Below are 130689 nucleotides of genomic sequence, written 5' to 3'. Positions count from 1 at the left end.
TACATTTTGAAGGTGAAGTCCATCATGCCAGTGGGGGTGAGGGTTCAGAGTGAGAGGGTTAGGGATAGGGGCTTAGGGGTGGGGTTAAAGATGGGAGCTTAAGGGTGAGGGGTAAAGGGTTGGGGTTAGGCGTAAGGGGTTAGGAATGAGGGGTTAGAGATGGGGGCGTAGAGGAGTTGGGGCAAGAGGTGGGGTCTAGAGGTAGGAGTTGGGGGAGGGGATTAGAGGTAGGGCTTAGGGGTGGGGTTTAGAGGTGAGAGGTTATGGGTAGCTCAGGGTCTGTAAACACTGACTGCAGGAGACGGAGCTGAAGGAAGCTGGTAGCATTATATCTGCACTCAGGAAGAAGAAAATGAATGCTAAACCAGCTTCCTCTATTCTAACCCGTTGAGCATCCAAGCCTTCCCACCCCACTAACCTAACCAAGATAATCCTTCATAATGGCCAGAGGCTGATGTCATCTAAACAGTCTCTCCTAGGTGTGCCTGGAGGCTTGTCTCCTAGGTGATCCCAGGTCTTCTCAAGTTGACAGCACTAACCATCATACAAGAGCAAGAAGTAATAGTAGTATGCTCACTCGTTTTAAAAAACAATATTGCACTAGCAGGAAGCTCCTCCCTCCTGGAGCTATCTTAAGTCTGTCTACTGAGTCCCTGTGCAGTGACTAGCACTTTCCCTTGTGGGCACTGTAAGCCATGGGTACCATGATTGGACAAGTGTAATCAGCACTCCTTCTGCTCTATGACCAGATAAGACCACTGCATTATGTTTCCTTACACAAAAGGCAAGCCCTTTGCATCCCAGTGAGAAGTGTCACTGGCCTTTTTAACAGTGACAACCGCACAGCGCTGTCTTGAGGCCAGCATAGTGATTTTTAAATGCTAGTGCTATCCTTGGTCATTGTAGATTTACTTCTACAATACTGGTCAGTTTTGTCTTCAGGAGAGGGCGGTACCACTGCTGACTGAGTATGTTAGTTTTCATTGCGTTCAGTGCTTCCTGCCCCTTCCTGGTCTCTCCCGAACCTTCCATGTTTGCCCTTGGAATCAACAACAGGTAAATGTCATGGTTGTTTTCCTTTAGTCTGTTCTTGGTGGGCACCTCCTTCTCACCGATGCCTGCTTGTTCCTGAAGAGATGTGATTTCTGTGACCCTCTTACAGTGGATGCCCCTTACTCTTCTGTTCCTTGTGTTGTGTAGGGACCACGTGCTTTCATCAACTTCATGTGTTTTCCAGGTCACCATTCTACTTTCATATAACAATACTCCTTTAGAAGTTCTAGATGCATGGCACCATTTCCACCATAGTCAGATATATTTTTGCTGAGTCTGACATTATTTTCCATGGTCCCTCATGTGCACATGCTTTAGCTACACACACACACACACACACACACACACACACACACACACACACAAACACACACACACTCCATTTAATGTCCAGTCCACAGGCTTTTTTTTCCAATCTCTAAGCCCCACCAAATCTATTAAAATGGCTATTTGTCACCCTGGTAGTAGGGGCACACGCCTTTAATCCTAGCACTCAAGGCAGAAGAAGCAGGCAGATTTCTGAGTCTGAGGCCAGCCTGGTCTGCAAAGTGAGTTCCAGAATAGCCAGGTTACAACAGAGAAACCTAGCCTCAAAAAGCCAAAGTAAGCCCTACAAGGAGACCATCAAGGATCTGGACCCAGGGTAGCCTGCACAAACTGTTGCACCAATCAAGGACAATGCATGCAGTGAACCTAGACCCCTCTCAGATCTAGCCAATGGACAGCTCATTCTCCATGGTAGTGGGGGAAGCAGGGACTGCCTCTGACATGGACTCTGGTGTCCCCGATTTGATCTGATCACTTCCCCTTGGAGGGAAGGCGGGCGGGCACACAGAGAAAGGGGAGGCAGGCTATCCAGACAAGACTTGATAGGTTGTGGTCATATGGTGGGGGAGGAGGTCCCCTTCTGTCAGAGGTCTAGGGGAAGGGTATAGGGCAGAAGAAGGAGGGAGGGTGAGAACAGGAAGATATAAGTGAAAGGATAACAATGGGATGTTATCCAAATAAATTATTATAAATTTTCAAAAAAAGTTAAAGCCAAAATAAATGAACAATAAAATGCCTATTAGTTATACACAAGAGTAAAAATGTAGACTATATATGAGTCTTCTATTGGACCATTCCAAAACAACTACTCCATCCTGCTCTTTGTACCCCCAAAGTATTCATGTACTGTAGCACTGATCACTCCAGGCTCCCAACTTCCAATATGTTTTAAATGTTTTTTGTTTCGTTTGAGACAGTGTTTTACTATGGAGATTCATCCTGAACCCTTGAGTCTCCTGCCTCATCCTACTTGTGAGTGCTGGCACAAAGTATGTGCCATCACAACCAGTCCCATGGCATCCTCCCTCCCCTAGTCCTCAGCGGCAGGATTCTGGCAGTAGATACAGGGAGAGTGGGTGAGATTAGCTCTCCCAGCAGCAGCTGCATCCCTACCAAGTCATGTAGGTCTTTTTGCCAAAGGTCACAACTCCATTTGGAAGGCTCACTCAGGATGGCTTCTCTCCAGGTCTAGCAACTTAGCTGAACCTGACTTTGTCCCTTCAAGCCTGGAAGAGGTAGCCGTTCACTGTGTCGTTCTCTGAAGGGTGTTTTACTCACTGCCCATTCAGTCTCCCCCAGTCCAGCCAGCACTGTTACACGGGTTTGTTTTGTTGAACTTCTCTTGAGAATTCTCTTCGAATGTGCCCTCCGTCTCCTGTTAGAAGAGGGCAACTCTAGAAATACAGATCTGGGAAATGGCAGCAAAAGACAAAACTTAAAGCCATGAAAGGGCAGTGGTGATACACAATTTTTTTTTTTTTCGAGACAGGGTCTCTCTGTGTAGCCTTGGCTGTCCTGGACTTGCTTTGTAGACAAGGCTGACCTCAAACTCACAGAGATCTGCCTACCTGCCTCTGTCTCCCAAGTGCTGGGATTAAAGGCGTGTGCCAGCCCCCCCAAGCCCCCACCCCCATCCTCCAGCTGGGAACCGAACCCTGGTCCTTTGGAAGAGCAGCAACTACTCTCAGCCACTGGTCCAGCTCGCCAGCCTCAAACATGTCTCATTTAAAAAGTAACTCAAGTACATAGTCTCTTTCACTCATACAAAGTCAGAAGATTACAGTAGTAGATCCCACAGTATGAGGATAAAAAGCATGGGGCCTCGAGTTGGAAGACACAAGTCTGGCTCGTCACTATGCCACTTGCCACACTGCACAGGAAGGACAAATTTCTGAAATCTTGATAATGGATAAGAGTGTGTTCCAATGTCACATAATAAGCAACCTGGTACTGTGCTGCACTGGGATTCTAAGAAATACAAACTGCCATATAATTACATAATATATGGAAGGCTTATAAGGACATATGAGGTTTACTGTATATTTGACAAGCATTTATAAAATTCCTACATTCTTCTACATAAACACCAGCTTTTCTGAGTTAAAGGCCACCTGAAAAGAGGATTTTCACAAGAACGCCAGGAGAGGTGGCACACACCTTTACTCGCAGCACTTGGGAGGCAGAGGCAGGTGGATCTCTGTGAGTATGAGGCCACCTGGTCTACATAGTTCCAGGACAGCCAGGGGCTAAATAGACCCTTTCTCAAAACAAACAAATAAAAAACCCAGTAGGGATGCACTTAGATCTGGATGCGAAGAGTATCCGCACTTTGAACCACTGATCCAAACCACGTAGCCCTTGCCTATTGTGATTTGTGGAACATTGGGAAAGCTGCTTCCCTCTCATTCACACCTAATACCATTTTGAGAACCAAAGCGTAATCTATACGGGGTCTTGGTTAGGGTTACTACTTCTGTGAAGAAACACCATAACCAAAAGCAAGTTGAGGAAGAAAGGGTTTACTTGCCTTCTAGTTCCACATCATAGTCAACTGAAGGAAGTCAGGACAGGAACTCAAAACAGGGCAGGAACCTGGAGGCAGGAGCTGATGCAGAGGCCATTGAGGGGGTGCTGCAAACTGGGTTGGTTATCCTGCTTGCTTATAAAACCCCACAGGGCCAGGGATGGCCCCACCCACCATGCACTGGGGGATTCTCCTATCAAGCACTGCTGTGCCACTGGGCTCTGCTTCTGCTCTCAGAGCATCCACTCTGCATGGGGCTGGAAGAATGAAGCTTAACCAGGCAAGTGGGGTAGCAGGATCTCAGTTGGGCTGTGAGTGTGGGAGAAATAGCCTTCTCCAAGATGGTTTTCAGTGAAACAGCTCTCCTTTATTGGGGGCATAGAGCTATATAAACCTTGCAGAAGAGGGTAGGGGTTTTGAGGGTGAGTATACATCACTGGCTGGGGCTGAGGCGCTGGGAATGCTGCATTTGCATAGAAAAGAATTTAAGATGCTAGCTAGACATGTCCTTATAAGGAAAAAGGAAGTTTTAACTGGAAACCTAGTTACCAGGCTATGAGACTACCTCAAGGGTGGCAGAGGTGGGGGGTCACAAGGCTATGTGCACAGGGCATGCAGACCCAGAACAGGGAGGGAGCGATGCAGATTTACCTCTATGCAAGAAGAGGTCTCAAAATAAGACCTTAAGTAATCAAACTTTTAAAAAAAAATAGCAAGCTTTGCATTTTACCACAGTGAAAAGGGAAAAACAAAGCAACAAGGAGATTCATTGGCATAAAGGTCTTACTATACTTCTCAATTAATGGTAGACTAGGGGAGACAATTCAATCAGTAAAGAGCTGGTCTCAGTTTAGCTCCGGAACCCACTGTAAAAATTTGGCATTAACGGTTCAGAGCTGTAATCCTAGCACCAGCTGGAAGCACAGAGGAGCCCTGGAGCTCCCTAGCCACCCAGCCTTGCCAACACAGCAAAGTTGTGTCTCAAAACCCAAGGTGTAAGGTTTTTGAGGAACAACACCAAGGCTGACTCCTGACTGCTACACGCATCCACATACAGGTGCACCCACACACCCGCACAAAAGGAAAGCCGGGCCATCTGGGTGAAAACCCTATGGCTATAAATGGCTGAATTACTGTGGAATACACATGTACACGGAAGCACTTTGCTGTTTATGGGGAAATGTGTAGCTAGAAAAATCAGTAATCTAGGTTTTTACTGTTAAGACCTAGGGGAGAAGGAACCCCTAAGAGTAGAAAGATTAAAATGCAAAAACCTATTAAAAACAGACACCCCACAAAGTCAAAGTTGGTTCTTTGAAGGGCTAACTAAGACAAAAATGCATGAAAAATGAAATATCACTATGAATTTTATAGTCAATATTATAAACATAAGAAATGAAGATGCATTTACACTTTCCCAATAAGCCTGACAATAAAATGCCTTCCCAATAAATCTAACAATATTGATAAAACAAAAACATTTCTTAAATATTTCTGAAAATCAGGAAGAAACAAAGATGCTTAAGAATCTGTTAGAGATATCAGGTCTAATTTAAAAGTTTTGCGCACGTGCGCGCACACACACACACACTCTTAAAAAAAATTCAAACCTAGTAATTTCACTGGCAAAATTTTCAATTACTTTGGAAAGGAATTATACCAACCATACACAAACCTAACAGAGGAAAAGAAACTCTTGATCACTCTATGAGGCCACTATCACCCCAACACATGCATCAGCATTTCATTACAAGGGAAAACGCTAAGCCAACATGTCTCTCAAGCAGAGCAGGAGGCATGGTAGCCAACTTTGGGGTGGAGGATGACTAGAATGAGATCTGAACGTTCTAGAGATTTTGAACCCACTTATATCACGGATGTGTTAACTTCATTTAACATTTATTCATCACATAGGATAAGGTAGGTTAAGTACTTGGATGTATCTTATACGTCAAAACACTGTGAAACACTGCTCCTCCAGTCGCTATATTCTAACCCATTCCATAAGCTGACAGCATATAAAGGCCTTGCTAAGTCCAGTGGTGAGAAAAATAGCAAGGAAGGCCAAAAACTTTTGCCTTAGCTTAGTTAATACCGTTTCTGTTACACACTGGGAAAGTTCAGAGCAAGAGATTTACCACGGTGAGGGTCTGGCTCATTGTCCTGGATTTAACTTCACTTTATGTATGTCAATCAGAAGAAAATAAAACTACTGAAAGCGTTCAGAAAGTCAGAGTGAAAAGCATTATGTAGATCTAGCTCAGTGGGGAGAGCTTGCTTGGCACGCAGAGCGGTGAGGTCAGCGCCGGCACTGCCGAAAGCATCACTGCAGAATTGCCCTTGCTTTTTGGTGATAGCACCCCTTGCTTCAATTTCAAAACAACAGGGGCTTGTGTGCTCGGTTTTGTTGTTGTTTTACAAAGTAATAACTTTGTTAGGTGGCTATACCCCAAACGTCAGTAAAGCCACTGACCTCATTGTTAGCGCCCCTTATCCAATCGATTCCTTGCTCATTTATGGTACAAACCCTTCTACCCTGTCATTGAGTGTGAGGGTCTCATGGCCCAGTGAGAGGCTGAGCCACCTTTGGTACTGTCTTCTGCAACAGAAAGCATCAAAACAATAGCAAGCAGCAATAGGAGCCCACAGGACAAGCTATTAAATGGGTGAGTACCGCTCTCCTGTGTTTAAGCCATATTATTCTATTTTCACGTTTAGTGATAGGTTTTGGAAAGGATTTAAATCTACATAAATCTGATGGATTTTATGAGCATTTCAGTTGCCAGAATAGTGCATGTTTGCATTTTGTCCATGCGGTGGCAGCTTTAACCTTAAGCTCAGAACTTGAGTCCGTTGGCCCAGAGGTTATAAAGATTTGAAGAACTTAAGAAGGTACAGACAGGGTTTGAAAAATACTTATTTGGAATCTCCGGCAACTACAGAGCATTTTTAAATCCTAGTTTGCTCATCTGTACTTCATGGATCAGCTTTATGTCACAGCTGAAATAACTGACCTTTAGCAATAACTTGATTTTTCTGCAAAGCTAGAAATGATTGGCTGTCTTTACAATGTATTCTTGTGGGGACAGGTAGAGCAGTACCTTACCCTATCCACTGGAAGGGGAGGCGCAAACCAGTCTCTAGTGATGGGGCTGTACATAGTGTTATTAAGGAAAGCCCTAGAGAGAATCAGTCCTCGGCCACCACTGGTGTGAGGGCCAGGCTGCCCTGGTGGATCCAAGAGGCCCCACTCTGGACCTGCTCATTTTCATCAGGCCAAGTACTGAGAATAGCTCCCAAATGTTAATGAGTGCAAGGGAGGGCATGTGCAGGGCCTTCTGTTTCTTTGTTCTCTGTAGTTAGACACTGGGGCAATCCAGGGCACAGAGAAGCAATAAAGGCCTGTTTGTTAACAGTCGGCTTGGTTCTAGTGAGGTTTACTAGACTGCAACACAACAGTTCTCTGTATTTTTCTTGGAATAAACAGGTTTTTACATTAAAAGGAAGTGTGCCCTCAAGCAACAGAGGCTTTCTAAATATTAGTAACTTTAACTAGATTAAGTGTTCCCATTTCCAATCCCTATGACATGTAAGACACAAATTACCCCTCTTTTGTGACTTTTTAAATTAGTTAAGTTTTAGGTTATTGTGTTTTATGATAAGATGCTTTTTAGTCAAAATACTTCAAAACCTCTTTGAATAGAAATGATTCCAGATATTCTGAGAAACAAGCAAGTTTTACAGTAACTGCAAATGCAGACATCTGCACAGACTTTTGGAACCAAGCTTCATCAGCATTTCTCTTCAATCCTGTAGCTGACCTTGGTCAACTTGCTGACCTCATCTTGGTGGGTTAGTTCTGTCTTTTTGTAAAGTCTCAGCTATAAAAAAAATGCTAGCTTTTGCAACACTTCCCTCCTAAGTGGAAAGGAGATGAACTATGATAGATCCCCTCCTTTAACACTGCTTCTACCTCAAGACTCCAAAGTAGGGAGAGGTATGGACACAAGACACATTTGAAGCTATGGGGCAAGTGAAGAACTAACATATTTAAGCTACTCTGTGACAGTTAAACTTTTACATCAGAAATCTTCTTAGTCGCCTTTTAAAACGTGTTCCTTAACTCTGGCACTGCTTATGTAAAAATGACAATGTGGAATAGAGCTATATCTAATATTTGGTAAAATGATACACATTTTAGGGTTTTTTTGGGGGGAGGGGGAAGGAGGTTGATGTTTTTGTTTTTTGAGACAGGGTTTCTTTCCTCTGTATAGTCTTGCCTGTCCTGGACTCACTTTGTAAACCAGGCTGGCCTCAAACTCACAGAGATCCTCCTGCCTCTGCCTCCCAGAGTGCTGGGATTCCAGGCATGCAACACTGTGCTTGGCAGGATACACATTTTCAACACATCATATAACATCCTTCTGGCCTAGCAGTGTATACTTCATTTTTAAGCTTCTATATATTTTTTACTAAGATATTTCAATGCAAACACTAATTTAGAAAGAAAACAAAGTATGGGATATGGTTTTAAAGACATTGATCAGAAAAAAAAACTTCATAAGATGTACAATTAATTTGATACCAATGGTATTACTGAATAGTAGAGCCTAATTTGCACTGGAGTCTATGCTAAGCCTTGTTTTATAAGAATATGTTCATTTAGTTGTTTTAGCTGGGGAGAGCAGAGAGAAGGGGAGAGAGACAAATACAGACAGACACACAACTTAAGCACCACGGAACACAACATACCTAAAAATGGCCCCAGAGCAATCTTGTGGAAGTAGAGCTACATGGTGCCAGTCAAGTTTCACATGTGAAAGAAAGTAGACCTATTCTGTTTGAATCATTGTTGTTTTCCAACAACCAAACTAATCCAAATATACAGGCTAAAATGTTATTCAGAAACACCAGTTTCGTAAGAAAATGTGGTCTCTAAGACATTAAAGCCCCAGTCATTTATTGTTAAAGAGAACAAACTCAAAGGCTTGGACTACACATTAGAAAGAGTACTCCTGGGCATCTCAGAGTGGTTGATGAGGGCAAAGTGCCTGCATAAGCATACTTATGTGTTTGCTGGTGTTAGCATTTCTTGAATCCTAAAGTTCAGACTTCAAAATGGCCGCTTAGCTCTCTTCATCATTAATAAGAGTCCATGTGCCAGGAGATGGTTGTTGGTGGCGAGAGTTAAAGCCAGCAATGTTCCACAGCGTGTTTGAAAAGTCAACCATAACTAAGTATGTGGTGTCTGGTAACAAGGTGGGTAGAGCTGTGCTCCCACATAAACACATGCAAAAGGCAACTATCTCCTGGCACATGGAAGGCATTTGGTATGCTTAAATGGTGACTGAACAAGTAGATTTACTTAAACTCCTTTTGGCCAGCCCAAACACTCTTAGCTGGCAGTCCATGACCTCCCTTGAGTCCTAGCCGACTATACCTCTGGGTTTTCCATTCTCAAACCTGAGTACTTTGACTTCTGCCTCTGCTGTAAAGCTAATGATCAAGTCCCCAAATACCAGACCGAACAGTGTGGGGTCTGTATTTCACGCACACCCACCAGACTCTGTTTTAGCTAAGTCCTTAATGCCTCTCCCCTGGTCCTCCTTCAGTCCTGATGGCTCCTTCCTGGGCTCCATGTACCCTCATGACTAATGGAGGTGGTTCAGTCGAAGCTGTCCTTGTTCCTTATGCTGCCACTAGATTAGTCCTTTGGCAATCTCAGCAACCATAAATATATTTTGTATCATCTTTCCTTGGGATCCCTCAGTCTATTCCATTCTATTGCAGCCTCTTTGGTAATTTAATGGAACTAAGGATTTTGCACTTCAAAACAAAAATTATCAGAGATGAATACTTGGTGTCAAGCAGCCATTTAGCTACCCAGCAGTACCAGTGTGGTATGCTTGATGCTACCATGTAAGGTTTTTGGAAGGAGAGGACTGGCTTTTTGAACAGCCTGACGTGCAGGTGAATGGAGCACAGAACAGCCACCATGTACTCCAGTCTGAAGGAAGTTAGGCAGGGGACCTAAGTGGAGCAGGAAGACACGGGCAAGGTTGGTTCCAAGGGAAATCTCAGAGAAGAGTGCAAGCTTGGGTTTGGTGTCCAGCACCAAAATTTAAAACTATATACAAAAGCTATAAACCTTAATTTGAATCTGCTCTTAAAAGAAAATGGTTTCCCTAAAATACTCTAACTATACATTTATTTGCTTATAGTCAGCTTACTCATCTCAAGATAGCTATATCTGTCCCCAGAGAAATGAAGGGCGCTTAAGAGCATTGATTGCTCTTCCAGAGAATCTAGGTTCAATTCTTAGCAACTACGTGGTGGCTCATAACTACCTGTAATTCCATTTCCTGTGGAACTGATGCCCTCTTTTGGCTTTTGTGGGCACCATGCATACACATGATATACAGACATATTTGCAGGCAAAATACCCATATACCAAAAAAGAAAAAAAAAATCCCTGTAAGGAAGTTTACATAAATTTTGACAGTATGCTGTTTCATACAGTACAAAAACCATAGCCATAGTCTGTGAAGTGGAAGATTATCAATGTAACATAAGATACAAAATCTCATAATTAGTGGCAAAAGATGTCTTTCACACAATCAAAAACATAAAGCTAATTTAGAAAATTGGAACAGGTATAGTTGCCTTCCACAGCTACTATCAACTTGTGTGAGAAACGCATAGATTTTAAGTTGATGTGGTGCTATGAGTGAAAATGCTCCCCAGCTGGCGGAACTGTTCAACAAGAGTTCGGAGGCATGGCCTTGCTAGAGGAGGTCTATCACTGGAGGCAACTATGAGGTTTCAGAAGCCCATACCATTTCCAGTTAGGACTCACATTTTTTTTCTGCCCTCTGCTTGAGGGCCAAGATGTAAGCTCTCGGCTACTATTCCAGCACCATGCCTGCCTGCTGCCATGCTCCCTGCCATGAAGGTAAAGAACTCTAACCCTCTGAAACTATTAGCCCCTAATAAACTCTTCCTTTTAGAAACTGTCCTTGACATAGTCTTATCACAGCAATAGAAAAATAATAAGACAGTTGATAAATTAATTCAAATAGCTGATTTACTTTGGCCATTGTGTTTTTGATTAATGCTATTATTTATTTACATTTTATGTTCCTCCCTATCAACTATGTAAGACATCAGGGAAGAAAGTAGGAAATGTGCTCCCTATGGGAGTGGGCAGGGACACTGATTCCCATTCCAGTTTTGAATTAACGACAGCAAGTCAATCAACCATGCCACCTACTAATTTAACACCGTGAACAAATTCCTTGTTTTCTCTCCATAAATCAGACCGAATGTGAGCAATTCCTACCCAGCAGAGTCCGTAAGTATTTAAACAGTAAAATGGAGCTGATTTATAAAACATTTCACATACAGAAACATGAAAGAACTGTCACATAATTTAAGATACCCACTCAAAATACCAAGAGATAAATCAAAATTTACTATTTTAAGGAATCTAACTTAAAATACAATTTCTCAGTTTATATGGAAACATTTTAATAGTGAAAATTGAAAATCAGTCATATTAACAAAGCACATTAGCTAAAGACTGTATGATTTTTTCCAACCATAGCAAACATTTAGCAGTACAAAGCTTTTTAGTCTCTTTGATGCACTCTGACTCCTGATTATTATTCACTATGATATATCATACAAATATTCTTTAGCATACATAATCTTACGCATTAAAGAGTACTTTCTTCCTTAACTTACCTGACTGAAGGCATCCAGTCAGAAAGGAGAAGTGAACAACTGCAGTGAGCAGTTCAGTTTCTAAGTGAGTCACTCTAAGTGATGGTAACAAGAATTCAAACATAATCCATTTTGTATGTTTAAATAAAAACAAATTTTACATTTTATTAAACCAGCAGATATAACCGCCTGGGTATAATTTTATTAGCAAAAAACTGATGATACTGATAATAAAAAAAATGAAAGGAAAAGGAGAATGCACCTCAAACCAGAATACCGTAACATGTTTTGTGGAAGCTGCATTTTATTTGAAAATCCACCCATTTGCTAACATACATTTTAATATTGTAAACAAAAATAGAATCTGCAGAGACAATGCAACAAGTATGCTTAACTCATGTACAGAATTGCTTTCCTACAATGAACTGTCCTTCTTAAGGCCCCTCTCAACCCAAGCGTTAAGATGTATTTACAGAAAGCACCGATCAACAGTGCAGTTTAATTCTTCATTAACTAAACTCTTGGCTAGACATTGACTTTAAAGATACTATCTCCCCTTATTTAAAAGGTACATGATCATAACATGGCACACGCCAAATAAAAAGCTCAAGGATTTCTGTCCCCCTCCCTTTCCCCATAACATCTCCTAAAGTTTTACTGAAAAGAAGGAAAGTCTTGGAGTGAAAGCAATTCCTCACATTCATTTGGAAAGGCCCTAATGTCAAATGGAAAATAATGACATGCCAAGCACAAAGCAGTAAAGATCCTTCCCAATGCACTAATGCTGAATTTTAATGTAGTGCTTTTCCTAGTCAGTGAACTGTTCCCTTGCAAAATCCTAGGCACAGAATTGACTATAAAGATTAATGCATTTATAATGCTTCCCTAAATTCCATAGAGACTGAGAATTCTTAAAAGTCAGACCTATGGATTTGCCTTAAAATATTTAGTGCTCTGTATGTCAGCTGAAAAGCATTCTGAATCAGATTCATTCTTGTGGATAAAAATCAAACATACTGTGAACATCCATACTCATTTTCTTAAGGAGGTTTGATATAATATTAATGTTATGTAAAATTGATAATCATAAATAAATACAAATACTTAAGGAATGTCTACTGCAAACTGAATATAAATTTAAAAAAAAAAAGAAAAAGTTAACTTCAATTATGGTTTCTGTATTTGTGAGGACTGGAGAAAAGAAATATAACGCATAATTAGAAATTATGATTTTGATCCCCCAATGAGTCCCATTGAACTATGAGTAAAGGACACAACGCTTCTCTCCAGGCAGCTTTTCCAAACACAAACTCCACACTTTCCAAGTACAGGCTTTTCTTGGTAGGTTACAGATTATGGGTATTAATAGGAGTTGAAAGAACTGAAGTGTTAGTCACCAAAAAGACAGCTCTTAGTCTTAAATCATGTCAACTCTTGGCTTTATAAATGGTATTGACAACGCTGTCCTATAACTAGTCCCATCCCCGCTGTGGGCCTTCATGGGTTACTGGAGCGCTCTAATGGAGGAAGAGTTTCAGAGACAGCAGTTTGGATTTTGCTGGAAGTAAGGAGTTGCCACCTGCGCTTGCGTGTTCTGGAATAATTCCATTCTCTTCCATCTAGTTACATAAACTGTATCTGGAAAAAAAAAAGTCGTGGTATAAGTTAGTTAAATCACTGCAACATAGGACATACTCTCAAGAGATAAAACACTCTGTGTCTTCACCATTCAACCAGCCTAGAAATACTCTTAACATGGTTTATCACAGACCCTATGGCAAAAAAATAAAAAACAAAAAATACGGTATCACCAGCTTCCAATGTGCCAGAACTCCATCAGTGAAGCATATTGTAAGTATTCTAACTATCTTCCTAATTACTAAAAAGCAGGAAGTAGTGGAAGCAAGGGGAGAAGACCAATAAACTATTTTTCCTTAAGTTAAAAATATTTATCCATAAGTATGAATGTACCATCTAACTCTTTTGGGAAAGCAAAGTGTGAAGTATTTCCAAAATACATGTAATTAGAGAATAAAATAATGTTGCACTGATTCTATTCTTTACTATTATAATTAAAAATTTTAAGTACTTATAAAGGAACACTCTTCAGCCAGGAGTCACTGTTCGTTACTCATTTCTCTTGAGCTGCCTATGTACAGCTAAAACTGAAGTGGATGTGCTTGCCAAATAAGAGTACAAACTGCCAAAGACCTAATTGGTAAGTATAAGCTGGGGCTGAAGCATCAAAAAGAACAAATTAAATGTCTTTCAGAGGATGAAAGTGGTGTGGATCGTACACAGAGACCCTGTAATCAAAGGCTTAGGTATTCATTTGTCTTTAATTAAACTTGGGAAGCAGAGGCAGGAGAATCTCTGTGAATTTGAGGCCAGCTTGGTCTACAGAGCTCTACAACAGTCAGTAGTACACAGAGAGACCCTGTCTCAAAAAACCAAAACCAAACAAAAGCAAAATTTTACAAAATTTTATTTTTAAGTTATTATCTTAAACAAAGGGAACACATAAATTGCAACTTTAAAGAAATTACATAAATCAATTTTTATCATGAGCCATAGGTGTTATACTAAAACTAAAGCTACTCCTAACCAAGACATATGCACTGTGTAAAAGCCGAGCATTCTCTATAATTCTCTTAAGAATGACTAAGTGCCTCATTTTTAATGGTGGTATTTTATTATGCCCAGTGGCTGTGAGCAGTGGATGCTTTTGTGTTAAGATGGTCCCCCTGATCTCACACATTTTAACTATGTTAACGCTATGTCCCAAAGGCAGTTTCTTCTTTTGTCCGATCCTGAACTATTTTTATTCTTCATGTTAAGAACAGAAGAGGAGAAGGCAGCTGAGACACAGAGGGAATGCAGACTCCTTTAATGAACAAAGGAGAAGGGTGCATGGCATTCAGTGTTGGCAATCTTTGCTTAAGTATCCACGTCCCCATCTCCCCCACACATAGCAATACCTAAGTGACTTATAAGAAGTCCTCCAGAGAGAGCTCTGCAAAGGGGTCCTTTCCTGCAGCTCTGTGAGGACTGTGCCTGGAGGGACTGGATGCTGCCGACAGCTGGGGGAAAGAAGACAGAGACAGGGGAGAAAAAGATCTCAGAATGACAGAACATGAGAATAGAAAGTGTAATGAAGGAAGAGGGGTTTTGTCACCTTTAATAAATATAAAGGTAGCCTTTGTAGAAAATGGGATTTAAAAAAAAAATGCTATTGCATGTCAGGTTAAAAGATATCCAATGGCATGTTTTCCAGAAAACAAATGTGTGCCTTTGAAACATGAAATGAAAGTCTTTTATCCATAAATGCTGATATAAACTGACCTATAGTTAAGACTTTTAATGTCAGGGAGGAGAAAGGGAGTACAGGAGAACTGATGCATAATTGTGTAATTAAAAAAAAAAAGTCAAGTTGGTTTTCTGAATGCAGACATCTATGCACAGTTGTGCAAACTGACCTCTGCTCAGATCCCACATTTCCAAAAGTAGTATCTCTTCCTGCTGTCTGCCCACAGGGCACAACGTCCTGCTGCTCTCAAGTCTCTCTCCTCAAACAGACAGGGCTAACCTCCTGCTTTTCCACCTGGACACACACTATAGCACACACTTTAAGAACTATGCAGAGAGAGCTCTGAGTAAGGGAAACGAGGCAAGGTCTCTGCTTCGTTTCCAGTCTTTATAGAGCCATTTGATTTTTAGAATGTGCCCCTTCTTTTAATTTGAAAATTAAGTTGACCACTGCACAAAGTACCATTACCTTTACTTCCAAACACAAGACAATTTTTCTGAACAATTAAGATGTTACTCTGTGTGTGCAAACACTCAAGTCCAACTGTTTCATCAAGCTGACTTATGAGTATTTTAAACCCAACATAAACTACTTTTAATTTGGAAAAAAACTTTTATTCTGTTTCTCCCTCACTATAGGATCATAGAGTTTGCAATCAGAGGGCCATTATAAAAAGGATGCTTTTAGGGATGTTACATATTAAAGTAAGATTAAGCAAAATAACTTTAATTCGTAATCCCAAAACTTGAATTATATTTTAAAAAATTTAAAGTCACACACACAAAAACCCCTTTTGCTGGTTTAATAATCTCCCCTTTCCTGGGGAGTTTTCGAGGCAGGGCCCTGGCTGTCCTTGCACTTCAGAGATCCACTTGCCTCTCCCTCCCAAGAGCTGGGATTAAAGGTGTATACAGCTGCGCCTGGCTGTTTCATTTCTTTTTGTTGTTGTTTTTTCAAGACAGGGTCTTTCTCTGTGTTAGCCTTGGCCATCCCAGACTCGCATTGTAGACCAGGCTGGCCTTGAACTCACAGTGATACACCTGCCTCTGCCTCCCGAGTGCTGGGATTAAAGGCATGCGCCACCACGCCTGGCTTTCATTTCTTTTTAAGTTTTGCTTTTATGTTTGCTTCTTTGCTTGTTTTGTTTTGAAGAAAATCATCATAGGAATGATTACCCAGCGAGTTTCAGGAAATATTACCTCACCAGTATAAGCATTCTGCCATTTAGAGCATTATGATCAACTTACACATTTAAAAATCATCCTTTGTTACTCAGGTCATCAAGATTTTCCCCATCCATATACTATTTTAGAAATACATATTCAAAGACAGTAAGAAGAGATGGTGGGAAAGTTAATGGGTTTGTATATGGAACTACAGATGAAAAGACAGGGCCCTATGTTTGTCCTGGCTGGAGGCTGCAATACCTGCAACTCTAAGGATAACTCAGAGTAAAGTGAAATCTATCTAGAAAGATGCCCCAACCTTCTGCCTTGAGCCCCTGAACGGGTTGATTGGTTTCAAATAGTCACCGAGGTAGAAGGGGGCAAGCATTCGCATTTACTTCTACTCTTCACTTACAAATAGATTTTCCTCTTCATTTCACATGAAAACAAACCTGCTTGTTGTATACTGTACCTAAATGACACTATCCTATGAGAGCAGCAGTTTGAAGAGCTGATAGCTCCAGAAGAAAACAAAAGAGACACTACCATTCTCCATACTTGAGCATACTGCCAGGAGTCCCCGAGTTTTACTAACAATGTTCAAAAGGGTCAATCTACCTTGGAAAAAAAGTAATGTCTTACCCCAACACCTTCTAGTCTAGTAGTAAAACATGCACCGATACGTCATATGTGTAAACTAGTAAAGTTAAATGTTTGAGTCCACCAGTGAAAAAACAAAATTCAGTGTCTATCTCTACACTAAGTTTCTTAGCATCCTCCCCTTGAAATAGGCAACACAACATCCCATAAGGGTCTGGCTGCTGCACTACTCCAGGGCCCAGGACACCCAGGACCATAAGCACCTGCTCCCATCGTTTTCCCTCATTAGCAAAAAAGCACAGACAAAGTGCTCGCTGCTGAGAAAGTAGTGAGATGGAGGGGGAGTAAGGAAGGACAGAGACTAGGACACTGCCCACATTACTGCTCACGGAAAGCAGGAAGAAGAAAAGGGATGGAGGAGCAAGGACACTCCAGGGAGTTAAGATGCAGCAGAATTTTAAGTCTGAAGAACTCACCTGAAATAAAGTGCTGACCCTCTTTTTGAGCAAATTAAAGAACCTAGCTTAAAGCCTTTACACACACACACATAGAGCAATGAAAATATACTGGAGGAAAAGGACTTTTTAAAAACTCAACTTGTCAGAATTCATCACAAAATCAAATTTATAGACTGGCATAAAAATAATCACAACTATTACAAATATACCATTACAAAAATGTGTAACAAACAAAGTTACAACAGAAAATGCCTTGACCTACTTTTCAAAGTAACATACACTATCCTAAAGTTCTAGTGCTAAAGAGTTAGTACAGCCATGAGTCAGTTCAAATCAAAGTTATTTATTTCACCTTCCTTACTGCTCCAAAACATACATACTTAGTCGTTGTCGTCTTCTTTTTTTAATCTACAGGAAAATGAAATACTGCGAAGAGCAGAATACAAATAAAAATACTAAGATTTACAATTGATGACGGTACCTCTTAACTAAAATTCTAATCAATCTTGAAAATTACATGAGCAGTGAGATGGCTCAACAGGTAGAAACCATTGCTGCCTAGACTGAAAACCACATCTGAAGCCCAGAACCAATGCCACAGGCTGCCCATAAGGTCTCTGACCTCTATTTATCTAGCCCTGCACATACCCCTGCCTTTCCTATGCACACATACATACATTTTTTAATTATTTATTAATTTATTCTTGTTACATCTCAATGGTTATCCCATCCCTTGTATCCTCCCATTCATTCTTCCCTCCCTCCCATTTTCCCTTATTCCCCTCCCCTATGACTGTTCCTGAGGGGGATTTCCTCCCCCTGACATACATACATTTTAATTAAAAAAAATACATGCTAAAATGAAAAAAAAATATTTCCAGAACACTCTGCTTCAGAGTGGAGCTGTCTGGCTTCTTTCCTGTTTTGGTTATAGAATGCTCAGTGGAAATGGAGTAATGAAATCACAAATTAACAAAAAACAAATACTTTTTAAAATGCACTTCAAAATAACTTCAAGAAGTTGACAAATTAAACGTCTTAAAATAAAAACAGGTGCTTCATTATTGTTTTATACCAAAGAAAAAAACTGCAGGTTAGAAGGAGAAAAATAGCAACAGGTTCAGAGAGCCAGGCTCAACAGTCTTGGGAGAAGGGCTAGCCTACAAACCACACAGCCACACAAGGACTCTAATTTCCAGCTTAGCCTGGGACACTTAATGGAACTTTGTCTCAAAATCTACAAATTAACTTTAAAAGGGGGTTGAAAAGGGACAGAAAACTTATCTAGTATGAAGGAGAACCTAGGTTCAATCCCTAGCACCACAAGTAAGTTTATGAGAATAAAATTTCTAAGACATTATCAGCTTTGTGCCTAAAATTCTGAGGGCCAATCTAGGCTTGGTGCCACTGGCCCATAATCAAGGGTAGAGGCAAGAAGTTCAAAGTCAGTCATGGGTACAAAATGAACTCTAGCCAGGGCAGGCTACTGTGAGACCCCTTCTCGAAAACAAAAACAGATACATATAACTAAGGAACACTTCTCATCCATTTATTTAGATTCTTCAGTCAGTCAAGAGATTGGATAGCAAGAAAATGTTGATGCTATAGACTCACCTTGACTTTTCTATAAAAACAAAGACAGAAACTCAAGAGAAAACTGGATGTTGTTTCTTGGCCTGGAATGACTCATGAGGGATTTATAGAAAGATAACCTGAACTGAATTTGGGCTTGTTGGGGCTTAGAATACCTAAGCCCAATACCTGTAACCCGCATTTATGGTTGGTATAAAGGTTAAGTGCATACTGCCTGGCATAAATCAGTAATTCAACTATGACTCCATTCATCCCTAGCACCTAACATCACACATTCAGCTATGTTTATGTAAGGCTCTCATCAAAGTCATTGTATCTAGGTAGCTCTTGGTCTTGTTAATTTGTAGTATCTATCTCTCTCAGAAACGCTCAGTCAACAATCACTTGTGCTTCCAAATGGCATGCATGCAACTAAGTTTCTGAGGTGAAAGCAACATTATTTTACCTCTCTTGTTCAGTGACTTACATATTATGACCATTCTAAAACATATTAAAATGGTTTTGTCAATAAAGCACTTTGAAGCAAAATGTACTCCAAATTCAGCTAAGACGAAATCAGAACTTCTCTAATTAAAAATTTTACCAGCTTAATTTTTTTGTTTTTATTTTTATGCCTAGTATGTTTATTAATGTAGGAATATATTAATTCAACCTACAGAAATATGGTGGGTATGTGCTTGCTATTGAATGAATGTATGACACCTGTCTGTATGACATCTTTCTCTCTCTCCTCTCCCCCCTCTGTATCTATATATCTATGCACCTATCTATCTATGAAGGGCCAGAGACCATGCACATCTATCCTTACAACAATGGCGTATAACATCTCTTTCTTCCTGTTCAGGAAGTTGGAGTTCATAACTTCTTTTAAGAGTCCTACATCTTGATACTAATGATTACATCATTCCTTCTGCACTGCCGCCCCCTCTTCCTTTCACAGTGCTAAAGATAAAAGCCAGGGCCTTGCAAGTGCTGTACCACTAAACTGTATCCTTAGCTCCTCAATCAACCCATTCATCCCTCCCTCCATCTATGCGTGTGCGCGCGCGCGCGCACACACACACACACACACACACACGGGGGGGGGGGGGGGGGAGGAGAGGAGAGTCTGTTTATTACTATAAGAATGGGTTTCCTTCAGGCTGTATGTCCCCAGTCCCTGCCCTTCCTCTGTTATGAAGTGCCAAAAAGCTAGACACTGGCAGCTTGACATGAGATTTCCCACTGAAACAAATTTTGACTCACTGTACATTATTCAACCCATGTGTTCTGTACAGTAACACTAATAAAACACATTCTCTTAAAGCTGACCTCATCAAAAATATTTAGAGACAACAGACAGTATGATTCCAGGATTCCAGCGATACCAGACTTGAAGCTAGGTCTTAGAATTAGTAAGTTGTTTCAGGGCACTTAAAGCGCAGCTAGATCACTAGCAAGATATCCAAAATCCATTTGCATGGGAATATAAATATACAATGTTGCATGCCATTTTCCAATAAAGATAATCTCATTCTTTGGTTATCTCTATGAACAGCAAATGGCACAGATAGGCCCTCTTCTAGAGGACGCCTTATGAGAGCAGCTTCATTTTAGAAGTCCAGCTTCTGCAACTGAAAGTTATATAAATATAAACTGTATTGAGCCACGAAGCTTGCCATATTTTGTTACGGCTGTCCCTGAAAATTAATAGACTCTAATTGCACATCTTGTGGGCTTTGAGGCTGCTACCTTTTGTTGTTGTTCTTTTAAATTTAAATTCCTGCTTATTTAAACTCAAATCTATCATGATATTTAACTTACAGGAAGAAGTTTAAATGATACTCTAGTTCCAGGAGATCCGATGCCCTTTTAGGCCTCTGTGAGCACCAGGCAGGAGCACGATATATAGACATGTAGGTAAAACACCCGTAACACAGAATACAATAAATTTCAAATGAGAATACGGAACTTTTAAAGAGACTTTTCTGGCACACATTAGAAAACCAACATATTCTCATGCTTTCTATACACACAGAGCTACTGACGTTCACTATGATGACATTGTAAAACTTTGGCAACCCAAGGCTTTATTAACACTTTCTGGCTATAAGACAAAAAACTAGAATTTTAAAAAGAAACCCTAGGAAGTAAGGCCTTACTCTGTACTTGTTTTATTAACAACAGAGGTCAGAGATGAGGCTCCTAATATTTTTGATATGACTAACTGGCATATAATGGGGGTTACAGAATCAATTTTTCATATATGGCACTAACTCTAATTCCCAAAGTAAATTCTCTCATGGCATTGTATAACAGTAAGCAGGAAAGGATAAATGAGCCCAAAGCACTGCTGGAAATCCAAATGTCTTTCTTCACTAAGATTCAGCTGGATAAATCAGCTGAGAACTATCACTACTAACATCCAAGATTAGTGCCAAGACACAAGTAAATGAATGAATAAATAATAAACACATGAGGCCTAAAAGCAAAATGTCATTGTTTCCTACAAGAAAGTCATTTAGGGCTCAGCAGAGGTCCCGAGTTCAATTCCCAGTGCTCTTAACCATTTATACTGGGATTTGATCTTTTTCTGGCATTCAGATTTACATGCAGACAGAGCACTCATATACATAAAATCAATCAATCAATCTTTTTTTTAAAAGTCATTTAAAAGCTCCCCTTTCAAGACTTGAATAAATCCAGTCTCTAAAGCCAGCAGTGCCCTTGTTTATTATATGGTAAACCACAATGCGAAGCAACACAAGTTCCTCATAAAGAAATGATGAGAAATACAGCAAGCACAACAACCTTTGCCACCATCAAAAAGCTTCAACAACCTTTAAAACCATCCGCATGCAAATACCCATTAAGATTATTTTCTAAACAGCAACTTTGAAAAGGAAACTGACACTAGGGTAATTGTCTTCCTGCTTAAGTGACATAATACACATGGCAAACAATGACTTTCAAACTACTGTTCATCAGTGAGCATTCTAATTTATAGAAAACATCAGTAAAATGCATTTAAAGTACAAGTTAAAACAGGATATAAGACTCCCATTCTCAACAAATTAACTAACAACTCATGAACAACAAAAATATAGAAAAATATAAAGCCTAACAGGACCTACCACTTTCTACATAAACCTCTGGGAAATGCAAATGTTAGATACAAAACAAAGACCTAAATACTTCTCCCTCCTTACATATTGAATGATGTACATGCCCGAAACAAAGGAAGGGAGTGAGCTTGGCTGGAACATAGCTCAGTAGCTAAGCATATGTGAGCATATGTGATACACCAAAGGGGGCGAAATATGAAATGGTCTCCTATCCACTGCTGTCTATCAAATGGAGACCAGATCTGAAAGGACTATGCACTTACTATCTTTATAACACTGTATGTCCTAGTAAGCCTACTAGATATGGCATTGGAAAGTGAATACAAGCTAACTGCTAAGTATTGCTTTCAAGTAAGCTTCAAAATTAGTCTACCAACTGTTTGGCATTGAGAACCATCTAGGAAACCAAGGAGTGCACCAACAATTATATGTAACAACCAGAGCCACACACAAGAACACACTACCCTTCACTTCATAAGGGCCCTATCAAATAGCATACAACGAACAAAATCCAAACTGCTCAAATGTGCCCCCGCCCCAAGAATAAAATTAAGAAGAACATTTAGGGTAACTGTCAGAAACAGGGAGAATATAAGAAGCATTTACAAAGGAAATCTCTCTTTTGAAGAACCTAAGTCAGCACGGACTTTCTGATGGTTTGTCCCCCCACCCCACCCCACCCTTTTGTTTGCTTTTAGCATAATTCTCAGTGACAAAAAGTTACCTCATAAAAAACAAAACAAAACAAAACAAAACAAAACAAAAAAAAACCCCAAAACAAACAAACAAAAAACAGCCAAACTTTCTGTGGGCTTTCTAAGAGTCTGCAGACATCCCCAGAGTAACACTTAGAGCAAACCTCAAGCCAATAGCTATGATCTGATGTTGAAGCCATGGTTTTGTGGGTCTAAATGCAAGAATCACAAAGAAACAAGGTTCCACAGCCTTGGAGAAACCCCAAGCATTAAGTTGTAAGAAATTCCCACCTAGAAAACCTATAATCTACTTGTCACTTCTCTAGAATCAGTATTTTGAAAAGTACTTGCATTAGGAAGATAAAAAGTAAGTAATATCTAAAACAAAGGGAAGGTTTGATGAACTTCTTTGAGTTGAGAGATACTGTTAATTTTTACAGAGCCCTTCCAAATCAGCATATTGCAACAGCTGTGCACACAGTACTACCTGTGCTCCTGATACAGGGCCAAAGGGGTTTGGTGGTCTCATGACAGGCTGGCTGTATATTAAGGTTGGTTGTGTCATAACAGGCACACTTCCCATCTGAGGAGGCTGAAAAATAGAATAATATTAAGTTAAGAAACGCTGGCTCCCATATTCATTACTCTGGAGGAAGTAAACAAGAAGGCTAACAGGAATTAAAGCTTGTCAATACCTTTGCTCTGACTGTAAGGACAAACTATTCTGAACACAAGTAAGACTAATGTCTACTTTTTTTTCCCTTAGTACTACTTTCATATAAAGTTCATTCTTAAAAAGTAGCAAATAGGTAGACGGTAATAGCATGTGCCTTTAATCCCAGCACTCAGGAGGCAGAGGCAGGTGGATCTCTAGAGTTTTGAGGCTAGCCTGGTCTACAGAGCTAGTTCAAAGACAGCTGAGGCTACACAGAGAAATCCGGTCTCGAAAAACAAAATAAGGTAGCAAATCCAATGAATTTGCCAAATTTAACCTTTCTTACAGTACAACAAAGAAATATTCTGATGGGGGGTGGGGAAAGGCATTGATAGTGGAGGAAAAATGCTCCCCAAGTATCCAGATTTTGTAGGTCTATACACAGAAAAAACTGTAGCTCTATATCTAAATGTTAACATATTTCAAAGCAAGCCAATCGCCTTTGTGTATCAATTAAGTTTTATGTCACTATGTAAATGATCATAAACGATTGCTTATTTTATTTGTGTGTACATATGTGAAGGTAGGTGTGCACACATGTCCATGTATGTTAGGTATAAGTACATACGTGGAGGCCAGAGGTCAACCTCATGTCACTGAGGGTAACAGAACACAGGCTGTGGGGGATGGTGATTGATTAAAAAACTGGTTTTGTACTCCAACAGTCACTGTCAGAGGAAAATCATTCTGGCCTATACCACACTAAATTTACTCCTATATAACTCAGTTACACATTATACAGTATTAAGGTGGTGTCACCTCACTATTTACAACAAATAACTTGGAACTAACATTAACATTTAAGTGAGTATGTAATGAAAGACAACATACACGGCAAAATTATAAAGGGAAAAATTAAGTGATTGACACTGGGCACGCTAATCAACAATACCTATTTTACAATAACTATTCTAAGAAAAAACTTAGGAAAGCAATGGTTTTTTTTTTTTAATCTAAGGTTGAAATAAATCATGTTAAGAATGAATTACTCTATTTTCCAAAAATTTCATTTAGAAATATACTTACAATTCCATATCCTATCATGCCCGTTGGTGTAGTAGCAGGATAGGCCATTACAGGGGGCGCCTGATATGGCAAAAGAAAAAGTAAAAAAGTAAATGTTAATTTCTGTATGTCTTAAGTTTAAAGGATTGTCAGATTTCTATTTAAAACAAATTGCTAAGACAGCTATGATTAAGTGACATTTGTGATTACTGGTAACTGTCAATTAATACTCAGTAAGAAAACTATCTCAAAATTAGCAGAAAAGCAAAATCACTAAAAGAAAGAAAAAAAATACCACTTAAGCTTAGACTCAACAGTAGTCTAAGCTCACAACATGTTTTACAGCTTTCAAAGACGCTGACAGAGCTCTGCTTGAGACCCTGGATCCTATTCCCAGCTCCACTGAAATAAGCAAACAAGTTAAAAAGTCTTGAGGTATTTAAAAATATCTAAAGTTCCAAACTTTAAATCCTATCATTTTCATAAAAATGTTTATCAAAAAATAAATAAATAAATAACATGGACTGTTTCTTAAGTACTAGAAAGAAAAAAACAGAAGAAAAAAAGACATAACGATTCCATATCAATTAGTAACCTGATGTTCAAAGAACCACAGGAAGAACAGCAAGACTATCCCTATGAGCACAGCTTGCACATAAGAAACTGTACGTTAGCTTTCTAACCTGTTCCAAAACTATCAATTACTTAAGAGGAGCAATCAAGTTCTAAGATTATATTTTAATGAGGATCCTTTGTTCTAATTTTTTTATTGATGATTTGTGAATATACAATCTAGGAACAAATTCCTTTATATACAGCTGCTGTCTTAACAATATTCCCTACATATTTCTCTCATAAAAGACTAAAACTGAATACAGGTGAAAGACCAATAACACAGCTAAAATATGTTTGAAAACATGAAATTATACAGCAATTTGAACATATGCATAAAGTTAAATGAAGAGTGCAGTTTAGTATGTAGGTGAGCAGGTAGGGCGTATTGGTCTCTCCCTACTTCAAAACTAAGATGTACGAGAGCAGTCAAACAAACTGCCAAGTACAGCAGAAGCCTGTAAGATTACATGCAATTGTTACTGTAAACATTACCACAATCAACATTTCCCTTCATTCAAAAGTCATCAAGTGCATGGTGGCAGCACAGATACACACACAGACACCCAGCCATCTGGCAGCAAATGGCGGAATATTAAGCAAGAAAGAAAAATTGGTGTTTCCCATGCCACCATCAGAATCAATTCTGCAACACACCCATGAAAATCAGTAGATGCTAGGAAGAATTTCTGGCACACTGAAAATTGGATGTGAAACAAGGAATAGCCGGAAGGTTATGAGATTCTGCTGCAGCGGTGGTTAATAGCATGCCAATTTATTGCAAAAAAAAAAAAAAAAAGAAGGGCTAGTGTTTGGTCACTTACGTATTGTGGAAAATGCATGCCATTCTGTTTTTCCCAGGAAGAACAATTACACAATGCAATAACACTGGATTAGAGCAAGTACTTACACAACAAAATACACAGAGAGCATTTAGTTTACATGTACATTCACTACCTAAGGTTCTGGGTATTTTTATATCTAATAAAAGAACATCTATTACCAAAACACTATCAAGGTTAACAAGGAAAGTGGAATTTTAGCTACCTCCGTATACACACAATGGTTTACTATTTACATATGTCATTAAAACATAAACTATACAGTGATGTTAGCAAGGAAAATTCAAGGGCATCTTCAAAACAATGTGACCTCACATATCTACCTCTAGGGTGGGACCACCAATGAATAGTTTGCAGTTTTATGAATATTTTAATAAAATAAATGAATTTGTTTTAAAATTTAAATTAAAAACCTTGACAGTGTTTAAGAATTAAAAGGTTAGAAATGTAAAGAAACACCATAAGCAGCAGTTTATTCTTAGTGAATCATATCACAGGCCCCACACATTAGCCATCAAAAACAAAAAAATAAACCATAAAATAAACACAAATATTTGAAGTAAGATACCTTTAGAGATAACACACACACCACCATATACAACACACTGTTATTCTGTCAACTTACATACATACAAATGCTAGATGGTTAGGTGTTTATTACATTCTAGAAGTCAGTCAATCACTATCCAAAGCTTTACGTATTTCATAAAGATTAATGCCGACTTAAGATTAAATAGACAAACACTCCCTGGACTTTCATATTAGTCGTTGCACTTCCAAGAATGTATGGGCATTATTAATGCATAGTCCCATCTGTAGCCATGAAGCCCACTAATCTAACTACCGCCACTAGTTCTAGCCACTGAGGCATGTTATAACGGGAAAACACTAGATCAGAATCAGGTTTCAATTTACATCAACTGCTTTTCATTTGGGGGATTTTTAAAAAGATGCACAGATAACATTGTACTTCAAAGTGATACACATATCCAACTTCCCTGAGCGAACAGTATACTCTTAGAATGCACTTCCTATAAGTCATGTACATATGCTTATGTTTGTATGTAAAACCTCAACTACAGAGCCAAACATAGTGTTAGACACCTGTAATACCAGCACTTGGGAGGCCAAGGGAGAAGGACGGTGCATATGATGCTGATCTGGACCACTTAGTAAATTCAGAGCCAGTTTGGGCTATGTAACAAAACTTTGTACACACCTGCCTCCTCAAAACAACAACATAAAGTTAAACAAGCATTTTCATTTTATAAAGTCTAAAGCTTTTTATAAGGTCAAAACTTTTTCAGTTTTGACAAATTTAACCTCAGCCCACAATTTCAACATATAAATAAGCCAATGTAAAAGGGCAATGCCCTATAAGGGTCCCATAATGACAAGACAGCTGCTACATTAAGCACAATGGAGCCTTCTAACAACAACCGGGGAGGCCATAATATACGCTGCCTAAGTAATCAAAGCCGTAACATCCCACTGAAAGAAAATCACAATCCAAAGTGTTCCAGCAGAAAGGTTATGTATTTTCCTGACTGAGAGGGAGGAAATTTAACAGATTAAGATAAAGCAGGCCAAAGATAGGAAAATAGTCATAGGGCATTCTGGGCCTACCATGCCTTATAGTAATTAAAAACATCAATAGGACCTCTTTAGTACTATGTGTTACTCAACTGGCAAACACTGTGAATTGATGCATTTGTTGCTGTTAGTTAACTTTACAATCCACAAATTCAATACTCACAGTGCTTTCCAAGTTACCCATGAACATGTGCGGAGGTACATATTCTGAGTCACACAACAGTTCCCTCCCTAGTCAGATGGACTAAACTAGAGGCTCTGCCTCCAAGTGTTGGGATTGTAGGCCATGCACCAGTGGCTTAGAGGGAGGCTTTGCAGGGTGTAAAATCACAATGTGAAATATATGAATTCTGTTTCCCCTAGCAATGGCTCACTAGTTCAGTGATCAGAGTGACTTCATCAAATACTAAATGGCCACAAAGGATGAGAATATCTCCATAACCTATGTAAGATGAGGTCTGCGGGTAGAGGACTTTAGGTTCTAGATGATAAATAATAAATCTGAGAACCAGGATACAGTGGGATTAAGAACTTCCTATCTAAGACTGCATCTCATATGCTGCAGTACTTCTTAGTAATTGCACATATGCTCTTGTTTATAAAGTCGGAGAAAATAGTGACTCCTATCACAACCATACATTACTTATTAAATTGCTGTCTAGCAAGGAATAATCTTAAATACATGTTAGAGATTAAAATGTGCCTGACAAAGACAGTCAATCCGCTTTAAAGAAAAAAAAAAAGTACTTAATAAAACCTAGTAATAAGCTTTCCAATTATGTCTATTATGTTACATTTCTGTTACACATTTAGTTAAAATATTCATGTATTAATATATCAGCTTTCCCAACTCACCATTGTTGCAGCGTTCCAGGCAGTTGTCGGTGCAACCTTTGGTTGCCAGTTAGATCCTCCTGTTAACTTCTTTTCACCTGGTTGACTCCAACTTACATCACTTTGAATAAACACAAACACACAATGTTTCTGTCCAATACAAAGACACTGAACTTTATAGCACCAAGCTGACATCTGTGTACATACTTCTGAAGTGAAAGTCGTCACATCAGCTTATCTATGTGATATTTAAATAATACAAATAAGACACTTACTTCTTAGTGGTTCCATTTCCAATACCAAGATCTAGGAAAACAGAAAAGCATTTAAAAACCAGAATCATTTAATAAACAACTTAGCTTAAGGATGACTAAAGAATCAAAGGACTACTTACTGCCCACAAGGTTGGCTAAAGATGAATCCAAGTCATCAGACACTAATTTGTTAGGTGGAAGCTTGGCAACAGGAAGACTCTGGTTCTGAGAGGCCACTGTTGGTTTGAGAAGTCCACCTAGTTCATCAAAGCCTTAAAGTTACAAACAGATGAAATGGCGTGCGTAAGAACTTCACAAGCTGCGGCTTCCTAAGGGAGTCCTCGCTCCCTTTTCTCCTTGTTTACTCACTGCAAGTTTTCCCAGAACACAGGAAATGCTCTCATGTGGAAAGAGAAATCTGCCATCTTCAAGTGAATTTTAACAGAACTTTAATAATTTGTCTAATCTAATGACAAAATTATAACCAGGTTAAAGGAGATATGAAAAAATGCCGTAGAAGGGGAGGTGGTAGGTAAATCTCTCCTAGTCCAGCACCATTTTTCTAAACCCTTGATCCTAAAGTCCCTTTTATGATAAGGAAAAAGTATTTTAAAATTTCTTTTATATTGGAGCTGAAGAAACGGTGGCTCACAATCACCTGTAACTTGAGCCCAGTGGCTAGTATCTCTGGCCTCTGCAGGCCCCTGAACTCTGTACACATACCTGTACCATCACATATAATTTAAAAATTAATTTTTTAACTTAGAACTAATAAAAGAAAAACAATTTTTTGAGGCAAGTCTTCACTGTGCAGCTCTAACTGGGGTTCAAAACATCTATGTAGACCAGGCTGTCATCAAACTCCGAAAGATACATCTTCTGAGAGATCCGCCAACCTTTGCTTTTGTAATGGTGGCATTAAAGGCATATGCCAACATGCACAGCTACAATAAATCCCTTTTTTAAAAGCCCTTTTTTTTTTTTTTTAATTTGAGAGGGGGTGGGGGTGGGGGACAGAAGAAAACTTGTAGGCGGTCATTCTGTCCTTCCACCTTGTGAATCCTGGGGATTGAACTCAGGTTGCAAGGCTTGGCAGCAAGTGCCATTTCTACTGAGTCATATCACAGGCCTAAGAGGATGTATTTTATAGAGCTTTTCACACTTTTCATGTTTGGGGATTTAAGAACCTAAGGCAGGAGCTAGGGAGATAGGTCAGTGGTTAAGAGCGCTGATTGCTCTTTCAGAGGACCCAGGCTTAGTTTCCAGCACCCACATGGAAGCTTACAACTGCCTGTAACTCCAGTTCTGGGAATTCCAGTGCCTTCTTCTGGCCTCTTAAGTATGCCTGCATGCATATGGTACATATAGAGGCAAGCAGACAAAAAAAAAAAAAAAAAAAAAAAGAATTAATTCATTTTTAAATGAGTTAAAAAAAAAACACAAAAAAACAAACAACTAAATTGCTCTACAAAGGTTCTCCACCAAAGAGTAAGAGGTAAAATCAAATCCAACCAAGCCAGGCCACTAAATGAATTCAACAGCATGGCTGACCCAGGAACGGTAGAGCATAAAACAGGTCCAAGACAGTGATTTACAAAGGTATGGACAACTAGCCTCCAATTCCCTTTTCCTAGACAAGCCAAACTCAAAAGGGAAAAGTCAGCTGAATTATAAAATTATAAAATTATAAGCCTATTAGAACCCACTAAACAAATTCTTAGTCCATGCATACAAGCTTCCTTCGTTTATGGGTAACTAGTTATACATTATGTAACTAAAAACAAAGAAGTATGTTTTAAAGTTAAAATCTGTTAGCCAAAGTCACTGACCATCTCCCTGTAGGAATAAAATTAGAACATTAAAATTTTATGCAAATTCTATAAACTTCAAACTAACAAGAAGCATAAAGTACAATCTTCACTCTAGAGTTTTATAGTTTCTTAAAGACAAATTAGTAGGTACACTTTAAAATACTCTATTTATATAGGAACTATCTAAACAAGTTAGGGTACTACATGCTGTGCCTTCAGTTTCAAAAATAACTGATCTCACATACCATAATATCAATACAGTCATTGTTCATTTCAGTAGGATAAAAATTATAACTGAAAAGTTATAGCACTTTCAACACAGTCATTAACAACTTAGCACTTTATCAAGAAACTGTTTTCTTATTCTGCAGTGAAAAAAAAACAAAACTTTCCGACTACCCAAAGAAGGTAAAATTAATATTCTCTGAGCTTTCCTCAAGTGGTTTGGGGGAAGAAGACCATTTACTCTAATTTATAAATGCTAAAAGCAGCCTATAGAGAATCTATTAAAAAAGAAAAAGAAAATTTTTCTTACCGCCAGAATCTACAGCAACATTTGCAGATTTATTTCCAAACACAGATTCAAAGTCAACATTAAGGCCAGATGAAGGATGTGGCTGTGCAACTGGAGAAGGACTGAATCCTAAGAAAAAGCAAAATGCAAAAATGTTAAATACGGCAACTATAGATTATCTTTAATAATGTTAGCAGAATGGGGAAAGCAATAAATTCCTTAAACAAAAAAGCTAGTTTTCCAAGCTAAATGTTTTCTGCATTACAACACACACACACACACACACACACACATACACACACACACAAACACCCCTGCCGCAAGTACTGAGATTATAGGAGTGAGCTATCACACTCAGCTACATCTCCATTAAAATCACCCACTAAGAAAACTAAGACTGAGCAACATACACTGAATTATTAGTTTACTTCATCACAGAGATGAAACCTTTGCTTGTCTTTTCTCTTCATTTTGCATCTTCAAGTCATTTAAAACTCCATGCTATCTCTGTATCTACAACCCCCATACCCTGTATCTCAGGGTGCTCTTACTTCAACAGTTACACATTTTTTTAAAAAGTTTTACTGTTACAGTTATTTGTGTGTGCCTGCGCTTATGGGCATGCATGTGGCCATATATGTGTGGAAATCAGAAAACAGCTTTCAGAGTTAGTTCTTTCCTTCCACCATTGGGTTTGGGATACAAATTAAGTGTCACAGTGCTGGTAGAAAGCACCTTTAACCCACCGAGTCATCTCAGTGGCCCAGAAGTAACATAGTTTAAGATAAACCTGAGAATTGGCAGGATTCTAAAAGTTGCAACCTCACATGTTTCTGCCCAGCTCTTTTTGGAAAATGATATTCTTCTTTCAACTCCCACCTACTCTCTCAAGTCAATTTACCACTTTTACCACTAGGAATGACAAGTCTGGGGCTAAGCATGCTAATTAGCCTAAAACTAGCCTGAAACAGAAACCCATACACAAGGCTTTACTCTTTTTGTGTTCTCCTGGAACTAATAGTGTTATGACAACTAGTACCAAGATTGAGTCTCTGAGGCCTGCCAATGATGAGTTAACATACATAGAGCTTTAATTCCCAGGGTATGTTTCTCTAAAGTTGAGTCAATAAGATTCTAGAAGCTAAAAAGAATGAAAGCCATCTAAAGCTGTTACATTTATCACATGACTTGAGGTGCTTTGAATCACTAAATATATTTAGGTAAACCGTCTGCAAAAAAAAAAATCACAAAAAGAGATTAAGTTCTATCAAGTCAGAATATAAACACATAAAAGCACCCTATTTTAGAAGGTTAGCATGTATACCAACAAGGGAATTTGAGTTCTACACAGGTTCTCTTTCTTCCAGCAGGGGAGACTCATCAAAACCTTACTTCAAATCCCCAAGAATATGAAGAACACTGCTAAATTGATATGCCGCACATGCAGGCAGGATCCTGTGGAGCAAAGGAGGGCATCAGATCTCCTTGAACTTACAGACAATTGTGAACCCACGTGTGATGTTGAGAACTGAACCTGTGTCCTATGGAAAAGCAGCCAGGGCGCTTAATCTCTCAGCTACCTTTCTGGCCCCAGCAATGGTTTTTGGCACTATTCCTTACAAACTGGTATACATATTGGTTATCTGACTTTTAGAGTAGTATTTTGGGGTTAATATGAGTATTTAGGATCCACAAGTTTTTGAAAATGTTTAAAGTTTGACCTTATTCTAACCCTTAAATTACCTTACATCAAAAGAATTAGTCTTAGGATTAGAAACAAATATCAAAGTACACATTTAGTATTTACATCTCTTGACCAGTCTTTCAAAAGGACCTTAGAGAATTCTAGACTCACCAATTTAGTGACATTTAAATGTATACAAAGCTTTAACAATCAGTGGCCTTAACGATTCCTATCGTAAACATCATGACTGCATATGTGCTCATGCCACCACCACACTGTAAGATGTACACTACTACTTCATGGACTCTTGGGATAATCTTCGCTAAAGGATCACTAACCTTTTGCTCACGTACATAACAACAATTTACAGCTAGGCTATTACATCTAATTCCCATTTCCTCCTGTTATAACATACCTATTTCTACATTTTATAGGAATCTAGAAACAACTATTATTTCCTATTATATCTTCTGAAGTCTGTAGGATCATGAACTTACAAAACTATTAGCTACAATTACAAAAAGGCTAAAAAGAAAAAAGTATTCCAAAATATGTACCTTAAGTTTAAAAAAATCCTATATACATAGACAAAAATGCAACTTAAAAATTTGTAGCAGTATCTGGAGACTCAAGCAACATATTTCTAAGGTAGTCACTTTTTTTTTCAGTATACCATTGTGTGTGTACACACACATACAGAGACACATACTCCTTTAAGATAAAGAGATTTTTCTTACTATTTGATTGACATAAAGGTCTTCTGTTACATTTTTAGTTACTTATCAGGGATTTTCAACTTAAAATTTTTTACAGCTATTCAATACAGAAACACAAAACCTCAAAGTTGAGCCAACAAGATGGCTTTGCAGGTAAAGTACTTGCCATGCAAGCCTCACATCCTAATATCAATCAGCAGAACTGTATAATGGATGAAGAAGAGTCAACTCCACAAAGCTGTCTTCTAACCTACATGTCATGTCATAGCACACACAGCCACACAAACCCTATACACACACAGCTAAGTAACACTGGGGAAAACAACAACAACAAACTTTTCACACAGAAGCATTCAAGGTCAATCTGGGCCATATGGTGAAATCCTGCCTCAAGAAACAATAAGCAAACAACAACAAATCCAACTAACAGCACTGTTTTAAAGGGTACACTTTACAGGGAGGGAGGCAGGAAGGGAGAGAGACACAGACAGAAGCCTTTCATAAGACCCAGTGAAAACTGTCATTGGCCAGCACCATTACACAGACAAATACTTGGAGCAAATCTCAAAAGGACATAATAAATGAACTAAGCAGCACAAAACAGCTAGCACTGGGGACAGAAAACATCCCAAACATCTTTGAAAACAGGCAAGCAAGATAGCTCAGTAGGTAAAAGCACCAAGCCTAAATGACCTTAGTTCAATGCTGGGAATCCACATCATAGAATAAAAAAACCAACTGCAACAAGCTATCTCTGACGTCCACATGTGAGCTGAAGGGATCATACACAGATTTATGTCCACACCCACACCTAAAATACTCATTAAAAAGTTAAAAAAAAAAAAACTGGTTGGGTTAGCAATAGATTTCAATGTTTCTAGCAACAAACTCAGCAACATGTCTTGTCAGAGTAATTGCTACCACTTATTAAATCCTTTTAAACACTATGCAGAATATTTGCCAACAAGATACTATTTAAGCCTTACAACAACATTATGGGACAGTTATCCTCAAATTTACGGATGAGCAAACTAATAGATTAAACAATTTTACCTACTGCCAAAAATTGAGTTAGCAGAAGAACTAACACTTGAATATCCACTTAGTCGACTCCAGAATATCACTGGGGTTTTCAATTTATCCTAGGTATCTACTCTATATAAATAGAAGAAAAGTAAAATTTTATATATATATAATACTTTTTTATAGATTTACTTATTTTATGTGTGTGGATGCTTTGCTTGCATGCATGTGCAATGCATGGCTGTCTTCTGTCCTTTGAGTACAGAAAAGCATGCCAGATCCTTTGAAAGTGAAATTATAATCAGCTGTAAGACACTGTATGTGTGCTGAAAACTGAATTGGCAGTACGTGCAGCTCTACACTGTTGAGCCACTTCTCCTTTCCAATTTAAAAAACACAAAAACACAAAAAACTTATTTATTTTTATTTTTGTTTTGACTGAATCTATGTCTGTACGTTGGATCCCTTGGAAGAGGAGTTACGCACAGTTATGAGCTGCCAGGTGGGTACTGGGAATTGAACCTGGATCCTCTGGAAGAGTACCCAGTATAGTGCTCTTAACCACTGAGCCTCTCCTTTCCAATTAACTAAAAGTTAATCAATTCTTATTAACTTAAGCTTTTCCTTGCTAATTCTGGGCTCTGAACACAAATGACTCCTGGCAATTTTACAATCTAAAAGCAATGCAAATGATCAGTCTTAAAGATGCTTAAACAATTTAGGTAGGGAGTATATTCAAAATATAACGCATCCTACTTACACAAGATTGCTTTTCATAGTTTTGTGATAGTTGTAAATGCTTGTCAGAGTGTTAGATATTAAGCAATCACATTTAAGCTCATGACTATTCCACAAGTCTCAACATTCATAGGCTCACAAAGACTAAATGTTTATTTAAAGTTATACAACTTATTTAATTAAAGTAGAACTTGAATTCAAACAAAAATTTCCAAGAGTCCAAACATATTTTTTCCTATCAAATGCTCTCATAAATTCTCTTTTCAGATGTCAGAAGCCTCACTTCTTCACTTGTGGTGTATGTATACATTTTTGTTTGCTTTTTGTCCTTTGGGAAAGGTTCTCCTTGTGCAGACCAGCCTGGCCTCAATCTCAGAGATCTACCTCTCTCTGCCTCTCAAGTGTTGGGATTAAAGGCATAAACACAATCAGCTCGTCATTATTTTCATTGTAGTATACTGGCAAAGAACATATTTGCAGAGATGACTCAGTGGTTAAGAGTGTTCACAGCTCTTCCAGAGGACCAGAGTTCAATTCTCAGCATCCATATCAAGTGGTTCACTATTGCCTCCAGGACATCCAGTACCCTCTGCTGGCCTCCAAGAGCATCCAAATACACATGCCATACACTTACACAGACACACACATACATACACATGAATGAAAAAAAAATTTGAAAAAATAACCGATGAATTCGACGAATAAACAAAGAGCTTTAAATTCTACAAGATAGTGATATTAAATGTAATATACTGCCATGAATATGCCTAAGTTGTAAGTATAGATTAAAAAACATAATAGGTGACTATAAAATCACAGTGTGCTTAAATAAATAAGGAAAGTAAGAACAGAAAGGAAGAGGATGCATCTTTAAAAGCAAGTTATGGCTGCAATATAGCTCAGGGGTAACAGTTTGCATAGAGTGCCCAAATTCCTAGAGGTAATAAGCGGGGCAGGGGAAGTGGGCCTATTTACTCTTAACAAAGTTATAAAAATTCAGCCAGGTGTGATAGGATCTATTTTTAAACCTAGTATTTGCGAGGCAGACACAGGAAGATCCCTTTGAGTTCAAGGACAGCCTGGTCTACATATCGAGTTTTCCAGGACAGCCAGAGCCACACAGTGAGACTCTGTCTTTGGGGTGGGGAGAGAGGAGGGCTATGGGAGAGTTTATGAAAACTTACTACTCAGGGAAAAGAGAAACCGATATAAATGAATAAATAAAGTAACATGACATATAAGAGCAGTATTAGTATAAGCTTAAAACTCTGACAAGGCACATGCACAATGAAGTCAAGATGAAAGAAACGAGGAAAGAATGGGGATGGAGGAAGTAAAAAGAATCAAACCAAACAACGTCAGAAAAACCCAAGCATGTAGATATTCAATTTAAAACTAAAATAAAAATTTTGAAAGAACATAAGACTCTGAGTATTCTGTCAAAAAAAAAGCAATAAAAACCACTGTATCGATTTAATAAACAAACAAAAAACTCCCCATTATCTCATTAGAAAAAGAAGTATGAATTCACTGGCTTTTCAGCTAATTCTAACCTGTCTTCGAATACTTAGCTTTATAGATAAAGGAGGCCTGGACAAAGATTCTAGGATTTTTTTCAACTTTAGTATATACTTTAAAACTTACTATTTTCTACATAACTTATGTAAAATTTTGACTTTTCCTATTGCAATGACAGGTTGATCAAATCACCTTTTCAATTTATTAAATAAAATGGAACACATACTTTTCACTTTTTTTCTTTAACTTCAGACAAGGAATGAAGTGAAAGCCTAATAAAAGGAGCTAAGGATACGTATGATATGAAACTATAATATGCTATAGATTTAGTAAGAACTGCTCCTGCTCCAATACACAAAAGTAAAAATACAAGCACATATAAACCTGTAAATGTAGACACTACTTTTAAATCAATTCTCTGAACTAATAAATACAATACTACACAAGATGCTAGGTAGCTAAAGTGTTACACTACAGCAAACAAAACATAGAAAATGCAGAATCAAAGAAATCTGTTTACTAAAATCCACATTAAATACAACTAGGAGTATTTTAACAATCTTACTACATTATCACTCCGGTTAATTTAAACTTTAGATGTTAAAATCCAAAGTAATGATTACAGCATTGTAAAAGTAATTAACACATAAATTTAAAAAAGCATAGACATTAATTGGGAAGCAAAAGGTTAAATGGTACTTTACCAACAAACATTTCATGAGTAGGTGTCCTAGTAGTAAAAGTGGATACATCTGAAGAAATGGGAAGGTGAACATCACCACTACTTTTTGTGAGGAAAGGATTTAAGCTTGGAATGGCATCATCAACAGCATCTAGTGTAGCAGAGAAAGGATCTGTGCAGTCCAAGTGAATTACAGCAAAATGAAGAAAGGAAGTAAATAAATTAGTATTGTGATTAGTCGAAAGATGCAAAGTGAAAAGTAGTAGTTATATTATTATTAATTTTACACACAAATATATTCAATCACTAAGATGAAAGAATTGCATTTACCATAGCAATTCTTAGGGGAATAATTGTCTTCATTAACAACTGTAGCAGAATATTACAGAAAGGCTTGCCTTCCCACATGAGAAAGCCAATAGTCACATAGTTAAATAAGAAAATAACCACCAAAATATTTCCATTAATGGCCACTCACCTTGCACCTACTCTAGCTGGGTGTACTGGTTTTCGTGGCACAACTCTGCTTACTCAAATCATTGAAATAAATACTTCGTAAAGGTACAGTATGAGTAAATTTGCAGAAGAATAAAGAGTCATTTCAAATTAAGGTAAGAAACTGATTCTAATATTTGTAAAATTACTGTCTCGGTTCAACAGTCAGAAAACTAAAATAAAATGGAATAACAGATTTAAGGAGAGAGAAAGGATGTACTGACAATTAAGAACAGAGATGCTTACTCTGATCTAGCCAATGGACAGGACATTCTCCACAGTTATGTGGAGAGCGGGGACTGACTCTGACATGAACTCTGGTGCCCCATATTTGACCACCTCCCAAGATGAGACTTGATAGCCTATGATCATATAGTTGGGGGAGGAGGTCCCCCTCGGTCATGGACCTAGGGGAGGGGAATAGGGTGAAAGTGGGAGGGAAGGAGGGAAGGAGGGAGGAAATGGAGGATACAAGTGATTGGATAACAATTGAGCTGTAATCTGAATGAATTATAAAAAATAAATTTTAAAAAATGCAGGAGGAAAAAAAAGAGCAGAGATGCCTGTGCAGTCTGGGAATAGTTTTAAAGTCTTGAAGTAGTTTCCTACAGGATAACAAGCGTTCCCATCGTAAAAATTATCTCCTTCAAATTCTCTATCTAAAGTTATTCTCAATTAGGTATGTCCTGTTCCCATGCCTCACTTAAGATACGTTCTAGTGAATGAAAGCCTTTTCTTAGTTAAAACGGTTAACTAAAGGGGAAAAGAAAAAAATATAATTAAGGACAGCAATCATATAGCATATTTTCCAGAAAAATGGTTCTATACTTTCAACCAGTCACCTCTTCTGCTCTATTTCTGCTTTAAGGTTACATAACTCAACAATAACCACACAAAATACTCAGAGACAACTAGCTCCCTCTCTATGACAGGCACACTTCCCTAGAGTCAATTAAATCAAGGCAAACATGCATTAACTCTAAATGTAATGACTTACAAACTAGAAAACAACAAAGTAGTGGGTTTAATTATAAAGAATCTTTAAATAACAATTTTTATAATATTTTCTAGATTAAGCATTAAGAATATTGATTTACACTAAGAAAATCAGTTTATATACTCAAAATATACTCAAACTTAAATGATGCTTCAACATCTTTCATATGCATGTAAAAGCAAACAAAAATCAACAGTGGAGGGACAAAGTAGGAAAAAATAATTCAGAAGTAAACAACAGAAAACAGACTGATATAAGATGTTGGCTTTGAGCTGGGCATGGTGGTACACACCTTTAATCCCAGCACTCGGGAGCCAGAGGCAGGTGGATCTCTTGAATTCGAGGCTAGCCTGTTCTACAAAGCAAGGCCAAGACAGCCAGGACTACAAGAGAAACCCCATCTGGGGGAAGGAGATAAAAGGCCTTGCCTTTGGTACTAAAGCCAAAATATAATTTGCAGGGAGTCATGGAATTGGTGTGGTCTAGCTGCCATGAGAGGCATGTGACAGGTTTTTTTCAGGTTAGAGTTCTTATGGCACTATGTCTTTCAGTTCCTGAGAAACCAAGCCCTCAGGCAGTGAACATAACTTTTCAGCTTCTTTATTTAAAATAAAGAAGTGCTAGCGAGATGGCTAAACATGTAAAGGCACTCTTTGTCACCAAGCTGGACAACCTGAGTCAAATCCTTGGGATCTACATGATGGAAGACTCTCACACACACACACACACACACACACACACACACACACACACACACACACACAGTCAATAAATACAGTTTTAAAATAAAGTTAGCAGAAGATTAACTTCTAGCTACAATAGAGACTGCACTTATCTGTTTAGTTCTATGTGTAAATGAACTGTTGTGGAAATGCCCCTCCCTGCACCAGCTGGCCTCTTCTCTTTTCCCTTGCTCTTGGTGACTCACGGAAGGAGGACTAATAAGGAACCATCAACTATTTTTTTAAAAGACACAAAAATTAAAAAATAAACAAATTAAAACCATTTAATGGTTTTGCTAATACTGCTGACATTTAAAAAATATATTTAGTGTTTTATTTTATGTGAATGTTCTTACTGTATGTTAGCATGCATGTGCATGCCTAACACGTGGGTAGTGGGGATGAACCCAAGGAGAACAGCAAGGGGTCCCACGACTGACCCATCTCTCCAGCCCGAAGCCCAATATTTAAAAGAAAAAAAGCAACTGTGAGCTCCACGGACATGTTGCTGCATACCTTTAATACAAGCAAAGGGTTAGAGGGAGGCAAAAAACTGGAGGATCTCTCTAAGTTCCAGGCCAGCCTGGTCTACACAGCAAATTCTAGAATAGCCAGGACAAAATAGGATGCCCACTCCTAACCCATTCCCCCCCAAAAGCACAACTAAGATTAAATAGAAAAAAAGCATAAAAATGTATCAAATTCAAAATTCTTTTAGGACATTAAGAAATACCTTTTTCCCATGTGGTGGTGGCACATGCCTTTGACCCTAGCACTCAGGAGGCAGAGGGAGGTAGATCTCTGAGTTCAAGGCCAGCCTGGTCTACAGAGCAAGTTCCAGGACAGCCAAGGCGACATAGTGAAATACTGTTTCAAAAGACAAAACAAAAAGAAAGAAAAAGACAGAAAAAAGAAACATCTTTCTATTCTTTTTTATTTTTAAGATTTTAATGTGTTTGTGTCTGTGACTGGATATGTACATGTGAGAGTGCAAGGAGGCTAGAGGCATCTACAAGGCAGTTGTGATCTGCCCAATATAGGTGCTGGGAATTAAACTAGGTTCTCTACTAGAGCAGCATGCATTCTTTTTTTTTTAATTTTATTAATTTATTCTTGTTACATCTCAATGGTTATCCCATCCCTTGTATCCTCCCATTCCTCCCTCCCTCCCATTTTCCCCTTATTCCCCTCCCCTATGTCTGTGACTGAGGGGGATTAGCTCCCCCTGTATATGCTCATAGGGTATCAAGTCTCTTCTTGGCACCCTGCAGCATGCATTCTTAACCACTGAGCCATCTCTCCAGCATCAAGAAATTCCTTTCTTAAACTTTAATTCACTGCCTGTAGTTTAATTTTAAAACAATTCTAAAGTACTTATTAAACTATCTTCCTTAGAAATTACTCACAAATCTCAAGATTTTGATAAATTAAACTAACCTTAATGCTTACAAGAACTATTCTAAAAATAAAGAGCTTATAGTTCTCAGTCCTCTACCCCCTGTGAAACAGATGCAACCAGTCCTGAAGAGGAAATGTCCACTTACTCCATAAAGCACGTTTATTATATTAATTTACTTATATCTACATGTAACAAGTACTCTAGAGCTGGGTGTGGTGGTCCCATCCCTACCATCCTAACACCTGGAGGTTGAGGCAGAGGGACTGCCATGAGTTTGGGGCCAGTTTGGGCTACAGTGAGAGACAACAACAGGACTCAGGGTGGAGAACATCTTTAGGGCCCACGTGAAGGTGGATGGAGAGAACTGACGCACTAGGGGTTCTCTAACCTCCACATGTGCACAGTGGCACACGTGCCCCCACAACAGCTGCCAAGTGCTCTCTACGGTGCTAACGACAGACAACGCTTGCATTCACAGAGCGGAGGCTCTAGTTTACAAAGCACTGTTTTAGGGCTGGCCAGCAGCTCAATGACAGTGTGCAATGCTCTGGATTCAAAACTCAGTACCACACCAAAGACAACAAAAAGAAAAGGGCCTTGGAGGGCATGGAAAGGGAGAGAGGACAGACGGAAGAAAAGAAACATAAAAACTGTATTTTTATTCAAATGATTAAAGATGAAAATCTATCTCACATGTTGAAAAAATTTAACAATTCAAATGTTATATCAAACCAATACAAATTTTAACATACTATATAATTTTCTACTTAACATTCTTTCTGAAAATCTTTCTCTTTCCAGTAATTTTTGATGTTTATATGATAGCCATACATACATACATACACCCACACACCCACACACACACACCCCAAAGCCATTCAAAGGAGATGATTTGAAAAGCAGAAGCCTAGGTAAAACTGTCAAACAGACATATATTACCACTTTGCTTTAAAGGTGCTAGACCATGATCACCTTAGAATTAAAAACCTATTCAAGGGCATCAAACATTCCTGTTATCTTACAAGTCTAAGTTAAATATTTAAAATTAAATTAAACAAAAAAATTAAAATACAATGAATTAAAAAATAAAGAATTACCCTGAGATACCTGGTCACAACATTCTTCACCGAAATTTTGTCTACATCACAAGTAGTTAATTACTATACATTTGAAATTCACATTAAAGAGGTGATCTCAAATTTAAGAAAGTGGTCCTTTCTCTTATATTTAACTTCATCTTCACTAAACTTTATTCCATAATTACCTATGAATTCTTATACTTCATACATTATCTGCAGGAGATAAAGATTAGTGTACTGCCATTATACTATTTCTCAAGTTCCCGTGTATAAAGTATAACTAAAAACTCTATAAAAAGTAGCAAGCTACTTAATGGAGAGGAAAGATACCTGTACAGGATTTAAAACATACTGAAGGCTTACCTCCCCATGTGCTTGCTACCTGAGGAGCAGCTGACATCGCATGGACAGATGGATGAAAGGTTGGCTGCTGCAAATCAAGCAGGTCATTTGGCAGCTTAGATGTGCTAGGAAAATAGTTAGGAAAGTAGTTTTATTTCTAGATGAACTCTGGTATATTAATTTGTTTCCTCTCCCCCACCACTCTAAAAAAAGCCTAAAAAGAACAGCAATTCTACCAAGGAAGCAGCTGCACGCTCCTCATTTAACATAATACTAAAGACTAAAGAGGCCAGAAAAATACTTGAGCACCATGTCTTAAGTTTCTATTGAATTTGAATAACAAAATTTTTGGGGGGAAGACTCAATGACTTTCCCAAAGAAAATACCCACTCCCTTACAGTATATTCCCACTAATAATTAGTAATTTAGCCATATTTCATTTCCTAAGCATATAAAATACATAACATTATTACCTTCTATTTAGGTAGTATACCAACTGCGTAATTTATTGCATCTTCTGTATTAATTTGTGATTACAAAATCATAAATCAAAGCAAACTCACAGAATCGAAAGCACATCATTTGAAGAAGCTCTTTTCCTGATACTCAGCCACCCCTACCTGTTAGAAGAACTAGGGGTAGAAAATATGTCAATGGCTGCGGCAGTCATTACTCCCCCTGCTGAGGTGGACACAGGAGAGGCTGCAGTTGTTAAAGAGGTATGCGGTTTCTTTGCAAGTTCTTTTAGACGCTGTTCCTGTTGAAAAAGGAAGTTAACAAAGGAATCTAAAACTAGATCTGTTGGTACAGACTCTGAAAAAGGACATTTTCTAATTCTGGTTTAATAGCTGAAAGGTACTCCCTGACTTTTCACCAAACATTCTATGTGACTATGAAGAGTGAACTGATTCCAGCCTGTAAGACTGCTACACATTTAAAACCCTAAGTGTGGCTAGAGGCTCATTTACATGATTCCCTCCTACTCATTCTTCCAAAAAGAAGAACCACATTTACTTACCTTTAATGCTTTTAAACGAGCCTGCTCTTCCTCTAATGCTGCCTGCTTTTCCCTTTCATCCACTTTGGTCAGAGATAGGCCAGTGCTTGCCAAAGAAGAGACTGCATTGGAAAGTGTTGTAGCCCTAGGTAAGAGGACAAACGGAATTTCGTTCTGTGTTAAAGTGACAAGCTAAAATAACAAGTTTATGGACTTAAAACTAGTACAGGTAGAATCTTTTACCTAATAACCTAGAAAATTCCAACAATTTTAACACTCTAGACTAAAATGCAAATTTGTAGCTTTTAGAGTTAAGTGTCAGACTCTAGAAAAAAGTTTACAACACTGGCACACATGACCTCTCCGAAGACAAGGAAGCAACATTCCTAGGAGAGCCCTAACAGAAAATTAACAACAAAACTGATTCCCAGAGGCAGCGCCTATGCCAAATAACACTCTTTTTTTTTTTTTTTTTTTTTTTTGGTTTTTCGAGATAAGGTTTCTCTGTGTAGCCTTGGCTGTCCTAGACTCACTTTGTAGACCAGGCTGGCCTCGAACTCACAGCGATCCACCTGCCTCTGCCTCCCAAGTGCTGGGATTAAAGGCGTGCGCCACCACGCCCGGCTCCAAATAACACTCTTGCTTTGACAGTTCTACCATAAGAACCCTAAGCCTCCACAATTATAAGCACAAAAGCTATCTCCAGTGGATGTCAGGTTCCTTGAAAATACTGACTTCAATTCAGCCACTTCCTTTCTACGTGCCTGCTACCTTTCTGACATGCCAGAACTCTTTTCGAACCTATTGAACATGCACAATTCGTTACTTCTCACTAGCCACCTCCTTCCCACCCCATACTAAACCATGGGCCAACATTCGACTCTAGGATAAAGAACTACTCTCTGGTCTCAATTAGTCTTTCTTTTTTCACATCCTGCAACACTACTTACTAATTGCTACTGTAAATATATGAAGTGGCAAAAACTAATCTAATTTATGTAAAATAAGTATTACAAATGAGCCAAGGAGAAGACAATGTAAGTCATATAACTATGACAGACATAAAGAAGCCAATCACATCAAGATAAGTATCTGAGGGAAATCAGTATACCTAAGCCATGTGACTAGATTTTTTTTATCACTTTCCTATAACCAACTGGGCTGTAACATCTTGGTGATTTTAATACTACTACAAACCTACTATGAAATGAAAATATTATACAAAATATTACTTTAAAAATCATTAGTAGATTTTTTTTTTCCTTTGAAATTGGGGGAGGGGACGCAGGTGCACATGCACAGGAGAGTCTTTCATTGTAACCAGACTGGCCTTAACTTACTACATATGCCAAGGTAGGCTCAAATTAACTTTCTCCTGTCCTAGCTTTCCCAGTTCTGGGATTTTTAAAATTTTATTACTAAAAAGAGAAGAAATCACCAAAACAGAAAATAAAAATAAAAGAGAAACAAAGGAAAAGTTTCACTGTATATTTTATATATTAACTTAAATAAAGAGGTAAAAATCTTCATAAGGATACATAACAATTATTCAAACAATTACTACACCCAAACAAAAAACTTGTATTAGAGAATCAATATAACATAATTTCTATTATTTTTAATTTTCTAAGTAAACTGGGGAATTAGCTGAAAATTGAAACTTATTAAAATAGGAGATGATAACAATCAATCCCATCAGAAGACATAAAAACTGAAATATAATGTCAGACATTCTAGGTTTGAATCCTAGTGTTACTATATCTACCACAGGGATATTATAAGGGCTGAGCAAATTAAAGCAAAATTATCCTTGAAATTTGAAGCACCATGGAGCTGGAAAGATGGCTAGGAGGTTTAAAGCACTGGTTGCTCTTCCAGAAGTCCTGAGTTCAATTTCCAGCAACTACATGGTGGCTCACAACCATCTATAATGAGATCTGTTGCCCTCTTCTGGCACACAAGCAGAACACTGTATACATCATAAATAAATTAACCTTAAAAAAAAAATCGAAGCACCTTCACACCAATGCATGATACTTATGGTTGTTTTAATATTGAAACCACAATTCTGAAGAGAAGCATCACTGTTATCACCATAAAATATGTCAATACTTACTGATATCAGGAACTAAACCAAAAACTGAAATGCATTAATCCCCATGGAATCCTGTTACTAATTCTAATACTAATGTGACACTCATATTAATTAAACTTATCTTATAGATAACTTAGTCAAGATGAAAAACTACAATTTGGAACTTGAGCTGGTTTCATCTACTCCTGAGAAAATAACTTCTGTTTTCATCCTTCAAAAAAAACCCCAATGTACCTGCTTGCAGCTGTGGAATCTTTGATTTTCTTCCCTTCCAAGGAAGCTAAATGTTGTTCTAAAGCATCAAGAAGACTGCTAGGGGCCTGAAATTACACAAATATTAAAAATTTCATAATCATTATACCATTTGACAAAATATATCAAACGTCATCTCACATGAGAGTAACAAAAACAGATATATCTGTACTGATTACTGGTGGGCACTTTTTTTTTGGCTACCAAAATTATAATCTTTTATTATTACTATCATTATTATTGGAATATAACTGGTTGACATTACTAGTAAGCATCACCAAAAATGTAAGAACTGAAGATAAACATGAAACCTAAGACTCTTGCAAGAACCTAAGATTTTGAAATATTTAATACATGTAAAATTTTAGTAAAAATGTTATTGAGAATATCGCAAATACTTATTTTAATTTGCATATAAAATAATGGGTTTTGGGGTTGGCAAGATGGTTCTTTGGTGGATAAAGACATTTGCAGTGTAACTGACTTTCAAAGGTAGTCCTCTGACTGTCACCCATGTGCTATGGCATATGTTTGCCTGTAGTCACAAATGGTGCACACATAACTCAAGGAGATTCGATGCCTTTTTCTGGCCTCGCTGGGCACCTACACACACACATATATACTCATAAAGATACACATTAGTAAAACAATTAAAAAATATATATATAGCTACCAAATAAGCCAGCTATAATACTAAATCAACATATCAGAGATACTTGCTCATCTGTGTTTCTTAACTGCTAATAATAATATGGTATAGTACCAGTCTAGATGTCCATCAATACATAAATGGATAAAGAAAAACGAAATTTTACTCAATTGTCATAAAATGAAATCATGACACTGTCTGGAAAATGGATGAAAGTACAAACCATCAAGTTTAAAAAAGCCAGACTTGCTGGGTGTGGTGGCATGCCTTTAATCCCAGCACTCAGGAGGCAGAGGCAGGCAGATCGCTGTGAGTTCGAGGCCAGCCTGGTCTACAAAATGAGTCCAGGACAGCGAAGGCTACACAGAGAAGCCCTGTCTAGAACCGTGCCCCCTGCTCCCCAAAAAAAGCCAGACTCAAAATACCATGGTTTTGGCCATATGCTTTTGTGTGTGTTTAGGAATTAAGCATGTGTATCTTTAAAATTAAATCATTCCCTCCTGAGAGAAGAAGAGAAGCCTCGGAGACTTGTGAATATTAAAAGGTTCACAAGGCCCCTCCCCAGGGCTATATAACTAGTGAATTATCTATTAGGAAAGAAGAGATTCAAATTGAAACTGACTCAAAACTGGATAAGACACTTGAGAGATGCAATTTTTCTGTGGGTCATTTTCTATGCTGGGGTGGGCTTTTCAATAGTGCACCAGTTATGGTATAGAGCGGAAACGCCCACCAGAGTAAAAGATCATTCACTGTATGTGCCATAAGGTTAAAAAACTCTTGAGCAATATCTTAGAATATTAAAAACTCTAAGGAAAAACCACACTACTCTTAACAGGTTTCACCACAACATTCCTCACCTTGGTACTACTGTGCACATGACAGCGAACTCATGCTTTAACTATCTATTTACCTGTGAAAGATCTGGGATATCTCCTCTATCAATTCCGACTTGCTGCAAGAAAAAAATGCTATATTTAACACATAAAATTATAACAGTATAAAACTACCTCTTCTATGTGCCATAAGTAACACTGGAAGGAGGTGGAAGAGCAGGAGGAAGGAAACAAACAAACAAATCTAATGACAGCAACTTGCCTTAAACTAATATTTGTCTTTTTTCCATTAAAAAAAAAAATGCTTCCCCTGACAGTTACCACAGATAATACTTTAAAGCCTATTATCTGGGAGACAGTGAGATGGCTCAACAGAGAAAGGGCCCTGTTGTCAAGACTGACAACCTGGGTGTGAATGCTGGGAATCACATGGTAGAACTGACTCCCAGGAGTTGTCTTCTGACCTCAATATAGATGCCATGGCACTCAAGTGCTCCCCCTACCCGTGTGTGTGTGTGTGTGTGTGTGTGTGTGTGTGTGTGTGTGTGTGTATACACTCACACACATATCTTTTTTACAAATGTCAAGTGATATTTAACTAGGATATAACCTCCACAAAACCACAACCTATTTTTCATAGTGTTGAGGCATTAGAAAATTTCCAGCAAAAACTTCCTATGCAGTTGAGGACTCAAATTAGAAACCTGTACTTCTCCCTTCATTGTGTTTTATTTTCTAAACATCCTCCTCTTTTTCTCAACTTTTAAGAATCTTAGAATGATGACAGTAAAAATCTAACCCATTCACTCATAGTTAGATATCAATAGCTCACTCAGACTGAGACAAACTGCTCCCTGGAACACATTCCAAGAGATTACTGTTCCTTTAGGAACTGACAAGCTTTATGACACTACAAGCCCAATGACACTCTCATAATAACATTTTACAATAGAATCTTTCATATTTCTAAGATAACATGAACAGATAATGCATTCAATCTGTGTCAAACCTGAAACCTGGAGATAAAGGGCTTAAAATGTGTGACGATAATTGTAACTACCACACACAAAGAATATAAGAGACCAGAAAGGAAAGTTGGCAAATTAAAACCTACTAGATAGCAGTACCATAAGCCCTGCCTCCTTATAGTTTTAATTTACAACTGGTACTAAGGTTATAGGGAGCAGAAATCAATTTCTCCCTTGAAAGAGCTTTCTGAATCAAAGCAAATTTGCTTGGACATCATAAAACAAGAGCCTTGCATTTGCTAAAGAATAAACTATCACAAGGAGACAATGCCTAGAGTCCCTATCTTGGTAGTTTCAGAGTAATGAGCTTAATGTAAGTGATGAAAATATCCTAAAGAGGCGGCATTTCTATTAGTGATGAATAGAGGGTAAAGAAAAGGGTAAAGAGGGTAAAGATTTTCATAACGAACTTTATGAACTGTCTCTGCTAACATAAAAGATGCCTGTAAACATTAGAACTGCCTTCTGTGACAACTTCATAAAAGCTATTTTTATGAGTGCCATAGAATCTTTTTCTTAATCAAGTAAGTATATAAAATTCACTTGTGTAGGAGAACAAAAACATTGAACCATGTGGCTCCGGCTGCAGGCCTGTCTGGAGGAAGAACAACTGGTTGACCCTCAGCCTTTCCACTACCACCAACAAAGCAAGCCTTCAAAAATGAATGGCTAATTCTAAACACAGACACCAACCACTACCACCAGCGTACCCAATCTTATTTTGTAGAAATGTATGCAATGAAAAGTATATTACTTTCATCATCTCATATAAATTAAATATACAGCATGTATTTTTACTCAATATTATGGCACATTAATAAAATTCAACAAAACTCAATAGTGCATATTATTAATTGATATACATCTTTTTATATTAAAACTACTTCTTTCAGTTGAGTAATGATTTCTTCAAATCCATACATATAAACAAAGTATAAGGCCTTTCAAGACAGCTTACTTCTGCAACTTTCAGAAACTCGGAGATTCTTGTCATCCTAGTCAGGAACTTCTTATAGATGTCAAGACCTTCTTTGCACTGGTTCTTTTTCATATCAAAATATTTTTCTGCCCAAAGAAGTATGAAAATACTCTTATTTACATTAAAAAGACAAAAAGAAAAAAAAAGCTAAAAGTTTCCCAAGAAAGGGAAAAGATTAGGTAATATCTCCAAAAGGATCACAATTATTTTCAAAGGACTAATTCTACAACAAAAATTTAAAGCAAATTAGAATCAAGGTCCTAGTACATTAAAAACTTTAAAAAAAATATGCTGGAAGGTACTCTCACTATTTTATTCACAATACTGCTTACACTTCTTCAAGAATATATTTGCATGTAAACACACATATTACCTTCATTTAAAACACTAAATATACTTACAAGTGTTTTATTAATAATATACCAATATTAACATTCTAAGATGGCAACTTTATCCAATGTCATTTCAACAGTTCCCTTAATTTGTACACAGCAATACAGAGCTTCACATTTGTCAATCATGAAGTCACAAAGATTATGATTTCATAGCTTTATTTGTTCAGTTATAAAATACTCCATTGTACTAGTCTATGAAAACTGTATTTAGATAAACTGTCCAAAGGGAGGGGGCATAGTAGAATGCTTGCCATCTGATACTTAATACCTTGGCACTTTTTGTCATTCCTTTTCTAATCCATCAAAACCTCAATTTAAAAAGGGGAGGGATGGCTGGAAGAGGAGCTAGGGGGTTGGAAGCACTTGCTGCTCTTCGGGAAGACTAAGAGTTCAGTGCCCAGCACCCATTTAAAGCAACTCACAACTGCCAGCAACTCCAGCTCCAGGTGATCCACCTGGTCTCCCCAAACATCTGGACACAAGCATGGCATACACACATAGAGACCCACACAAATGTATCCATTAATAAAAATAAATGAAATCTTTAAAAGGAGCATTTATATGCAAAACAACTATATCAAACACATCTTCATATGTAGAAAAGCATCACAAATTCCTAAAATTCCTCCAAAGTAAAAGGCATCCCAAAATGTTGACTGGCTTAAAAATAACTATTGATTTCAAAATTAAGTTTAGGGTATAGAGAGGCATCTCAGTGGTAAAGAAGCCCTGGATTTAATCCCCAGCACCACCATGCATGCGCCTCAAAATTAGAAGAAAAAGTGTATATATACACACACATACTGGTTTTATAAGGTTCACTGTAGAATAAATATTGAGGAAATACTTTTATTTTCTGAGACAAAGAAAATAAGAGGCCTTTCCCACTTAAGTATATATAACATACAATGTACTATCCTGCCTCAATCTAATTTTACAGATTGTGTTTCTAAAAGTTAATGAAATAGTCCAAAAAAAAAAATACTGTTATATCAAAACAACAAAGTTTAGCTAGCTAAATATTCTGGTTATAAAAATAAGAATGTATCCACTTATGTGGATATACATGTGTATGTGTATGTATATGTACAGGAATAAAACCTTTTCTCCAAATAAATGCTAAGAATGAACATGTGTCCCGGTGCACGTCACCACACTTAGCAACTACTGTCAGCATCACTAATCAATACGGCTCAAAAGAAGAAAAAAGTTGTCTAAGATATTGCAGTATTTACCCAATAAATTAATAATTCCTTCATTGTATGCTGCAAATAGTCTAATGGCATCTTTGAACAGGAGCATGAAGGCAGCATTTATTACCCCATTTGTAAGTTCATTACTATTAACCTAGAAGAAAATGGAAAAAAAGATGAACTCATCTCATATTTTAAGTGACATTAACAAAATGAATACAATAAATGAAAACATAGCATCTTATTAAGGAAAAGGAGCATATTTTCCCTATAATATACAATACACTTATGATCTCTAATACATGAGTTTTCTGATTTCTCACATTCAGAATCACAGGCAAATAGCATAGAACTAGAAATAAAAAAATTCATTTTAAAAAAGCAAACAGCAAAAAACAACTTTTAAACATTCATTCTATGTTATATAGATGAAAATGTCATTTACCTTTAACTCGAAATTAGTCACCTACATCTCAAGTATTTTAATTATAATTTTATTAAAATGATATATGTTTAACAAAGGGCGGGTGTACCTCCCCAACCATAGTTAGTGTTTCTGGTTGGAAAAGCGAAAAACATGAATAAGATCAAGTAAAATTTTAAAGTATTGTACAGTAAACAATAAAATAAGTAATTTTATAGAGATCCCAAAGTGTCAAGTCAAAAGCATGTAGTCGGACCATCTGAGACTCTATAGCCAAAATAATGCTAACACAGCAGTTTCCTGTGTCTTTCCAGAGCCCCAGTCTTCAAGGAAGTGCTTTTCTTCCTTTTTATGAAAGGAAAGGCTCTGGGAATTAAGTCCTCTTCTGTATTTAATCCAACACTGCTACTGTAACAAAAAAACAGAAAAACAGCAGTATACAAGCCAACCATGAAATCTGCCATGTGGCAACAGTGTTACTATGGACACTGAAATTTTAGTATCATAAAACTTTTCAAATGTCACAAAACAAAAAGTTTTAACTATATAAAAATGGAAAAAGTGATTGTCAAGCCACTAGTCATTATAGTTTGATACTTTCTAGTCTATGAAACACATGAGTGTGGTGAGAATGTTGGTGTCTTTAAAAGCCCAGTTATGTTACATAAAAATGTTTTTGTTTTAATCCCATGTGTACTGGGATATGGGCTGCTTCAAATTGTCCACAGCAGCAGACATTTGCCCTGTGCATGCTCTGGCAGGGGCCTGGTTCTACCAGCTGAAGACAGTTTAATTCTGAGGACTCTAGAGAGGGATAAAAAGACCAGAGCCCCAAGCAAGGAGATGCGGCTATTCCTCCTGCTGGTTCCTGCTCTTGCTGTTGCTGGTTTATGAAGCTGTCGAGAGAAAAGAGAAGTTGGAGATATCCTGAGGAGACAAAATTGGACTTGCTCCAAGGAACTCAATGCCCCTAGTCAGCAAGAAGCCTAAAGAGGTCAATACCCGTCTCCCACCTAACCTGTCTCTATTTGGTGTTGGGCTTTTGGAAAGGATAGGGGTGGAGAAGGGTGGTAGATACAAGAACCCAAATAAAACAAATAAACAACATACTGGTATATGAGTAGATTGCTATACTCTTAGTCAGCACTCACTACCCAAATGACTTAAAAATCTCAGGGGATATAATGCCACTGGGCAATACGTAACAATCTGTCAAAAAGGGAGATTTGAACCTTCTTTTATTTCTAAATAGTTGCCATGTCCTACCAAACACAACAGAAACACTGAAAAGCCTGTGCACTAAAGAAATCCTTACATTTTTAAGATCTAAAAGCCCTATGAAGTGTTTCAATCAAGTACTTTACCTACCACTTGCTAAAGTCTGTATAATCTAAAATTCAAGCACTAGGATTTTAGCATCTTACCACTAACCAAACAGTACTACAGAGTGGGAAAAAACTATGAAAACTTAGGGATAGAGCTAACCAGTTATGATCATCCAACTTTTAGAAATTTCGAATTACAAAAGCATATCAACTTACATTGAAATCAAGAAGTGCATCCATTTGATTCTGGATAATTGGTACAGTTTTTAAGAGTTTTTCTGTGTTCATTGTTCTCATAACTCCATCAGCCCTATTAAGAAAGCAAACAAAAAACAATTCACTATTAAACCTCCAATTTAGTTCTCTACTTAAAAAACAAGACCGTGATGAAATATCCCATATTCGTAATTAGTTATTGAACTCTAAATCTCAAGTAAGGATTACATAGAAAGTAAAACCTAAAGCTGGGAACTAGTGCTACCGAAAACAGGGAGGAGTGTGTATGCACTGAGAGATGGCTCAGCAGATAAGCGCACAGGTTGGTTTTCCAGAGGGCCCAGGTTCCATTCCTAGCACCCACATGGCATTTTACAAGCATAATACAGATCTAGGTAATCCACAGCCCTCTTCTGGTCTCTGTGAACACACAAAAACTGCTATATACACACAGATGAATGTAGAACACCCACACACAGAAAATAATTATCTTAAGTGAAAAGTGAAGGTTTACATTATACAGCCAGGTGGATTGTGTAGTTATCACAGAAAGAAACTGCATGAATCCCAATTATTCCTGCATGTAAAGGGAAGATTTATTCTTTCTTAAAAGCAAAAGAAACTATTAACCAGAAATCATTAAATAGTTAAATACCACTATCACAAGTTCCAGGGCAGTCTGTTGACAAAAACTTTAAAATTCTGGTAATGGGGCAGCCAAGGAGGAAAGAAAAGTACTCTTCCAAAAGCCTAAGGACTATGTGCAGAACTTAGGGTGCAGGAACAGGACCAACCTCCCAGAGCTACACACACACCATGGCAAACACATAAGGACACTCACATAACAGTAAGAATAAATAAAATTGGAGGGGAAAGGGTTGCGGCACTGTAACTCAGCAGGAGAGTGCTTGCCTGGCAAGTGCCAGGTCCTAAACATAATCCCCAATACTAGGGAGGGGTGGAACGTTGTTTATGAGTCAAACATCAAAAGCTTTTAAAAGAAAATCAGTTTTACAAAATCTAACTTTTAATCAAGTCAAGGTAATCTAAGCCAAACTAAGAGCACTGTCAAGAAGTTACAAAAAGTAACAATATTGCCTTGTGGGACTCAAGAGAGCTTCATGAAACAAACACCCGGATTGCCTCAGCCAGCTATTGATCAGCTTTACCCTGGCTAGCTTCCCTAATGTACCCATCAAATGTTCAACATTGTTTTCTCTCAGGTACCACACTGGTTGACTGGTTGGCACTGGAATCTGAGAGGAAACAATTCCTCTTTGCAGCTTTCCTTATTTTAACTATCATGTTCTCTTCCCAGACACTATCATTCCTCAATTTAATCCCGTCCTGATGTTTTTTTATTTCTGGGGCATTTCTCCATCACAGATGTCTTTAATGTTGTTTCTATCTTCTTTGTTTAACTCAATATCTAAATGACCAACCAACTCAACCTCTTCATCTCAAAGTCTCTTAAAATGAGCGGCCTCTTAGATCCCAAATGAAAAAAAGACAGAATTAACACCTCATCATATGAAAATAACTTTTTCACCATAAAACTATTTTGATCAAATATTACAATTGTAATATTTGCACCTCTTGCAAACACTTAACTTTTTTGCACCTTTCTCCCCTGCAGTTAGTTACCTGGCAAGTTCATAATCCTGGATGAATGAACAATACATTCACATCTGTTCATGAATACAAATAAAAAGCCCACACAGGGTTGGAGTCGATGGTACAGTGCTATCCTAGCATGCACAATAAAACCTTTGGTGTTTAAAAATCTCACCAAGCAAGCTAGCAGACACATAAACTCCTGATTATCACCTTCACATAGGAAGGGAAGATTTCCACCAATCCTTAGTCTGTTCTAGAGAGCTCCAAAGTATCTTGAAACTTCCCTCTACTTCTGTGTCTACTCTACCAACACATACTCTCAGCTCATTAACTCTCAACATATTTCATTCAGGAAAAGTCCATACAGAAAACAGTATATTAAATAAGGTACAGAAAGTAAGAAAGTGGACTCCTGCTATGAACTTCTTTACTACAATCTTCTACTGAGCACCTAAATTTGTAACATGAAATCTGTAGAAGTTTGTTTGGTAAAACTATCACCTCTATTTGTTTTAAAAGTTTTTTTTTTAAAGGACTTGATTTCACCTTTTAAATGTCTTGTATATGTCCATATTTTTATTAAGATTTTTACTTCAGACTGGGTGATGGTGGCACATGCCTTTAATCCTATCACTAGGCACAGGCAGGAGGATCTCTGGGTCTGAGGGCAGCCTGGTGTGCTAAGTGAGTTCCAGGACAGCCAAGTCACACAGAGAGTGTTTACCTCTCTAGGATGTGGAAGCTGTAAGGCAATTTAGATAGAAAGGCATTCACTGGAGATTTCTGCAGGTGTCAGACACTCACTGTTCCTTTAAGAACATCTTCAATGTCTCTTTCCTGAGCTACAGTGATTCAGCCTAAGAAAAGAAGCTGTCTACAAGACACTAGACATCAAAGTACTGGTCACATTATTGGTGTGATTAGTTCTTATGCTAAGATGATCAGCACTCAGAATGAAGCAACATTAAAATCACCTTTGCATGCATGGTATCTCAGCTGGAAAAAGCCATCTAAATTTAATCCCCAGCACACACATAAGGATGGAAAAAAAAAAAAAAAGAGACCCAATTCCATGAAGTTGTCTTCTGGCCTCCAGACATGTATCGTGACATACATAGCTCCCAACCATTCATGCACACAGTATGATAAATAATTGTTGAAAAAGATGTGAACACTGTGGGCCCTGGCCCAAGAGCTGCAGTCATATCCAAAGCCATCTACCTCCATGTGGCTCATAGCTACATGTTCCCAATGGCAGAGCCTAAGATCCAAAGGACCTGTAGTCCTCAGCCCCAGACTACTGCAATAAGTGCTCTGAAAGAGAACTTATGCGTTCTCTTGTGCCGTAAGCACCCCTTGCTATCTCTCTAGCTATGCCTAGGTTTTGGTATGCAGCGCTGAGCAACACAGGTGGATCACTAACAGGCATCCCAGCCTGGCCACTTAAACTATATCATGATGGGCTTTGTCTTGAGTTACACTGTGAGCATGGCAGCCAGGGTACTCTTCAGCCCTTTGTTATGGCTTAGGATGGGCAGCAAAGGGGAAACCAGAAAGGATACTGGTGGCACCGCTGGCACATTAAGACCATCAGAGTGGGCACACAAAGCAATGAGTGTCTGTTGCAGCTATACCTTCTAATTCATCTCAATCCTTGTACTATGATGGTATTTTTTTCTTCGCAAAAAACAAAACAAAATGGAAAGAAAAATAATAAGCTGGGCCTGGTGGCGCACGCCTTTAATCCCAGTGCTTGGGAGGCAGAGGCAGATAGATCTCTGAGTTCGAGGCCAGCCTGGTCTACAAAGCAAGTCTAGGACAGCCAAGGCTATACAGAGAAACCCTGTCTCGAAAAATAGAAAGAAAGAAAGAACAACTGGAAAGAAAAGAAAAAGAACTAGTGACTCCCCTGCCTCTCTTCAATCCAGGCATGTGCTACCACAACTGGCTACAGATACGGAAGGGAGGGAGGGAGGGAGGGAGGGAGGGATATCCTATGTTTAATAGAAACTGAACATCCTACAAGTGGCAATAATCCCCAGATAGAACTACACTTTAAGTGTGATTCCCTGCAAGCCAACCTAGGACTCAGGAGGCAGAAGCAGGCAGATCTCTTGAGAATTCAAGGCCAGTCAGGAACACATGAGACAGTGTCTGTGCCAAACAAACTAATTAAAATTCCTGGCTGTTTTTCCTACCGAAATTGACATGGTAACCAGAAAAGATGAACACAATCAACGTAGTGGACATGGGATATGGATTAGAGAGATGAAACTATAAGAAATGAAACAATACAGTAAAGCCATGTCACATAATTTTGTTAACACGCTAAAAAATATTTAATTGTAATTTTGAAAGAATGAATTTCCAATCATGAGAATTATAACTCAATAAGGTTGTTATAAAGGTAAATAGAACTTTTAAAAATCCTACTACAGAAAGTATATTGCATTCCTTCAAAGAAAAATAGTTTAAAACTGGGTAAAGTTCCGTAATGCACAATGTAATAATTCCTGTTTTACACTATTAGATATTTGAATTAGAAATGAAAACATAACTCACCCTCTTTTCACTTTTGTGAAATCGAATGCAACTTGTCTGTATGAAACTGCCTTTTCATTTAAGTATCTACTATACCGTCTAATAAATGTAGACATATCATATCCTGTAAAAGAAAGTTTTGATAAATAATTAAAATCCAAAGATTACCTATTAAAAACAACTTTATTACTCAATAGCAAAAAATATGAAATCCCAACTATCTTCAGTGATGCAAATTATATAATTAATAAGTTATTTTGTTATAATTTATTATTATAAATAATAAGGTATTTAAAATCTTCAAAATTTTAGAATCATTTTAAAGTGAGGTATATTATATACAGTTTTAAAATCTTTCCCTTACAATTTACTAATTTTGCCTCTTGCAACCCACATGACTATTTACTTTTCTGGAGTTAGAAAAACATGTTCCCTTTCACAATTTAAGAACCTCAGAACTTGACCGGAGGTGGTAGCATACACTTTTAATCTAAGCACTTGGGAGGCAGAGGCAGGAGGTTCTTTTAGCTCAAGGCCACCCTATTCTACAGAGTGAGTTCCAGAAAACCCTCTTGAGGGAGAGGCAGGTAACAACACAACACACCTCAGAACCAAGTGTAAACTCAACAGAATGATAAGTCCATCCCTCATCAAATGAAGTTTCTATTTTTATACTTGTGAAACCTTTAGCTGTGTATTATTTAGGACAAGTGTAACTCACATGTGCCAGCCATGTAAGAAATATCAATAGCATTTCCCAGTAGAAAAGATAGCAATATGTATGTTGAAGACACAGTCAAAACAATTTTAAAATATTTTCAATAAAACCTTGTCAAGTTATATCAATTACTCAACACTGTTGCATTGTAGTTAACAACATAAAACCTCATCAGTATTACTTTTTTTAAAAAAAGATTTATTTATTATGTATAGAGTATTCTGCCCTGCATGCCAGAAGAGGACAGCAGATCTCATTGTAAAATGGTTGTGAGCCACCATGTGGTTGCTGGGAATTGAACTCAGGACCTCTGGAAGAGCAGACAGTGCTTTTAACCTCTGAGCCATCTCTCCAGCCCCAAAGATGTATTTTCTTATTATCTATACAGTGTTTTGTTTGCAAATATGCCTGCATACAGAAGAGGGCACCCGATTTCCATATAGATGGTTGTGAGCCACCATGTGGTTGCTGGGAATTGAACTCAGGACCTTTGGAAGAGCAGGCAATGCTCTTAACCTCTGAGCCATCTCTCCAGCCCAGTATTACTTTTTAAGATACCAGAAGCCTTATATTTTAGCTAGTGTCTGGGTCAAAAGTCTACAAATTTTTGCTCTTCCCTTAAAAAATAAAAAATCAGTTTCTTTTAACTCAACTTCATCAAACAGATTTATCTTGATTCTCTGCTTTATAAAAAGACAATATTAATACACACACATCTAGATTTGGTATTAACACTTATCAATCTGCAAATGTTTATCAACTTCCGACTAAAAATAAAAAACAAAATAGACAAAGGGGGGGGAGTAATTACAATCATCACCCAGTCCATACCCGTTAATGTACTTTATAAAGCATTACACACACTCCTGTGGTTTTGGTTCATGCTGTTCCCCACTAGTCTAGTCTTCCATATCCTGAGGGAGAAAACACCTCTTGGTCTTCCAGCCTCAATCAACGTATTTAAAAATTCTCTTTAACTTTTCATTCTTTCCAGGTAGAACTGGTAGCTAATGGTTGTAAAGCAGGTCTATCCTACTGACCAACTAGTATACCTACAGTTGATATACCAGATACCAGGCTCCACCCAACAAGACATCAGTACAACCGTGATCACGATTACTTTCCACAACTCTCAATGAATAAATATTAACTATTATTTAATCTTATTGTTAAAAACATTAGAGGCTGGTGAGATGGCTCATAGGTTAACAGTACTGACTGTTCTTCCAGAGTTGTAATGTCAATACTCACATGGCTGCTCACGACTGTCTGTAATACCAAGATTTGACATCTTCACATAAGCATACATGCAGGCAAAACACCAAGCATATAAATTTTCTACAAAACCCATAAGGTAAAAACAAACAAAAAAACCTTTATAGAGTATTTTCCAGGTTGTTGTTTGTTTGTTTGGTGGGGTGGGCACCACAGGGTTTCTCTGTGTAGTCTTGGCAAATCTCTGGTGGATCTGGAACTCAGAGATCCACCTGTCTCTGCCTCCCAAGTGCTGGGATTAAAGGCATGTGCCATCACCACCCACCTGGAGTATGTTTTTAAAATATTTTAATAAGCGTGTCTGTGTTTGTGCGTGTGCATGTGTGCTCCTGGCCACTGCATGCATGTGGACGCCAAAGGACAACTCGCGGAACTCTTCCTTCTTTTTACCGTGTGGTCTGGGAATCGAACAAGGGTGGGTTTGGCAATAAGCATCTTTACTTCCTGGGCCTCTCGCTAGAGACATAAAACAGGCAGAAATGCTAACCAAGCAATCAATAAAAGAAACTATGAACAACCAACAAATTTTTTTTTATTCTTCATAAAAGGGATTAAAATTCTAGAAATTATCACCACTTAATTTCCGGGTCTTGAAACATGGCTCAGTGGTTAAGAGGTACAGATGCTCTTGTAAAGAAGCCAGACTTACCTCCCAGCACCCACAGGGTAGCTAAAAACCACCTGTAATTCCAGTTCCAAGAGATACAATACCTTTATCCAACCTCTATAGGCACCGCAAACATGTGGTACAAAGATATACATGCAGGCAAAACACATTTTTATTTTATAAAATAAAAATACAAGTTAAAAAATTAAAACAAAATAAACATTTAATTTTCATTCTAAAGAAATGAAAATTAGTAACTAGACAAAAAACCAACCAGATGTATTTATAGACTCTCTAGTCATGGTACATAGCCTTAAGACACAACTGAAAAGATCTGCAAACAAAGCTGGATATGCTGGGATTATGCCTCTAATCCCAGTGCTTGGGAAGCTAAAGCAAAGGACTTCCATGAGGTCCAGGCTAGCTTGAGCTATTGAGACAATATTTTCAAAAAAAAGCAAAAACCAAAGCAACAACAACAACAAAAATAAGAGGGAAGCATGCTAAATAAGCAGTTTCTATCTTCCTATCAGTCTATTTTAATATTTTTATTATAAAAGGGGGTTTTATTGGTGATTTCCCCCCAAATATGTTCCTCTTACAAAAATAAATTGAACATGAAGGGCTAGAGAGATGGCTCAGAGGTTAGGATCATCTTCTGTTCTTAGAGGACCAGAGTTTGTAGCACTCGCATCCAGTGGCTCACAATCACCTCTGCCCTCTTCTGGTTTCCAAGTAAACCTGTATTAACTTGCTGCTAGGACAGAGCAATGACTAGAAAAGTCTCAATAGCTTCAAAAAAAAAAAAAATTAGTCTACTCTGATCCAACTTGACCTTAGGTGGCTTCCTTATAATTTCTTCTGCGCCACGCCCAAAAAACTTTTCCTAGTTTACTACCACATTATAAAATTTAACCCTACCAAAACTCTTCGATGTTTAACTTGGCTCTGAGTAACCTCTTGGGGGCTGTCTACATGTTTTCCAATGTGCCACGCATGCACTTAGCTCATACTCGTTCCAATCAATCTCCATTATCTTACATCCTCTGTACACTTGTCCAGTGTGCTTACACTAAGTGATTTATCTCACCTCTCAAAGTCCTGCATAGATCTCTCCTTCTCTGAAGATAGTTCCCTAACTGAACCAAATAGCCTAGCAATTGTTTGTGTCATCCTTCCTAGTTCCAACAATCTACAATATTGATGTCTTAGTTCTGTAACTAAGTACAATGGACTCCACTAAGACAAAAGAACATGAACAGCTATAACCAAAATGTGACAATTTAAAGTGACTAGATTGAAAATGAAAAAATAAAAATAAAAATAAAAAACTGCTAAAAAAAGAAGCACAGGAGTTATTGGGTGGGAGTGCTCACCTCACAATCTATACTTGTGTAAAAGTGTTGTTACATAACACAGCACCCTATATAATGAATATATACAATGAAAAACATTTTAAAGTTAAATAATAAAAGAATAGCCATGTTATCAGTTATTACCACTATACTCAATTTTGTCCTTATAATGTATACGTCAACTATATTTCTTGCAATAAAACAAAATAAAAAAGCAAAAATAACAATTGTGTTTACTTAGCGCTTCCTATGTGCCAGGCATTATTCTAAGCAGGAGCTATCATCATTCCTAATTGTACAAACAACAGCAAAGAGGTAAACTTGACCGCGTCCGTCTTTAACTGGTAAAGAATAAACTCAAGCCCAGGTAGTCCAGCTCCAGAATACATTATTTGCAAATGACTGCCCTGTACTGCCTCTCAGAGATTCTGGTGCTAAGTATGAAATCAATCTGAATTTTAAATTAAAAGACATTCACTAAAATATGATCTGAAGCATCAATATGTTAATATAACTGAATCTTGCAATAATCATTATATGGGGTTACTCTTGATTTTTCTAGGAAAAAAAGTTGTCTTTACCTTGCAATCCACTTTTATCCAAAAAATTGCTTAAGTTAAACAATGTGTTTCTTGAAGCCAAATACTGAATGAAACGCTGGAAAACAAACAATTACAATAAATTATGGTGCTGCCATCTTACAAACGCTTCATTTGAAAGCAGGAGGAAAGTGACAGTTAACTTATTTCAGTAAGTTTATTGGAATTTCCCATCCATACTCTCATTAGTTACCAAATGTAAAAGCATAATAGTTTTCACAAGTACAGAGATTTATTACAACTTAATGATCACAACGGCAATACTAAAGTGAAAATAATTAAATGAATTAAGTACTTAAAAACTACAATCAAAACTAAAAAATTTTTTAAAAATTATTTCCCACCCAAAAAACTATAATCAATAATTCTGATTTTTTTTGTAGCACAGTAGGACACAGATAAGAATAATCAGATCATATCTGTACTTTTTAACTCATTTATTTACTCCGTTTGTACATGGCATGCCATGACCCACACACAGAGGTCAGAAGACAACTTTTAGGAGTCGGTTCCATTCTTCTACCATGCCGGTTCTAAAGATCAAACTCAGATCCTCAGTCTTGCCAGCAAGTAGCTTCACCTGCTAAGCTGTCTCATCAGCCCTCCTGTCTTTTTTTTTTTTTTTTTGGGGGGGGGGGGGGACAGGGCCACAAAAAGTATCTGACACAATACTTTGGCACAAGTCTCATCTTAAGCCCCTGAGCTCAGGTCTCCATCCTTGCACAGCACTGAGCTACTCTCCAGTTCCAGTACCTAAATTTTGGAGAGGACTATTATATCTCTAGTATTTATGATTTTTTTTAAAAAATTCCTAATCATACAAGAGAATGTTAAAGACTTCCTTACCCATTAGCTAGGTTAACCACATTAAAAAATTCATTTCAGAGTTTATGATATAATCATAACATCATAAGACTCCACTGAGAATGCAGATCTTCAATCTGATTTCCTCCTTGCCTCCTCAAAGGTGATCACTTTGCTGAAGCAGGCATAGTTTCCACATACTTTGACAATTTATGTATGTACACATTGATAGATATATTCTATATTAAATTTACAGTCTAGATGTAATGTGCTCCTGTGACTCAGGAGCCTAAGGAAAGAGGAAGAAGAACTGGAGGCAACCCCTGGCTGCAACAGAAAATAAGTCAGGTTTGGTGATATGCCCTTGCAATCCCCACAGTCAGGACACTGGCATAGCTCAAGGATAGCCTAGGCTATAAGGTGAGTTCTAGCAAGCCAAAATGCACAGCAAGACTTTGTCTCAAACAAATAAACAAAACGCTTTTCAAAAAAATGCCATATAGTACTTCCTCTTTCTTTTCCAACATTCCAACAATTGTGTATCTATTCATTCACAGATATCTAGTCTTTCCCAAAATTCTCTATTAACAACAACACACTGACATCTTTATACTTGGTATCCACATGCAAATCACTGTCAGGATCTACTCAGGCTGGCATCTGTATAAAAAATACAGCTTTTCAAAACACCCCCAAAATGCCCTCCAAGGTGACCACAGTACATTACCCTAAGTCTTTGTCCCTTCTGTACAACTCCAGACACACAGAAGGAAATAATATTCTCTCACTTTACTTGTTAGGGCCCCTCCATTCCCCAGTTTTAATACATGTAGTAGCTTACTACCAACTACTCTGTCACCCTATCTGATCTTGTTTGTATGAGATCACCTCAAACTGGCAAGCAAGTATTTTGAAGAGCAATTTATAAATCAGAGTCATGTTTCATCCTCATCCTGAAACAACCTGTTTCAAAAACATAAAGATATCACGACATTATCAGGTATAATTTTTATAGGCTTTTAAAATAATTTTCCTGCCCTTCATATTCTAGTAACATGTATCTTATTTTATTTAGTCTATTAAGCCATTTCATGCAGGTCTTTAGTAATAATAAATCTAAATTTTCTCAGTTTTTGTCAATATTCATCATAAAAGTTGACTATAAAAATATGGCTTCAATCAAATTTTGATTTGTGTTTCCAAAAGTAACCTAATAAGGCCAGCGTCATGCCACCACTCTGACAATACAGTAAGGCTTCATGGTTTCTATTTGAGGTAGTTCAGAATGCATCACCCTAAAAATATCCTTTCCAACGTGCCAAAAGATGGGTGATGTTGAAGCTGGTTGGTAGGTACATAAGCATTTAATACACTAGTCTCTAATTTAGTACGCTTGAAATTTTTCATAATAAAATGTTTAACAGCACTACACTTCCTTTTTTGAAATTCTATCTATAAATTTTGGTCATCAACTATTTATAATGCTTTAATGTATAGTTTCTTAAACTGTGGGCAAGATTGCATATGGGTAATGGAATTGAATATGGGAGTTGTGAAAATTCAGGCAACAGAAAACAGTTTCTGAATGTGCAAGAACCAAAATTAATTCCAATCAAAAATGTAACAAATCCAATGTTTCTGAAGCACTCACTTAGTTAGGAACCCACAGCACATACACTTTGCTCTGTGCATGCCTCAGCCACGCAACACCAGGTAACGCTACCTGACCGTCTCAGCTCAGATGAGACTACTCTGTGTCTTAAGTTTCAGCTACTTTACAGTGAAGCTGTCGGCTTATACAAACATGATATAATCATGTAAAAAAGCTAGTAATATTTTCTGTCTTTCCTCAGCATCTATCACAAAACATTTTAAGTTGTTAACACTCATGTTGTTAACTTGAGTTTCACTAACAAAAAAATCATTAAAGGCCAGTGAAATGACTCAGCAAGTGTAAGTGTTTGCCATCAAGCCAGATTACCTGAGTTCAATCCTCAGAGGCTATAGTGAAAGGAGACAAATTACTCTCTGAGACTGAACTCTACACACACATAAAATTAATTTTAAATTGTTTTAATTATTCTAAAATCAATGTATCAATCAACTGTAAGAAACTCTAAAGATGTTCTACATCCTAAAATATCCAACGTTTACGTTTACTCAAGACTTAATTATTTTTTAAAAATGTTTCTCCCTTATTTATATCATGTATGCATGATGTGTGTGTGCTGGGGGTTGGGAATGCCACAGTGCATGTGTGAAGGGTCTGCAGGAACAGCTTCCCTCCTTCCATCATATTTACACTACATACTGATTCAGTTTGTCATGGCTGTCACTTTCCCTTGCTGAGCTAGCTTACTGGCTACAAGATTTCATCCTTTCTGTAAAAATAAGCAAGCATACTTACCCCATTAACATGCAATTTTTTTTGTTTTTAATAAATGATAAAATCATATACAAAACTGTTTAAAATATATTTCTTTATAACTTAGTATCAATAAATAATTTATATACCTAATTTCTTTTTTTCTTATTTATTTTTTGTGTGTATGTGCACACTGATACCACAGCCCACTTGCAGATGGGTCAAAGGACAACAGTGTACAGCCATTCTCCCCTTCTACAACGTGACACATGGGGCTAGAGCTCAGGCTGCTAAGCTTGGCAGCAAGTGTCATAACCCCCTGAGCCATTCTACAGACGCTGTACACATATTTCATATACCCATATACCTGGGATCTCCTAAAACTGTCTTTGGCAAAAAGGAGTCATTAGTGGAAAAAAAAAGTTTAAGAAGCCTTAATTAATTTTACTTGTTCACTATGGTATTATCATAATACTGACAAGAAACGTAAAGCAAGGAGAAATGACCTGTTCAAGTCACTTAACTACTATGAAGAAAACAGGACAGGCATACCTAGCTATCTCATGTCAAGACTCTATGGTACAGAATCAACCTTCAGAGCTTTTTCTGTGTCCAGGTTTCTCTACCTTAACACTCTAGTTGAAAACAAATCCTCTCTGAGGATGAACTATTACCTTTCCATGTTACCAGTCTATGGACTTCCCATCACCACAGCCTAAAGGAACCCTAGCTATACCCTCTTCACAGGCTACAGAGTTGCCAATAAGCCTGAGTTGAGTGGAATAAAGAGAAAGAAGGATAAGGGGGATGGAAGAGGTAAAGCAAGGCACTTATCTTAGATGCTTTTGGGAAAAACAACAGTTTATGTGCAAAGCACACCAAAATGCTATCTTTCTCCTATCTGCTGGCCAACTGTTGGAAATAAGCCAACTTTCTATTTTGCTTTTATCAATGCTGCCTCATTTACAATATCTGAAAACTAACACTGATACTTTGCCTCTTTGCCTGGCACTATAGTTGGAGGTATTCATGGCTCCTGAAATTCTTCAGAACTAATTCCATTAAGCAAGCACACTTGTGATAAAAGTAGGAACAATTATTGTAGTTGGGGCCAAAACGTTTTGAGTCACAGTTAAGCTAGCATACCCAAAAAACAACTGGTTCTGTGGACTGGCTGCAGTAAGTTTAGAAGCGACTGGGTAGGGTAGTATGCAGCCTTCAACACTGCTACATGGTTGGCTAGTACACGTTTGAGGCAGCACTTGGAGAAGCCATCTTTAAAAACTGAAAACAAACCTCAATGTGGTGCTAATATATGAATAATCCAAAAGCTAAATTTCCAGTATGGGTATAGCTTAAATAAACTGAAATATAAAAATATGTGACAATATAAACAATACAGAACATGATGATACTCATAATAAAGGTAACACACAAGCCAAATACAACACTGTATCTAAGTATGATTGCTGTTACCAAAAAAAAAAAAAATAATACTTTAAGACAAGCAACACAAGGGAATTCAAAAATATGTAGGAGCTAAGATTTGTTGGAATGATCTAGCTGCAGGAAACCTCTTCTTTAACTCTGGATTTTAGTAATGCTGCCTTGGTATTTGTCAAAGAAAAGCCTAAGATCCTAAGTAAAATGACATGTCAGAAAACCATTCAGACAAGAAACCCTTTTCCTCCCGTGAGAGCCATCTTGGGCTGCACCTCTTCTTTCCAAATTACTCACCAATGTAGATTTGTCTAGTTTCACTCAATTATTTCACAAAAGCTTCGTGAAACACTTTACAAGTAGATACAGTAGCTGAGAAACCCACAAACGATTAACAACAAGTTACTACTAGGCTATCATGGAAAACAGGATGATTCTTTCCAAACAGAAAATCCACAAAAGTAGTTCTTACTAGTCACCCTTCAGAGCAACCCCTCTCTATGGTAATCAGTAATCACACCAATATACTTGTCAAAGTTCTTCCTGGGCTGGCAAGATGTCTCAGCATGTGAAGGTACTTGCCCTGTAAGCATGGTGACTTGAGTTTGACTCTTGAAATACAACCTCCCACCCCACACAATAATAAACAAAACATTTTTTAAAAGTTATACTTACCTCATTTCCATACACCATCAAATGATGAGTTGTAATGAGTGATTTGAAGACCACCACCCAACTACTGTTAGTAGTTCTTTCAAATAAACTGTCTGCCAACTGTGGGATGTTCACATTCATCTCATTTGTACACTGAATTAAGTCTGTAATTTAAAAAAAAAAAGATAAATTTACTCTCCGGTTGTAATTTAATGCTAGTGCCATATTTGATAGTAACAAGTATTTTAAAATATCTAACAAAGTATAGCAACAGTGTGGACGATTTAAAATTCTTCTAAGAGGTCAGAGCATGTACTTGTTACCAAGCCTGATGACTCAAATTCAATACCCAGGATCCACAGGGTATGAGGGGACAGACAGACAGACAGACAGACAGACAGACAGACAGACACACACACACACACACACACACACACACACACACACACACACACACCTTTCAAAAGAAATCACATGTACAGAAGCTTGAGTAGGAAGTAGGCCTGCCACCTGTATGACGGTCTGCTCTACGGTGCTATTAGCTAACAGAAAAGGAGCAGAGACATGTCTGTGACAGGGGAACTCTTAGTTTGGCACATTCTTGCCCCTCTCAATTCTACTGGTTAACTCAGAATAGCCATTCTTGTTAGCTGGCTAATTCTGACAAAAAACTGAAAAGATTTAAGTTTCCAAATTAAAAATGATTAATACTGCTAAAGATATATCTAAATTCCAATTTATTTTATTTACTTGTTAATTTTTAAGGCAAGGTCTCTTTATCAATTTATTTGTTTGTTTGTTTTTAAGGCAGGATCTCGGCATAGCCCTGTCTTGGAATTGACTATATAAACCAGGCTCCAACTCACAGAGAACTCACAGGCAGGCCTAAGTACATATGCCATCACACCTGGCCTAACCTCCAATTTGACTTATTTCATACTCAAAGGCATTATTATAAAGTAGTCTGGCACAAAACTGTTTAACTACCCAAACAGGAAAAAATAAAATTCTTAATGGACCTCACAGTTTTACTTATAATCTGCTTTAAAATTTTCAGTGTCAAGTTCAATATAGGAAATCCAAATGGTCCAATTTAAAGAATAGAGAGAAGTAGACCTAGACATGACTTATTTTACTTTTAAAACACGTATCAAATATGATTACAAACATGTCAGCTATAAGAATGATGACAAAGTTGTTATAACTACCCATGACTAATAGAAATTTATTCACTTTTACTGTTTAGTTGAAAATGACTAACCAGGAATTCAGATAACCTAACTTGGCCTTGACTGCTTGCAAAAAATGACAGCAACAATAGTTACATGCTTGTAATTCCTTATAATGCTTGCTTTAGTAGATCCAACTAGTAACATTTGCTAAGCAACTGAATTTAGACAAATAGCTACACAAACCAATACTGCCTGAAGAACAAAACACCAAATAATGTAACAGAAAGCCTACAGAACAGCAGAATAACCAAAGCTTTCAAACCCAAATCAAATGTATCCAACACAAAACAGTAAATTCAACTTGAGTGTACCTGTTCTGGGAGTTTAAAAAAGGAAGAAATCTAATCTGCTGTGCCCGGGTCCTCCTACTACCTTATACCTGCTCTAACTAAGGCCCTGAATGTCTACTGCTTGCTTTATTCCAAATACAGTCTGCTGAGGGCAAAGCCTACCTAGGACTGTGTTCAAAACTGGGTCTCCCTATATAGCCACAACGCCTCTGACTCGCGGCCCTCCTTGCTCTGACCTGATTCTTAGTTTTAAGAAACTAACCTTCAAGCCCAACTTCCTCCCATTTAGCTTTATATCCCATATTTTTCTTTTATATCCTTCCAGAAGACAACTTGAGGAAACTACTCAAGTCTGAACTACAGTAACTACTACAAAATAGCACTAATGTTTTTGTTTGGGGTTGTATGTGATTTGTGTTCATGTTCGTGTGGCTATGTGAGCAAGTGTGTACAATGTGCATGGGTGTGGGAATACACATAGGCCAGAGATTAATGCTAGGTGTCTTACTATTGCTCTCCACGTTGAGACACGGACTCTCACTGAACCTGTTACAGCTAGACTGGCTGGCAACAAGCCCTTGAAATCTTCCTGCTTCTGCACCCCTCCCCCCAGTACTGGGATGAAAGGTGCCCGCCTCTATGCCCAGCTGTTTACGTGAGTGCTGGGCTCCAACTTCAGGTCCTCACATTTGTACACACTTGTATGGCAATCACTTTACCAACTGAGCCATTTACCCAACCCGTCTGTAACCTATTTTTGAAGTTGAACCTACCATCCAACTACCCAAAAGGTGCTCCTACTTCTTCCCCTTGCATCTGTCAGTACAGAGATACATTCTACGTATCAGTAACCAAAGCTTCCTCATAGCATCTCCTATAACTCCCAAAGCCTGTCTCTTTTTTATCTCAGCATGAACATAACCCCACGACTAAGACTGCCAACAATGAACCGGGCAGGCATGGTAGTACATGCTGTAGTCCAAGCAATGAAGCAGGAGAACCGCCACTTAGCATAGTGAGTATAAGGCCAGTCAGGGTTACATAAACTCCTCAGTAAACAAACAGGACTGCCAAGAGTAAGGAGAACACTGATCAGATTGGCTTCCTTCTTTTTGGTAATAGCTGATTTGAGGTGTCACCTACCCACAATGCCAGCACAGAATGCTCTACAAAGCAATACTATCTAACCTAAATAACATCCTTACTTACAACATGGGACAAGGCACTGCACTTTGCTATTATCTTCTTGCATCTTACCCTCAAACAGAACACCTTTCCAATGTTGTGTGGTATAGTTTGCTATTTCATACCTGAAACTTTCCATTCTAGTTCACTACAACATTCCTTTTTTAATAAAGGTTTCCCTTCTATAAAAACTAAAGTACCTTACAAATCCACTGAAACTGGAACCGAATTCTATACTGCAGAACTTTCTGCTATGCTGAATTGACTTCCAAATCATTTTGTTCTACTAATTACCTTAAAAGATACCTCCATTTCTTTATTCATCAGAAACAGCCAAGGTTAAATAAAAAGCCTAATTTTTCAGGAAGAATGCACTTCAGGGTCAATTACAGTGTACCCCTTATGATCTACTCTTTCCCCTGCACACCTCTGTTTCAACTCTCCCAATGTCTTTCTTTGCAATGTTTCACAAATGCCAAACACTGTTTAACTCAGATGTTTGGCCCTGCTGTTCCTTCTACTTGAGATGCTCTTGTTCAGGATACCTGCTTTCTCATTTTCTTCCATAGATCTTTGCTGAAATGTCACCTTTATTGGTAAGCTTGTTTGAATATTGATTCATATTAACAAATCCTTAGGGCACGTCTGTAACTCTATGCCATCATTAGCTACTACACTGTGCACTTCTTACTATTTATCTTAATGTTTGTCTCTAAATTCTTAGTTTTGGAGTGGACAAAATTGTTTTGTTCTCCATTATTTCCCCAGAGGCCTGAAACAATGCCACACATACAGTGGTCACTCATTTTGGTATGTATTTTTTCACTTTCTTTTTGAAGGCACATCTATTTGGCCCAGTCACCTGACATTCCCATGTACATCAGGCTGGTGTCCAACTTTCTGCCTGTCCCCCAAGTATGGGAATTACAGCTCTATGCTGGATGCATATGTACACTTTAAAAACGCAGCCAGCTGGGCATAGCAGTACAGGCAGGAGGACTACCACAAAGTCAAGGCTTGGCTACGGAGAGATGTTAAGGCCAGTCTGAGCTATTGTGAGACTCTGTACCCCCCCCCCCAAAGAAGCAGAGAGAAAGGGGAGAAAGAGGAAGAGGTACATAATTGAGGGAGAAGGGAGCGGGAGGAGGCAGGAGACACATTCAAAATGGTGTACACTAGCTAAACTAACATACTACAACTATTTGCTCTTAAAAAACATATGCAATTTTCAAATTTCAAGTTAAAGGACAACAAATTTTCACAAAAACCTTATGAACTCTGGTTGGGTTAGAAACAATCACATGGAGAGAAGGATAACTACAGAGGTGCAAGGTAGTATTTTATATATAGCAAAGCAAGAAAAATCAAGTAAGAATTCATAAGACTGTGTACCAGAACAGCCCAGATATAAAACTAAAGTTATACAATTATTACTAGGGTGAGGAACTATATAAATTCGCTGTATTTCCCAACAGTTCCTTAATTCAGTACTCTCTTCATGGAGGTAATTTTTCCTCTGTATGAAATTTCTACCATAAAAGCAACTTAAAAAGCTAATCTTTTTCCACTTGTGACTAATCAAAAGCAAACTTTCAAACAAATTCACTTATGAGAATTTCAATGGCTATTGCTTGTCCCACTCTGAATCCAGGAGAGAGAAAGAAAGAGGAGGGGGAGGAGGGAGGGAGGGAGGGAGGGAGGGGGGGAGGGAGGGAGGGAGGGTGGGAATGTGTGTGTGTGCGCGCGCGCGTGTGTGCGCGCGCATCTTCCTGGCTAGCCTGAAATTTACTACGTAAGTCAGGCTGACCTCCAACTCCCAGAAATCTACCTTCGGCCTCTCAAGTGTTGAAAATAAAGACATTTGTCAATCATGCCCAGCCCAGGAAACATTATTTCTTAAAAGCAAAAACTCTATAACAAAATTGCCATGCATGTCAAAAATCTTTTTAAATTATTTACCTCAAGAATATAAACACTGAAGTTCTTCATCAACATTTTATTAACAATTCCGAAACCCGCACTCAACTAATACAAACAACAAATAGCAGTAAGTTCAAATAATGAGAATTTCTAGAGTTTAATGTCTTGAAGAAAACTCACAACAGTGAGTATCCCTTTCCTGACAGAAAGTTGATGGAATCATCAACTACCAAAACAAAATGTTCTTGCTCTTTCGTTAATGCATTCCCTCAACAACTACGGAACTAGAATTAGCATCTGAGAAACCAGATATTACTTCTATTTATATAGGCCAGGCTCTTTCTGGAAAGTAACGAGGTCACGGGAACTCACTACTATGCGACAGATTTACGACTAGAACTAAAGGATAAGAACATTTAAAAATGTATAGAGAGGATGTCCAGGTACTTTATGAGACAGGGACACACTAGGTAGCCCAGGTGAACCTTAAACTCATCATAAGCACTGAGGTTACAGGTATGTATCATTGGGCTCAGAGCAACTACTCAATTTAAAGCAGGTCCTAAATTATAAATACCTAACAACAAAAAGAATAAGAAAAATAGTAAAACACAGTCCTGTATTAAAGAAAAATATTTTAGAATGTATAAAATTTTGAACAGTTACCAAATGGCTTAACTAGTCTTATAGCCAAATTACTAGTCCAGGCCACCAGCCTATGTAGACCTCCTTACACCAACTTCAGAAACTTACACAAAGACATTTAGTAATCTCATCTACAGTAAGCAAGGCAGCTAAGCAATGCTAGTCAGTCAGTGGCATTCAAAACTGAAATGCAAAGGTCGAGTTCCCATGTAAAAATAGCCACTCAGTAGACAATACCAAAACAACCTGGCAAACAAGTAAGATTTTTCTAACATATGAGAGCATGGCTAAAAACATACCATGTTTTTTAAGAGTGATACAGAATAGTCAGTGGGCAAATATTACTATCTCTTTCAGAAGAATTGTTTGAAAGACAGCCTCATTGTTACTTCAGATTTTTGTTTGTTGCTAGGAGGAAAATTAAGCAGCCAATTAAATACCACTTCATATCCCAAATCTTTGGAACTTTTTATGGATGGGGAGTACAAATAAATGGAACAATGATCACCAAGAATAGTAAGGATAAGAGCAAGAAAACAACTTCTGGGATTTTGACATACAAGTAGTAGAACATTTTACCGTATAGCAAAAATGTAGACATGGTTAGTAAACATGGAAGTCACAATTTGACTTAAGCCAAAGCAAATCACTTATGTCAAGGGACACCTACCCTAGTCTTAGTGTCAAATGTTGGAAAATGTCTTAATAGCACTATTTCTTGCTCTAACTCTTATGTAAGGGATCATAAAGTATGTAACTACTAAAACATGTTTAAAGTTTAGAATTCCATACAAGAACACATGGCTGTATTTTCATAAAACTTCCATTAGAATTCAAATATATACTTGCTAAGCCTGGCATGATGGCATACACCTATAATCCAATTACTCAAGCGACCAGAATAAGAAGTTTATGAATTGAGGCTGGCCTGAGCTCAAGAAGAGCCCTGACCCCCGCCCCCAAAAAAAGAAGAGTCCTGGCTACATGAGACTCTGTCTCAAAAGCAAAAACATTACATATGTAGGCAGATTTCTACTTTTCTTAGGAAATCAATCTAACAATCTACCAAACAGACTTTAGGGTAGTAACAGGGTAATGGCTTTAAAATAGATTAGAATGCCCAGTACAGGGTAGAGACTATGCTAACTTGAAATGGAAAGGGAGAGTCAAGGTATTAAAAAGACAAAACAACCAGATGACTCAAAAAAAAAAAAAACCTAAAACTAAAACACTAAGGATCCTAATTCATACTGTAAGTGAACATGCCTAATGATACAGAATTAGTTAACTAAAAGGTAATACAGTCTTACAATGAGAGAATATTAAAAACTGGCAAAAAAAAAAAAAAAGCTGTCTGGGGAGAAATAGTCTACCTATTACTAAGCCAGAGAAGAAACAGACTCATATGCAACACAAGTGCACACTTTAGTCGTGTGTATTTGCTACTGTATTTGGACAAATACAGAGACACTAAAGAACTGACCTTCCACAGTTTTGACAGAGGGAATCAAGGCTAAGGTATAAAAAAGCTATTCCAGAGCCAGGTGGGGTAGCATAGACCTTTAATCCTAGAACTAGGGAGGCAGAAGCAGGTGGATCTCTGAGTTTGAAGCCAGCCTGCTCTACAAAGCGAGCCCAGGACAAGCAAGACTACACAGGGAAACCCTGTCTTGAAACTGCGGTGAGTTTGAACCCATCCTGGTCTACAAAGTGAGTACTCGGCAGGCAAGGCTACACAGAGAAAGCCTATCTCGTAAAACCAAAGAGGGAGGAGAGAGGGGGTGGAGCTATGCCAGTGTCTGTGTGATTCTGGGACCACAGCAAGCACTCACGTCACACATACATAGTATTTCTATTGTTTAAGAGCTTAGAATTTAGTCCAGTGTGGTGGTGCAAACCTTTAATCCTAGAACACAAAGGAGAAGGCAAGAAGCAGGTGCGCCTCTGTGGCCAGGCTAGTATCTAGCAAATTACAGCGCAGCCAGAGCTGCATAGAGATCCACAAACAAACAAACAGCACAGAATTTGAAGTACTAGGTCAGTATTTTGAACTCAATTCAATATTCTCAATGGTAGTCCTAAGAAATCTCTAGACCTCATAGTTCTGTCTTAGAAAACCAAATCCTACTTGTAGGCCAAACAACAGTCTGTTAGCATAAAGTCGGTACGCTATTTCTGTCACCACGTTCTCAAAATCAACAAAATAAAAAAATTAAGAGGTAATCCTACAAATCTACATTTGTACTGTGCATACTTAATCTAAAAGTGCAAAATAAATTATTTTAGTTAGTGGAAAGCCATTCTGTATTTGCCTTAAATTTTAAAGTTGAAACAAAAACAGCTTCTTCAAATCAGCCTAACTTACTGTCTCTTAAAATTATCCACTATAATCTCATTGGTCTTTTCACCTAATAATCTATCATAAATACAAAAAACAAATCTTACAACAAAAGCAAAGGTTTGTTATGAAGATACTTTATAGAAAAACATACTCTCAAAATATCGAGTATCTAGTGGTGCTACCCTGGTCGGTGTCCCTGTCCTCCCAGTCTCTAGGTGCCTGTCTGATGACTGAGTAAGCTCTCTTAGCACACACAGCACCCTGAGCTGCTGCTCCTCTGTGCTCAGATGACTCTGCATTCCGACCACTGGGTGGCAGACTGATAAGAAGAAAAACAGACACTGGCTAGACAAGTTCAGGCTCATGGGTAAGTTTCCTTAACTTTGAGGTTAGGGCTCTGTTTTATATGTATTTCAGAGTAGTGCTTTCCAAACTACATATTCCTGCCACAAATTTCAAATAACAAATACACAGAATCCCTATTTTTGGCAAGTACTGCCTCAAAATATTTCTATGTCAATTTTCAACTTATCAGAAAATGTAAGATCAAAATGTTAACAGAATAAAAAACCCATGGAGCTGAGGCTGTAGCTCAGTGGTAGATCATATAGAAGGCCCTGGGTTCAAATCCCTACATTCTCCCTCCGCATCTCGCCCCCACCCCCCCAAAAAAAGCCAAGGAATAAAAAAAGGACCTGGGTGGTTGGTAAGGGTAGTGCTCCCTTTTCTGAGAGGGGAAGGGGGTGGGAGGGTGGTATTGGGAGAAGAGGAAAGGCGTGTGTTCGGAATATAAAATGAATTATTTTTTTTAAAAAGAATAAAAACCCATCACCTAATATAAGAATTTAAAAATATTTATTTAAATTGAACAGGAAACCAAAATGAAAGCATTAAAATTGTATAAGATCAAATAATAACAAATCCATGGTAAAGCAAAAGGTGTTTTCCTCTCTTCCTTGAAGATTTGAAGTTTCAGAATTACAATCTCTCCTACAGGAAAGAAAACATTTTAAGTATCAAGCAGTATAAAATTCAAATGTTAAATGCCAAATCACAAAGCTTATTATATTCTAAAAATCTCACTAATTACTCTTGCCTGATGACAGAGATATTAATTTTCAGGATTCTCAAAAGCAGTCCCGTTAAGGAAACAGGAACTTACAAAGACCAACTTCCTAGGCAAACTGAAGTCTATTTGCAATACTTTAGTGGCCCCTGGTAGGCTGGCTGACCAGTCTACAGGAGATGCTCACACCCAGGAATACATATATGGGCAGCACAAACTGGAGTCCATTGGATATTTAGAAGAGGACATGAAGTTGGCAGTGAGTAGAGAAGTAGGGGTGAATCTGGAAGTTGGGAATGTGTAGAAAGGTAGGGGAGAGTCTGGGAATTAAGGTGAATTAGGGGGGAAACTAGTGGGGTGCAAATACGATCCAAATATATTGTATAAAATTTTAAAGGATTTATAAAAATATCCCATTAAAAAATAAATCATGAGTGCTATACTTACCTCCACTAAAGCTCTAAGCTGGAATAGCCCAAGGAATGGCATATAGAAAAAAATAAATTAAGGATTTTGCCCAACTCCCAAGACCAATGAAAAGAAAACAAAGTTTGAGAATCTCTGCAAATGCAGATCAGAGTACTGTAAAAAATTTCAAAGCATCTGAAGATTCCATTTGGAATTGGGTCAATTTCTAACGTTCTAAAGTGTGAATAACCAAGTGTCCTGGTTTCTACCTGTCCCCATACTACATTCTCCCTAACAAATGAACCAATTTGGACAAAAAAAAATATGTCACCCTAGTTATCACTTAACCTAGTGAAAGCTCACAAGTAGCTAAAGAATTGATAAAGCACCAACCCATCCTGGCTATTTGTAGCTTTCTATCTTAGAGTGCTATGCTTTGGGCTTTCCCTAGCCTTTCTAAACCCACCCTGGCTATTTGTAGTTTTCTATCTTAGAGTGCTATGCTTTGGGCTTTCCCTAGCCTTTATAAACTTCGTCCTCCCTATCCCTACCTATTAACATATCTCACTTTACGTGCCAGGCATTTTTTTTCCCCACTCTTGGAAAACCATCTAATCTCCTAACATCAACAAACTGGGCAAATGGTACAATATTTCTTCTCAGGGAAAAAAAATCAATGTAAGGTCTTCTGGAAGTTGGAAATAATAATGTTTTACACTTACATCCAAAAATATTTTAGTCAGAACATAAAGCAAGCATGCTACAAGCCTGTAATGCAAGCATTTAGTAGGGAGAAGTAGGATTGTTGCAGGTTCCAAGCCAGCCTGAGCTATACAGCAAAGCCCACAAAGACCAACAGGTAGGCTGTTTCATTTTTAAAGGTCAGAGGCGTCTTTCCCTGTTGAATAAACCTCAGGACTGACTGAATCTGTCTCCTAGCTGCACAGTGTGAACGCTGGACCTGGTAGACGTGCTGGTAAGATGGGATAAATATGTAAGGATTCAGAGGCGACGCCAAAATCCCCCTCCTTGCCTGTGAGTGTCAGGAAGGAAGAGAGGAACCAGGAAAGGCTTTCTTTCTCCTATCCCCAGACCACTGTTGTTTCCTAAGACCAAGCCCACGTAAGCAGGGATCCCCAGGACTCCCCACATCTAACAATTCAGAAAGAGGACTGGGTTAGTTTGCTTCTCTCTTCGCCTCCCTTACCCCGAAAGCACTCCCCAAGTGCAACTAGGAAAATGAAAAGTGTTATGGTCTATCTTCCAGAAGCTTTGCAAACCTCAGAAAAAACAAAAATCCCGTTTATTCTACTAATATTCACCATATAAAATAACTGGCCAAATAATTTCTTAGAACTACAGAAAAGTAGACAAACAAAACCCCTGCCTCAGTGTAGTGCCTGCGTGAGTAGAGGAAGATCGTCAGCAGGTTCCGTATTGGTGGGAGGAACACAAATACATGGCAGCTGGCAGTATTTGCTAGAGCTCCACAGCACGGAGATGGAGGCACGTCTGGAGGAGGTTTCTATTTTCAATGATAGTAATGAAAAAAGTCCCAGATAAAAAGACTTAAATATCAAGTATTAGTGGGCTGTGCCTATGGAAGGCAACTCCACAGAGCATGAAGTATGGCAGCATCCCATCTTTGTCAAGGTAAAGTGACACTGAACTGTACCTTCCCTTCGTGATATTGTAAAGCCTCTAGATTTTTCAAACTGTAAATAATAATACTAATAATTAATAATAATAATAATACCCCCACCGGAATCTCAATTATTTTTTGTACTTTAAATGAGTCAAAATCAACACCAGACATGTATTACGCTTCATCAAGTGTTGCTATACCTATGGCAAAGAGGCACCAGATCATTAAGAAAGTCAAATGAACTGACAGATACAGCTAGAAATTAGAAACAATAAGAAGCCTATCTATCTATATGGCTTTAAGTTTTGAACTAATGCTCTATAAGTGGAAAGCATGAGCAATTTTAACACACTGTTAATAAATAAGTATAAAATAAAGCCGTAGTATTTTTCCTAGTGAGTTAAAACTTGAGTTTTGAATTTTTTAAAATTTCTATGAGGAAATTAAGCATTAATGTAAAATCCTGATCATCACATATTTTATAACCACATTAATTCTCTTCAGATTCTATGACCCATACCCATTTACTCAACACTTAAAAATTTTTTTCATTTCCTAAACAAATGTCTTTGGAGGGTGGTGGATGATATTTTCTCTCAGCCTTGGCTGTCCTGGAACTTACTATGTAGACTAAGCTGGCCTTGAACTCACAGAGATCTGCCTGCCTCTGCCTCTGAGTACTTGGATTAAAGGCATGTGCTACCACACCCAATGCTGATAAAAATTTTTGAAGGGGGTTTTGTTTTTTTGGTTTTCTGAAACAAGGTTTCTCTGTGTAGCCTTGCCTGTCCTGGACTCTTTGTAGACAAGGCAGGCCTTGAACTCACAGAGATCTGCCTGCCTCTATCTCCTGGATGCTGGAATTAAAGGTGTGTGCCACCACACCCGGCTTTTAAACTTAAAAGTTTCATGAAAATTATATACTCAAGCAACATGAACTAAAGGGAAGAAAAATACCTACTTAAAAACCCAAACTTTGACCATCAAAAAATATTTGTTGGACAGAGGAAAGGTTCCACTGATGCACAAAGCCCTGATTTCAAATTCTAACACCACATCAACTAGACAGTGGTGCACATCTGTAACCCCAGCACTCTCAAAAGTGGAAGCAGAAAAAGCAAAAGTTGGAAGCCAGCTTTGGTTACAAAGCAAGTGGCAAAGCGTAGCCTGGGCTATATGACATCTTCAAACATTACCTTCCAAAAAATAAAACAGTATGTGTGGGAGGGAGGATATCACACTATTTCACAATATATATAAATAGAATATGATCATTGAAGATAATGTGCTATTTATTCGAGTTACTGTGTAAAAATCAACCCGATATACTAGCATAAGAAATTAGAGGACTTGGAGCCGGGCGTGGTGGCCCACGCCTTTAATCCCAGCACTCGGAAGGCAGAGGCAGGCGGACTGCTGAGAGTTCAAGGTCAGCCTGGTCTACAAAGCAAGTCCAAGACGGCCAACATAAACCCTATCTCGAAAACCAAAAAAGAAAAAAAGAAAAAGAAAAGGAAAATAAAAAAGACATTAGAGGACTCGGTATGCATTTTAAGGGTATCAGATTACTTCTATTAAAATTAGAAAGATAGTAACATTTGGTACATTGACTGGTAATTATGGGCTTTTACACTTCAAGTATCCCTCAATAAAAGGCATCTTCATAAGCATGTTTCTGCTACTAAAAAATCTGATAGTAAGAGCAAAGGGAGCACACCTTTAATTCCAGCACTTGGGGAGCAGAAGGAGACAAGTATCTGTGACAGCTAGGTAGCCACTCTGATCTACACAGTGAGCACATGCTAGCCAAGGCAACATAAAGAGAGCCTGTCTAGAAAGAAGAGAATGAGTGAGGAAGTGAAAGGAGGAGGGAATAGGGGAGGGACAGAGACTAGCTCAAGAATACATCACACTTAATGCCTCACTGGACTTTTATTTGGCTGGCATGTGTACCAACCACAGTAACAACTGCGGTAATGCTAATAATAAAGACCTCAAGACCAAAAGCAGCTGCTTCTTTCATTTAAGTATCTCTAACCAAATAGACGTCACATGTATAGTTTCAAAAACTAAATTCTATCTATGGATAATGTTTAAAAAGTCTGTTAAATTTCTGAAAGAATATTATGCTTCTTGTTGGCTTGTCATAAGGAAATAGAGTAAATCTTAAGTAGTACAGCTAGCCACCTTTAAATAAACTTAACCACCTTTCTACTGTCATTCTACAATGTCAATATTTAACTTCCAGTGCAATTTTGTCAAAGAATCCTCAAATAAATCTTATGCTCAACTAATTAATATGCTACTACAGGGATAAGACCTTTCCAGTGGAGCCCTCCTGAAACTTGACACGCACTGGAGTACACGAAGCAGCTTATCCTTTCGCGGCTGCTGTCAGACACCTTTTACAACAACTAGAATTGGCAAGTGAGAAGGTGAGTATTTTTAGACCCTCCTATGGCACTGTCCTTTAAAGTTCATATGTGCCTGTTAGAGTCTCTGGAATCCCACTTAACAGTCTGTCCTAAGTGCTACTCCACACGTGCGTTAATAGTAATGCGGATATAATTTCACCATCCTTAAAGTGCTGCTCTAGGGCCTCCTGGCTCTTCTAAGCATGTGACCCTCCTATGTAACAGGGCTGTAACACACCGAAATGAGTGAAGGATCTAGAATCAAACTCAAAACTCACTTTTGATCACTATGCCTTCAACTATCTCAGGCATTTAGTTTCTTCTTTGCATTTGTTTTGGCCAGGCACAGAGCACAAAGCTGTAATCCTAGGGCTTAGGTGGCTGAGTGGGGAGCACTGCCAGAGTTGAAGGTTACCTGGGTTACATACTGAGTTCTAGGCCAACGTGGGCTGTATTGTTAAGACTGTGTCTCAACTCCCAATAAGCAAGCCAGAACTACAAGAGACTATCTCAGGAAGAAAAAAAGTAACCTCCAGTGCAGCCACTGGCCTTATAAATCAAAGCCCAAATTCCCTAGGCAGCACACCTGAAATAACATTAGCAATTACAATCTGAATTCAGTTTCCTATTCTACTAACCTCACAGAAATGCTACCCTTCCTTTCCAAAGATGTAATCTGAAAACAAACTGGGAGCAAGCAAATTTAAAAGGCAAATTTTCTAAGTGTAACTACAAACTGAACATGATTATAAAGATTACTATAAACTACACCAGTAAGTCGTTTATTTGATTTTCAGTCACTACAGGACCAAAAACAAACAAACAAAAATCAAGGGAAAGGGGAAATAACAAATCAACTAAAAACTAGCTGCACAGTCTGCCTCTTAACACCACAGGCAGCACATCAGTCTCATAAGAACTAGCAAAATAGTCACTGTGAGTAAACACGAACTCCTTTTCTCTTCTACTAGCAGCTATCACAAGTCCACAAGACAGTTAGTTCAGTCCAAACCTGTATAAGCAATTATATATTTTTAATGCAAATAATTAATAAGAAAATATACGCAATTTCTTATACAATACACTCACAGAGAGAAGCAGCAGTCTTCCCAACAAGCAAACCGAAGGTTCTTAATAACAAATCTTATCCTATAATTATATTAAATAAAGCATAGAAATAAGGCTTATGCCAACAATCTATAATTGACCATTTAACTAATTCTAAGATGTTACTTTCTTAGAAGCGGTACAGGGAATGGGTTAAGGATGTGCCGAATATACTTTCAAGTGTTCTATTATAATAAAGCCAAAAAAAATACAGGAAAACCAATCATCGTAGATCATTTAGTCTATAGTAGTTACAAGCATTGCTACTATCACCCTTTACCTTTTCCTAATATCAAAAACATAATTCTGGTATAAACTCTCTGAATTGAAAAGTGAGCTGACTTAAGATCAATATCACACTTGAATATTTTCTTTTTTTTTTTTTATTAATTTATTCTTGTTAAATGTCAATGGTTATCCCATCCCTTGTATCCTCCCATTCTTCCCTCCCTCCCATTTTCCCCTTATTCCCCTCCCCTATGACTGTTTCTGAGGGGGATTACCTCCCCTTGTATATGCTCATAGGGTATCAAGTCTCTTCTTGGTAACCTGCTGTCCTTCCTCTGAGTGACACCAGGTCTCCCCCTCCAGGGGACATCGTCAAATGTGAGGCACATTAAGTGAAACATTAATTCTATTCAAAAATAAGTTAACACTTAAAAATTGTTCCCTGAATGGTTCACTTGCCCAGTATACTAAGTCCATTGTTGTCATCAAAGGCATATTAAAAGAAGTTGAGCCAGGTGTGGTGGCACATGCCTTTAATCCCAGCACTCGGAGGTGGAGGCAGAGGCAGAGGCAGAGGCAGAGGCAGTGGAATAGCTGTGAGTTCGAGGCCAGCTTGGTCTCGAAAGCGACTCCAGAACAGGCAAGGCTACACAGAGAGACCCTGTCTCAAAAAACCGAAAAAGAAAAACTTTAAAAAATAAAAAAAAGTTGAGGTGGAGCACCTCTAGCATGCCAACTAGAGCTACATAGCACTGTCTCATAGAAACAAAAAACAGAGGCTTGAGGCCACAATCTAGTACAAACTTCTAGTATGCAAAAATAGAAAATCAAGAGTAAGCAAAGCTATGTAGACCAGGCTGACCTGGAACTCATAAGATGTCCTCCTGCCTCTGCCTCTGCCTCCCCAAGTGCTGAGATTACAGGGCTGCACCACCAAACCTGGTAAATTCAACTGCTACAATCTGGCCTTAAGTCAATTACTTCAACTACATTTTTAACCCTTATAGCCCAAAGAACCCCACTTCCACACAGAGCACTTGTTGACATTCAAACACTGCTGCAGTCTCCCTACCTGACACGTTAGTACGTTCTTTTCCTCTGCATGAAATCACTATTGCTCTTTACTATTCATCACTGAAGGCCCATTGCCTCACCTATCAAAGGCAGTGCCTCCCTCCTCTGATTCTCAGTATCACTGGATTGGTACCTACCTTACACTGCCTGGTAAAACAGTTATGTATGTCATTTTCCTTACTAGATTAAGGACCCAGTCAGCAATTTCACTTTTAGATTCACCAATCAATAATCTCCACATAGTAACCTGGGTATATATTAATAGTAGACAGTCAATATGTAATTACTAAGGAGTTTATTAATTCCCACCAGGCTGTAAGTCTCATTTAGTAGATTCAGCTTTTAAAACATTAAGAATGACTGTTTGCAAATACAAACAGAACCCCCTAAAATCTTTGTAAGTCACTATCATCTAAATGAGTTTATATCCATTCATAAATTTAGAGCCCTTCTCAAAAAAACTAAATTTCCAGACAAGCCCACAAAAAAAAGTACAATACAGCTAATTTCATTTATTAAAATTCAAACAATATACATAACAACATCTGAAGTCCACTTTCAGCATGGGATCTCTGAGAACGTTAACAGGATCCTTTGTTCCTTCCCTCCTGGCCTCAGCAGCCCACAAGCTACCAAGTCTAAGAAAAAGGCACTCCCCAGCTCCATGGCATTGGCACCTAACAAGAGTAAAGGGAGAGGAGTTGTAAGACGAAGGTCTGTGGAGGAGAGGTTGAAAACAAAGTACGCCAAGGTCACAAGACCTTCAAGGGCTCCTACTCAGCCTCATCCAGGCCCTTCTTCAAAACAACGCTTTGTACGGTGTAAGCTTCTCCTGGCACCACACTACAAAGCTCACTCTTACCTCCAAACCACTGTCTATGCTAATCTAAAAACAACTCTATCCATTGGCTTCACTAACCTCCTTTAAACCTAATTCTTCCCTCTTATTTTGAAACTTCACATATAAGCTATACACGTATCTCAATGCATACTTGGTTGTTGAGCACTCATAGTCCTTTTAGGAAAAGGGCAAAGCATATCTTTATACTCTTTCTGGCTTTTTGTACCCCATTCACTGTGCCTATCCAAGACTGACACAAATGCTGCTCAATATTAATTCAAAGGTAGGCATGGCAGTAAGCCCAAGAGATCAAAGAGACTGCTATGAGTTCCATGTGAGCCAAGAATATAGTGACAGTTTGAAGGAAAAACAAACAAACAAAAACCCTTCTTTTCTTTTAATATCATGTTCTCTGGAGAATTTCATTAAAATACCATTTTGTCACTCAACCTTTCTTCATGAATAGACAAACCCATGAATCTCAGTAGGCTTTCTAAAACAGCATGAAAGCCAGGAGGGAAAGGATACAGCAGGTAGTAGGAAGACAATTCCCATCACCATTTATAGCAGTGTATTAAAGGTATAGTCTTCATTGCTTACTATTTCTACTTATATGCTAAATTTTTTTTACCAGTACTTTGGATCACAGTACACAAGGACTCAGTAAATAAGGTCTTATATCCTACCACAAGATACAAACTATTTGAACTAACCAAAGGTCTGTCTAGAATTCACTTTTAACAACTAATAAGCCCATGCTCCTAGAAAGCAGAAAAACTGAAGGAAAGACTTAATGATAAATTGTTTAAAATCAAATATACCAACAACAAGTAGGCCCTGGAAGATTCATTTTGACACTTTTGTGTCAAACTGCCCTAGTTTTACATGAATAAATCCAAATGTTTATTTCCCAATTTCCTTCATTCCTTTAATAAAAATTTACTTGAGTCTGAAAAGAAAATGTTTAAACTATCATTGGCACAGCAAACACTACTGTTCTTCTGGCAATCTTTCTCTTCCTTTCATAAGATCACAAAGCACCACTCAATGCCACTTCATAGAACTCCTCACCCCTACTTGACCCAGTCAGCATCATTTGCCACATACTTGTCCCATGCTACATGGGGATCCTCTCCATAATTTTAAGTGCTTAAAAAAAAAAAGACTTTAAGATATGGAAAGTACCATTACAAAGAAGTATAGGTCATTTCTGCGTGAACAAAAACAATTGTTTATTGATGCTTCACCTTTGATGTAAGTCAGAACCTAAAAACATACCAATCAAGTGGTCCAGCCAACAGAATGTTTGTGCCAAATAATTCCATTCGTTCATCAATAAACTATGACCAATATTATAAATTAACCCCCCATTACATGGAGGTTGTAGAACTGGACTTTATGGTGACAGCAAAAAAAAAAGGTAGTTTTAAAAAGCAAGCAACCAAAAAACCAAGACAACCTTCAGCTGTCTTTAGATCCTCTTAACCTTGCCTCCTATTTGGTCTCCATTCTCCCTCAGAAACTCAAATTGAAATTTATCTGCCACTGGCCACAGCATTAAGGGGTGTGCCCTTAAGGTGCAATTAGGCCATGTGGACTTCACCTTCACCAATAGGTTCATGTCATTATTGTAAGAGTGAGTAAGCTATCAAAGCAAAAGCGCTCACATGCCCTTTACCATGTGAAGCTCCCTCCACCATGTTAAGACCTAGCAAGAAGGTCCTCACCAGACACTGGCACACAGATATCCAACTTCTCAGCCTCAAGAACCATGAGAAATAAATGCATTTCCTTTAAAAATTATTCAATATTATTTTAAAGTAGCAAAATCTTCGCATTATATATAAAATCAGTTCAAAAATGATCAATCGTAAATGTAAAGATAAAATTACAAATAAAACTGCTAGAAGACAAAGGTGAACTTGCATGACCTTGAATTAGCTAATGGTATCCTAAGATATGATAGCATTAACAACCAAAGAAAATAGATAGACACCAAAATTAAATACTTCTGTATATCAAAGGGCACTATCACAAAGTGGAAAGGCAAAGGAAGAGATGGCTCAGTGGGTAAAACCCACAAAGAGCAGCATCTGTCATCCCGACACTATGACAAGATGGAAGGCCAGCCAGTTCACTGGGGCTGTGCAGAGCAAAGCAACAGAAACCAAAAGAGGGCCAGGTGGTAGTGATGTAAGCCTCTAATTCCAGAATTCTAGAGGCAGAGGCAGATGTGTCTCTTTGAGTTCAAAGTTTAAGGCCAGCCTGGTCTGGTCTAGAATTCCAGAACAGACAGGGCTACACACACACACACACACACACACACACACACACACACACACACACCTCCTGACAATTATCCTTTCACCTCCACATATGCAGCATGATAGCCGTGGCACACTCTTTTTTTTTTTTTTTTCCAACTTATTTTTGGTTTTCTGAGACAGGGTTTCTCTGTGTAGCCTTGGCAGTCCTGGACTTGCTTTGTAGACCAGGCTGGCCTTGAACTCACAGCAATCGGCCTGCCCCTGCCTCTCCAAGTGCTGGGATTAATGGTGCAAACCATAAATAAATAAATAAATAAATAAATAAATAAATAAATAAATATGCATGTGCCACAGAAAATAAAAAATTTAAAGCCCCAAACTGTAAAAACCACAGTACTCTTCTAGTTCCAGGAGTATATAAGGAACCATGTTTAAAGCATTGTGTATAAATATATTTTTTTCCTAAGACATACAACACTTAATAAGAGATGCTAAAAGATGTCAAGTGAAGGATACCAGAAACAAAGAGCCATGTGGTGATTCTACTAATAGAGATGAGGCATACCTGTAATGCCAACAGTAAGAAGGCTAAATAAAACAGGAAGGTCATGGAGTTTGAGGCCAGCCTGGGCTGTATGGTGGGCCTTGTCTCAAAACAAATAAGAGACGCCATCTAATGTAATCCATCTCTAGGGAATTATAAACCAAAATCACAATGAAATATACTTCAAACCCACTATGACAACCATTTTAAAAGCAGAAAACAAAACTCCCACAAATAAGTGTTAGTAAGAGTATGGAGAAACTGAAACTATCATACATTGTCAATAGTATTTACTATAAATCAGAACAGCTGTCATGAAAAACTTTAGAATTAAATCCTCAAAAAGGTGCCATATGACTTAGCAGGTATACACCCAAGAGAATTTAACACAATCACACAAATGTCCACAGCAGTGTTAGTACTCAAAAAGAGTAACTAAAATGTCCAATGATGAATGAATAGCCAATCAAAATGTAGTATGTCTACACAAGGGAAAGTGACTCCTCTATAAGAAGGAAATACTGTTACTACTACAGCAAGGATGAGCCTTCAAAGCATTATGCTAAGTGACAAAAACCTGTGGCAAAGATCATATGCTATGATTTTACTAACATGAAATGCTCAGGATAGACACAATAGATTTTTGGTTATGATAGGGGTGTAGAGACTGAAAATGACTATTATTTCTTTGCAGGGGATGAAAAATGTTCAAGGGCTAGGTAATAGTGGTAGGCACACTCAATGTAATGAGTTACACCACTGAACACTCTCAAACAGTAAGTTGAAGGCAATATGAACTGCGTTTCAATTTAACAATTACAAAATTCTTGACTTAAAATTTGTAAAGACAACATTGAGACACACACATATGCAGAGAGGGAGGAAGTATATTGCCTCACAATCCCCTTCATGGCACCTTAGGACTAGTTAAATTAATACTTTAAACTACTTAATAAGTAAACGAAATTTCTGTAAACAAATACCTGAAATGTATAAAATCTTACCAATACTCTATAAATATCCTCTATTATCTGTTAGTGTACAATTAAAACACATATATTTTTACATATTAGATGTTTCAAAATACAGTATTTATTTCTTAAGCACTCACAGGATAGCTAATTTTATTACCAGCAAGTGTCATCATCCCCATCACACACATACCCCCCTTCTCACCCCCTGGCCACCGTCTATCTCTAATGTTATAGTCACTTAAGACACATATAATCTGGGCTGGAGAGATGGCCCCAAGGCTAAGAGCACTTGCCTGCTCTTCCAGAGGTCCTGAGTTCAATTCCCAACAACCACATGGTGGCTCACGACCATCTATCATATGATCTAATGCCCTCTTCTGGCATGCCAGTGTACATGCAGAACACTGTATATATAATAAACAAATAAATCTTTTAAAAGACCCATAATCAATACAAATACACATTAAAATATAGCAACTGACCGTATCCTATAATGACACCTGCTGAGCAATCCTGCAGTACGTAAAGTTGCTTGTAAAACATGCCTAACTTTCACCCACTACTTGGAAGAACTATCCTTGAAGAATATCTATCTGGCCCTATAACTTGAAAAGTAGTAAGTTGCTGCTACAGATCCTAGCACATTTCTAAATTTCAAATTTCCAAGTTTCAGAAAAAACTTTCCATCAATCCCTGGCAAAAAAAAAACCAAAGAAGGTAGAGGGGGGAAGAGGGATAGAGTAAGGGAGAGGGAGAGAGGGAGGAGAGGGAAAGAGAGAGAGGGAGGGAGGGAGGGAGAGAGGGAGGGAGGGAGGGAGGGAGGGAGGGAGGGAGAGAGGGAGGGAGGGAGGGAGGGAGGGAGGGAGGGAGAATCCTGCTACATAGTTGTTCCCTTAGAGGCCAATGTGACCAGCACTTGAAGAACAGCCTTCAAGATGTGCATTTAATACCTCCTTCCAACTGAGCATCAAAAACCAAAAGCTTTACTCATTACAATGTTTCTAACTCATCACCAACCAACAACTGAACTAAACCTCTAAAGGGCTTGGGGACTAAGAAACCCACACCAATATGCTACAATGTCTTAATAATGTTATGACCAGGTAACTGAGTAAGTGTCATAAGGAAAATATTCTTAGGCAGGATCTCTATGCTGTTTCCACAGACTTCACAGGGCTTAGTCTGAACTATAAAGGCAGATACATGCTCACTATTGACTGAACACTCAAAAATCTGCTAAGTATGGTACTGTAAAGAGATACAAAACATCCACAAGAACAAAACAAAACACAAGTTCCTATTCTACAAAGAAAACTTTTCACATAAACCCCACAAGTATGTCTGCCCTGACAGCATAACCTTTATCAATAGTAGTAAATGTGCTGGAGAGATGGCTCAGTAGTCAAGAGTGTATATTTGGTGACCCTTTTACATGGCATTTGGAGCTTAGATGCTACAAATACATGTGGTGGAAAAAAAATTTAAGTGCTTACTGTTCTTTCAAAGGACCTGAGTTCAGCTCTCAGCATCCATGTCAGACACCTCACAACTGCCTATGACTGCAGCTTCAAGGGGACCCAAGGCCTCTGGCCTCTATGGGTACTGTACTTGAGTTCAGACCCAGACACGCATAACTAAAAATAACAAATCTCTTTTAAAAAATATTGTGTACATCAAATTCCTCCAGGAGTAACCTTTATTTCTCCCTAGTATCCTTCCCAGAAGTATGTATTTTAGTCTTGGTATCTTTATATGCATAAAAACTGAGGGACCTAAGGAACCTTTGTGTGAGTTTTCTCTATCAGTATTTACTGTAAGAAATTAAAACTGAGAAGTTCTAAATTTATTCATTTTAGAAGCAACAAAATCTATTCATTTTATTAACAGGTTTTATGAAAATTCTATTTAAAATTTAGAAGAGTAACATTAGAAGCGAATGCTTTTTTAAGTCTGCATGGCTTGGCAGAAGAATTAAGCTCTTATTGTTTGCTAATACATTCAACCTGCTGCAATCACACAGTACAATGCCTCTGGAAAACTACTATACAAGAAAAGAGAAGAAAAGTTATATCTTAGGATAGGAATACTAAGTTTTGACCTCACAAACTTGCTGAATGTTGACAAGATTTCCAGGAGTCCTTGGTTCATACCTGAAGAAGCACTGCCAACAAAGGAGCAAAGACCAGGTCTGTGATACAAGAACAAATAAACATACCTACGTAAACAAAAACCATGAATGACAGATCTTACACCTTTCACCAAAAGAAAAAAAAATGGCTCATAATGATTACAGAACCAAATGGCAAATACAAAATAAAGCTTCTGGAAGACAATATGGGTAGTAATATAAATGACTTTGGGTCTGGTGATTACTTTTTAGCTACAACACTGAAGGAATAATCCAAGAGGAAGTGGTGGTCTAGACCAGTGGTTCTCAACCTTCCTAATGCTGTGACCCTTCAATACAGCCCCTCATGTCATGGTCTCAATCATAAATTATTTCATTGTCACTGCATAGCTATAACTGTACTACTGTTGTGAACTGTAATGTAAATATCTAATATGTAGGATATCTAATATGCAACCCCTGTGAAAAAGCCATTCCAACCCTCCAGACTATACTGAAACTAAAATTTTCTGCTTTCTGAAAGACACTGTCAAAAAAGGAAAAAGACTAGCCACAGACACAGGATTGGCAAAAGATGTAAGAAAAGTCAATTATCCAAAATACACAAAAAACAAAAGCTACCTCTTAAAATGCAGGGAGACAACAAAAAAATCTGACTTGTAGCAATGGTCAAAGACTTTAACGGAAGAAACTTCAAAGATCTACAGCTACCAACCAAGAACATGAAGAACTATCCTGCAAGGCAACAATATAGACCCTACCACACACATACAAGAGCGGTCCAATCAAGAATGAAAGGAAAACATCAAATGCATGACAGGATGTGCTTAAGAGTTCTCATCATTACTAGTAGGAAAAAAAGTGATGAGGTAACTTTGGAAAATGGTTTAGCAGTTTCTCACAAAATGAAACATACTGTAACACAGAGAAATGCAGATAAGACTTTAAACCATAATTGGTGAAACTTGGACAGAACCAAGATGTCCTTCAGTAAGATAATGGACAAATAATCCATGGTACACCCAACAAAACATTATTCAGGGTTTAAAGGAAATGAGCTGTGGTCAGCCATGGGAAGATAGGATCACTGAAGTGTTTGATACTGGGTAAAAAAACCAATGTGACAAGACTAACTTTGGTTGCACTATTCCAATCACAGCTTTAAAAAAAAAAAAACAGTGAAAGAAAGGGGTTTTGGAAAAACCACAAAGCACTTTAGGACAGTCAAAAAAACTCTATATGGCAATATAATAGTGGGCATATGAATATTTGCCCAAACCTATACAAAAAGCAAGAGTGAATCCTAATGTGAACTGTGTTCTTTGGGTGGTGGTGATATATTACAATAGGCTTATCAATTATACAAATATACCACTTTAATCAGGTTTTTGACAATAAAAAATATGTAGAAATTGACTATATAGGAAATCTTTGACCCTTCCTATGCACTAAATAGTGCTCTAATACTCATTTTCTAGGATAGAAAATTGTATAAAAAGTCACTTGAAACCTTATCACACTCCAGTGCTAGATTTGAGCTCAATACCCAGTCCATCTCTCTTCCTGGATGTAGAGAAACAATCCCTCTCACATGAAGTTAATAAAAGAAAAGAACTACTTAATAAATGTAAGGTGTCCAGCATACAATAAACCCGAACGAATATTCATCAGAAATCAATCAGGTAGGGAGGGGCATGGTGGCATATGCCCATAGGCCTACCACTTGGAAAGTAAAGACAGGAGGACCAAGTTTAAGATTATCACCAGCTTATATAGTGAGTTTGAGGTTAGCCTAGCCTGCATGCCACCCAGTTTCAAAAAAGAATAAACAAAACTATGCAGAAGCCCAAAAGCTATACACTAACTACCTACAACAAAATCCAGGAAATCACAACTCTGAATACAATTTTTAATGCAAAAGTTTAAGTGCATTGACATAACTTTTAAGTGAATTCTTTAGTGAAAACAAAACAATTCCTCATGAAAAGAACAACATACACAATAAAAACAGAAAATTCTAAAAGATCATATTCAAAATTCCAATTCTCTAGAGAAATACATAAAGCACTTCAACTAGGAACACAATGAGACAGAACACAAAGTAACGGAAATGCCACTTGAGCCACCAAAAGAAAGAACAGGAAGAACAAATACTGACCCTTTACTTTCAAAGTCCAAGGCCACCTCTTTAGGGTAGGACTCCAGCCAACCTCTTTTCAAGAAACCTTTATACTGTTTCTTACTTATTTGATTTTCTTTAAAAACAGTAAAATTAAATATCTTGAAAATAAAGGAAATAAATGTGCAATGTTCTATGAATTGTTGTGAACTTTCATTTAAATATTCTAAATAATGGTCATGGTCAAAGTAAATACTTTTAAACTAGAGCAAAACTTTGAGCCTGGTGGCACTGTCCTATAATCACAATACTCAGAAAGCAGAGGCAAGAGGATCACAGTTCAAGGTCTGCCCGAGCTACAAAGAAGTCAAAGCCACTCTGTCTCAAGAACAAAAATAAGAAAAGGGCCGAGGATACAGCTCAGTGGTAGGGTCCTTGCCTGGAATATGTAAGGCTCTAGATTCAATGCCTATTATTGTAAACTAAACCAATTTTGACAACTAGAATTTTTAAACAGTATTTTAAGACAATAATTTATCTCATTAAAATGCTTTGCAGGCAATCGTGGAGGTGAGATTGTGGGTTCAAGGCCAACCTGGGCTACCAACCTAACCATGCAAAACACAATAGCCAAGTCATCACTATGAAGTGTTTTATTTTTCAGTTGCACCTCTTTCCCCCCCCCCCCCTTTTAAAGACAGGGTTTCTCTGTAGCCTTGGCTGTCCTGGACTCACTTGTAGACCAGGCTGGCCTCGAACTCAAGAGATCTGCCTGCCTCTGCCTCCTGAGTGCTGGGATTAAAGGAGTGTACCACCACACACCCAGCTCTCACTTGCACCTCTAAACTAAAAGATGCTTTTTTCCACATAAAAAAGATATATAATAAACCTAAGAAGCATGATTTACCAATTATATTATTAAGCACTCCTTAAATATAATACTTTTTAAAAAGGTTTTAGAATTCATTTGATAAATACAAACAGAGCAGCTAAAAAGGATGAATGTCAGCTCTCTTAAGAGTTTCTCTTTAACAATTGAGATGTAATATGAATAAATTAATAAACTATATTTAAAAACAGAGTTTCTCTTATACTACATGAATTACAGTTGGTCCTCTGTTTACATGGGTCACACATCATCAGATCAAAAACATTTGGTAGAAAAAACTTGCATCTGAACTAAACACATATTTTTTTAATTATTATTTCCTGGTCAATGCACTACAACTGTTTACACAGCATTTACATCATAGCGGTATAAGTAATGAAAATGCTTTAAGATGTACAAGGAAGATGTGTAAGTTGTGTGCAAACACTACCCACTTTATACAAAGAACTCGAACAGCTGTGAATTTTGGTGGGAGATTGCTGTGTCTGAAAATTTAAGACCTATGCTGTTCTAGCTTGATTATAACTGGCCATTAGAAGCCTGAAATTAACTGGAAATCATGCTTCTTTGTCAAGTTTAAGGACTTCACACTAGGAACATTAGCAAATGTTTTTATGTATTAATACCTATAACCCCCCCAAAAAAATTTAGTAAGCATACAATGTAGTATGAATTGACTCAATTTATGGACAATAATCACTTCCTAATATGGAAAGATCTTGCAGAAGAAGTACACAAAAGCCATTTCCACATGCTAAAGGATTTGTAGGAAAGGCCAATTACTAGGCATATTTCTGTTAAATGCTACCATTTTAAAAAATAAAAATGTTTCCACTAAGTTCAAAGAAGCAGACCTTAGTAGCTGAAGACATTAAAAGGCATTAAAGGATGACGATTTCAAAATTTTCAAAATTAAGAAAAATTCTTAACGGGGCAAAATTACTTGAAATGATACATTTCTCTATTATACACTATATAGCCTGAAGTTCATGGCACTGACACCAAAAATTTTCTGTGGGTAACTTTTCTAAGCATGTTGAAGTGAGAAGAGAGAGTTGTAACCCAATCACTACTAAGAATTTATTAAAATATTAATGAGAACAGTTTTATAGTAAAGGGAAAGAAGTATCACTGTTTTAAAACCTCATTAAGAAGAAACAGAGGTACATTACTTTTAAATATTACCAAGTATACTCAAGCTCCAGCAGTGTAGTAGAGAAAAGCAGAGATGTTAGGTTATCATTAAAGACCAACTAGTTTCAATCTATAGTAGTGACTATTACAAAAGGTCACTTACTTGATAAATACCACAAGCTGAGTGGCACACACCTGTGATCCCAGCACCCAGGGAGGCAGAGACAAGCAGTTCTGTGAGTTCAAGGCCAGCCTAGTCTACAAACTGAGTCTAGAACAGCCAAGGCTACACAGAGAAACATTGTCTCAAAAAGCAAAACAAAAAAATCTTCTACCCATTCAAGCAACACTATTCAATAATCATTACTGTAACTGAAGATGAAACCTTTATAGCAAATGTTTCAATGTTGTATATGTTGTTATCATTTTGAGTTAAAGAAAACCACTTCATATATTCCCAAATAACTTCTGCCCTCTCCACACCAAAACAGAAAAACAGAAGTATTTTATAGCATGGAACCCAGCATCGTGGAATTCACCAGGAGGGCTGAGGCAGAAGGATAGTCTCAAGTTCAAGGCCAGCTTGGGCTACACGGGCAAATTTGAGACAAGCCTGGGACTGGAAGAAGGGAAAAAAGAAGCCCATGGGTAGTCCTTCAAAAAGATGTAAACAGAAACACTGACTTCAAACATTATATATTTTTCAAAACCCATGTACAATTCAGTCACGCTGTCCTAGAGAATGCTTACAGAAGTGTCACCGTTTAAATGTATCTTCTACTTTCTAAACAGGGAACCGCAATTGAAAAGCAGCCTGTGTGAGTACCACAGCCAACCAAGATGATGCCTTTTTAAAACTTTTCCACAGCTAGAGAACAAATCACAATGAATAATGGGTTTGTCTGTGGCAATAACTTGTTCTAACAGCACTTCATGAGCAATGTATCTTAGAAGAATTCACACGCTGTATTTTTTTTTTTTTTTAATGCAAACCTCACAGCCAAAGTCCAAACGAGAAACAAGATTCCTTACGGCGAATTCCCTTTCAGGACAAGCTCACTCTTGCTTCACAGGGCAAAGCAACTTTCATGTATGATGAAAGTCAGTTCAGCTATAATGTGTCCGGGAGTCATTTAAAATAGAGAATTTACTACCATTGACTATATCCCTATTTTTTCCTGAAACCTTCCACAGACTCAAGGATTGGGTGATCCACTGAGCTTTGTACCCTAGGGCAAAGGAGCAACAAGAAAAAGGCGGTGGATTTACAGGTGGCTCCTAGCTAAGAAAACAATTGGGAGGAGTTCTATTAATTGTACCCAAGACAGTGCTCCTAAGCGTAGATATCCAAAAACACAATGGATATAAATTAAAACGTTTCTAAATCTGAGTATTTGTACTAAAATTTACTAATGTATTTCGAGTCCCTAACACTTCACACTCAAGCTCCTAGTTTCTAAATTCAAACCGACAATGTTAACAGTTCCAGGAACTGAAACCCAGTAAAGCCCTTTTCCATATCCCCATATGAATTAAAAAAGGGAAAGGTCGGACATGCACAACTCACGCAACTTTAAAACTAAGAGAATATAAAGATGGCAAATAAAAATAGTAACTTCCCACAAGGCTTTCCCCCACACCACACCGAATCCCTTTGTTTCTATTCCCCACAAACGTAAATGGAATAAAAGCCAAGTAACTGGGTATTATAGTACTGCAGGAAGGAGGTGGCAGAAAGTCAAAGGAACTTAATGGAAGCTACAGAGGCAAAGATAACCGAAAAAGCAGAGGTAGGAAAGAAAACCGGAAAGGAATGGGATTGAAAAATCTAGGAAAGATGTGTAGAAAGCACTTCAAGGGCTGCGAAGCGACAGAAATCTGGGCCCACCAAGCCGAGTTAGTTCCGAAACCCGAAAAAAAAAAAAAAAGCTAATGAGGGAACAATGGGGCGGTGAGTCCCGGAGCTAGCTAGCGGGAGACACTGAGCCAAGGGAGGCGAGGAGGTACGGGACGGGTGGGATGGAAGGGCGAAAGGCTGCAGGAGCTGGGATGGAGGAGCTGGGTGGGAGGCAAATCGGTGGAGCGCGACGAGGCTTGGTGGTGCCTGGAGGCTGGAGGCGAGGGTCTCGAGGGATCTCTGGGGGGGAATGGTGGGAATGGCTTGTCACATCTCTTTCTCTTTCGAGAGAAGAGCAGAGGCCGTTGGAGGCAGGTGTGGTGGAAGCAGAAAAGAACACAGCTCGACGAGGCATAGGAGCCACCGTGCAGATAAGACGCAGGGAGGGAAGAGGCAGCCCAAGAGGGAGAGGAAAAGGACGGAAATGGGGCGGGAGGGGGGGTTCGCGGGGGTCTCCACTCACAGTCCAGGTGCTTTTTCTTGGGGCCCATGATCTCGTGGGTCGTGGCCTTGCATACTGTCTTGGATACCGCGGAGCCAGTGACACTGTGCTGGGCCGCGGTGATTCGGTCCGTCAGGCTCTGGCCAGACATCTCTGCGGCTCGTCCGCCACCCCTTCCGCTCGGCAGCCGGCGGGGCCTGGGACCCCGAAGCGTCCGAGGGTCCCCACCCCCCACCGCACCCCCCCTACCCCCACCGGCTCCCGGCCCGCCTGCCGGCCTGGGGCGGGGCTCAGGGCCGCCCGCCGCCACCCGCCCGGAGAGCCCCGGCTCGCGTGGCCCCCGCGGGCTCCCAACACCAAGACGGGGCACTCCGGGGCCCCGCGCCTCAGCCTCAGCCCACCCCTTCCCTGGTCAGCTGGAGCCCGGCCGGGTAAGAGGGACAGGCAGCTGCAGGAAAATGGCGGCGCCAGGCTCCTCCTCGGAGCTTTCCGGGCTGCCCCTGAGTCACGTGACTCGGGTTCCGCCCACCACCCCCCCTCCTGCTCCTTTCTTCCCGCCCCCTTTTCCCTTCCTTTTCCTCTCCGGGCGCCCCCCTCCCTCGCTCCGGCGAGGGACGAGCGGGGCGGCGCCCGCGCGCTACGTGGTGGAACCCGCCCGGCGGGCGCAACAGGAGGCCCGCCCGCGGGGGGACAGCGCGGCCCGCCGCGTCACGTGACGCGCCCTGCCAACAGGTCGCCCGAGGCAGGGCCCGCGTGTCGTGGGGTGGGAGGGTGGGGGGGAGGGGCGGCCCGCTGCGCCCCCTTTCACCCCAAGACGAGGACGCCCTCGTGTCTGAGGCTGACGCCGCCGTGGGCTTGACAAAGAGGTGAGGCGGCTGCCAGCGCGCGGCTTCTCCCCGAGGTGGAGGTGTCTGGGCTCCGAGGCTTTCGCCTGACTCAATTTGGCGACGACCCGGTGGCCCTTCTCCTGCCTTAAAGGAATAATGCTCCATCCAGTCTCTCTTCCGAGTCTACAAACAGGCCTCTTGGTTATGGAACTGCTCAAATACACCTCCCTCCCCCATATTTTTTCTTTCTTTCTTTCTTTAGTGACAGGTCTTTTTGCACCCCCTTTTTCTTCCTTGACAGTGTTGGAAATGTCACCTACTTTTGTTTATCTGGACTACCGAAACTACCACATTCCTGCCAGTCTAAATTTAGGTATAAACCAGCCCGGTATTCATGCTCTACGGCGTCAAATACGACAGGAAACACATAGCTTCAGTGGAATTTGAAAAGGGAAGTAGTAGGATGATGTCAACAGTGATTAACTTGACCCTACAAGGCTGACAACTAGAGAGATTAAAGGTCCACACCATAGAAGGAAGTGAGACTGCTCTGTAAATGGAGAAGTCCCATTCAGAGAGTCAGACATCAGCACCTGCGATCTCCCCTGGTTTACTCTTTCTTCCCTTTGGCCTCTTTTCTCCTCTTGTGTGAGCCAGATTTCCATGGAAAGATATTGACACTGCCCGGTAGGCATTTTAGAACCGTAATTACATCCCGGGACTCCGATCTATGAAATCCAGACGATCTATTAACAAAGACTTTCAAAATGTTAAAGCTCCACATTTAACCCTGGCTTAGGATTAAATTTTAAATTCTTGGTGAATGTTAAGTTACCATTATGGTTATATGTGATCTTGCTAGTTTTAAATGAAATGCTAGAAAACTCAAAATCTGTGTGCACCATCTGCCAACCAAATCTAGACTTACTGGGCTTAAATCTGTTGACTCTCTCAAAAGATGAAGAACTAGTAGATGCTTAAAATTGTATGTAGTATGAGGACTTCCGTGGCCTCTTCCCGTTCCCTCTCTGTTTTACACACCACACACCGTGACTGGTTAAAATCCTGAAGCACTGTGCTTTTGGCAAGAATTCATGGTTCTTAAACCTGCAGGTTTCGTTCTTGTCAAACCAGCTTGAAATTTCACAAAACCGTCGAACTGCCTTTGGTGCATCTGCAGTCCATGTATAGTTGTGGCTTCCCCGTTTATCAGGCAGTGGAATGACAAGCTTTCTGGGTTTTCCCCCCATTTGTGTGTAGTATACATGCATGTATGAATGTTCACATGTTGCTGGACATAAGTGTTTGAGTGCAAGCTTTAGTCCATTATAATCCCTCTTATTCTCAAACTATCTTAGTAATTTCTCTATCATTGTTTAACCCTCCAGTTGATAGTTTCTGAACCTGTAGTGGGATGGTCTTTGCGCTAAAATTGTCTAGTAACTCTCCCAAGACTGGGTTTCCAAAATGCCCTAGCCCCTTGTCCACCAGATAATGTTTTGGAATTTAATCAATAGCGCTAAGAGGTGTGGCCTACTGGGGGGTGTTTAGATCATAAATGGATTAATGCTGATTATAAAAGGACTTGAAGTTCCAACTCTTCCCCCGTCCACTTCTCTCTGGCTTTCTCTTTGCTTTGTGCTCTAGCATAACTAAGCTCTTGATCTTGGACCACGTAGCCTCCAGAATTAGTCAGTGTGTGTTTATTAAAAATTACCCAGTCTTTGCGCGGTGGTGGCAGCAGCAGTGGTGCTTGCCTTTAATCTCAACATTTGGGAGGCAGAGTCAGGCAGACCTCTGAGTTCAAGGCCAGCCTGATTTACAGATTGAATTCCAGGGCAGCCAGGACCACACAGAGAAGCCTTGTCTTGAGGGGGGAAAAAAATTACCCAGTCTGAGCTCAAGGCCAGGTTGGTGTATATAGTAAGTTCCAGGACAGCCAGAGCTACATAGAGAGGTCATGTCTCAAAAACAAAAAAAGTATCCAGTCTATATAGTGTTCTGCATAACAACAAAAAGAAAAACAAACTCCACTGTTACCATCCTAGAAGAGTCAGGCCCCTGAGCCATGAAAACAGACTCTTATGATCTACCCTGACCTACCTACGTATTAAGCCTCATTTTCCAATCTCCTACATGTATGCTGCCTCCTACACTTAGAACTACTTTTGCTTTACATCCTAATGGGCAAGAATCTCCTTTTGCTACTGATAGTATTCTGCACTTAGTTCTTTAATTGCTGTATTGCACTAACATGGAGAGAGGAAAGAGAGAGACTTGTGGTTTGGGTCTGACTGCCACTCTTACAGAATCATGTATTTTATTTAAATACCTGTTCCTGGGCCTGTAGAGAGGGCTCAGTGTTAAGACCATTTGCTGTTCTTGCTGAGAACCGAGTTCAGTTTCCAGCAGCTATGTTGGTTAAACCATAGCCACCTCAAACTCCACCTCTTCTGGCCTCTGTAGACAAATGCACGTATACACAGACATACAGAGCCCTAAAAATAATTTTTAATACTAAAATTTTTTAAATAAGTAAATACCTAGACTTCAACTGGTAGCACTGTTGGGAAGGCTGTGGGGCCTATTTATGGAGGTGGCCCCTAGGAGGTAGGCCTTTGAGGGCTACAGTCTCACCTGCTACTTCTGGTCCTGCTATGTGCTTTCTGGTTGATCTGTCATGTTAGGAGCTCTGCCACATGTTCCCACTGCCGCAGTGCCACTCCACACGCCTTCCCATCACGAATGAAACCAGGAGACAATCTTTTCTTGAGCTTCTGTGGGATATTTTGTCATAGTGATGAGAAAATTAACTGATACATATCCTCAACGCACTGTCACAGCTTCTCTGCATCGAACTTACAGTGTAATGATAGTTGAGTGAACGAATGAAAACGCACTTACTTAGATAGGCCATTACTGCAAATCTTCCATTTGATAAAGTCTGCCCATATTTTTACAAATTTATCAGCTCCATCCTATAATTATCTGTCTGAGGCATCATCCTTACTCAGTATTTTGTTAATTCACACTTTCAAAAAGAATGTATTGAACACTTACTGTGTGTCGGGCACAAATTTAGATGCTGTATACTGTTCAACAGTGAAGCCATCAGTTCTAAGAGAACTATTCCTTTATTTCAGTTACCAACTTGAATTCAAGTTTGCCTTACAAATGAACAGTTCCCAAACAGAAGGAAACAATATGAATAGCATATGTTAGTTTCTAAGCTCTCTCAACTAAAAAAAAAAAAAAAAAAAAAAAAGAGGTTGGGTATAGGAGGATCAACAGTTTTTTAAATGCCTATACAAATACAGCAAAAAAAATTTTCATGTAATTCTCCTCATAATAATTGCAGAAAGTATTGTACTTGTCTAATACAGTAATAGAAACAAGCCCACTAAATTAACTTTCCTGAGTCCCACAGATTCTGAATGGCAAAAACAAGACTTAGGGATCATTCTCTCTCTCTCTGTTACTGTATGCAGACAATCTAGCCAATAATTGAAGCAGCTGGCAATATAGACTAAATTCACTTAACAAATATATTGTGTGTATACCGTGTGCTAAGTCTTGCTGGGTCTTATAATACAAGACAAGCATTGTCTCTCTTCTTAGCCTTTGGTGGGATAGGGGTTGTATTTGTAGGCTTTCATGTTTTCTCACTTTATTTTGAGATAGGCTCTTATTCTGTAGCTCATGATGGTCTTGAATACACTTTTTAGCCCAGGCTGGTCACAGACTCATGTTCTTCTGGCCTCAGCCTTCTGAATGTTGAGATTACAGACATGTACCATCACCCCGACCTGTTCTAAGACCTTTAAAAATATTGAAGTAGGAAGACAGGAGAAAATAAGTGGGAATTAAAATGTATGCTTGACTTGAGGATCCTGATAAAGTCTATGACTTCAAAGAAAAAAAGTGGGCCTGGCATGGTGGCACATGCCTTTAATTCTAGAACTTGGGAATTAAAGAGTTCGAGCACAGTCTGATTTACATATATCTTACCTTAAAAACAAAGTGAGCTGGGCATGGTGGCCTATACCTTTAAGCCCAGCACTTGGGAGGCAGAGGCAGGCGGATCTCTGTGAGTTTGAGGCCAGCCTGGTCTACAAAGTGAGTCTAGAACAGCCAAGGCCATTACACAGAGAAATCCTGTCTCGAAAAACAAACAAACTAATTAACAAAATGAAAGAAAAAGAACATGGAAAAGTGTGCCCAAAATTTGTGTGGTTATTACTCCACTCTGGTGCCCCATTTTTGACCACGTCCCCTTGATGGGGAGGCCTGGTGGCACTCAGAGGAAGGCTACCAAGAAGAGACTTGATCCCCTGTGAACATATACAGGAAGAGGAGGTCCCCCTCAGGCACAGACATAGGGGAGGGGAGTAGGGGGAAAGCGGGAGGGAGGGAGGAATGGGAGGATACAAGGGATGGGATAACAATTTAGATGAATATGAATAAATTAATAAAATATTTTTTAAACCTATCTTGAGGTCCAAAGAGAACCTACTTGTCTTCTATTCTCACTGTCCTCGGACATTATTGCTTTCTAAATTAGACCCCTTTGACATTGTGTCGATATGATCCAGCAACTTATTTCTCCCTTATGTTTAGCTACTTTCTCTACTTGATGCTGCAGCCAATGAGTAAAAGATTGCCTTATATAACCCACTTTTCTTTGTACGGAGAACTCAAGCAAATACTCAGCTTCACATGAGGGAGACCAAGTCAAGCTCTCAGTGTACATACTTGTGATAGTAGTAACATGCGAGTGTTGATTGCTTTCTCTGTGCCAAGCATGTACCATGTATTATCTCCTTCCTTCTCAAACAGCTTCATGACTTCAAGGAGTACGAACATCTGATGGCCAAATGGTCTCTTTCTTAAGCATACAGTCAGACTGTTTCCTGGCCACCTTTATGATTAGTTGGGGCCAAGTGCCTGATGTCTGTCCAAGAGAACACAGACAGAAAATGATGATGGTTGGGCAAAGAGCCCTGAAAACCTCTAACATATGTTAAACATTCTTTCTTTTCCTACTCCCAGCTGAATAAAGTCTTTAGAGGATTAAGAAGTTGAAGCCACAACATGGAAGACACCTGGGGTTCACAAGTGAGTGAGTGGAGAAGTGCTACCTAGGAGAGCTACGTGACCACAAACACCTACAGTAGTATATTTGCTTTGTAAAAGAATGACTTGTATGAGAGAAAAATCTGTTTTCCATAAAAAATAAAAATAAAAAAAAATGACAAATATCTCAAATTGTTCTCTAAAATAAATCTTGTACTGTAGCTCTATAATGTAATTCAAGATCAGGAGTTATGGTTCCTCTTTCTGCATTGCTCTGTCTGTTTGGCTATTTGGATCTTTTGTGGTTTAGGTAAATTTTAGGATTTTTCTTTTTATCATTCCCATAAATAATACCGTTGAATTTGGGTGGAGATTTCATTGAATCAGTTTTACAGTATTGATTCTGACAATTCAGAAACTTGGGAGATTTTTCCATCTTCTAGTGTCTCGTTTTGTTCTTCATTGCTTTAAAGTGTTTTACTATCGAGTCTTCCTTGGTTAGGCTTTTCCCCAGTTGTGATACTTAATCATGATTGTCTTGACAGGACTTAGAATCACCATGGGAACAAGTCTCTGGGCATGTCTGTGAGATTTTTAGGATTGGTTAATTGAAGTGGGAAAGACGACCCTAAATGGTAGCCAGGTTCCATGGTCAGGGGTCTCTGCCTGAATAAAGAAGAGAAAGGGGTCTGGGTACCAGCGTTCATCACTCTGCTTAACTGTGGGTATAGTGTACCCAGCTGCATCACGTTCCTGTCGGCATCACATTCCTGCAATGAACTGTAAGCCCAAATAAGCCTTTCCCTCTTTCTTTCTTTCTTTTTTTCCCCCAGAGCTGAGGACTGAGACCAGGGCCTTGTGCTTAATAGACAAGTACTTTAAGTTGCTTTTGTTGCCTACTTTGTCACAGCAATAAAACAAGTAACTAATACATATAGGTACATATAGGCAAAGACTTTCTGAAAAGTACTTCAGTAGCTTGAGAAATAATAGCAAGGTTAACAATGGGATTACTTCAGGTTAAAGATTAATAGATTAAAGTGATTGCTAACAGAAAGGAGGAAATCTTTGTCACCTATACATCACTGCATAAGGAATTCAAAATGTTAAACAGTAATAACAAATGATACAATCAATGAATGGGCAAAGGAATTTAACACACAGTTCTCAAAAGAAGTACAAATTGCCAGTAATGTGTTAACATCCTTAGCTATCAGGGAAGTACAAATCAAAATGTGCACTGAGGTTCCATCTACTCCCAGCCGAATGGCCATCACTCACAAAACAAATGCAGAGCTGCGTGGGGCTGGTGGGGCACTCATCAGCAGTGAGAGTGATCGACATATGGGTGGGGGAGGATTAGTCCAACAAACATACACTATTTTTAAAAAGACAGAGGAATAGGACTTTAACTTGGAGCTTTTCTAAGGAGATGACTCTTGACCTGAGTGCCCAGTATGCTGGCTCAAGCTTATAATCCCACCAAGAAGGCAAAAGTAGAAGATTGCCATGAGTTTGAGGCCATCTTTGTCTAAAGAATGAGTTCATGTCTCAAAAACTGAAAGAGCAAAAGGGGTACAAAGAGAGAGAGGATTTGGGGGAGGGGAAGAAGAGATCATTTTATACAAAGGGAACAATAAGTAAAATGACTCTCAGCCAAGAACAAGTTGAACTTGCTTATAGAATAGAAAGTCAGTGTGGTCAGAGAGAGGAAAGAAGAAATAGAAGCTTAGGTAGGGGATACTACCAGGATACGAAGGATTTATATGACATATTGAGAGCTCCAGATAATAGAAATAGATCCCTGTCCAGTGGGAACAACTGACGATGACTGTATGAAGAAGGTTCTTCCCATCTGACAACGTTGGAACAAGACCCCACTGAGGACCACATTCTTCTCTGCATGCTTGTCCTCTTGGTCTTGCATCTTTATCATCTTGGCTATTTTTATCCCCTTCCTCTGGAATAATAGCCTTCTTTGCTAATAGACCCTGTTGTTCTTTACTCAGGGTGTTCCTGAGACCACAGCCTTGATCCTAGCCAGACATGAGGCTAATTCTTCAGGCTCTGGTATGGTTATTGATGACTACCTGGGCTTTAAAAAAGAGAGAGAGAAAAAAAAAGATATTTGATTCTGTAGGAAAGGTCTAAATAGATTATAGCCATAGTTTTATTGTCTTTTTGTGTGTTTTTTTTAATCTATGGATGTGACTTTGAAACTCCTTTAAAGGACTTATTTTGTCTTATTGTCTAAACAGATAATGCAATATATTACCAGATACATGCTTGTCAGTCATAAATGCTGCTGCACAGTCAGTGTTACATTGGATGATTTACAAATGAACATCCAACCAAAAGAACAAGAGAACCTGATACTTACAGACATCAAGATGACCACCACAAAGAGACTGTACAACTGCAGCTTATCAAATAACAGTGCAAGTCTGGGTTGATCATGTATCAGAAAACTATGGTATTTCTTCTAGAAAGTAGTGAAGTTTGACCAAAAGAAGGCACAAGAAATGAAACATACACTAATAATTTGCAAAATGGATCAGTTGTATCATCCATAACAGACAACCTTGCCTATTAAAACTTGATTTATTAGCCAGGCGGTGGTGGTGCACACCTTTAATCCTAGCACTCAGGAGGCAGAGACAGGTGGATCCCTGTGGGTTTGAGGCCAGCCTGGTCTACAATGTGAGTCCAGGACAGTCAAGGCTACACAGAGAAACCCTGTCTCAAAAAACCAAAATAGCAACAACAACAACAACAAAAAACTAATTTGATTTATTTACTTATTTTAGTTTGTTAATACAGCATCTCACCCTGTAGCCCAGGCTGGCTTGAAACTCATAACAGTACTCCTCATCTGTGTTTCTCAAGTGCTGGGATTACAGGTGTGAGCCACCATGAGCATCTTTAACATTTTTTGCAAATTCTTTGGTAATTTCATCCAAGTATAGAACATATTTAAGATTATATCCACCCTTTTCAAATGCCTCAGCTCCCCACTCCCACTGCTGCCCCAAGTAAACTTTATTGCTGCTTTTTAGACAGAAAATGTGAGCATAAAATACTGGTTTCCTATATGGAGAGGAAAGTGTCCCAACACTTGCACAACCTCCCCTACTGTGACACCGATGCATTTTGACAGTAACATGTCGCTGATATACCATTATTACCCAAAACACAGAGTTTACATTAGGCTCTGTTCTTCTTGGTGCTGCGCATTCTATAGGTTTTGTTTGTTTGTTTTTCCTGAGACAGGGTTTCTCTCTGTAGCCTTGGTGTTCTGGACTTGCTTTGTAGACCTGCCTCTGCCTCCCAAGTGCTGGGATTACAGGCATGTGCCACCATGCCTGGCTTCCTTCTATAGGTTTAAAGGAATACATAATAATCAGAATCTCCCATTACAGTGCACAGAATAGTTTTCCCTTCTCTGAAAAGTATCTGTGCTCTGACTGTCTAGCTACAGCTACTGCTAATACACTCCTTCACTGATTCCAGAATCCACATTATCTAGGAATCCCCCCAGGCCTTCAGTACCAGCCAAGACTGCTGAGACAGCCATCCTCCTGGACTGGGAAGCTACCAGATTCTCAGCCACTGTTGACTACCCAGACTACATGGTATAAACCAATGTAATAATCTCTCAATCTCTCTCTCTCTCTCTCTCTCTCTCTCTCTCTCTCTCTCTCTCTCTCTCCCCTCCCCCCACCCCCTGTTGTTGTTGTTGGTTGTTTTTTTTTTTTGTTTTGTGTGTGTGTGTGTGTGTGACAAGGTTTCTCTGTGTAACAGGCCTGGCTGTCCTGGAACTCTCTTTGTAGACCAGGCTGGCCTCAAACTCACATAGACTCCCCTGTCTCTGTCTACTGGGTGCTGGGATCAAAGGCATGGATCACCACACCCGGCTAGTAATCTCCTTTTAATGTATGTTTATTCTGTTGATTGTGTTTCTTCTGTTTCTATATAGAAGACTATTACCTGCTTTGCACTCTGACTTCGCTGTTTTAACTAATCCAAAATGTGTTGTTGATAGTTTCATTTGTTCAACTTTTACTTATTTGGTGATATTTTTTCACTATTCAGCATTTGACCTGTTATAATGAAGTAGTAACGTCTAAGAATATGTCTAAGCTGGAATGGAAATCGGAAGCCTTTGCATACTGATTTTGGATGCTCATATAAGGCGTCCAAATGGATCTCGCTCTCTAAGATAACAAAAGATCCTCATGTGACTTCGAATAAAGAGTGTCAGACAATGCAAGGGTATGTGTGCGTGATGAAGTCATGAAATTATGAAGGTTAACTGAGAACAAGCTAACAGCAGAGCAGTCTTGGGAAATCCCAACATTAAAGAGGCAACATACAATTTTGAACAGGCACTGAAGCTACAGCTCCTCTGGTGAAAACTAAGTTTTACCTCAAGCCTTCTTATTGCTCATATAAATTTATCAAAGTTCATTACCTTTTACTCTTTACACCTACACCTCCTACATCCCAATTAACTGAAGCAATTATATTATATAACCTTCTCATTCTGGGGCTTTAAAAAAAGATGTAGACTTTTTAACAGTACAATATAAAACCATCTCAGACTGGTGAGTGCGTGTGTGTGTGTGTGTGTGTGTGTGTGTGTGTGTGTGTGTGTGTGTGTGTGTAGGTGTCCAGGCCAGAGGTTAATGAATACCCTTCTCTTTCCATACTTTACTTTTTGAGATAGGGTCTCTCACCTACCCGTCTACCTGTTGACTAGACTGGTTGCCCTGGAATTAGTTTGTCCCCGCCTCCCTAGCAGAGGGACTAAAGACAGGCTGCCGCACCTAGCTTTCCCCTCAGTGCCTGCCACCTGAGCTCAGGTCTTCATGCTTGGGCTGCAAGCAGTTTAACACAGCCTCCTCCCCAGCTTCTCCAACTGCCTTTTGAGAAAGGCTGTCTGTGTTATTCAGTAAATCAGTTCATTAAATATTTTAAAATAAGTACATGTTCAAATAAGTGCATCTTTAATTTTAATTGATAATCCAGAAAAAGTTTTGGGTACTAAATTATAAATTTCCAAAAATAGAATTAAAATTTGAGATATTGGAAGTTACCAGGAAATAGTAACAGTTCTATATGCTACAGTAAAGGAGGGGCAGGAAGGACACATCTGCCAAATTTATAATTAAGTCACTTTGTACTGACATGGCTTTAGTTTATAAGCGAATGCTTGTGGGGATTTTTAATCAGATAAAAATAAGGCCGTTGTTTTCTCTATACCAATTAACATAGTTGACATTTAGCCAAATCTTCCCTGGTCACTGCAGGGGATGTACAGTTTGTCCCGGTTCTGTGGGAAATGAAAAATGCAGAACTTGGCAAGAGAAAAAATGTGAACCCAAAAAATGTTGTCAAATATAGCAAGTCAAATTATGTCAATTGATTTACAAAAGGACAGCCTATGCTTTCGAGAGAACAAAACAGGAAGACAGTCTGAAATACTGAAATCTGTACTTAGAAGGGAGTATGAATTCAACTATTATTGCAGTGTGTTAGTAAAATAACATGTTCAGCGGAAGACACTCTGCTATGAGCAGTCCTTAACACAGATTTTAGGAAGAAGCTGATAGTGACTCCTGCACAGTATATGAAAGCATGTTTACGTTTTTAAACACAGCAGACTACTTTGGGTCATCCAGCTTCGTTCTTTAATCTACACTCACCGTGGAGCTTACCAGTTTGTCTAGATTAGCTGACCAGCAGGCCCCAGAATGCCTTCTGTCTGTACCTCTCTAAGATTACCATAGGCATACACCATGGAAACCATCCATATGCACATGGCCTGCACCTCAACCACTGTCTATCTCCTGAGCCCCATAGGTGATAATCGCTGTGAGACAAGACCTTCCTGTTACTCAGGCTGGTTGAAATTTCTAAGATCAAACAGTTTTCTCATCTCATACGCCCAAGTATCTGGAACTACAAGCACACAGCACCACACATAGCATAGTAGAACAATTGTAGCAATGTGCTTTGGTAGATGATCACACTTTGTGCATGTCTGTCTTTCATTTGGCTGGAAAGAAACCAGTCCTATTCAGTTGCGTTGAGTGGTTGCTGAGATGGATTGGGTGTAACCTGATGGTGACAGATACACAAACAATGCTCTTAGAAAATCAGGTAACAGGCTGGTCCTTTAATCCCAGCACTCAGGAGACAGAGGCAGGTGGATCTCTGTGAGTTCAAGGCTGGCCTGGTCTACAAAGTGAGTCCAGGACGGCCAGGGCTGTTACACAGAGAAACCCTGTCTCAAAAAACTAAGAAGGAAAGAAAGAAAGAAAAGAAAAGAAAATGAAATTAGGTAACAGCTACATATTGAGAATGGCAAAGCAACAGAAATAATAGGAAGTTTTTGTCTTTGGTGAGTACTGTCTCCTGACCTTCAACTACAGTACTCATTTTATTTATATTAAAGAGAAAAGAATTTACATCTTAAGACATTATTACTGAGGCTGGAGTGATTGCTCAGTCAGTAAAGGGCTTGCCTTGTAATCACAAAGACGTAAATTAGATTCTTAGTACCCACTAAAAGCAAAATTTGAGGTTGGTGGTGCTTGTAATCCTAGCTCTTGGGAGGCAGAGACAGGCAGAGTCCTCCTGGGCTCATTGGCCAGCTAGACTAACATACTTGGTAAATTCAAGGCCAATGAGAGACCCTGTCAGATAAGCAAGATAAACTGCAACTGAGGAACACCAAGTTTGTCATCCTCCAACCTACTCACATGCACTTGCATGCACATAAACATGAACATACAAAGACATGATTATTCGCAGTTTCTATCTTCCTTATTATTTACCTATTTCCAGCAGCAGAAGAGTCTATTAGGATCTTCATGTATGGCTCTCTGGGTAAACTAAAGAGAAAGACCTGAACTTATCTCCATCATCCTCTTCCTTTTCCACATAGGCCAAAGTATCCTCTCTCTCTCTCTCTCTCTCTCTCTCTCTCTCTCTCTCTCTCTCTCTCTCTCTCTCTCTCTCTTTGGCTTTTCGAGACAGGGTTTCACTGTGTAGCCCTGGCTGTTGTGGACTCACTTGTAGACCAGGCTGGCATCAAACTCACAATGATCCACCTGCCTCTGCCTCCCAAGTGCTGGGAGGCACACCTGGCCAAAGTATCCTAATTCTATATGCCTTCAAGCCAAAGCCATTTAGACAGCTTCTTTGAAAATGAAAATATTATCAGTTTATCGTACTTCAAGAGTATATTAACAATTTCCCAATGTTATGCTTATAGTTCTCCTAAAATGGCCAAATTAGGTCATTTGAGTTCTTTCCTATCAAATTTGGTTAAACAATTTCTCTGTATTTCACAGTGTTCATTAAGTGTGCATTTTAAAAAGGATCATAGGGTGCTTTCTTAGGGTAGCAAAGAACTCAACAGAACAAATGTAACTTTCAACCTCAGACTGCAAACTGGTTAATCTATTGTAATTTAGTCTATTACATTGACTAAAACCACATTATTTTAACACAGAACAAAACCTATGTTTAAGCTTTCTTACCCATTAAACAAATGGCTAAGTAAAATTTTATAAGGATACCAAAAGATCTTTAACCAGCGGTGGGAACAATAGGCTGGCTTTCTTTATGATCTAATATAAAAATTTTGTCTTCACAATTAGCAAATTGATATTACTAAAATAGCCCATGAAAGAGTATGCAGGAATGTTCCCCAGTGTACTAAGTACATTATTCAGACAGTGAGCAGGACTGATAGGATTGTACAGAGAGGGAAATGTACGGAGTTGCCAAATCATATCCTGTGATGTCAGAATGCATATGACTCTTCTGCCCACTAACAACTCATGTCTCCAAGATATGTTAATATGTGTATTTTGTCATTTTTTTCTTAATCTGAAGTATGTTGTAATACAGAAGTACTGGGCTAAAGCCAGAAGACTTGCAGTGTAGTCTAGACAGTAAAGCTATGGCTGTTGTCTTAGTTAATTTTCTATTGCTGTGATAACATGACCAAGGCAACTTAACCCTCTGAAAGTGTTTAATTTGGCTTAAAGTTCCAGACAGTTAGACTTATGATGATTGTGGTGACTTAATAAACGTAGCCCCTATAGGTCCATAGTGAGTGGCACTACTGGGAAGTGGGGACTTGTTGGAGAAGGTGTGTCACTAAGGGGTAGGCTTTGAGATCTCAGTAGCTCAAGCCACACCCAATGTGGCATTCTCTTCCAGCTGCCTGCAGATGTTGGTGTAGAGCTCTCAGCTCCTTTTCAGCACCATGTCTGCCTGCATGCTGCCATGCTTCCTTCCATGATGATAATGGACTAATCCTCTGAGCTGTAATCCAGCCCCAATTAAATGTTTTCCTTTATAACAAAGAGTTGCTATGGTCATGGTGTCTCTTTACAGCAATGGTACCCTAAGACAATGACCAAGCAAAGGAATACCTGAGAGCTCACATATTGACCATGAGGCAGAGAACTGGGAGTTGCACAAGCCTTTTGAAAGCTCAGACCCCAACCCCAGTGACACACCTCCTCCAACAAGGCCTCTAATCCTTCCCAAAGGATTCTACCAACTGGGGACCAAATGTTCGAATCGAACACATAAGTCTATGGAGGCTGTCCTCATCCCAATCACTGTAGTCCACTCTCTGGCCCCAAACAGTTCCACTAACTGAGGACCAAGTATTCAAATATATGAACCCCTGGGAGCCATTCTCATTCAGACCATCATGGCCTTGACCTTCCCGGTGTCAGTCCTTTCACTCTAAGTTGAAGCTGATAGGAAATACTGGAATTGCTTACCTCCCAAATAAATGTTTACCACTCTTTGTGCATTGCCTTGAATATCCCAGCACTCAGGAGGCAGAAACAGCAAATCTCTGTTCATGTTCAGCCTCGTCTACAAAAGGAAGTCCAGGACAACAGCCAGCCAGTGCTCTATTGCACAGAGAAACCCAGTCTGGAAAAACCAAAGAAAGAAAGAAAGAAAGAAAGAAAGAAAGAAAGACGCAAACTAGAAGTTAATTAAAGGTATTTTTGGAGACCTCCCAAAAGAAAACCACTTAATGTCTTTATTCTATAAAATCTTTATTCTATAAATCAGTTAGATTGGATTGATAGGTCAAAATCTTACTTAGTAACAGAAACTTTCAATAAAGATACTTAGTAAGATAGGCTTATAAGGACAACGCTGCATTTGTTCTTGGTTGGAATTATTGAATTTGGAATTGAAAAACTTAAACTCCTGTCTAATTAGAGTATCTTCCCCCTCCCCTGCCACTATTTCATACACCACTGAGGCCTCTTACAACAAACCATGTCTCACCTTTTAAGGCTGATGTCTCAGTCTTTTCATCATTCGAGATAAAAGGGCAAAGAAAACATATAGCAGGTTTGCTGACTAGTTTTAAATCAACATGACACAAGCTAAATTCATCAGAAAGGATGGAGCCTCAATTGTGAAAACTCTTCTATAAGATGGGGCTGTAGGCAAGCTGTGGCCTCTGCATGAGCTCCTGCCTCCAGGTTCTTGCCCTGTTTGAGTTCCTTTCCTGACTTCCTTTATGATGAACAGTGATATGGAAACATAAACCAAATAAATCCTTTCCTCCTTCAAGTTGCTTTTGGTCACGGTGCTTCATCGTTGCAATAGTCCTACTACGACAGTAGTATATATCCTGACCTCCTAAGGATTTAAAGGATTTAAAGGCCTAGTAGTACATCATCATTTTTGTTTGTTTTGGTTTGTTTTGATTTTTTGTTTGTTTGGTTAGTTTTGGTTGTTTGTTTGGTGTTTTTGAGACAGAGTCTCTCTGTGTAACAGGCCTGGCTGTCCTGGAATTTACTATGTAGACCAGGCTGGCCTCAAGCTCACAGACATCTGCCTGCCTCTGCCTCTAAAGGCATGTACCACCATACCCAGCTTGAATTCTTGTTATAAAACAAATTTGTTGAGGTCTAGCAAAGTCCATCTAAACAGACTGATAACAAAATCCTTGATGAAGGCTGGAAAGATTGCTCTATGCTTAAGAGCACTTAATGCTCTTCCAGAGGACCTGGGTCCAATTCCCAGCACCCACATGGTGGTCCACAACCCCAATTCCATAACTCCAGTTCCAGAACATCCAATACCCTTTTCTGGCCTCCTCAGGCACCATGCACCCACATAGCACACAGATACACTTACAGATAAAACACTGGTACACATGAAATAAAAATAAGCTTTAAAAAAAAGAAAAAAGAAAAAAACTACATAAAATTCCTCAGCAGCTTTTTTGGGGTAGAGAATTCTGTAAATATTCTGTAAATATTCAACGGGTAATTCTCCAACTTGTTCTCCATTAAACATACCACACTGCTGCAGGCTCTTTGGAAATGCTTTCAGTAAGAGTGACTCAGAAATGAAGACACTCCTTATAATAAAGCAAAAATGTTCTGCCATTTCTCAATGGCCCAGACGAGAAAGATTGCTTAGAGAAGCTGGCTTCAGGATACATAGATCATATAATCAGTGTGTCAGAGCTGGGAATGATGTCAGAAGACATCTACTCTCGTTTATAAGGAAAAAAACATGAAGTCTGGAAGGATTGCAAGCTGCCTCGAGTTAGGAACTGATTAAATAAGCATCAACTTGAGTACAAACTGTGTGTCAGGTTGTAGGCACCAGAAGAGAAATAAAGCCATGGTCTTTTCCCAAGTAGTAGAAGACCACGCAATAATTGCAGTTAGACCATTGCAAAGCCAGGACTCCAGCCCTGTGTTCCAAGTTCACAAGCCAATGACTTCCCAACCACCACACACTGTCGCTCAGGTTGCAAAGTATGAAAACTAAGTAATGAAAATTCTTTGTCAGATATCCAGAAAATTATTGATGCCACCTACATCTTTGGGGTGTGTATGTACTTGTCCTTATTTCTTGAAGACCTTTGTGTATGTAATACATGGAGTCTTGTTCTTACACTAAAGGATCTCCTTATCAAGGTTTTTTATCAGTCCCTAGGAAGATTTCCTGGGGTGGTGGGGGTGGGGCGTGGTCGGTATTGAGACAGGGTTTCACTGTGTAGCCCTGGCTGTCCTAGAACTCACTCTGTAGATCAGGCTGGCTTCAGACTCACAGAGATCTAACTGCTTCTGCCTCCTGAGTGCTGGGAATTAAAGGTATGCACCACCACACACAGTGTGTGATTTTTAAAAAATATAATATGGTTTAAGATAAGTTGAATAATGTTTGACATAGAGTCTTGCTATTTAGCCTAGACTCAAATTCACAGAGGTCCACCTGTCTCTGTCGTCAGAGTGCTGGAATTAAAGGCATGTACCATGATACTCAGCTTAACAAACTGTCTTATCCTAGGAACTATATTATAGGAACAAGTAGCAGGTGCTAGCTACTAGGCAACAAAAATAATACATGATGATTGTTGGGTATGGTGGCCCATACCTTTAATATCAGCATTCAGGAATCAGAGGCAGGTCATCTCTGAGTTCCTGGATAATCTGGCCTATAGATTGAGTTCCAGGACCGCCAAGGCTGCACAGAGAAACCCTATCTTGAAAAAGAAAAAGAAAAGTTGAAAAAAAAAAAAGAAGAAAGAATGAAAGAAAAGAAAGGCACAATGGTATAACCAAGATAATAAACAGTGTCTACAATCTAAGTAAACTAACTACACTGATTAAAATCTGTGATAGACAATGTATTGGGTTATGAGACATGAGATAGGCATGAGTATAAAATAAAATATAGACAGTTTGGAGACAATTCATCACCCACGTATCATAGCTGTGGCCCAGGAGCCAAGTACTGCTTGGCCTGTTTGTTTGTTTGTTGTTTGTTCGTTCAGACAGGGTATCACTCTGTAGCCCAGGCTGACCTGGAACTCCCTATGTGACCCAGGCTACCCTCAACCTTGTGTTGATTCTCTTTGCTGCTGGGATCGTGGGCCTAACTTGCTTAGCTCTTCTAAAGAGAAATGTGTCTACTCATCACCCACTACTGCCACACTTCCAGCTGACCTCAGGGCTCAGGGGGAAAGCTGAAAACAAGTGAACTCAAAGGTAGTGTGTGCAGGCCAGCAATACAGTTGATGGTTCCCTGTAGGAGCTCAGGAAATGTCTCATGGTAAATAGTCATTCATTTGAAAAGGGGCACGGGTGTTACACAGATCCACTGACCTTTCTTATACTCTCTTATTTCCCTCATTCCCCCAAGTCCCTACCTACCACACACTATGTACAAAGTAAATTACATCATTCACATTGTCAACCTCAAATGAAACATAAAACACCTGTCTGGACACCCTGAAAAATCACAAAGGCATCTAAGAACAAAAAATATAACCTAAAACATCCATTAAGGTGAAAGTCCATCTGAAAAAAGAAAGAACAATTTGAATTCAAGCAGGAATGGATTTCTGTGCTGTTGTATACATATGATGTAAGCTTTGCTCCCATGAAGCTTAGAAAAATCATCTTAGCAGTATACTGAAGTGCAGTGAGCTAGTTAATGCACAAGTCAGATCTTGTATTGCTGTAATTATTATGGCTAATAATTAATCTAACAAATATGAATGTAGCACTGCACATTATTAAAGTGTTTTACAATACTTGTTGCCCTTAATCTCCCAATACTAAGCCAGTTAAGCTCCAAAAGAGTTCTTATTCACTAGTCAGAATTAAGTTTGACTTTTTTATAAAACCTGCAGAAAAATTAGTATAAAATACAGTTAAAATAGTTGACTGTTGTCTTAGGCATTTCTATTTCTGTGGTGTGGAAAGTCATACTTTTGTGATAAGGAAACCAAACTATGACCTCATGAAAACCATGACCAAAAGCAACTTGGGGAGGAAAGGGTATGTGTGTCACTTTACAGTCTATCATGAAGAGAGGGCAGGGCAGGAACTTAAGTGCAGCAGGAACCTAGAGGCAAGAACTGAAGCAGAAGCCATGCTGGGAGCACAGCACGAAGGCCCTTGTTTCCACAGGTCTCCAGACAAGTCAGGGATGCTAAGCACACGAGACTGTCTTTCCAACGGGGGAAGAAGAAAAACCTGTTCTCCCTTCCAGGAGGCTGAGAATGAGAGAGGTGGTTAACAGCTTGGTGATCTGTGGTACCTGCTGGGCCAGGCCATATCAGGCTCCTACAAATAGGTGGCTAGTAATCTAAATGACCCTTTTAACTGATGGCTCCCCAAGCTCTACAACCAGGACCAGAGGTGGCTAATAGCCCAAATGACCTTGCTGTCTGTAGGACCAAGAACAGGCCAGACCCTTAGGCCCATAAGCTAGTACTGGAAGTGTCTCTCTAGAACCCATCTTGGAAGAAATGACATAAGTACCCTGAGTTGAGTTGCAATGTAATTGTGCTTCCTTGTGCAACAGGGATTGTATTACACCAGGAAACTATTTTCCCAATTATACTGGGCTTAAATACATTGGGAATAAATTGCTCCCTGAAATCTGATCCAAGTTGAAAAAAGTCAATTTGCGCTGGGTTTTCATTCCTATCTCTTCATATGATTCACTTTCAAGTATGACACCTGCAGGGACCCCTCCTCAGCACCACAGAGGAATGCTGCTTAGTGGCTTCTACCCAAACACAGCTTGTTTGGCCTTATACAACCCAGGATTACCTGCCCAGGGGAGCATTGCCCATAACTCTGAAGGGTTTGGTTGGATTTTTTCCTTGCAAATACAACTCCTCCCCCCACCCCCATTTTCCTTTTTGTTTTTTCTGAGACAGTCTCATTATGTAGCCCTGGCTGACCTGGAACCAATTTTGTAGACTGGGCTGGCCTAGAACTCCCAGAGATCTGTTGTGGAAGTTTTGTCTTATAAGTAAACATGTTTTTGTTTTAATCCCAGGTGTGGGATATGGGGGCAGCTTCAGTTTGTCCACAGCTGGCAACTGCCTCAAGAGAGGGCACATGATCTTTGACAGCTGGGAATGGCCTCCTGCAGGAGCATAGTCTTTGCTTGTGGGAATAAACGCTAGAGCCAGAGAGAGACTGGGGGGCTCCAAGAAGGAAGAAGACTGCTGGCACTTCCTCACTGCTGCTCCTGGTTGCTGTTGATGTGGTTTGACAGGAAGAAGTTGAAGATATCCTGAAACAAGGATTGGACTTGCCCCAAGGAAGCCAAGGACCCTGAGCAGCAGGAAGTAGCTAAGAAAAACTGCCCCGTCTCCCCACTAACCTTCTCTCTCTCCTACCTGGTGTTGGGAGGTTAGAAAGGATTGGCATGGAAAAGGAAGAAAGAGATATAAGGAAACCAAAATTAAAAATGGATTTTAAAAATACGCCAACAGAGATTCACCTTCTTCTGCTTCTTAGAGTTCTGGGATTAAGGGCATGTACCATTATGCCTGGCACTCAGCGATTATAGACATGAGCCACCATGCCGTGCCTCGTCTCATATTTTACTTAATACTTTATGAAATGTAGACTTGAATTTATTTATTTACTCTGGCAGGGTCTCTCTTTATATATCTGATGCTAGCCTGCAGTAGCTTAGTTCAAGGTAAACTCAAATTCAATGTTCCTGCCTCCACTTTTAGAATGCTGGGGCTATAGGCATGCACTACTATGCCCAGCTTCTAATATTTTAATTATCAACTTAAATGAATATTTAATAATTCTTTTATGAGTACATTTTCTGTTAATCCCTTCTATTGAGTGTTTTGTTGTCTAAATTTCCTGGTCACATAAACATGAAAGCAATTATTTTAGATATATCAAAATTTGTTCTAATAAATTTCATACGTATTTAATTTATAGTTTTAAACTGAAAATAGCTTTTGAGGAACCAAATACATAAAATAAGAATGCTAAAAGTATGAAGGAAAGATCATTTTATTTCCAAGTAGAAAGCCCCTCCCCACACATGCTACAGGCATTTGTGGTCTTGCTGAATCAATTTTTTTTTTTTAAAAAAAAGATACTCTCCATTGAAGGGCCATAAATCTATGAACTAGTACCTGCCATGTAAGTGTCTACATCTGAGAAACATTTCCCATGTAGATTTTCAGCTTTTCATAGTATGCCACATTCTAACTATATGCCAAGTGGAACTACAGATAGAAACATGCAGTTGGAAGTATTTTGTAGACGAATGTGACCGTGCTGGAAAAAGACTTCCTCTGTAAGCCACAAGTGTCTAGACACATCGTAATGTGTAACGGAGATGTCCAAGGAATGCCCACCGTGCTCTCCTGAGCCCCGGATTTAGCTCTCAGGAAATGTCACACATGATTACAAAGGCATCTCAGTTGGCAACCATGTCTGCTTCCTTTTCCTACAAAGTCCTAATTTAGCCAACAACTGAGCTGCATAGCATGAGAGAGAATAGAAGTGTCCCGAAATAGACAAGCAACTTGAGCTTTTACAACTTGATGCGAGTGTCTCGTATGTTTACTGTGGTGAGCATAACTAAAGTAGGTAGCAGCCCCTTCAAACATGTCTTAAGCCTGTCCTCTGTCCTTCGTCTCTCAGTAAATGGCATCACTTACCCATAGACATTCACATTAGGACACACCACTCATTGGCTTCCTAACTGCTTGGTTCCCCAAATCCAGTTGACCATCAGCCCCTCAAAAGTAAATTCTGAATTTTACCATCATCATGTACTCCAAGCCATTGTCACTTATCCATACTTCTGCAAAAAACAAACAAACAAACAAACAAAAATTTCACATGTTTCCATGTTCCATCCAAATGATGCAGTCTTTTTTTTGCATTTATTTGCTAGTCATGGTGGCTCACACCTTTAATCCTAGCAGTCAAGAGATAGAGACAGACAGATCTCTGTGAGTTCAAGGCCAGCCTGGTCTACAGAGTAAGACCCTGTATCACCTCCTGCAAACTACAATCACTTATTTTGTGTGTGTGTGAGCTGGGGCATGGTGGGGGAGTGTTTACATGTGCCACACTGTGTATAAAGAGGCTACAGAGCAGCCTGGGGGAGTCAGTGTTTTCTTTCTAACGTGTGAAGCTCATGTCATCAAGCTTGGTGGAAAGCACCTTTACCAACTCTGAGCCAGCTCGCCAGCTCACCCATCATCTTTTAAAACATACGTGGGGTCTGGGAAGATAGTAAAGTGATTACTGAGCAAACACAAGGGCCGGAATTCAATTCCTAGCACCTATAAAAAACTGGGTACCATGTGTGTCTGTAATCTCCAGAGCTGGGAAAGCAGAGATGAAAAAAAAAAATTCCCTAAGACTTCCTGGACAGCTAAGCCTGGCCTAACTGGTCCCAGTAAGAAACCTTGTCTCAAGAACACAGAATAGATAGCTCCTGAAGTTGACCTCTGACCTACACAAATACCTTCACTCACAGAAACATGAGCACTCACACATTATCTGTACATGATGCATGCATACACAAAGTCCATAGTCTCTCACTATATTTAGAAGACGTTTTGCCATACACAATAAAACTTTATGAGATCTGCTTCTGCGTCAGTCTCTGCTATCTCACTTCCCAGATTTCCTTCTTATTTGGTTGAACTCAACGGTGCTATGCTCTTTTCCTGCCCAGACTCCTTTGCACGGCCACTCCCTCTACCTGATATGACTGTCCTCAGAGTCTCAGAGCTGCCACCCTACGATTCACAGCACAGCTCCCTAGCACCTCTACTTCTCTCCCTTTTCATCAGACTTCCAAAAAGAGAAATTAGACGTGGATTTTTATTTGCAAGTCAAAATAAAATAAGTATAAAAGTAAGCAAAATCCTCTCTCTAGTCACTACTGTGGAGCTGTGTTTGCTTTACTGACGCCGTTATCTGGGTTTATTTCCTTTGTCTGAGTGTTTGCTTGTTTATTGTATTTCATACCTTAGTAAAAACTGCATGCAAATGAGCATTTGTCCAGAGACCCCTCGACTGCCGTGCTGACCAGTGCATCCCAGCACGGAGCCGTGGTAAGCTGTAGACTGTCAATGCATACTTGCTAGATGAATAGATTTCAGTCATCTAGGAGACAAGCAAGCAGTGCTCTTTTGACTGACAATGGTCACGTGTAAAATCTTGAAATGTATTTTAACTAAATCTTTTGCCAGTTTGGGTTTTGTTTCTCTATGAAGCTATTATCTCCAGTACCGGTGTAGATGGCTCAGAAGAGAAATTGTCAACATTTGTACAGAGGCTATAAAAATGGAAACTGGGTTAGAATCCACGTTTATTTCTACATGGCAATGTTAAGTTCATCTCGAAGTGAACACAGGACGGCAAAATCAATCTTGGTGTAGATCTGAAAGCTAACACTGGGCTTTGCTTTCTAGGCAGAGGGAAACTGGCATGGCGGCAGCTGCTGCTGCAGAGCTAGAGTTTGAGACTGAGCTAAGGTGGTTTACAGCGCAGTAAGATGGGACGAGTAAGAGGAGAGGACAAGCTGGCTACAGACACATACACAGATAGGAAAAAATGAGTTTTTGGTTTTGACTTAGAACTTCCCACGGGCGGAGTGCCTTCTATGCACATGGTCATTGTCTTTAATTCTTACAAAAATGCCTATGGTTGGTGTTATTTTCCCACGTCACAATGAGTATGGTGGAAATTGGGATATTTAAAAACTTACCAAAGCCATATAGCTGTGCTAAAAAGTGAGGCAACAGTAAAAATTAGAGTTTTTCATATCCCAAAGCTAGCTTGTTTTCTCTTTTTCCTTTCTGCCTTCTTTTGCAGTGATGCGACATATTCCATCATTTTCTTTGACTCTGGGCACCCACTTATAGAGCTTGGCATCGAACCCTTATCGAAACACACCAAGCTGAGCAACAAATGCTTCTGCTGCTGTTGAAAGGGCAATGTAGGAGAAATGTCCAAACCACACAGAGGCCAACATTTGCTGGGTGAGCAGGTTTCAAGACTTGTGACCACATCTCTTTCCTCACTTGCTTTCTCACTATCCATTTCGAGCTCAGCCCAGCTCAGGTTTTCCACTGTCCACGGCAGAAATCATTTTCCAGGTGCTAGTAAGACCTTCTGTGGCCGTGACTTGAAGGAAAGGGGCAGCTCAGCAGAAGCAGTCCTGGGAGCCTGGGCAGACAAGGCAGCAGCATCTGAAGATCTGCATCATTCAGCCAACAGAGAAAAGGAAGGGCCAAGTGCAAAATCAGAGACGAAGATAAGCAGAAGAGAAAAATCTTATTGACAGAGACGAATTAGCTGCAGGACTCACTCCCCAAGGGAAGAGTCTGCTGCGCCCCTGGAGATTTCTTGAGTAGAGACTGTTTGAGGGAAGACAAATATGTTAGGGGTGGGTTGGAGGGCAGGGGTATCAATGATTAATCCATGCTTTCTCCCAAGGTTTATGAAGATTAATGAAGCATTTTTAAATGGAGGAGGAGATGAAAACGGAGGGATGGGGCTGACTAAGGCACTATGATGATGAAGAAGGAGACACTGTGCCCTCAGTGAGTGCAGAAAAGAATTTCTTCCAATTGGGAGAAGCAGAGCTAACTAGCTCAGAAATTTGAATTCGGAGCTCAGGCTCTTGCAATTGCCATTGTATGTACATCTGGAAATAGCTTATCCCCTTTAAGCAACAAAAGAAAACTAACACTCTACTTTTTTAGGTCATTTCTCACTATCAAATGTAAATAACATCATTGCAAATGGTCTTTGAGACGTTGAGATAACATATAAAAAAAGAGTATCTGGCATTTAGTGGGCACCCAATAACAACAATAGTTATTACTGAGGCTTGGCTTTCTGGAGAAGGGATTATGGCTGGGTCATTACCAACATCACATTATAGGGAGAGCTCTTCCCTTTAAATGGTGTCTCCTTGGTTTAATTACTTGTGTTAATAGCCCATGTCGTCTACACTGTCTTGGCTTTGGTCTCACAGGAAAGATGAAGTCCAAATGTGGTTAAGTATCACCTCTAAGTCCAACCAAGCTTGCCAAAGAACATCTCAACCCATATGTTACTCTGAGTCATCCTAAAGATAAAGCCACCCCTCCCCCCGCCCCAGAAGGGTGCTGAGCAAAGAGACACTGTTCATTTATTGAGTCTTCCGCAGTTTACAAAGCACTCTTGCCTGACAAAGTCACCGCCTTCATTGTTATACATAAGGGAACAGACAGACAGATGAAGTAACTCAAAGTGACATTAGTAATTGGTCCCTGGAGCAGGATCCACCCCAGATCCTCCAACGCTAAGGCTGGGCTGGTTTTATTTATATGTTTACTGTTTCTTGTTTTATTTTGTTTGTTTGTTTTGTCAGTGCTGAGGGTTAAAAGCAAGGACTTCTCCTAAGCCACATCCCTACCCACTCCAAGGCTCTGTCATGTGCCAGCATACTGTAGGTGACGCAAATAGGTTGGAAATTCTTACAATCACATCAACAATGACTCTGTAAACAGGAAGAAGCTTTTAAATTAGCTGATCTGTTGATTCTTCGGCTGTGTCTAGGGAATCCAGTGGGAGAGGTGAGAGCCAACAGTGCGTGGGATTGTATGCAGCTTAATCTTATTGTCTATAATTAAGTTTGTAACATTAAAAGTATTCTTTTGAACTAATGTTTAGAATATTGACATTTATTTATGGGGAAAATGTTTGAAGAACCTGTTTTAGATTAGATCAGCTGCCTTGCACTGGCCGTGTAGTTCAGTGGTAGCATGCTTATGCAGTATGTACGTGGTCTTGTGTTCTGTCCCCAGCACTGAAACAAAAAGTTAGAACAACTGTCCCATTTCTCCTAAAAGTGTATAGAGTCCCACGGAGTTTAGGTAACTTACCTAAATCTCATAACTACCTGAAGGCAGAGTTATGCCCAGCAGTCAGTCTTTAGCCATCTGCATATTTGATAAGCCTATCATAAATGTTCTCATTCTCCAAGTATTTTCCTATGATTACCTCAAGCAAGCTTTGGGGGAGATGCTGGCTCTTACCTTAGTCTACCTTGGTGACTCAGAAAGTGACCTCCAGTCTGAGTACCTATGAATTCTCAGCCTTTCTAGGGGAAAGTTTTGTTGCCAACTCTCAGTGGGGCCGCTGTGACAGATGTGGAACAGAGGAAGCTGGGAGTATGCCTGTGGTTCTGCCCCCACAGGAGACACGCATAATAAACCCAGGTCTCACTGTTTACAAATGCCTACCAAGAGCTGCACTCCTGTGGAGCCCATATCAGCAATTTATCCAACAACGCATAGGCCTCCTTAATCTGCCATTCTTCATGCAGAGGGCAAGGAGGCTTGTAGCGCCGTTGGCTACCATATGTTTTTCAACCAGTCTCAGAACTTTTCAGCATACAGCGTTCTGCTGAGACCAAGCCTTCTCACTACCTGCTTGTGGGCAGTAAATTTAGGTCGAACATTGTTGGTTTTTTTTTTTTTGGTTTTGCTTTTGTGGGTTTCTTTGTTTTGTTTTGTTTGTTTGTCTGTTTACTCACTACAAAGGCAGCTATCACTCAGGGGGCTCCTAGAGCCAGGTAGGGTCCCAGGTCTTGTGGGCAAGTTGCTGCGTTTGGAATTCAGCCACCCACCTAGCAGTTTCTCCTCATTCAGGAGGGAGTAATAAGAAAATGTCACAGAATCCCAGGCTGCCAGTGAAAGTCACCTAATTGTGATCTCGGCCAAGCTTTTCTCTGACCTTAAACTTTCGATTATGTACCTTTCCCACCTTACAGGACCAGAAGAAAGAACCCAAGGTGACATGATTTTAAACTTGTGAAGTAGCTACTAAGTAAAGAGTTCATTGCTTTAGAGAATGTCTTAAACACTGCAATTATTTACAATATGCCTTTCAACCAAATCCGTTCAATATTTTAGGAATAACATGTAAACAGAACAAATAATTTGGTTTGAAGAGAAGTAGTGTATTAATCTATGTTTCTCTCTGTAAAGAAAAAAAGTAAAACACAGTATTAAGTAAGATAAAGAACTAGAGGTCTGGTTACCGCCTTTCTTAGCGTTGTCAAAGAACAGTAAAGACTTATACTTCCAACTAAAAGTGTTTGATTTAAAAATAAAATCAAGCCGGGCGTGGTGGCGCACGCCTTTAATCCCAGCATTCAGAAGGCAGAGGCAGGCGGATCGCTGTGAGTTCGAGGCCAGCCTGGTCTACAAAGTGAGTCCAGGACAACCAAGATTATACATAGAAACCCTGTCTCAAAAAACCAATAATAATAATAATAATAATAATAAATAAATAAATAAATAAAATCAAATAAAATCAAAAGGCCATTGCCCAAATAACACTCTACATACCACAAATTTCTTTTTCTATCATCTCTCTCTCTCTCTCTCTCTCTCTCTCTCTCTCTCTCTCTCTCTCTGTGTGTGTGTGTGTGTGTGTATATATATCTTTTGAAGCCTGGGCTAGCCTGAAACTCATGGTGTAGCCTATGCTCGCCTCCAGCTCGCAGCGCTCCTCCTGCTTCAGCGCCTAAATGTTCAGATGACTGACAGATGTGAGCAAGGCTTATGCCAGATTTCTAACTGCCTCACCAGTAGGGATTCCCCCTGTGTATCCAAGATGATCCTTCTAAAAGTCTGGACCCAGTTTTCATTAAGCAGACAACCCAGGCACAGAAGCCAAGCTGTGTTTTAAGACTGTGGTATTTACTAATGGACGTCTGGCTAGAAACTGTGTTGGCAGAATCCTGGCAAAGGCATTGACTCTCTCTAATGATGTGGAACTGGGCTGCATAATTATGTCCACTTGGATTAAGTCTAGTCAAGACTGTCATGTTTTGGAATGGAACCAGAAACAAGCTCCCTTCCATTGCCACAGTGTTGGGATTTTTCTTCAGTGACATTAGAACATCAGAACTTGTTTAAACGTTTCCAAAAATCTTCACCATTCATTTCATTTTGGGACTTTCTGTACAAAATTGTCTTCACATACTGATTGTGTGTGTGTGTGTGTGTGTGTGTGTGTGTGTGTGTGTGTATTGTTTTATAGACTACTTTACCCTAAGGATAATATATACCATAAATATGATCCAAGCTCAGAAAAAATACCTTGGGAAAAAAGCACCGTGCGCTCTTCTTCAACATATACTAACATATTCCTAATATAGAAAGACACCCCGACACCCCATCTAACATGTATCTCCTGCTCCAGAAAAGTGATTGCCCATTATACCTTATTGATTTCTTTTCTGGCTGTTTCTGAGACTACACATCAGTATTTACCACTAAGGAAGACATACAAAGGCCGGGAAAACAGCTCAGGAAAACACTTGCCACACAAGCAGGAGGACCTGAATGTGATCCACGCACCCCCCAACCCCCACCCCACCTCCGCAACATCCCCTGCAAAAAGCCAAAGACCTGGGTACAGCCTCAGGTGCTTGTAACCCTTGCACTGAGAGGGTGAGGACATGAGGGCCTCCACTGGAGCTCACTAGCCAGCTGCTATGGCCGAGCACATGAGCTTCAGGGCCAGTGTCCCATCACATCACAATTACGTTTCTATTAGAGATTGGACTTAGACACATCTACATTTGAATACTTGGTTCTGAACAGCTGTAGTCCTTACATGGTAACAGTTCATCTCTCTTTCAAAAATAAACCTTCACTGCTCTCTGGCAGGTCAAGGGAGTTGGGTGGGGTGTGTGAAGACTAATTAGGGAAGACACAGGACATCAACTTCTGCCCTCCACATACATATGCATCTGCCCCATCTGAGAGGGAGAGGGGGCGGGGGAGAGAGAGAGAATCAACAACCACAAAAACAGAAAGTAGATAATAACACTCATTTGGTTGCCTGGACTTTGTTACTGTCTGTGCTGGCTAGTTTTATGTCAACTTGACACAAGCTATAGTCATTTTGGGAGAGAGAACCTCAGTTAGAAAACGCCCCCACCAGATTGTCTTGTAGGCAAACTTGTGCATGTTTTGACTGATGACTGATGCAGGAGGGTCCTGTTCAGTGTGGGTGGTGCCATTCCTTAGCTTATGGTCCTGGATTCTATAAGAATGCCAGCAGAGCAAACCGTGAGAGCAAGCTGGTACTCAGCACTCCTCCCTGGTCTCAGGCCTGGCTATTAACTCCAGTCCCCTGCCTTGAGTTCCCGCCCTGCTTGCCTTACATGGACGACTGTGACCTGAGAGCTGCATACTGGCATAAGCCCAGTTCTCCCCAAGCTGCTTTTGGTCACAGTGTCTTTTCCACAGCAATAGGAACCTTAACTAAGGTACTGTATCAGACTTCTGGAAAGCATATTTTTGTTTACGAAAGGAGTAAAATTCCAAACTTAGATATGTGGGAAAGCATTTCCTTTCATTTGAATTCAAGTCATGCATGTAGCCTCAGGAAATAAAAATTAATAAGGCATCAGGCAAGGAAAGTGAATAACAGCAAGCCTTTAAAATGGAAATCCTCAGAATAAATGAACAGCCTCTTATTATATTAAGACTGAAGATATCAAGATAGTGTTATCTGATTCCTTACCATTCTGCTTAGTTTCTAGATCTCTGCAGAGCTTTCAATCCACTTGGGAATAAGATGCTACGTCCAAGACTTTAGAAGTGAACCACAAAGTGAGGATGCTAAAGAATTCATTTTTAGCCAGGCACAGTGGCATATGCCTTTAATCCCAGCCCTCAGAGAGGCAGAGGCAGGTAGATCTCTGTGAGTTCAAGGCCAGCTAGGCCTACAAAGTACAGCCAAAGCTACACAAAGAAATCCTGTCTTGAAAAACCAAAATAATAGTTGTAGTAGTAGTAATAATTTTTATAGATTGCTATTAAATAATATCTCTATCCTGTATTAATTTAATGCCAATGCTTATCAAACATGTTAAAGATTTGGAGCCTGGCGTGGTGGCACACACCTTTAATCCCAGCACTTGGAAGGCAGAGGCAGGTGGATCTCTGTGAGTTTGAGGCCAGCCTGTACTACCAAGTGAGTCCAGGACAGCCAAGGCTGTTACACAGAGAAACCCTATCTGGGGGTGGGGTGGGAAGATTTGGCTACTTTAGAACTATTTATGATCTGAATCCAAATATTATGGCTACTTCAAGTGAATTAGAATTTGTATTTAAGGCAAGAAAACCCTCCCTCCCTCCCTCCCTCCCTCCCTCCCTCCCTCTTTCCATTCCTCCCCTCTCTCCCACTGAGATAGGAAGCATGCAGCCTAGGCTAGCCTCAACCTCCTCCCCCTTCTACCTTCTGAGAAGACCGGGATATTAGGCATGTGACACCATACCTGCCCTCCTTTCTTTTTTATTTTTATTGTATATTTTTGGAACTTTTGAGGTCAGAGACTCATGCAGCCCAGGCTAGCTTCATACTTGGTGTGTGGCCAAGGCTGACCTTGAACTCCTTATCCTTCTTCCTCACTTTTCAAGAACCAGCTCCTTTCTTGTTTATCTAGCCTTCCTCTCTCCATCCTTAATGCCTTCTGGTGCTCCCTGTCTATCACTATGGCAATACTGCCATGGCGAGGTTTCAGGAAAACAGTGTACCAACATGCTTCTGTGGTGGCAGTCAACCAAATTATATTCTTGCAAGCAAGATGCCATGCTGCTGCTCTACACACATTCTCTGAAGACCCTCTCACCATAGCTGCTGTCTCAGAGGGAGCTGGACACCAGGCCTGCTGAGCACCATGGTACATGGCTGTAGTCTCAGTTCAAGGAGCACCACAAATTTAAAGCCAGCTTGGGCTATAGTAAAAGAACAGTCTCAAAACAAGGAAAAGGCTAGTCCTTTAATCTTTAACACTGTCTAAGTTAATACATATCCTTTACTTTCCAACATGGTCAGTGTTTACATAAACCTTTTTAATTTTTAACATTACCAAAGTTAATATAAATCCAGGAGTGCTTCTCAGCTGATCAAGCACAGGAATGATCACTATGAACAAATCTGGATCGGTAGATTTCCCAGTCAGTAGCCCAGACATTTCAGGGATGTGATACAGTGGTCACTTAGTTATGGAGCTTCTTTCGGCGTACGAGCTTGTTTCATCTTCAACATTGTGGGGAAGACCTTCTGTAGACCACTGATCACAATCCCAGGTAGCCTTCTCAACTCCTTCTGACACCTTGTGACCTACTGTTGCCATCTCTCCTGGTTTTTATTTGCTGGTTGTGTCTCATCTGCTTCCTTCAGTCTCCCAAGCATGGTTAATATGGGCTGTCATGTATGATACATTTTCTAAGCATGTTATTTCCTGTGACTATCACAGCAAGGTATCAGAGGCCGTGGTTTAACAAAGCTGTATTGCCTCAGCTCTTGAGACTGGCAGTCCAAATTCAAGATGTCAGCAGGGTCTTCCTTCTGAGGGCTGTGAGAGAGGGATTCTTGGGGCTAGCTCTACCTCTGCAACATGTACATGGCTGTATTCTTGTACCTCTTGATGTTTCCTTCCCTCTGTTCATGTTTCTGTGTCCAAATTTTCCTCCCTACAAGAACACCAGCAGTATTAGATTAAGGACCACCCTAAAGACTCCATTTTGGCTGGATTCCCTCTCTGAAGATTCAGTCACGAAATAAGGTCATTGTGATGGTTTCCCTTGTCAGTGGGATGGCACTTAGAGTCAACATGGAGACACACCTCCGGGCATATCTGTCATGAGTATCTGCTGTGTTCATTGACGTAGGAAGGCTACCCAAGATGGTGTGGATGGCACGATCTCACGAGCTGGAATCCTGGACTGAGTAAAAAGAAGAAAACATTCAAATCATTATAATTCATCCACCTCTGCTTCCTAGCTATGGATATAAGGTAACCAGCTCACTCAAGCTCCTGCAGACATGATGTCCTTGTCGTGAACTATGAACCAAAACCCCTGCCTTCTTTAAGTTAATTTTGTCAGGCATGTTGTCCCAGCAAAAACCAAAGTAACTAAAACAGTCACACTCTGAGGTACCAGGTGAAGACTCCAGTTGACATAAGAAAAACACAACCAGAAAAGAAACTCCTCAAATGAAGGTTTCAGTGTAGTTGTAATGTAATCTAGTGACCACACCTAGTACAGGACCTGTCTCCCTCCATTCTGGCTCATCCTGTTACCATGGTTTTGAGACCAGCTCATCTCTCCTTATGGACAGAAATTTACCAGTGCACTTCCTTCTCTCTGTGGTGATAAATTATGCCAATTTGACTAGGTCAAGGGGTTGCCAGGTCACTGGGCAAACGTTACCATGGGTGTTTCTGTAAGGGTGGGTTTGGATGAGAGTAATCAGCAGGCCAGTTTTAGCAGCTTCTCTCTCTCTCTCTCTCTCTCTCTCTCTCTCTCTCTCTCTCTCTCTCTCTCTCTGTGTGTGTGTGTGTGTGTGTGTGTGTGTCCCTCCCCTTTTTTGCCCCTCATCTCACTTAATGAAGAAAATCCACATATTATCAGACTTTCAGATTCAGCCCTGCATCGTGCTTAACACACTCTTACCCTCTTCTGAAACCCCCCATCTGGGGTTCCCCTCTAGGCTTTAGTAATCCCAAGGCCCAAGATGCCTGAGATGATAAAATAAGAGTCTGTCCAAAATCACTTCTGGCTGCCAGTATTAGTGCATTCACGGACTAAGAAAAACTGAGGTCGGAACTCAACATTCCAATTTCATATACAATATTTCTTACATATTCTCTGCATATATTTCAGATCTTTGAGAAATTCAGTTTCTTTATAGTTTTAAATGTTATTTATGAGAAACTCAGATTCTTTTTATCTTATTTGAGTTTTTCAAGTGACTAGAAAACTGACTGTAGCAACTGGTTTTTGTAGTTTAATAGTGCATATATGTGTGTGGTTTCTGTGAAATGGCCTCGACTAATTAAGATGCAACACAAAACCCTCTCAGTGTTTTAACACACCAGAAACAAATTGAGTCAGTTGTGAGTGTCTCCACATTAGAAAGACCAACCTACTCCCTGGAAGTATGGTTTGACTTTCGTCTCCACTTTGGGTACTGTCCAGAGTCCCCATGTCACTGTGTCACCTATTGCCTCCCCCGCCTGCCCCTCCCTCCCCCCCACCCCCCCACCCCCCCACCCTCCCCCACCCCCCCCACCCCCCCTCCCACCCCCCAACCCCCACCCCGCTGCCTCCCAATGTGTATGGTTCTCCATTAAAAAAAAGTTCAGCATGGACAAAATGTTTTCCCTTGACAAACCTGGCTGGTATTTTCAAGAACAGCTTTTACTAAACATGAGGGGAAACAGAAAAGAAATAATTACCGAAAACATACAGAGTATAAAAATAGCCATGTTCCCAACTGCAGGTTTCTGCTTCTAAAAATCACTCTGGAAACAGGAAAGTTTTGCTGGGCACCGAGCTCTTTCAGCCTTAGTCAGCCACATTCTTTCATTTCCCTTGGTCCTGTCAGGTCACCTCCTCCCACCAGGACCTCAGCCATCTCTAAGCCCAACCATCTTAAGCAACTAGCTTCATTTTTTTAAACCCATATCACAAAGAAAAAAATCTTTAAGAACATTTTAAAAAACCAAGTATTCTCCTAATATAGGACTCACAAAGAACTTCTAAAATGTTGGCTTATAAGACACTTGCAAGTTTTGTCTTTTAAAAACCATTAAGTTAGCTGGGCCTGCCATGCCTGTAAATCCTAGCACTGGGGGATGGAGAGGCAGGTGGATCTCTATGAGTTTGAGGCTAGCCTGGTCTACAAAGAGAATCTAGGACAGCCAAAACTACACAGAGAAACCCTGTCTCAAAACAAAACAAAACAAAAACAAAAAAAAAACCATTAAGCTGTTAGCATTAGCCCCTCTAACATGAGCAGTGTGCTCCAGGAATTAGTCGTAGAAGAAGGAAATTACTATACTGCGGTAGGTAGGGTCACGTGTTTGAATTAATTTAGAGTGCTGTGTTAAGATAATTTGTATAATTTTCTCCACTATCTAATTTTTAAAGGCCTTCATGCAGGCAACCAATATTTATTGAGCACCTCTGAAGTGCTGTCAGCCCTGGTCTAATGGAGCTTCTACCAGGTAAGATTAACAAGAAAGGGTGATCATTTCAAATACTGATAGGGGCTGTGAAGCCTTTAGGCGGTGGTGATGCCAAGATTAGCTGGAAGCTGGCAAGTCCAAAGACCTGGCAGGAAGAAGTTTGGCGCATTGGAGAAAAAGAAAAGAACCTTTGGGCCTACAGCTGAGTAACTAGGGAGGAACGTGCAAAAGATGAGATTTGTTCTCAGAGAACATACGAACATGCAGCAGGAGGCTACTGAAAAGTTCTGACATAATGACATTTGAAAAAGAAAAGTCTCCTCAGTTGATGTGTGGAGATTGAAAATTTAGGGGCCAAGGTTTTATGTGACAATGATTAAGAGGGTCTCAAGGTTAGTAGGTCATCTGAAAGATGATGATAGGGGTGTGTGTGTGTGTGTGTGTGTGTGTGTGTGTGTGTGTGTGTGTAGATGGCTCGCACAGGTACTTGAGGAGTAGAGGCAAAAGGGGTTCCTGAGGGGTAATGTGGAACAAAGAGAGAGGACAATGACTTCTCACTATGGGCGTTGACTGAACTAGCACATGATAGGGAGGCTTAAAAGAGGAAGCAAGTCAAGACACTTATTTATTTAAGTTCAAGATACATACAGACATAAGAGGTGTTTTCAAGGAGAGAAAAACAGAGACAGAGACAGAGAACGCTAAGACTGCCTCAGATCCCAGTAACCTTCTAGCACCAGATGGGGTCCCTTTCAGTAATCCCTTGTATTTTTTCATGTACAGGCTTCTGAGTAGTTTCTATTCTTTATAACCAAACATATCCTCACTAGAAAATAGGTGAGGGGATGGCCAATTGATGTAAACACCTTACAGTAATCCAAGGTGTTCTGGTCTGGTGTGTGCAGGTAGGCATACCCGTATGCCAGTGTCCTGGGAAGTTACACACATCCACAGAAAGAAGTAAAGGTCATCTACTTCCCTGGGCCTATCTTGGAAACTTCAACCCTCCTCTCTCACCAAAATAGCTATGGCAAATATGGAGAATAGCAAAAGCTTGTCAACATGAGGTTGTGCTCAGCAAAACTATAAAGGGACAGTTCTCTTCTCATTACCATTGGCCTATATCTGCTTCCTGTTTTTTGAGCCCAGGTCATGAGAGCAGCATTTTGCTTAGCAGTGGATGGGATTTTGTGGAAACATTTATCTACAGAGAAAAGACTGTTTAGGTCCCCTTAAAGCAATGGCTCTCAAACTTGCTAATGCCGCAATCCTTCAATACAGTTCCTCAGGATGTGGTGACCCCAATGATAAAATTATTTTTGTTGCTACTTCCTAATTGTAATCTTGCTACTGTTATGAACTGTAATGTAAATAATCTGATATGCTGGATATCTGATACGTGACCCCCTGTGAAAGGGGTCTCGACCCACAGGTTGAGAAACATTGCCTTAGGCGCTCATTTGTTTTGCCACAGTGGAGGAGAGCTAGAAGAAAACACGAAGTACTCTCCGGAGGAGTGTCTGCCTTTAAGATGCTATGTAGCAAAATGTTCCGAGGTCAGGTACATTTGGGATATGGTGCCCCTCCGTTCTCCTCCCATGGAGTCATGACACCTGCAAGCTTGTTGAAAGTCTCCTTTGTTGG

The 130689-nt window shown here is 39.3% G+C and overlaps 1 protein-coding gene and 2 long non-coding RNA genes across 13 annotated transcripts; 1 reads left to right on the top strand and 2 right to left on the bottom strand.

The window, feature by feature from the left end:
• Nucleotides 1–11900: 11900 nt before the first annotated feature.
• Nucleotides 11901–95786, bottom strand: PICALM (phosphatidylinositol binding clathrin assembly protein). Of its 10 annotated transcripts, XM_084771998.1 has the most exons (23): nt 95300–95427; nt 74934–75091; nt 66510–66652; nt 61208–61283; nt 56693–56795; nt 52514–52607; nt 50591–50702; nt 48940–49046; nt 47031–47072; nt 45451–45536; nt 43143–43266; nt 42745–42881; nt 42146–42249; nt 37113–37262; nt 30751–30858; nt 28545–28676; nt 28426–28456; nt 28172–28271; nt 25706–25729; nt 24291–24350; nt 23037–23141; nt 14605–14706; nt 11901–13264 (listed from the first exon to the last, which is right to left on the bottom strand). In XM_084771998.1, exons 3-22 carry the CDS (start codon nt 66627–66629, stop codon nt 14614–14616), a joined length of 1908 nt encoding a protein of 635 aa, XP_084628124.1. In that variant the 5' UTR covers nt 66630–66652; nt 74934–75091; nt 95300–95427; the 3' UTR covers nt 11901–13264; nt 14605–14613. The 10 variants fall into 10 exon arrangements, with proteins under 10 accessions (XP_084628124.1, XP_084628117.1, XP_084628119.1 ...); XM_084771991.1 differs by lacking the exon at nt 74934–75091 and having other exon boundaries at nt 95300–95786; XM_084771993.1 differs by lacking the exon at nt 74934–75091 and having other exon boundaries at nt 28545–28661; nt 95300–95786.
• Nucleotides 95787–106308: 10522 nt separating this feature from the next.
• On the bottom strand, nt 106309–125766 carry LOC311585087. Its single transcript, XR_014775092.1, has 3 exons — nt 125603–125766; nt 109989–110145; nt 106309–106510 (listed from the first exon to the last, which is right to left on the bottom strand). It is a non-coding gene; the product is annotated as an uncharacterized lncRNA (long non-coding RNA).
• LOC311585091 lies at nt 116495–119142 on the top strand. 2 transcript variants are annotated; one of them, XR_014775093.1, is made up of 3 exons: nt 116495–116599; nt 118022–118102; nt 118866–119142. It is a non-coding gene; the product is annotated as an uncharacterized lncRNA (long non-coding RNA). The 2 variants fall into 2 exon arrangements; XR_014775094.1 differs by having other exon boundaries at nt 116588–116614.
• Nucleotides 125767–130689: the final 4923 nt, after the last annotated feature.

Source organism: Acomys minous (genome assembly GCF_964271855.1).
Source record: "Acomys minous genome assembly, chromosome: 2".
NCBI classification, from domain to species: domain Eukaryota; kingdom Metazoa; phylum Chordata; class Mammalia; order Rodentia; family Muridae; genus Acomys; species Acomys minous.
This window is presented reverse-complemented; position numbering and strand designations above follow the sequence as displayed.

Bases quoted from the DNA above. Each gene is read 5' to 3' on its own strand.
- PICALM (XM_084771991.1), bottom strand. From the start codon at position 95,429: ATGTCTGGCCAGAGCCTGACGGACCGAATCACCGCGGCCCAGCACAGT. The intron at 61,284-66,509 runs GTAAGTATAACT...TTTGTTTTCCAG, and splicing joins TGATGGTGTATGGAAATGAG to CGTTTCATTCAGTATTTGGC. The intron at 47,073-48,939 runs GTAAGCTGTCTT...TTTTTCTTGCAG, and splicing joins AGTTTCTGAAAGTTGCAGAA to CAAGTCGGAATTGATAGAGG.